Genomic DNA, 106184 nt, shown 5'->3' with positions numbered 1-106184 from the left:
CAGAGGAGGAAGGCCAAGATGATCAAGGGTCTGGAAACCATGCCAGTTGAGGGAGTTGAGGGTGGTTAGCCTGGAGAAGAGAAGACTCTCTGACAGTGTGCACCCAACCTGCTTAAAAACCTCCAACCAAGGACAGTCCACTACCTTCTGAGGTAGTCCGTTCCACTGTTTAGTTGGAATCTGCTTTCTTGATATTTGAATCCATCAGTTTGGGTCCTCCCCTCTGGAGCAGCAGAAAACCAGCTTGCTCCATGTGACAGCCCTCCAAGTAAGGTGTTTGAAGATGACTGTCATATTACCATAGTCATCATTGGGTGTTTGACCCCTGCTGGGATGGACTAAGTGGTCCCCAAACACAGATGCTTCACCACGCCTCACCTGCCCATATGGGGCCACTTTGCAAAAAACGGGCAAGAAGGTCTGTTGGAAGACTAATGTGGTATAGTGGTTAGAGGGTCCATCTAGGGCCCGGAAGACCAGGGTTCAAATCCCCTCCTCAGCCATGAAGCTCACTGGGTGGCCTTGGGCCAGTCACTGCCTCTCAGCTGAGCCTACCTCAGAGGGTTGTTGTGCGGATTCAATGAGGAGGGGGAGGAACCATGCATGCCACCTTCAGCTCCTTAGAGAAAAAGGTGGGATGTAGATGCAATAAATAAAATAAATAAATTGGCCTGGATCTGAAAAGGCAGCATAAAAAAGAGCTGTCATTCACTCACCACCCCCAGTGCATTTAAATTCTCTGACAAGCAGCTCATCATTAATACTGTTTGCCTAATTAACACATTTCTTGAATGACAGCAAACATGTAAACAGGTTTCACTGAGCAAACGGCTGTCTGATTAAAACTCCAGTCTGAGCTAATTATATGGAAATTTCTTCATTAGTTTCCTTCTCTCTCCACTCCCCCCTCTTATTCCACCAGCAGCCACTTGGGCTGCTTTCATAATCAGCCAGGATTGTCACTAGAGGCCAGGCTGCTTACGGGACCTCCTTTCCATTCCTCCCACCCCTCGTTTGGAAGATGCAATTAACTCCTGGTCCCAAGCTGGCCTGGGCAAACCCCATCGGAGCAAGGAGGGAATGGCAGGCATGCGCTGGGCTCTGCATGCCTTGGAGTTAACCAGCTGTATGTGTGTGTGTTTGTGCAGAGCAGTGAAGCCCCCTCGAAATTGCAGCAATCTGCAATTTGCAAAGAAGAATCATGGTGCTGTTGTTGCAGACAGACACACCAGTGCTCTGCTCATCCCCTCCATGGCACAGCTCATGAGAGCACGCCTACAGAGTCTTTAGCTGGGGTTCTGGCGCTGCAGAGGGTTGGACTAGATGACACTTTAGGTACCTCCCAGCTGTGCAATAGTAGGATTCTATTATTCTACGCCACCCACCTCCTGAATACTACAGTCCCCAACGTACTTTTGGGAGGGGAAACCACATGACAGCCAAGCCAACTTCAAACTGGTTTGAAATCTGTAGCCTTTTTAGAAATTAGTTTTCAATATAACTTTTAAAAATATACAACTAAATACATTGCCCAGCTCAACAGATGTATAGCATAAATGTAAAGGGACCCCCTGACCATTAGGTCCAGTCGTGACCGACTCTGGGGTTGCGGCGCTCATCTCGCTTTATTGGCCGAGGGAGCCGGCGTACAGCTTCCGGGTCATGTGGCCAGCATGACTAAGACACTTCTGGTGAACCAGAGCAGCGCACGGAAATGCCATTTACCTTCTCGCTGGATTGGTACCTATTTATCTACTTGCGCTTTGACGTGCTTTCAAATTGCTAGGTTGGCAGGAGCAGGGACCAAGCAACGGGAGCTCACCCCGCTGCGGGGATTCAAACTGCCAACCTTCTGATCGGCAAGTCCTAGGCTCTGTGGTTTAACCCACAGCGTCACCCACGTCCCTTGGCATGTATAGCATAGATGAGGGCAAATTTTCATCTCTGGGGAAAACAATGTTCTGTAAACCAAAATTCCCCTCTGGGACACAGTCTGCCCACGGTAGTCTGCCACAAACTAGCCAAGGATGACGTTGGTTTGTCCAGGCTCCTAGTCCTCAGCTTCTCCAAAGAACCACTGCCCTGTTGGCATCCCCATTCAGGCAGTCTGCCCACCCCCAGCGCTCCTCTCAGCCTTCCTCTTGCAGCAGCTTCTCATAAGGCTCCCAAAGGCAGGAGCAGGTTAGCTGGAAATGCTCCTTCCATGGTGTTGCATTCGCTTAGTCCACAATATAAGAAGAGATTGCTGGACCAGGCCAATGACCCATCTATTCCAGCATCCTGTGCTCACAGTGGCCAACCAGATGCCTGTGGGAAACCTGCAAGCAGGATTCAAGGACAAGAGCACGTCCTCCTCCTGTGTAGGCAACGTGTGTAGGCAGAGCACATGCTCCATGACTCTGTCCAATCATAGGCGCCGACTCCATGGGGCCTGAGGGGGCCCGAGCCCCCTCAAAAATTCATTTGGGGGGCTCTGCCCCCCCAATAATCTTGGGCACCCCTCCAGCAGAGTGCCGCCCCTCCCCCAGCCCAAAATGCACAGGGTCGGGCTGCATGCCTCCTGCCCTCCCTCCCGAGCAAAAGCTCCACCCAATTTCCTTCAGAGCTATTCGCTCACGAGGCGGCGGCGCCACTTTATCTGCATATTCATGAGCTTATTTATTATTTATTATTCATGAGCTTTCCCGGCCCCCCCCCAATATTTTTTATAAGTCCGCGCCCCTGTGTCCAATCCTCTCTTAAAGCTACACAAGTTGATGGCTGTCACTGCCTCCTGTGGGAGAGAGTTCCACAGTTTAACTAGACACTGTGTGAAGAAGTCCCTTCTTTGATCTATTCTGGATCTCCCAACATTCATACCTGGGATAGCTCAGTTGGTAGACCATGAGACTCTTAATCTCAAGGTTGTGGGTTCGAGCTCCATGTTAGGCAAATGACAACCATGGTCCCTGCCAACTCTAAAATTCTATGATTCTATTATTTCAGACCCTCCAAGTGTCCCTATTTTCCAGGGACATCCCTGATTTAGAGAAGCCATCCCAGTTTCTGATTTGATGTCCCTTTTCTTTAGGATGTCCCTATTTTCATTGGAGAAATGTCGGAGGGTATGGAGTTATCCAACCCTCAAGCCGTCTGAAGGCAGCGTTGTATAGGGAAGTTTTAAAAAATGTTTAATGTTTTATTATTATGTTGGAAGCCACCCGGAGTGACTGGGGTAACCCAATCAGATGGGCGGGGTATAAATAGTAAAATTATCATTATGGAATGGGACCTCCCTATTTTCATCGGAGAAATGTTGGAGGGTATGTTATTTAGCTTCATTGGATGTCCATAAGTTTTAGTGTTATGTGAAAGGGAAAAAAGCTTTTCTCCATCAACTTTCTCCATGTCATGAATGGTTTTAGGCATGTCAAACATATTGCCTCTTATGCACATTATCTCTAAACGAAAATGTCCCTGAACTGCTCTGTGGAAGCAGCCGTGTTCCAAAACACCTGGAGGGCGCCAGGTTGAGGAAGTCTGTTCTCGGCATTGTCTCGCTGAGCCAGGCAGAGGTTGGTTGGTTAGGCCCACGGCGGGCCTGATGTAATGAGCTATAACAGCAAGGAAGAGCAATTACAGCTTTGTCTCGATCTGCCTCTAAGATCATCAGTGGCACCTCATTACTTTACAGATTGTTCGTGCTGCTGGCAGATGACGAGAATCCTTTTGGAATGTTAAAACACACACACACACACACACACACACACACACACACACACACACACACACCACTGTGGAAAAACACCCCCTACCCCACATAGGCAGCCTTTGCAACAGAGAGTAATTCCGGATGATAAATTATCACCAGTAGGTTGCAGCTAATTAGGCCTCTCTTTGTCCAGTCCGATGGCAAATAGCAAAAGAGGTGAAAGGGAGGGAATGTCAGAGGAATCCATGGGAGGTTTCCTCTGGGTGATCACTGCGGGAAGATCAGGAATCCAAACAGGGATTGTTGCAGCGGCAACGTCATCTGTTCCCAAGATGTCTGTCCGATCAACAGCTGATATATTGCCATGGAGTGTGAAGGAGGGCGGCTTTGCTCCACACTGGTCAGCAAAGCTGCAGCCCAAGATTTGCAAACTGTGCTTTGTGTTATTAATCAGGAAGAACAAGCGCTCCCCAGGGCTACACCTCAGAAGCCCCCCCCCCCCCGGTTCTCTCCCCGCAATCATTTTAACAACAGATAGTTAAATGGGACCTCGCGGATACTTTTAGTCTCCCGGTTGTTTTATTCACGGGTATTTTTCATGCTGCTTGTAACGGTTCTAATTGGCCCTGGGCGCTGGTGGGAGCAGCAGGTAATAAACTGAAATGAAGGAAATCAATACATAAAATAATAGCGAGGACCCTGGAAAGGATCAGATACGATTTTAATTGAAAAGCCGAAGCGGAGAGAGAGACTCGGAAGCCCAGCCACGTGCAAAGGAGATCATCCGCAAAGCTCTTCATCACCAGAGCCAGCAGGTGGCCATTATCTACCCAGGTGCTCCTTTAAGCAGGAGCCAGCCCACCCCTCCCTGTCCTCTGGGAGCCTATAGGAACCTAGGAAACTGCCTTGCACAGAGACTATTGGTCCATCTAGCTCAGCACTGGTGACACTGGCTGGCTGTGGCTCTAAAGGATTTCAGGTGAGGGTCTTTCCTACCTGGAGATACCAAGGAGGAGAGAGAGGTATCAATGGCCACTAGCCATGATGGCTCTGCTCTGTCTCCACAGTTGGAGACAGTGATGCATCTGAATGCCAGTTGCTGGAAACCACAGGAGGGGGGAGGGCTCTTGGGCTCGGGTCCTGTTTGCGGGTTTCCCATAATAGGCACCTGGTTGGCCACTGTGAGAAGAGGATGCTGGACTAGACGGGCTTGTCTTACGTTCTTATGAACCAGAGATACCCTGCATCAAAGGATATGCTATCATTGAACCATGGCCCACAGAAGCAGGTGGCACAGTTGTTCTTGCCGATAGATTACAGGTGATGTGGCGGGCCAGGAAATCCTGTCGGCAGCCCTGCCAGGCACCCGATGGATGCTTTGGGTCTGAGTGCATTGCTGCTTCCAGGTCTGCAATGAGCTGTTTGTGTGGCATGGTCACCATGCACCAAACAAGGCTGCAATTGCAAAGTGTGCATCTGTGACAGTGTGAAAAGGTCAGATTTCTCCCACAGAGGGAGAGAGGGTGGCCACATATTGCACTTTACAGAGGACAGTTCTTTGTTCAATGGAGTCATCCATCAGAAGGGCTTGCCCAGCCCAAGCCCAGTTTAAGGGGCGGGTGGGTTGAAGTACTTCACGCAGCGCATGGTTAAACTGTGGAACTCCCTCCCACAGGAGGCGATGATGGCCACCAACCTCGAAGGCTTAGAAGAGGATGAGACACATTCATGTAGAATTTGATGGCTACTAGCCAAGATGACAAGGGACGCGGGTGGCGCTATGGGTTAAACCACAGAGCCTAGGACTTGCTGATCAGAAGGTTGGTGGTTCGAATCCCCGTGACGGGGTGAGCTCCCATTGCTCGGTCCCTGCTCCTGCCAACCTAGCCATTCGAAAGCACGTCAAAGTGCAAGTAGATAAATAGGTACCCCTCTACCGTGAAGGTAAACGGTGTTTCCGTGCGCTGCTCTGGTTTTCCAGAAGTGGCTTAGTCATGCTGGCCACATGACCTGGAAGCTGTACGCCGGCTCCCTCAGCCAATAAAGCGAGATGAGTGCCGCAACCCCAGAATCGGTCATGCCTGGACCTAATGGTCACGGGTCCCTTTACCTTTACCTTTAGCCAAGATGACTAATGTTTCCCTCTAAGGCTGGAGGCAGCAATGCTTACAAATAGCAGTTTCTGGAAGCCACGGGAAAGAAGTGGGCCGTCGTGCTTGAATCCTGCTTATGGGCTTCCCACTGAGGCAGTTGGTTGGCCACGGTGAGAACAGGATGCTGGACTTGATGGGCCATTGATCCAGTGGGCTCTTCTTATTTTCTTAAGTTGCCCATCAGGAGTAGACGCACCTGGTCAGCACACTCAGTGGGCACACTGCTGCCTCATCCCAGTTCCAGCCTTCCCCACCCCATAAAGAGTTGTATTGTTTCTCTGTTTAACTTAGAACAATTATATCTAAATTTGTTTGCATCTTTATAAATTCCTAAATGCCAATTTTATGCAAATACTTTGCCCCTTTTTTTTGGAACAATGCCTTCAGAGGTGTTGCAACCAAGCTCTCATCAATGTTCCAGGCAAAGTGACCAAGCGAGAGAACTGGATTTTTTAAAAAACCCGCAAGCTGAGCTTCCCACTGCAGCCTGGCAACACATAAGGAACAATCCCCCGCGGAGCTGTTGCGATTAGATTTCACCCTGTGACATTAGAAAGCCTCTTCCTGCCAGGGAAGGGCACACCGTCCATCTCCATGAGCCCCTCATCTAATTTAAGTTGTTTATCTTGGTGGCAGCAAGAAAATTAGAGAGAGAGAAATTAAATCACACTTCTGGAACTCTTGGTCTGGTTTATTACCCTCTTATTATATTTTCCTTTGTTGTAATAGAGTTTTGTGCCTCGTGCCCTCGGCCTCCTTGCAAGTCTGCCAGAACCTTTTAACGGTGACCCAGAGGATAGCTCCAGCCTTAGACATTATTGCATTCCCACTTATTCAGTCTGGGTCTCGTTCTGGCAAATGCAGTCATCTTGAATTGTTCTCAGCAAAGTCTGCAGGTTTTCTCTTTTAACAAGTCTACCGGGCTCGCAGAACACATATCAAGTTATAACACTCATAAGTGGCCTGAGTCCATGGAAATGACAATATAGATGTCATCCTCTGTGACCCAGCCATTCGCTCTGGCTCCATCCTTGATGCAGGGTTCTGGAGTGAAGCATTGTGGTCCTCCGAAGAATGGAGCTGGCTGAGATCCCACCATGCTGTCGTCGGGTGTCAGTGGATTCACATAACCACTTTTCACCAGTTCAGACCTTGCGGCTCATCTGAATCCACCCCAAGGGGCTAGATAACCCCAGATAGGAATTGTGGTGGTGGTGTGTTGGCAGGGAAAGCAGCTGGGCAAATCGCCATCAGTGCAACTTTTTCATATGACATCACATAAGGACATAAAACAAGCCTGCTGGACCAGGTCCCTGGCCTATCTAGAAATCTTCATAATCTTCTCAGACTTGTTGGAGAGGCTGTGGAAAAAGAGGCAGCTTACCCCACCTATGGAGGGACTGCCCACAGGTAGGGAGTTCCACACGCTGTGTGAAGAAGGTCCTTTACTTTATCTGCCCTGAATATCCCAACAAAAGTATTGGTCGTGATCATTAGAAACACCCACCCAATGGCCGGCGGGCCATTAAGTGCCGTGGTGGAAGCCTGCTTGGCAGGGGGTTGGACTCGATGGCCCTTGTGGTCTCTTCCAACTCTATGATTCTATGATTCTATGAAGCCATGATAGAAGGTAGGCAAGGAGAAGAGGCCGACGAGTGCAGTAAGGCATCCGTGCGGAAGGAGACGGCAGCTACGGGGCTGTAATGCTTTGCGGAGCATGCTTAATGGAAATATCAGCTCGGGCCTGCGAGAGACGCGGCGTTCATGTATAATCAAATGAGGCTTTTCAAACACTTCTGAGCGCCCGCCATCTGCTCTGCTGCAATGTACTGGCAGCTCATTCCAAATCCTGGCTCGATTGCAGATTTCTGCGCCGGGACAGCCGTGCAAGGGTGGGAGGGGCGCTGCACTTCAGGGCAAGCAGCATGACGGTGAATTGCCCCCCCCCTTTTAATCACTTATGGTGCATTGAAGGTGTGTTGGGCTGTAGGAAGTGCTTTGTCAGGACTTCTCATGGATGACCCTCGCAGCTGGCCTCTCCTAGAAAGCGTCGATGGTCTCCAGGACTGGGCCTCCTGCACAAACACCCCAGGAGGAGTCAGTAATAAGATTCTTGCACAGGGAAGAACATCAGAAGATCCTGATGAATCAGGCCAGTGGCCCATCAACCACAAGCACGTCCTGAGCCCAAAAGCCTTCTCTCCTCTTGCAGTTTGTAGCAACTGGTATTCAGACACATAGCTGCCTCCAACGTTCTGCCATGGGGCCAAAAGACTTCCCTTCGTTTTAAATCAAGTTTCTAGTCCTCATGTTTCTCACAAAAGGCTTGATTTTAATAGGAAGCGCTGGGATGAGAGAAAGGGGGGGTGAGTCAGTGTTTTACTGATAAGGTGAGAAGGAAAAGCAAAGCAAGAATTAACAGCCCCTCTCCATTGGGTGTGGGACTCTGTGCAAGCTGAAGGCTTTGCTCCATTCTCTGTCCAAGTGGTTGACCAATGCGGTATACACAAGGAAGGCATGTAAAGCCCTGAGAATTACGAAAAAAATTTACAAGTAGCTCTCCTGAACTTCGGAGAAAACAAAGTAAAATCACACAGTTTTTCCTTCGGGAGAGCAAAACAGAGTCGATTAAGCTGATATAAGGTGAATTGTTCCCTCTACTTCCTGTTTCAGACTGGTCAATAAATCTTAAAGGGGACATGCAAGAACCTAGGAACACGTCCTTCAATAAATTTGGTTCTAGAATTGGCCCTGGCAGAGGGTTTGACAAGATGACCACTGGGGGCCCTTCTCGTAGGGATTGCATTCCTCAGATTAGCATCACAGCCTTGCGAGGTTGCACAGTGCAGGACCCCTCTGTGGCAGACCACTCTTAGGAGGACAGGGATGCTGCAGGCACTGGGACCACATGCTCCTGCAGAGGGTGCCATCACTGCATTCCTTGGTCTTGCCCCACTCTGCCTCAGCTAGGCAAGGCTCTATGATCTTGGAAGGGCAAGGGCTGTCATTGAAACACCTTTCTAATCTTTGTGCTTTGTGCATCCCTGCATGAGAAAATGGTCTCTGTGCAGCTGGCGTTCCCCCCTCTTAGTTTAGACTCCCCCATCTCCTAGCATCCTTTGGCTGTTCTGGACTGCAATTCCCATCACCCCCAGCCAGCATGGGAGCAGATGTGCTACAAAAACCAGTGCTTCTGTGTAGTGTAGTGGTTAGAGTTGCTCGACCTGGAATTGGAAGACCAGGGTTCAGATCACTGTCTCTCAGCCTAGCCTACCTCACAGGGTTGTTGTGCAGATTAAATGAGGAGAGGGAGAACCACGTACACCACCTCGAGTTACTTGGGGGGGGGAAGGCAGGATATAAATGCAATAAATAAATAAATGACAGCATACCTGTAGGGCGGCAGGGCGGGGGAAGGCTGTCCTGTTGCATTTGGGGAAGTTCAAGCCAATGTGTTTTGGGGGCTGCAGGTGCTAAAAAAGCATAGAATGACAGGATCTTTTGTAAGTGACCCATAGGGTCATCTAGTCCAACCCCTTGTAATGCAGTGTGACTCTTTTCCTTTCAAACAAGACCAACTTTTGGGATGTTGCTCTTATGGGAAAGTGGTTAGCCGGCTGGAAGTGACACTGAGATTAGCCAGGAAAAACTGGATTCTCCTAAGGAGCCTTCATTAAAATACATGTTCCATGCATTTTAATTTATTGGATATTCAGTAAACAGCTTTTGCTAATTAAGCTCCTGATTCACCTCCTTTCTCTCTCTCTCTCTCTCTCTCTCTCTCTTTGTCGCTCCACAAAAGTCCAAGTTGGATTCCATCTTGCCAACAGCCCAGCTGATTTTCCACAAAGGGTGGGGCAAGGAGGAGAGACACACACAACCGCTTTGTGTCTCAGAGGTGTGCTCAATAACTCCCAGTGTAAACAGCGCTGAACGGTTTCGTCTGGACTTCATTTGATCATTGTCGCGGCTGCCGCCGCCACCACACAGAGATATTAAATTCATCTCTGCAGCTATTTATGGCTCCAGATAGCTGCCGGATTTGCATAGCATGTTCCTTAATACAAACAAGACTCTGAGTCCCAGAGCTTTTGTGGAGAATTCCTCACCGTCTGCCCTGTTCAGTTGTTAAATGCATTTATACAATTTGTTCTCTGAGCAGAAATCCCTGCCGGGAGGGACTCTATGTGCTCAGATAGCTTAAAACTGACTGGGGCAATCACTTGGATGCAAAGTAACAGGGGGTGAAAACTCCCAGGCAATTCTCCCACGTGGGGCTCCCATTGAAAAGGAGGTGAAATCCATACCGCACTCCTAAGGGTGCTCTGTGTTGTTCAACAACTGAAGCTGAACCTGTTGGATTTCCGTGGGAGAATTTCACAGATGATTTAGTTCATGATGAAGAACATAAAGGGAACATAAAGACCCCTGACAGTAAAGTCCAATCACGAACAATTCTGGGTTTGCGGTGCTCATCTCGCTTTACAGGCCAAGGGAGCCAGCGTTTGTCCACTTCTGCAGACAGTTTTTCTGGGTCATGTGGCCAGCATGACTAAGCCGCTTCTGGCGAACCAGAGCAGCACACGGAAATGCCATTTACCTTCCTGCCGGAGTGGTACCTATTTATCTACTTGCACTGCGTGCTTTCAAACTGCTAGGTTGGCAGGAGCAGGGACCGAACAACAGGAGCTCACCCCGTCGTGGGGCCTTGAGCCGCCAATCTTCCAATCGGCAAGTTTAAACCACAACGCCACCCGCGTCCCATGAAGAACATAGAATCCTAGAATTGTACAGCTGAAAGGGACACCAAGGCTCATCAGGTCCAACTCCCTGCAAGGCAGGAGGCCTAGCTAAAGAATCCATGGCAGAGGGCAAAAAACTCTGCTGAAGGAGGGTCCACAACCTCCCAATGGAGTCCAATCCACTATCAAACAGCTCTTATCATCAAACGTTATTCCAAACGTTTAGTTGGACTCTCCTTTGTCGTTTGAATCCATTGGTTCAGGTCTTCCCCTCTGGAGCAGCAGAAAGCAAGCTTGCTCCATCTTCCATATGACAACCCTTCAGATATTTTAAGTCAGCTATCATTTCACCTCTCGGTCTTCTCTTCCAGGCTAGTCGTACCCAACTCACTCAACTGTTCCTCACTGGTTTGGTTTTCAGACCCTTGATTATCTTGGTTGTCCCTCTTTGGTGCACGTTCCAGCTTGTCAACACCCTTCTTCAGCTGTAGTGCCCATAACTGGACATAGGACTCCAAGTAGGGTCTGACCAAGGCAGAAAAGAGTGGTACCATTACTTCCCTTGAATGGGACGCTAGACTATTGTTGATGCAGCTTAGAATTGCATTAGCTTTTTTTGCTGCCGTATCACAGGGCTGCATCCAGGGCACAGAGACACAAGACTAGAAGGGCACTGACATCATCACGTCCTGTGAAGAGGAGCTCAGAGCTGCAGGGCAAGCCCAACTATGTCTTGGCTCTTTCCCAGTTTCCCAGTAAGAGACTTGGAAGGAAACAGTCAAGACCACCTTTGAAATACGACATGTAACTCCACTTGGTAACAAAAGTAGAAAGCGAAGAGTGTCTGGACAATGCCTTGGCCAGACTCTTCTTTTGCTCTGCCTTGGAATTCAGAGACGGATCTACAAATGCATAATATTTTTCCCCATGGTGGGGAGAAGGAGGAGGTTACTGGTCATAGTGCATTGTTGGACATGAATGCAAAGGTTGAATCTTAATCCAGATTTATGGTTTGGTTATGAGTTCAGATGTGTCAGGCACTGCAGAAGAACAGGCAACAGAGAATCCATTAAAAAGAAAAACCCAAAGCTTTTTGTTTCCTTCCACTAATTTAACAATTAAGAAACTCATCTCCTTTTGGAAAGAACAAAAGGGCCTAACAGATCCAATTCCTGCCCCATCCTTCATGGAAAACCTGTATTTTCCTTGGAAAAGCTGTATTTTGTTACGCTCTGGGGGAGGTCTTTAAAAACTTGAACCTTGCAATGACCTCTGGTTTTAAATGAATACATTGCACTGAACTGGAAACTAGAACTGTATCAAAACTTCTCTCTCTGTGGTTTGAGTTGACTTCCTCCTCCCTTGCCAACAAACACTATTCATATCTTGCTCCCCCCCCCCCTTTTTAAAAAAATCAGTGTTTCTGTGGTTTTCAAAAGATGCAGAGCGCTACTTGGCTGTGCTGGAGTCACTCACTCGGTGTACTTTTAATACTTCCCCTTTGAGGGTACATGGTATGTGCAAAATGTTGGCACACACACACACACACGAGTTCTTCACATTACTCTCTGCTGCTTTCTCAACACCTGAGAGTTGGCCAACTCCCAAGGAGTGCGTTGCATGAGATAGGATCTCAAAGCACCAAAAGCACAGCAAGTTTCTCAATCTCTGGTGCAGAAAAAATATAGTACATGTGATGGAGGTTCTAGGAGTTGCTCTGGCTGAGATCTGAGGCCTGCCTCCTCTTCCCAGACTGCCCAGCTCCCACACAAGTAGACATCCGCTCTCTGGAGTTAAGAAAGCCATTAAACGTTGCATGTGAACCAACCCAGAACGGCCTCCTCCAAATGTCTGAGAAGCGCAGAAAGTCTTCAAGGGGTCACTTTATCTGAAATCTGACTCTCTGGAAGGCTACCTCGGAGGGAGTGTTTCAAGAAGCGGACGTTCCCTTCGCTGCCAAATGAGACTCAGACACACACACATGGATTTCAATGGGTCTTGTGTTGGGTTCCTTTCTGAGCTCCACTTCTGCTTTTCTTTTTCTTTATGGCCTTGTAAAATGTGCCTGGACAATAGCTCACATTTATCCGGTCCGTGACAGACTGCCAGCTGGCAAAGCGGACAGCGTCTGTTTGATCCAAGGGCAAAGCTACATGTTACACAGGAGAACCACGACTGGATTTCCTGAATTTAAACCTAGAATAGTAGAATCATAAGAACTATAGAGATGGGAAGGAACTCCAAGGGTCATCTAGTCCAACCCTCTTCAATGCAGGAATCTCAGCTGGTTTCGCTCAGTTTCACATCATTAGAATCTTAAGCTTAGCTTGCCACATTTTAAACCAATTTGATCATTCTTTTTATTTATTTATTTATTTGTTTGTTTTCCTATTATATCACATCATCAATGCATACTGTGTTGCAGTCATACATAAGCTACTAAGAAGGCATAGCATAAAAATAGAACATGCATAAATGAGTAATAGTGGTAAACATAATTTATTCCTCCAACTTACTTAACTGTTATGCATCTTAACTTTTAAAAGGTTAGTGTTTCAGTCTGCATTCCCCCTTACATACTTTCCCCAAGCATTTTTCTTTAATATAATGCACGTTTGCATGTTAATTTTACCAATAGATGCATTTTAGGCACGCATGCACTTTTGAACACCTGTTTCAGTTGGAGAACTGCACCTCAAAATTAGGAGACATGCTGATTTCAAAGGTGGTTGCCTTGAAGTGTTGCTTCAAGTAGCAACATTCAAGTTCAAGTTTTGGACTAGGACCTGGGAAACCAGAGTTTGAATCCCCACTCAGCCATGCATGGGCATAGCCAGGATTTGGGGGGGGGCAGGTCTTTTGTTAGGGCTGGCAAGCCTTTTCTTAGGAGGGGGGCAGAATCTGAGTTAGTTATGGATTTTTATGGATTTTATTTTATTTTTATTAAAGGCCTAGGGCCAGTTACTGCCTCTCAGCCAAACCTACCTCATAGGGTTGTTGTGGGAATCAGTGGGGAGGGCAGAGAACCATGTGTGCCGCCTTCAGCTGCTTGGAGGAAATGGTGAAATATACATACAATAAACAAACAAACATGGTTAAACAAAAAAACAAACAAACCCCAATCACATTAAATCAACCCACTCAAAGGCTAAATAAACAAGGCAAACTTTGGCTCTAAAAGTTAATGGTAAAATGCCAGGAAGCTTTCCATTGGGAGGGAATTCTATATTTGGGTAACAGAAGTCGACCATCTTCTCTGGAAGCCAGTGATTTTACCTCCACAGGCAAGGCCCTCCAACGACAATCTTATGAAGCAATCTAGAATCTAAACTCAACCCTTGATTTGATCAACTCCAGGCACGGGTCTACAAGGAGGAGACATCTTTTGGGACCTTCACTTCACCGTGGTTTCTTCAGCTTCCAAATAACAGGGGCATTTAAGAAGGCAACTAGGCTTGAGGGGGGCAAAACACAACTGACTCACCAATTGTTCGTGCATCTTGAAGTGTGTGATGAGCTTTCTGAGAGTCAGAGCAGTTTGACTCCCTCAGAAGGTGATGGAATTTCCTTCCTTGGAGGTTTTTAAGCAGAAGTTGGATGCCATCTGTCAGGGAGGCTTTAGCTGAGATTCCTGCATTACAGGGTGGGGGTGTGTGGACTAGTTAACCCTCAAGGTCCAACTCTACAATTCTAAGAAATAAGCAAGAAGTGCAAATATGATACAGGTAAAGGGACCCCTGACAGTTAGGTCCAGTCGTGGCCGACTCTGGGGTCGCGGTGCTCATCTTGCTTTATTAGCCGAGGGAGCCGGCGTACAGCTTCCGGGTCATGTGGCCAGCATGACTAAGCCGCTTCTGACAAACCAGAGCAGCACATGGAAACGCCGTTTACCTTCCCACTGGAGAGGTACCTATTTATCTACTTGCACTTTGAGGTGCTTTCGGACTGCTAGGTTGGCAGGAGCAGGGACTGAGCAACGGCAGCTCACCCCATTGTGGGGATTCGAACCGCCGACCTTCTGATCGGCAGGTCCTAGGCTCTGTGGTTTAACCCAAAGCGCCACCCGCGTCCCTTTTGCAAATATGATAGAGCTACCTTATAACAGGATCAGGGCAGTCTTCCTCCCACCTCCCTCATTGCTAGCATCTTCTGGCCAAGTCAAAAGGTCCACTAAGTGGGATAATTGTAAGGGCAGGGCAGGAAACAGGTGGGACACAGCTGACCAGGAATGAAGCTGCAGCAGGGGAGGGAGGGGAGAGAGGGCAAATAATTGCCTAAAATCCCTGCCTATCGAAGTTGTTAATCAAGCCTTCTCCCCGCCACTTTGCTCTGCTCCCTTTTCTTCTTCTTGACTCCAGCAAGTACTTTAACATCCTCCCCCCCCCCCGTCTCCTTCTTCTTCAAAATTAAAGGGGGGGGGAGACAGTGGTGGAACAGATAAGAGATAATTGCCTGGCTTTGACTCTGCCATTGATGTGAAAATAGGATTGGAATTACTCACTCTGGTTGAAAGGTTAGTTGAAGGTTATTACAGGGAAATTGTTATTCATACATTCCCCCCCCCCGCCCCACCCCCTCCGCCTGCTCCCCCTGTGCTGCTGGATAGCCTAAAAGATTAAATCCACCGAGTGCATAATGACCCATCATGGCGGACAATGGAGGGGGAATCTCAAGAGACGCCAGATAACGGAACAGAGGGCCTGCTGAATAATTCATGGGCCGGCAGACATCCCTTGCTAACAGATTACATGCGGGTTTTCATTAGAAGGGAAACCATTTAAAGCAGATTTCAAAAAAAAAGGAGAGAGAGAGGGGGGAAAGCTGATATTTCTGAAGAGAAGTGGAATTACCATAAGCATTTCTGCACGGTTTGTTTATGCCTTTATAAGTCAGCCTTTCCCCTGACCTTCATACTGAGGGAGGGAGACCGAAAAGGGATGAAGAGAGGCCTTTGTTCACAGAGGCCTGCATCCCATTTCAAGAGCCGGCGCAGGGATGGGCTTTCCTCCAGCGCAGGCAGAGATTTAGATGAATTCGTAGAGGAGAGGCCTATGGGTGGCTACTAGCCATGATGGCTATGCTCTCGGCCTCCACTGTCAGAGGCAGCAACGCATCTGAATATCGGTTGCTGGAAACCACAGGAGGGGAGAGGGCTCTGGGTTTCCCATGAAGGCATCTGGGTGGCCACTGTGAAGACAAGAAGCTGGACCAGATGAACCATGGGCCTGATCCATGGGCACTTCTAGTGTTCCCGTGACTTAAACAGCACACACAAAATACTCCTTGGAGAAGGCAGACACTGAGAAACTCAGACCAGCCAAGGAAAGGAGGGTTCTGATCCGGTAAGGGAAACAGCAACCTGTTTACAGTGGTACCTCGGGTTACATACGCTTCAGGTTACAGACTCCGCTAACCCAGAAATAGTGCTTCAGGTTAAGAACTTTGCTTCAGGATGAGAACAGAAATCAGGCTCTGGCGGTGCAGCGGCAGCAGGAGACCCCATTAGCTAAAGTAGTACCTCAGGTTAAGAACAGTTTCAGGTTAAGAACGGACCTCCGGAACGAATTAAGTACTTAACCCGAGGTACCACTGTATACAAATCCAATTGGTAAGCAGGAGACGCATAATCACAGGGTTGTGGGTTTTAGTCCGAAGTCGTAGGGAAAGATTTCTGCACTGAAGGGGCTTGCACTAGATGATCCTTGTGTGGTACCTTCCAATTCCACAATTCTGGGATTCCCTGGCTGCATTTGGAATACTGGATGGTGGTGTTTGGGGGCGGAGGCTGGGACTTGTATGCTGACAATACAGCTGGGCTTGCTGTGGAAAAACGAGCCTGCATGAGGAGCAGCTGGTCCACAATAACACCCGTCTCGAAACAGCCGAGGTCTCTGAGGTCTCAGCACACACCATCAGTCACTGGGAGCTTCCTGGTTGCCCCTGACAGCAACTCTGACATCCGAGCCACAGCTCATTTCCTGCCTTTGCTGGAGTGGTAGGAAGAGTCAGCCAACAAATCAGATCCCTCACAGAGGAGATGGGGGAAGAAAAACCAGTTCAGGAGTCTGATGGATGTTGCTTGGATGCAGCCCTTCTTTCCGCCACCAAAGTAGGAAGACTGTGACCAGCTCTGATTCCTGCATTGCAGGGGGCTGGACTAGATGACTCTTGGGGTCCCTCCGAACCCTACAATTCTGATTCTGTGACTGGCATAACTGAAGATGTTGTTTGGGGGTTTTATTAGGGGGTTGCTGCTGTTGGTTTTTTGTATCTTTATTTCAGAACCTGTGATTTGTGTGGAAATTGTTTGGTCTGGTGGCATATTTTTTATGTTTTATTTATTGTTTATGGCTACTTTTGTTATGTTATAAATGTATTTTTTTTAAGATGAAAGCCACCTTGAGCACGGTTTGGGCTGTGTAAAAACGGTATACAAATAAGATTATTTGTTGTGTTTGTACGTATGAAGGAGACGAGGGCTTTAGGCATCACAGACGAGTTCTTGAAGCCATGCTTTTTCAATAAGGAAGGAAGGATCTGATAATAAAACAAGTTGTTTTCTGAAAGAAAGACCCCTGATCCTCCCAAGACATTTACTAAACACTCCTCATTTATTCCTGCAGACCAGCTTAAGCACTTAATTTCAACGGAGCAGGTTGGTTGCATTATATTAAAGTCTAATTGTTTGTCAAACATGTGCTTGTTGGGAGTTAACCATGGCCTGATCCGTATCTATTTGTTGTTCCATCGACCTCAACAAATACGTTTTAAGGAACTAATCAGCATTTAGTCTACAGGCAAATGTTGATCTCCTTATATCTAAATGGAATCCTAATTAAAGCCACCCAATTCGCATCGCTGCCTTTCCAAACTCCACATGGATTATGCTGGGCAGTTTAGCAGGTTGCCAGCTCCTGTTATTATTTGTTTATTACTAAGACCTGGGTGGGTGAGTTGGAAGGAGTTGAACTGACCCATCTGTGCCCACCTGGGTATTCTGTGCAGCATCAGCAGATGCAGCCGGGATGGGGAGAGAGGTGAGTTGCTGTGGTCCACAGGATTTCCATCATCAGGAAAGTCCTCTGTCTTGGAGCTGGCCCACCAATGAATCAAGGTGCAGCAGTTGCCTCTCAGGGTGCCGGTCCGTACAGTAATTAAATACATCCATAAAATACATCTCTAAAACCAACAATGCAAAATGTGCCACTGCAACCTTTTTTTTTGCAAATCCTGCTTGCATATGACAACCTGGGAAACACATTGCTCCTTTTTAGTGAAAAGTAGGCCCTGTTAGATAGGCCCATTGTGCTCCCATTTCACAGATAAGGGGATTATTATCAGAGGCAGTCACTGAACGGAGCCCATAGGCAAAGACAGAACTTAAATGAGAGAATCCAGCTGGACTTCCGTCAAAATTTACCTAATGCACAACATGGTTTTAAAATCCAATCCCAAAAGGATGTTGTTTGAAATGCTACCAGAGTACTGCAAAGCCATCTGATAAGAACAGCAAGAGTTTGTGTGAGTGTGTGTGTGTGTGTGTGTGTGTGTGTGTGAGAGAGAGAGAGAGAGAGAGAGAGAGAGAGAGAGAGAGAGGCAGGCTGCACTTTCATCTTGCTCTGCTTAGCAACAACATCAAAAAGAGCCTTCAGGTAAAAGCTTTCATGTTCTTGGCTTCCATTTATTCTGCCTACCAGAAGCCCTTTCACAATATAACAGCAGTTGGTGTGTAACTCAGTCAGCATGCACTAATGCTTCTAGCGATCACAACTAAAGATTTTGGTTGAGAATCTGCTTTGGGAGCAGTAGCTTGAGTTATACAAGGAGGAAATGCCCATAAGTGTGCAGTACTGGAGTGATGGTGGGGCAGTGATGGCGGGTGGGAAGACAGAGTGGGGTGGGGGACACCATAACGGGACCCCCTCCCTTTTGGCCTGACCATCCTCCATTCCCTCTCTACAGCTGCGCACTCATTCTCAAGCAGTGCTTTTCTTCTTCTTTTTTTTAAAAAAAGTTTAAGGGTACAGTGGTACCTCGGGTTAAGAACTTAATTCATTCTGGAGGTCCATTCTTAACCTGAAACTGTTCTTAACCTGAAGCACCACTTTAGCTAATGGGGCCTCCTGCTGCTACCACGCCGCCGGAGCACGATTTCTGTTCTCATCCTGAAGCAAAGTTCTTAACCCGAGGTATTATTTCTGGGTTAGCGGAGTCTGTAACCTGAAGCGTCTGTAACCCAAGGTACCACTGTACTCTCATTTTCCTACTTAGATTGAAATACTGCCCCTCAATGAGGCCAAACTTAGATTCACAAAATGTTTAGGCGTATGCGTACCCCTGCGTACCCCCAGGGGGGGGGAAAGCACTGTTCTCAAGGAATATTGTATTTTGATGTTCTGCCTGCAGATAGAAAAATAGAGAACAGTTTTTCTACCTCTATCATAACTCCAGAAGTCCCAAGCATGCTGGAAGATTGCGGACAGTTAAAAGAAAGTTCTACCTCATGCAGCACAGAGTTAATTGAGGCAGAGATGGCTTTAAAAGAGATTCGGACAAATTCCTGGAGGAGAAAGCTATCAATGGCTGCTAGCCATGATGACTCTGCTCTGCCTCCACAGTTGGAGGCAGCAGTGCTTCTGAATATCAGTTGCTGGAAACCACAGGAAGGGAGAGGGCTCTTGGGCTCATCTCCTGCTTCCTGGTCTCCCATGGGAATCTTGTTGGCCACTGTGAGAACAGGGTGCTGGACTAGATGGGCCATTGGCCTGATCCAGCAGGCTCTCCTTGTGTTCAAATACAGTGGTTCAAATACATGTTTAGTGCTCAGCAGGGCCGGTCCTATAATGAGGCAGCATGAGGCAGCTGCCTCAGGTGGCAGATGGGGAGGGGACAGAGCAGTGAGTGGCATGTGGCCTACCCTGTACCCTTTATACTAGCCTGCTACTCTCAGCTGCTATGGAAGATACTTTCATTTCACCCAGTATTGGAGTAAGGTTCAACTGCTCCTTCACTTGGCTTCCGTATGTGCCTTGGCAGAGGGCACCGTCTTGTCCTTCGCCTCAGGCAGCAAAATCTCTTGAGCCAGCCTTGGCGATCAGAAGACAGAAAACAGGCAGCCTTGAGATCTGGTGGTGAGCAAGCGGGAGTGCAGAAAGGTTCTCAGTGCCAGATAATCTGTTTGATTATTTACTTGCATCCAACTTCATCACAGCAGGCCTATGGAAATCCATCCGTTTCGGTTCATCAGGGCCTGCTCTGATCATGACTCCTGCTGGATACACCCCAGGGATGTCTGAGCTGGAAAAGGAAATCCAAACTTTCTGCTATTTTTAATCCTCAACTTATTTTGGATCAGATCCCTAATATAACATGAACATTCTGTTTCTCGTAGATGATAAACTAGGAGCGAGGAGACAGGTGTCTTGCTTTGCAGCCCTTTCTCTGAAGCAGTCTCCTGTTTTGAAGGGCTTTGCAGTCCAGAGCTGGGAATTCAGAGGGGTTGGCAGATGCCACAAGGCTCCAGTCAGAAGCTAGCTAAGAGCCTGATCCTGCAGCACAGGGACAGATAACTAAGGAAAGAAAGAACTTCAAAATCATGTCACAAAGCCTGCAGAGGAGGTCTGCCCTGTGTTCATAGCTTTCACCTCCACATGCTCCAGCAGTTGCCTTTTCTAAGTACACACTTCCCACAAAATTGTTCGATTTGGGGCATCGACTGGGCCACGGATGTGAAAAGGAAATGCTTCAGGAAGCCTGATCTGACAGCTGTGCCTTTTGCCTCGTGTTGCTTATTGACCTCCGGTTGTTTCCCCACCATCGTGGGAGACGGAAGATCGATGGACCGTGCAGAGCGGAGCACCTCATTGCCTCATCGACTGCGGCCAGAGAGACGTAAACATGGATCTCTGGGTGAACTTTGGAGAGTTTCTAATTGAAACATTAGACCGCTGCCCCTCTGACACTGCTGGGGTTGATTTCGCTTCTCATTTAGAGCTGTGGTTTCCTCACACTGGCCAATGCACCGGGTTTTGCTCAACGTATTTTCTCCCTGCCGTGCTTCGCTGTTGCTTACGTTTTGGATTTTCCAACCGCCTTCTTCATCTGGGGTTAAAAATGCAAATGAGGCTTGTGTTTCCGCACCCCCCCCCCAGCAGCTGGCCAGGTGCATTTCAGTTCACAATCTCCTATTTCTTACCCGCTAATGAGGAAGCAGAGGGCGCCCGGGTGGTGCAAAACAGGATCTTCCTTCTTAATATATTTCGACTGAACTGCTAGGCAACCACAGGCAGGGAGAAATGAGCTCCTGTAAGCTTTCTCCACAGACTGATTGCTGGTTTCTGGAAGGCACCAACAGAAAATAAAAATCCCCATTCTGTCCCCATGCCGAGAGCTAAGTGTCCCTTTAAATAAGTTGCCCCATCATTTCTACTGCAAGACATGAGCAAGAGGTTGCACAAGGTTGCAGGATCTGGCCTTCCATCTGAATGCAAGTCTAGGCACATACCCTGCAACATTTCTCCAATGAAAATAGGGACATCATATTCCATAACAACAACAACTTTATTATTTTATACCCTGCCCCTCTGGGTGGCTTCCAACATATATAAGAACATAATGAAACATTAAACAGGACTGCCTTCAGATGTCTTCTTAAGGTTGTATAGATACTTATCTCCTTAGCTCAGGGGTTGCATAACTCCATACCGTCCAACATTTCTCCGATGAAAATAGGGATGTCCTAAGGAATCAAACCAAATTCCAGGATCAAATCAGAAACTGGCTTCTGTAATTCCAGGATGGGACTGTCCCTGGAAAATAGGGATACTTGGTGGGTCTGCAGTCAAGTAGTAAAGAAATGGTGGAAAATAAATTAAAAATTAAAAATCTTGTTGGATTTCCTCCTACCCACCCCCACCAGATAACAGTGGACAATATTTGCCTCCTGCCCACATTCCCATTCTGGCCCTTTCACAACAGGTGATCTACAGACTTACTTGATTGGATATTGAATGCCGCTAACCTGCGTTTGAAGCCCGACCAAAGGAGGGTTGTCGGGTTTTTTGCCAACATTCGTCCTACAGAGAGTAAGCCCATTGAAAGTTATAGGCAGAGAAACTGGGTGAGAGTTAGGAACAGTCCAGGGCTGGTGTGTCCTCCTTGATCACCTTTCCATGCTAATATTTTGTGCCACCAAGAACTTAATCCCAAACACAGTACAGCAGTTAGCGCCTCCTTGTTTGAAATTAAGCTGTCCTAAATCCACAAGAATGCAGGCAAAAAGAAAAAAGAAATGCAGATATGCTTTCTTGTTTTTTAAAAAATCTATCAACTTGTTTCTCCTTTTTTTTTTTTTTTTTTTTTTGCAAAGCCTGTCATAATGAATCATAGCCAAGCCGTAATCCTTCGTTAGAGCATTCAGCACTAATTGCTGGCAAGGAGCCACTTGTCTCTCTCTCTCTCTCTCTTCTCCCCCCACCCAACCCTCATTTTAACAAAACATTTATGCATGAAAGATTTAATGCCAGGTATCAAGCATATCATTGTAAATTTGCCACTAATTAAGGCTAATTAAAATAATTAAATGGCTGCCGAGTCACAATGCAGAATGGAAATTGCCTCCGCCTTTTCCACGCACCCTGTCCTCGATTCAGATTCCAGTGCAAACATTTCCCCGAGTCCTGATTGGGAACGGCAAGTGTGAATGTTCTTGGGTGTGTTTGTGGGGACAGACGCTCTACCTGGAGAAAGGGTAGGTGTTAATGAAGCTAATATCGCAAAACGAAGGCTGTTGCTTCTTCTCAGTTTGGGAATATTATTTATTAAGGCCCTGTCTCGTTTGCCTTTTCTTAATTTGGAGGAAGTGTTGGAAACCAGACACTTCTGTCGCTCTGGGGAGACGCCGGTCCTTGAATATTCATTACTCGCTGGGTTTTTAATCAAAGTCGCAGCCGACCCCTTTGCGCCACCAATATCTCAGCGATGAATAATTAATCCTCTGTTATTTGGAGGCCTGGAGTGAGGATGGGCAGGGCGGTGGTAGCGATGGACCGGCCTGCTGGAGACGCCACATGGCAACTCCAGATGTTTGGGGTCGGCATGTGCTCAGCTCATCAAAATGCAAAAACAACTGGCACCCAGAGCCCAGACCTTCTAGAGGTGGGCCATCTGGCAGGTGAACACAAACCTCTCAGCGTTGCAGGAAATGTGCTGATATTCACGGCACACAAGCCTGGAAAAACCTTGTTCTTTCGCCATAAAGACCACCATTGTTGTAAGCTGAATTCTTACCTGCCATTCGCCATGGTTGAGTTACGGCCACTGTAAAAATATTATATGAAAAACAGTTAAAGGCAATCAAGGGAGTCGGGTGAGTCCTGAACCAAGGTTTAAAATGCCAAAGGCCCAGAGAAAAAAAGGCATGTCTTCTGTATGTATTGAAGGTGCCAAACATCTCTGTAGAACTCCCTCCCCACAGAGAATACAATCTCCTGGTCCGCCATTTCCCACGCTTCTGAGAGGGGTGCAGATTTTTCAAGTGTCCCTATTTTCCAGGGACAGTCCCAGATTTACAAAAGCCATCCCGGTGTCTGATTTGACCCCAGAATGTCCTGCTTTTCCTTAGGATGTCCCTATTGTCATCTGAGAAATGTTGGAAGGTATGGAGTTAGCTGACCTCCCAAGTCCTTTGAAGGCAGTCCTGTATAGGGAAGTTTTTTTAAAATGTTTCATGGGGGTTTTTTAATGTCAGACCCACCAAGTGTCCCTATTTTCCAGAGACTGTCGCAGATTTGGGACTGGTTTCTGATTTGATTCCAGAGCCAGTTCTGATTTGATTCCAGAATGTCCTGCTTTTCCTTAGAACGTCCCCATTTTCATCAGAGAAATGCTGGAGCGTATGGAGACGTCACTATTTTCATTGGGGAAACGTTGGAGGGTATGGAGTTATGTGACCCCTGAGCCATAGAGATAAGTAACTATACAACCTTTAGAAGACATCTGAAGGCAGCCCTGTATAAAGAAGATTATTGTAATGTTTAATGCTTCATTGTTTTTATATATGTTGGAAGCTGGCCAGAGTATAAATAATAAAATTATTGTTAATATTGTTACGACGCCCCTATTTTCTGCCATCAACAGTGTATATTTTCCTGGGCACGGTTGGGGTCGGTCGGAGTTGTAGTCCAAAAGTTATTTATCTCTTCCAGGGTTTCCCAAACGTGGGTCTCCAGCTGGTTTTGGACTACAACTCCCATCATCCCTAGCTAGCAGGACCATTGGTCAAGGATGATGGGAATTGTAGTCCAAAAGTAATTGGAGACCCACATTTGGGAAACCCTGATTTATTCCATTTATATCCAAACTTTCCTCCAAGAAACACAAGGTGTACATAGTTCCACCCATTTTATTATCGCAACAACCACCCTGCAAAGTAGGTGAGGCTGAGAGAGGCAGTTACTGGCCCAAGGTCACACCCAGTGAGCTTAATGGCCAAGTGGGGATTTGAACCCTGATCTCTCCTAGGTCCTAGTCTGACACTCTAACCGCTATGCCACACTGACTCTGGTGGGCACCAGGTTGGGGACAGCTGGTGTCTGTCAGGAGGGCCAGTGTGGAAGCCCAGCCTTTCTCCAAACTGCATGCTGAACGCTCTATCAAAATTTCATGATGAGTTTCAGTTACTGCCCTTTTGAAGCTCAGCTGAAAGGTTACCTGTTATCCTAGATGTTGATGCTCCTTGTAATACACACTCTCTCTCTCTTCGTGGAATTGCCACTGTGGAACTGGAGATGGGGCTACTGGGAAGTGTTGGCAGCGTCATAATGGGGAGGGAAGCTGGTTTGTTGTGAGGACAAACTCAGCTGAGAGCCAGAAGTCTGTTGAGGTTGAAGCACTCCTCTTGAAACACAGTCTTGGGTTCGAATTCTTGGCTCCACTGTAAAGTACAGTGGTACCTCGGGTTACATATGCTTCAGGTTACAGACTCCATTAATCCAGAAATAGTGCTTCAGGTTAAGAACTTTGCTTCAGGATAAGAACAGAAATCGTGCTCTGGCGGCACAGCAGCAGCAGGAGGCCCCATTAGCTAAAGTGGTCTTCAGGTTAGGAACAGTTTCAGGTTAAGAACGGACCTCTGGAACGAATTAAGTACTTAAGCCGAGGTACCACTGTAGACTGGCTCAATGGCCTCAAGCCAACTGCTCCATTTCTCTGGCATGTCCCGTTTTTTCTGGAGCATTTGGTAGGTATGTCAGCATTCCTACGCACCACCCCAGTCTCTGAGTGGTGAGAGGAGTTCCTGGCACTTACCCATTTCCTGTTTCCTTGGAACAAAGGTTAGCAGAAACTGCAGTGTCTCACACACCACACTGGCTCTTGTTCTCCTACCTAGCAGCTAGGTGAGCAGGGTGGAGGAAACATCCACTCATTTGTTCTATGGTGCAGAGCAGCTTCTTTGGTTATGCTAATTGTGGTGCTTAATTTGGCAGCCAAAACCATTGCCTACATTACCAGAGACTGGTTCGACAAGCTTGCTCTCATACATTTCACCCCACAGATACAGGATCCCAAGAACTGGAAGGGACATTGACGCCCAAACCCACAACAGTATTGCGTACACCGACTGACAGCAATAGCTCTCCAGGCTTTTCAGTCCTCCCTCCATTCTTTGAACCTGGGACCTTCGGCCGGTGCTCTGATGCCAATCTTCAGCTCTTCTCCTGCTGTTGGCCACAGGCCTGGGGCTGAGATGCAGCTGATACAGGTGCTGCAAGAGACCCAGTTTAAACTTGCACAATAAATAATTGACTCTCCTGGTGAATTGCTCCTGGGCTTTGCACATCGCCTACCCTGTAATGGAGCACCTCTCACTTAAATATTGAAAGCCTAGGAAACTCACGGCTCCATCCTGCACCTCCAGACTGACGAGCAGGATGCGAAAGAAAATGTGGATAGGACCAAAAGCATCCTTGATGAAGTGAATGCCTGTCTCAGGCTCCAGAGATCAGGGTCCAAAATACAATGTACTAAACTCTGGGTCCCAGCATGTTCCAGGGTGGACCACACAGTGATGGGCACTCATTTGAGGTCTGTTTCATTGTTCCCTGAGCTGACAAGTTCACTGTCACCTTTGTGTGCCCTCTCAAAGAATCAGACTTCCTCCCTGTCCTCCTTAAATTATATTCGAACCCACCTACCCACCCACACTAGCAATAAAAATAAAATATGAACTGACTCGGTCTGAACTGCTGGTGTAGTCTTCTTGGGTAGCCTGTCCATGCACATACCTATGATTTCCCAATGATTTCTGCAGTGCAGCAGGTTGGACTAAATGGCCCAATGGTACAGTTCTATGATTCTATACCCTTTATGGTTTGTATCTGGAAGACTGCCAATGGGAGCGTAGCCTAACCTTGCAAAGGTAGCATACAAATAAATGACAATGAAAATGAATTTGTCTGACTGTCTTAACCTCTTGGCTCTAGAAACTTATTTTGCCTGAGTTTAGTAACAATCTGGTTGCAGAGGGCAAGATGATCCAGCGGTATGTATCCTGCCCACATTTCCCTGTGCTTCCTCCACTGGAAGTGAAGAGGATGCCCACCAGAGAAGGAGCTTTTTCCCCATTTGTAAAATGGTATCCCCAATAAAAGGGACGCGGGTGGCGCTGTGAGTTAAACCACAGAGCCTAAGGCTTGCCGATCAGAAGGTTGGCGGTTTGAATCCCCGTGACCTAACAGTCAGGGGTCCCTTTACCTTTTATCCCCAATAAAACACACCTGGTACTGATGTGGTCTGCTTTTTGGTGCCAGGATAAGACATGCCCAACTGCCCAGGCTCTTTAACTTCGATCCCCCTGCTTTTCATGTTGGGGGGGGCTGCTTGTGGTGTTCAACTTTTTAGTGGGGGGGGGGAGTCATCCTTAAGAACACCAGAAGAGCCTGGCTGCTGGGTCAGGCCAAAGGGCCTGAGTCTCGTGAGGATTTTGTCCAGAGCAGCATTCCCCAACCTGATTCCCTACAGATGTTTTGGATCATAACTTCCATCAGCTCCAGAAGAACAGAAGAAGAGTCTGGCTATAACAGGTCAATGACCCATCTAGTCCAGCATCCTGTTCTCACAGTGGCCAACTGGATCCAGTGCCGGATTTATGTATAAGCCAAACAAGCTATAGCTTAGGGGCCCACTCTCTTGGTCGCCCCCAAAAAATGTAGAGGGGAAAAAATGGATGCACATTTCCAAAATATACGATAAAAAACAAATAAAATAAAACCTACATACAGCAACAGTGTTTTGTGTTGTGTAGGCTCCTATGATGTAAGTAATACAGCCTGCTAACCTGCTCCTAAAATATCACTGGTTTGCTCATTTCTATATATAGGGTGCCTATATTCTGCATGGACAGGTTGCATGGCAACATGTGCAAATGGCTTTAGATACCTGTTAGGTCCATAAATAGAGGGATGCAGGTGGTACTGTGGTCTAAACCACAGAGCCTAGGGCTTGCCGATCAGAAGGTTGGCGGTTCGAATCCCCGCGACGGGGTGAGCTCCCGTTGCTCGGTCCCTGCTCCTGCCAACCTAGCAGTTCAAAAGCACGTCAAAGTGCAAGTAGATAACTAGGTACCACTCCAGCGGGAAGGTAAACGGCGTTTTGATGTGCTGCTCTGGTTCGCCAGAAGCGGCTTAGTCATGCTGGCCACATGACCTGGAAACTGTATACCGGCTCCCTTGGCCAGTAAAGCGAGATGAGCGCTGCAACCCCAGAGTCGTTTGCGATTGGACCTAACAGTCAGGGGTCCCTTTACCTAGTTCCATAAATATGCTACCATATAGCATATATTCAACACAAAAAACAGCGACAATTTGTTGTTGACAAAGGACAGCTGGATATATAAAGGGCCCCATTACCTTCAGTAGCTTAGGGCCTCATCAAACCTAAATCCAGCCCTGACCAGATCCCTCAATGGTAAGCCAGCAAACAAGACCTGAGATCAAGAGCCCTCTCCCGTCCTGTGGTTTCCAGCAATGGGCATTCAGAGGCATTGCTTCCCCCATTGTAGAGGCAGAGCATGGCCGTCATGGCTAGTAGCCATCACAAGTGTTGTCCTCCGTGAATTTGTCTCATCTCTGCCTCCTGTGAGGGGGAGTTCCATAAGAGCTGCCTGCCAGCTGAAGCTCTGGGAGTGGCTGGACTCTGGAGACAGCTAGTGCATTACAAAACAAGACAGGTGGACCGACCTAAGAGATGGTTCCTGAGACCCCCCAATCTTCATATCAGGCCCTGCAGGATCATTCAACAGAGTTTCAGGTTTCAGTAGCACATTTAACAAGTTAGGAAGAACATTTGAAAACTTCTATTAATTATCTTCATCATGTGGCGGTTCAGAAACTGTTAATTGCCTGAAAAATTTGACACACACACTTTTTTGTCATCCTAGTCTTCTACCCTCCTCCCCCCCTCCCTGGAATAAAACCCAGGTTGTCTGTTTCCTTCCCCTCCCCCACCGCCTTGTTGAGAAAAACCTGCTTCCAGCAGCTTAAAGTATTTGGTTTTTCTAGGATTATATCCTTCACCCTCCTATCAATATGAACCATTTTGCATTTCAAAAATCCTTCGGCAAACAGAGCCGGTTTGTCTTTTGTGTTTGCTAATTTAAAAACAAATATTTGCCTGCCAAGCAATACAGTCTCTTAGGATGAGCTATTAATAGGATAATTAGGCAGCCAGTAATGAAAAGGATTGCTGGTAATTATGGCAAGATTTGTTTTGGCATTTGAAGGCAGAAAAGGGAGGCTGGAGTGAGGAACATCTACCTTGAAGTTAATTAGCACGATTTGAAGATACCTGAAAGAAAAATAGGTGGCTGGTAAGGTCTTCAGTTATTTATTTATTTAATTTGCTCTTAAAGAGACGGCACAAAATTTTCTACACAATCTGGAAGGGAAAGAAAGTTCTGGCTTCTCAAAGGCAGGGTGCGGAGATCTTATGCCAGTTATTTATTTCCCACCTTTCACCCTAATGTCCCAGGGTGGTATTCAAAACAATATTTAACAAAAATTAAAACAACTTACGACTATAAAAACAGGGTGGGCCCTAAAAACACATACCTGTAATGTAATGAAAGAGACTTTGCAGAACACTGGATCTCTTGGCTGTGAGAAACTCTTATATTTATTAATCACATTTCTAATAACCACCCAGACCCTCCAAGTGTTCCTAATTTCCACGGACAGTCCTGGATTTACAGACGCCGTCCCACTTTCTGATTTGATCCTGGAATGCCCCACTTTTCCTTAGGACGTGCCTATTTTCATTGGAGAAATATTGGAGGGTATAGTAGAAGGTCCCTGTTTTCGTCTGAGAAATGTTGGAGGGTATGGAGTTATGTGCCCCTCAAGCCAAGAAGATAAGTACTATTCAAACTTTAGAAGACATCTGAAGGCAGCCCTGAATAGGGAACTTTTTAAAATGTTTAATGTTTTGTTAGGTTTTCATATATGTTGGAAGCTGCCCAGAGTATCTTGGGCAACCCAGCCAGGCAGGGTATAAATAATAACATTATTATTATTAGGTTGCTGTATTTCAAAAAGTAAGAACCAGGACACCCTGAATGTTGTTTTACTTGCCGAGGATCCAGAGCAAACCACCACCTTCCGGAAATTCAACCCGGACGTCACTTCTGCCCTAATTGTCAGAGAGCCAGTGTGGTGTAGTGGTTAAGAGCGGTACACTCGTAATCTGGTGAACCAGGTTCGCTTCCCTGCTCCTCCACATGCAGCTGCTGGGTGACCTTGGGCCAGTCACACTTCTCTGAAGTCTCTCAGCCTCACTCACCTCACAGAGTGTTTGTTGTGGGGGAGGAAGGGAAAGGAGAATGTTAGCCGCTTTGAGACTCCTTCGGGTGGTGATAAAGCGGGATATCAAATCCAAGCTCCTCCTCCTCCTCCTCCTCCTCCTCCTCCTCCTCCTCTTCTTCCTAATTATTATTATGATGGAATAAAGGTAAAGGTAAAGGTATCCCCGCCCGTACGGGCCAGTCTTGACAGACTCTAGGGTTGTGCACTCATCTCACTCTAGAGGCCAGGAGCCGGCGCCGTCCGCAGACACTTCCTGGTCACGTGGCCAGCGTGACATCGCTGCGCTGGCGAGCCTGCACCAGCGCAGCGCACGGAACGCCGTTTACCTTCCCGCTATAAAGCAGTACCTATTTATCTACTTGCACTTTAAGGGTGCTTTCGAACTGCTGGTGGGCAGGAGCTGGGACCGAAAGATGGGAGCTCACCCCGCCATGGGGATTCAAACCGCCAACCATACAATCGGCAAGTCCTAGGCACTGTGGTTTTACCCACAGCACCACCCGCGTCCCGCCTATGATGGAATAGGACGTCCCTATTTCCATCAGAGAAATGTTGGATGGTATTAAAAAAACCACACATTTCACAAGTAACAACATAAAACACATATGGGCAACTGGGGTGACCAAATCCATCAATTTCAGTTTCTCTCTGGTTCACATTTTTCCTGTCTTCAGGATATTGCTGAAAATTCATCAATACCTCGGTGCAAATTTCGCCTCATACCTCCATTTTTGTGTGCAAAACGCCCATGCCCTGGTGAGGAGCAGGGTCGGATTTAGGTTTGATGAGGCCCTAAGCTACTGAAGGTAATGGGGCCTTTTATAGGTCCAGCTGTCCTTTGTCAACAACAAATTGTTGCTGTTTTTTGTGTTGAATATATGCTATGTGGTAATTTATGGACCTAATAGGTATCTGAAGCCATTTGCACATGCAGAATGTAGGCATCCTATATATAGAAATGAGCAAACCAGTGATATTTTAGGGAGCAGGCTAGCAGGTGGGACCCATTAATTACATGATAGGAGCTTACACAACACAACACAACACAACACAACACAACACAACAGGTTTTATTTTATTTGTAGGTTTTATTTTATTTGTTTTTTATCTTATATTTTGGAAATGTATACCCAGGTGTTGTTGTTTTTTTAATTTTTTTTTTGGGGGGGGGGCTCCAAAAGAGTGGGGCCCTAAGCTATAGCTTGTTTAGTTTATACATAAATCTGGCACTGAGGAGGAAGAGGTCCCTGCTGGAGTGTGGACCTTAGTCAAGCCAATCGTTGCCACCAACCTTGCAGCTGGTATATCTCAGTCCACACTGTAGGATGGATGGTTCTCTGTGAGGATTTGCTCTCCATCTGCCTACAACCATTCCCTTCTCCTCTTTGCACCCACACTTGCCCTCCCTGAGCTGCCTGCCTGCGACGAGGACAAGACGACTGGGGGAACCAAGCACATTCTGGAGTTTAGCCGAGGTCAAACGAATATTGAAATGCAAGCAAGGCTCTTCTGTTGGATCTCTGTCCACTATGAGCTAATGCCTTATCTTTAAGTACATTTGCCATGTTACAACCCCCCCTCACCCCCCTCTCTCAAAAAATATGCAGTAGCTGGAAGGATCTAAAAATGATTAATTAGAAAATTACATTTATATAACCCTTTAATCTGCATTTATAGGTTGCCAAGGGCAGAAGGTGAGGTAGGGGAATTACATGCAGATTAGCTTTGATCCCAAAGAAGCCGAGATCTGAGATTATTTTCCAAGAAAGAAGATGGAAAGTACGAGTAGTGTGCTGATTTGGGCAAGGGGTCGGGGGGGGTGCTGGGAAAAAAATTAGGTTGCTCTTCTCATTTGTCCCTTAGTCAAGAGGAGGCTGGTTGGAGGGAGAGAGGGGAAAACAGCTTCAGGGATGCCTTGATCTTCCACAGTTTACTGTGTGGCCTGTGCAGTGCTGGTTCCAAAAAACAACTGGGCTATAAAGCTTGGGAGGAGGGGAGATTACAGAAAAAGCTTATTTCTAGCTGAGCACGGCCTTCAGCTTCCTAAACAAAATTGCTTTTATTCTCCTCAACATGTGTTCAAAAAGATTAAAGAGCTGTAAGCTTGCACAGCTTAATAAGAGTGTGCATTAGAGGAGAAGGCCCAGAACAGCAGAACAGCCCACTCTCCGCTCTGGCGACGAGGATTTGGAAATCCTGTTTATTGAATTATAAAGAACCTTAAAGGATAAAGGATATTGAAGTAGGGATTTTAATATTTTGTAGCATTTGGGGAGTTATTTGATCACAACAATCATTTAGAAAGTATTTTGCTTCCTTTTCCCTTACTTCCTTTTAAATAAAAGCAGGGAAGCCAAATTGACCATTAAGAATTAAAGGGGGTGGAAGAGGAGGCGGTGGCAGCGGGGGCAGGGAGGAGAGAATCCACTGTCCATGTGGCACTGGGCAGTGTAACAGTCCGGAGAGTGGCTCCTCAAAGAGAATAGCTGTCTCCTCACCCTGTCAGCACCAGGGCATAGGAAGAGCCCGCAGGGTCAGGCCAATGGCCCATCTAGTCCAGCATCCTGTTCTCATACTGGCCAACCAGATGGCCCAGTGAGAAACCCACAAGCAGGATTCAAGCACCAGAGCCCTCTCCCCTCCTGTGGTTTCCAGCAACTGGTATTCAGAAGCATGGCTGCCTCCAGATGTGGAGGCAGAGCAGAGCCATCATAGCTAGTAGCCATCGATGATAGCCCTCTCTTCCAGGAATTTATTTAATCCATCTTCTCCTCCTGCAGGAGGGAGTTCCAACTATGAGCTGTGGGAAGAGCTTTCTTTTGTTTTTGAATCAACTTTATGTTTTCAAAACAAGTGTTTTTCTTTACAAAATTAAATCCTGTTTCATCTGTTCAGGTGGGACCCTGACTGAATAACGCTTCAAATGCTGGGAGGCGAGGCAGGAACGAGCAAATCTATCAATTTCCTTTCATTTCAGTGGCTCGTTCTCCTCATTTTACGTTCTGATGTTTCCACACCACATTTCTTACTAGTCCTCAGAAAGTTTCACCAGAGGTTTAGTGGGGGTTTTTTATAAATATTTATTAAGGTTTTTACAATGTTACAAAATGAAAAAGAGAAAAGAAAAAATACAAAATAAAAATAGTTAAAAACAATTCAATCTTTTCATCACTTATCTTTCATTTACTTGTTTCCTGGACCTCCTCATACCTCCCCTTTTTGTATTCCAGTTCAATTTATTAGTTCAGCAATTCCTTTCCCTCCTTATTTTATCCTGATCTTTAATCTTGATATATTGTAACCTAAATTTACCTGTTAAGAATCCAATTTTTTTCATATTCTTTTATACCATTACAGCTAGAAACCCCTTAACTTCAATCCAACATCATTCTAACATTCATTAATTTTACAATATTTCTGTAAATAGTCTTCAAAGAAAGTTTCACCAGAATTTTAGTGGGGATTTTTCAAGGCAATGTTGCCCAATATACACATTCCCCCTAGTAAGGTGCATTATTCTTATTTTGCACATTTCCCACTAATTTAGATGACCACTTCACCCTAGCATATAAATGTTGGTGCACATTCCTTGTCTGGAGAACTGCGTTGCAAAATTTGGAGAAGTGGATATTTGAAAGGGCGGCTGCGTTTCGTGTATTATTTCAGAAACCACGAATTAGGCAAATTGGCCTTTTAATGCAAACTGGATCAGATTTCTTTGCTGTCCCTGACCGTGAGATGAAGGTGGAAAGCTCTCTTGACAAGTGCCCATGAGGAGCTGTCCAAAGATTTAATGAATTTTTGGTCTAGAAGGACTGGCTGGGGGGCATGGGGGGGGGGAGATTCATATCCCTTAAAGAGCCACATTCCCTGTGTTAACTTATGCTGTTCTGCTGTATAAGAGGATTGTGCAGATTAAATGAAATCATGAGACATGCCATACAAATTACATCCCAAATCAGATTTTCTAGCAGAGATTAGAGGTGTGGGGCCCAGGCGGGGTGGAGGAAAAAAGAGAGACTGAGGCTGTGTAGACACCATACATTTGAAACACATGACTTCTCCCAAAGCATCCTGGGAATGGCAGTTTCCCCCAGAGAACTACAATTCCCGGTACCCATAACAAACTACAGCTCCCAAGATTCTTGGGAGGAAATCATGTGCTTTAAATTTATGGGGCGTAAGCAGCCAAAGAGAAAAAGCTTCAGCTACAGGATTATATGTTCTAAAAAAACCCACAACCCTAAAAACCTTCCCCCACATTTTATTTGTGCGCTTTTCCGTTTTCCTACCAAGCTTGGGGGAGCAGGAAAATTTTCACCAGCAGGGAGAAGTGGAGCGCTGCCTGTTCACACTCTGCATTATGCAAGCTCAACACAGGGGGGGGGGGGAGCCCTTTAATTACATCTGGGCTCCAGATCAACACAAGCATCCTTCATGCTTTTAACAGATTAGGGCCTTTGACAACTGTCTGCTTCTCACACAGGGCGTCTGAGAACAGAGAGAATTGGGGGGGGGGAGAAAGCTGCTATGTGTCATGAACCTTGCCTCTAACAATCTGGGGGGGGGGTGCTCAGCCTCCACTTCCTTTGTGTCTTTCTTTTAAAATCATCATCATCATCATCATCCCTTGTGTGTCCTCCATTTTGGACCACTGAATGATGGATTGGAAAACAAAAAGACATTAGCAGCTCCCAGCTCTCCCACTTTTCTAATCCCCCACAAACTGATCTCATTTTCAGGTGTGCTGCACTCTTCCTGCGACAATTAACTAGGGATCTAGTTCTCCCTCTGAACTCTGAAATAACTTGGTCATCACCATCATAAAAATATTTTTTAAAAGCCCAACCTAACACTGCATTTCTTCGTAGGCAGGACATTCATGCTTGCAGCTGCCTCAAGACGATTTGCTGCCTGATGAGAAGTGTTACTTATTTATTTCTTGCATTTACATCACCCACCCTTTTTGCTCCATGGAGCTCAAGGTGGCAGACATTGGTTCTCCTCGTCTTCATTTAACCCTGTGAGGTAGGTTAAGCCAAAAGAAGAGGCAGGAGACTGGCCCAGTGAGCTTCTTCGCCAAGTGGGGGATTCGAAGTCAAGAGTCTAACCTCTAGGCCACACTGACTCACTGGAAAGGTGTGCATAGAGTGCTGTGATAATAATAATAATAATAATAATAATAATAATAATAATAATAATAATAATAAATTTATACCCCACCCATCTGGCTGGGTTTCCCCAGCCACTCTGGGCAGCTCCCAATCGAGTGTTAAAAACAATACAGCATTAAATATTAAAAACTTCACTAAACAGGACTGCCTTCAGAAGTCTTTTAAAAATAGGATAGATGCTTATTGCCTTGACATGTGATGGGAGGGCGTTCCAGAGGGCAGGGGCCACTACCGAGAAGGCCCTCTGCCTGGTTCCCTGTAACCTCACTTCTCGCAATGAAGGAACCACCAGAAGGCCCTCGGCGCTGGATCTCAGTGTCCGGGCTGAACGATGAAGGTGGAGCCGCTCATTCAGGACCGAGGGTGTTTAGGGCTTTAAAGCTTTAAATTGTGCTTGGAAATGTACTGGCAGCCAATGCAGATCTCTCAGGACCGGTGATGCCTTTCCCTGATGCAAAGTGCTTAAAACACAGACATTTTCTGTTTTCACAGGCATTTGGACAGCACAGTCATGAATATGTTTTTAATATGTTTATGTGTTTTTACTGCTCAGTTTCATTCTGGCTGTAAATTGCTTCAGAACTTTTTGCTGGAGGGCGGGGTACAATTCATCAACCCAGGAAAACCAACCTGAATAACAATTCCATTCATATTTTCAGCAGGTTGGGGCCAAAGGGAGGCCTTCACAATTCTGTCTCTGTGGGGCCTTTGGTCCTGATCCAGAACATTTTCTCTACCACTAACTCCCAGCATAGAGCCCTCAAACCGTGCGCCCAGTGTCGCCACACTTCGGTAATGTGGGGGGAAACCCTAATCTCTACATTTTGTCATTAGCTCGCCTTATATTTTAGGCCCTTTTGCCAAACATCCTCCTGGCTCCATCCTGCTTGGAAAAAAACTCGGCTCCTTTTGTGCTGTAAATCAGGATTGCTACAATTTAAGCCCCCTGCTTAAATTTAAGCTGCCTCCCAAACGCTCTGCAGTGAAATTTACAAAGAGGCTTTTAATAAGAACAGTCACACTGTGTGTGTGTGTGTGTGTGTGTGTGTGTGTGTGTGTGTGTAGCCAATCCTCAATGTCATTTGGTTTTGCTTCAAACCTCCCCCCGCCCCCGCCCCCCGACAACTCAGGTGGATACCCCTGCAAAGCAGCCAAAGATTTTATGAGGTTTAATTTCAAGGGATTTGGGGGTGGGGTGAGGCTGCTTCACCCTCCTATAAATCTATATGTGTATATATCAAAAATCTGCAGAAGGCATTATATGGTGTTTCATTCACATATAACAGGTCCTCAGACTGCAATCAATTAATGAGCACAATTGTGTCACTAGAGCTACTCCATAAATACAACAGAGGGGTTTGCCAAGTCCTTGGCTGGAAAGCTCATTCTTTAAAAAAACAAAAACAAAAACAAAAACAAAAACTTGGGTGGAATGATAAACCCAGTTTTTGTGTGTGTGTGTGTGTGTGTGTGTGTGAGAGAGAGAGAGAGAGAGAGAGAGAGAGAGAGAAATTTCATATTGTTCCTAGCACACACTCTTGGTGAAAAGATCATTATACAGCAGGAATATACAGCGAGAAATCTTGTTTTGTCTGTTGCTGTACAGATACGTCCCCCTTGGGATGTTAATATCCAGCCTCCGTGATGAGCATGGAGAAGATTGGAAGATGTGCAGGCAGCGCATCTTTTCCAGCGGCCTTTCCCAGGGTGGTGCCTTCCAGATGTTTTGGACCACAACAGCTGTGTTATGCTGATGGCAGCCCAACCATGCTGGCTGGGGCTGATGGGAGTTGGAGTCAAAAATCCCCAGCTTGGGGGAGGCTGTTTTAGAGCAAACCGGGAGCGGAGAACCCGCAGCAGCCCTCCAGGTGTTGGTTGCCACCTGTCCTGTATAATATAGGATTGCTCCATATTTCAATGTAAAATGCTAGGCCCTGTATTGATGCAGTTTTGTCCTGTATTTCAGGTCTTCTCTCTCTCTCTCATTGTCAAGTTAGGGATCCTCTTCAAATGCATGAATTTGAAAGGGTGTGTGAAAGGTCCTGTATTTAAGCTCTGGGTAGCCAAGCACAGCCAAGTCCCTTTACCTTTACCTGGGATGCGGGTGGCGCTGTGGGTTAAACCACAGAGCCTAGGACTTGCTGATCAGAAGGTCGACGGTTCAAACCCCCGCGAAGGGGTGAGCTCTCGTTGCTCGGTCCCTGCTCCTGCCAACCTAGCAGTTCGAAAGCACATCAAAGTGCAAGTAGATAAATAGGTACCGCTCCGGCGGGAAGGTAAACGACGTTTCCATGCGCTGCTCTGGTTCGCCAGAGGCGGCTTAGTCATGCTGGCCCAGAAGCTGTAAGCCGGCTCCCTCGGCCAATAAAGCGAGATGAGCGCCACAACCCCAGAGTTGGCCACGACTGGACCTAATGGTCAGGGGTCCCTTTACCTTTAGCCAAGCACAGACAGATTTACAAATCCATGTGTATGTGTGTGTGCATGCATGGGCATTCATGCGCATGACAAATTCCAGAGGGGCCATCCTATTAGGCTGCAGTATATTGTAATGGATTGCTTTGAAGCCACTTCACTCACCCACCCCAACCATCCCGCCCTGTCCTGTATTTTGCAGAAACAAAGATGGCCAGCCCAGGTGCAGTTCCCATCACCTCTGGCCATTGGCCATGCTGCTTGGGGCTGATGGGGGCTGGAGTACTACAGCATGTGGAGGGGCAAAAGTTAGCTGCCCCTGGAGGTTACTCAATGCTTCCTTCACACAGGTACTTCGTTGCCTCCACACACACCCCAAAAAACCTCAGGCCTCCTCCTCCTTCCTTCCTTTAATTGCCTCCATCCTTTGACAAAGTGCCCCAAACCTCTGGAAAATCCAAACCCATCATTTCCGTTCTGTCAGCTTACCCTGTTACGAAGCTGCCTTGGGCCACATCAAAACATAAACAAACGCCGGGCATGCACATCAGATTCCCCAGACTGAGTTGCTCCATGTTGCCAGCCATGCTCATCCAACCTCTCTCCCTTCCCTTTACCAAAGCAGAAAGCAATGGCCTTAAATGTAAGGACTCTGCCCCACGCCCCATCCTTCCCTCTAACAAATCCCACCACCACCAGCAGCTCTTGGAAGCTCCTACTTCTCCGCAGTTTCATTGTTGATCCAGATCTGCCCGGAGCTTATAATTGACATTTAAATTACTCCGCAGAACAACAAATCAATATTTATGGATTGCTGGGCCAATGTGTTGGCCAAATGAGTTGTTCTGGGATTCCATCTCCCAGCGAAAAGGCCGACCAGGGTCAAGGTCAAGGCTTTGGTTAATGAGGAACAGAGGCCCCGTCAACAAACCACCAGACAGCATTTAGCAGGGATGGAGTTCATGTTAGTCGTTTGGCATAACATATTACGCTCTTTGTTCGTCTCCTGACTTATCATTTTTTGCATTGAGAGCTGCTCAGCAGAGATACAAAGGCTGCTTTCTCCTCCCACAACAGACCACAAAAACTACTCACCTCAGCTAAGACCAAGGAACTAAAATACTGTACAGTGGTACCTCAGGTTATATACGCTTCAGGTTACAGACTCCGCTAACCCAGAAATAGTACCTCGGGTTAAGGACTTTGCTTCAGGATGAGAACAGAAATTGTGCTCCAGTGGCGCAGCAGCAGCAGGAGGCCCCATTAGCTAAAGTGGTGCTTCAGGTTAAGAACAGTTTCAGGTTAAGAACGGACCTCCAGAACAAATTAAGTACTTAACCCGAGGTACCACTGTACTGCTTTTATTCCCTCTTTCTCTCTCTGTTCAGAAGATAGCATGTCTACCCCCTGTTGACATCTGGGATAACTGATACACTTGGGTGTATTGATTGAATGTGTTCCTGTGTGTTCTTCATGGAGCTTAGAACAGCATCTTACAACAACCTTGAGAGGTAGGCTGAAAGATGAGGAAGTGGCCTTAGAGTCAGGCCATTGGTCCATCTGGCTCAAAACCAAAATGGCCGAATGGGGATGGTGGAGTGACTCCCCTGTTAGGAAAGGCTGGTGCATTTGTTTGGAGAAAAGAGTCACATGATGAAATTATGTATGGCACTGAGAAATTTTCTCCCGGATAGAGGAATGTTTTTCTGCATCTCTCCTAACACTAGAAGTTGTGGGCATCCAATGAAACTGAAAGTTGGGAGAGAGAAACAAAGTCCTTCTTCATTCAGCAGTATGGAACTCACTTCTGCAGGAGGCAGTGATGGCTGCCAACTGTGATGGCCGTTGATGGCTGCTAGCCATGATGTCCATGCTCTGGCTCCACTTCCCACAGGCATCATAACCCTGGTGCCAACCTGGTGCCCTCCAGAGGTTTTTGGAAATGTGAGCTGCGACAACCCTCAGCCCCTCAGCTAGCACAGGAAGGTCAGCCCTAGGAGACCTCAGGCCCCAGTGAGCATTGAGGAGTTACATGAGAATTGGCCTCTGCCTGTGAAGGACGGGTTAGTCCTCCTCCTCCTCTTGAAGAAGCCTTTGTCCCTGGAGAGCTGACAAGAAACAGCAACATACAGGCAGGATTTAGGCCCTCTTTAATTCCCCATCATTTTATAATCACCCCCCTGGTGGCACTGGCTGCTTCCAATTAACCCCAGAGATGCCCTTGACTTCTCTAAAAGTTTTTTATCAGCTGGTACAGCCAGCACCCCCAGCGGCCAACCTCCAAGGAAAGGCGGGGAGACCCCCCAAAAATGTTCCCTGGGAATCCAAAACATGCATCCGCACTCACACCTTACTCAAGTCATGCGGTGGAAAATTTCTTGAGGGTATTAAAAGGCAGGGAGGAGCGCTGCGGCTGCTTTTGAAGTCCTCTCTTCTCCCCTTTCCACATTTTAGGAGACCAAACGGAGGATGAAACTCCAATGACATGGAGGAATAATCCCCTATTCAGCCCTGAAAGGATTATTCTAATTACTTTGATTATTAAAAGATCAGACGGGTCCCTTTCTGCAATCCTGCTTCTCCTCCCCGCTCCCCGCACCCACCCACCGCACAGGCCGGGAGCATCAGCCAAGCCAGCTTTTAAAAAAAGGGCTCCGCAGTGGGAATTGGAGAACGTCTTAAGTAAACAGAGAGAACAAATGGAAGCCGCCAGAGGCCCTGGGCAGCTCCTGTCTGCTCCATGAGCTGTCCGCCCAAGCGCTGCCTCGCTGGGGCCTGGGTCTTTTGTGAGCACCTCAATAGGTACTAAACAGGCCCTGAAATCGGAACTCTTTGGGGCTTCTCAAGTGTGCAGTGCGTGGCTGGCTGCCTCCTTTATCTCGAGGTGGCGGTGTCAAGCAGAGCCGCCATGAATGAACCAGAGAATGGCGGCTTTCATGGCCGTCTATTTCCCTCCCCTCTCTGCGCTAAGCCTCCTCCCTCCTCCCTTGGGAGTGGAGGGGAGAAGAGAAGCACAGATGGTCTCTCCTGACCTGCTATTTATCATCCTGGCAAAAGCTTTCCTCCGCTCAATGCAGCGGAGCAGCCCATGGAAGGGAGCCTGTTTGTTTCTGCTGATGAGGACCGTCAATTTGCACAGCCGTCTCATTAGGCCTAAACCGCCAATTAATTTCTTTTGTTCTCATTAAACTGGCTGATTCCTAAACATTTCGGGCCTGGCAATGAGGGGCCCGGCTAAGAGCTTCAGTCCAGGAGGCAATAGCAGACACAAACGCCATACACTTGGCCAACTTTCTGGGCAGCTGCAAAGAGGAGCCAGGAGTCCTCACCAAAAAATGCTTCTGGGAGTTGGGCGCATTGAATTTCTCAACTTTCACATTCCAAAAATGAAGGGTGTTGAAAAGTTGTAACATGACTTGGGAATTTTGAAAGCTATTCTGGGTTAAATTGATTCAATGTTGTTTTTCATGGTCCATAAATTGTATAGAAATCATTAAAAATGACTGCCAAGTTTGCATCTAGGAAGGGACATTTCCTGAAACAATTCTCCTTTCAAAATTTGCACTTGTTCAAATTTTGCAATGGAGTTCTCCAACCAGGGAAGGTGTCCCCAAATGCATATGTTAGGTAAAATGCGTATAAAAATGCATCCATTTGTGAAAATCACATACCGTATTTTTCTGTGTATAACACGCCCCCATGTATAAGACAACCCCTATTTTGGGGGGACCGCAACAAAAACCAATCACTCACCAAACCGCCACTGCCAATCTCCTGCTGGCTGCTGCCACCAATCCCCCCCGCTTTCCGTGTATAAGACGACCCACAATTTTTGCCTATTATTTCCAAGGAAAAAATATCATCTTATACACGGAAAAATACGGTACATTGCTGCATTGGATCATGCAGAAAAATTTGTCTGTTAAGAAGAAATATCACTAAAATGCTGACAAATGTCCAGTGAGGACTTTCTTAAATCTATAAATAAATTGCAAATGGGTGTGGAAATATAGAGAACGGAACGAGAATTGGAAGGAAATAGAAACTGACCGATTTGCCCATCCCTGTCCCCAACAGGGGAATTAGCTTTACACTGCTCAAAATGGCTTGTTAAAGGGACGGTTGGCAACTCCAGACTATTGGAATCAAAGAATCATAGAGCTGGAAGGGAGCCTAAGGGTCATCTAGTCCACCCCCCTGCAATGCAGGAATCGCAGATAAATAATCACTAGCAATGTTTCATAGGCCCCATCCTTACAGGGGGAGTTGCTAAACTTCTAATCTGCCAGAAGCCTCTTTTGGCACTGAGTGGCACATAAACAAATAAATAACTAAATAATATATATTTTTTGTCCAGTAGCACCTTAGAGACCAATTAAGTTTCTTCTTGGTACTGTGGTACCTCAGGTTAAGAACTTAATTCGTTCCGGAGGTCCGTTCTTAACCTGAAACTGTTCTTAACCTGAAGCACCACTTTAGCTAACGGGGCCTCCTGCCGCACGATTTCTGTTCTCATCCTGAAGCAAAGTTCTTAACCTGAAGCACTATTTCTGGGTTAGCGGAGTCTGTAACCTGAAGCGTATGTAACCCGAGGTACCACTGTGTAAGTTTTCGTGTGCATGTGCACGAAAGCTTATACCAGGAAGAAACTTAGTTGGTCTCTAAGGTGCTACTGGACAATTTTTTATTTTATTTTTTATATTTTGACTGTGTCAGACCAACACAGCTACCTACCTGAAATAAATAACTGTAAGGCAGAGATTTTGCAGCTTGGTTGTAGCTGGAGACAGAAAAGAAGGGTCTGAGTTTTTGGAAGAAGCAACTGCCTTTAATTCATACCCGCTGCACTGAAAGGAAAAAAGCCAAGAAAGTGTTTGTGCATCTTGGCCCAGAGAGCTAAGCAGCCTTCCTGAGTTGTAAGTTTATGGTTTCTGTTTCACCTCTTTCCTCCTTGCTTCTGCTGCTTCTTGCTTCGGCTGAGGTTGGGGGGTTTTTTGGTGGTGGGGGAAGTATGGTTGAGGTTGTTAAGTAAAGGATCCAGTTTACAGTTTATAGCTGTGTCTGTCTTCCATGTAGCAAGATTTTTAAAAATAAAAATAAATTCTTCTCTGCAGCATGAGTTTGGGAGCTATGTGGGAAAGCTGTCAAATGTGGGGAGACACCACATTTGGAGAGTTGTTACAACTTGGAACCAGTTTACCTATGAGATGCCTTAACACATATATAATGCTCACTCGACAGATTTGGAGGAACTGGCCCTGTTACAGGTGCCACATAATATCTGTTCCACGTTTGTAAAAACTCAGCCTTTTTTAGAGTGGTAGGATCTACACTTTGGAACTCCCAGCCAATTGACACTAGGCAGGCGCTTTCATTTTTTTTTGGCACATGCTGAAAAAACATTCTTGTTTAGACATGCCTACTCAGATATTTAGGGATGCGGGTGGCGCTGTGGGTAAAACCTCAGTGCCTAGGACTTGCCGATCGCATGGTCGGCGGTTCGAACCCCCGCGGCAGGGTGAGCTCCCATCGTTCGGTCCCAGCTCCTGCCCACCTAGCAGTTTGAAAGCACCCCTAGGTGCAAGTAGATATATAGGTACCACTTTATAGCGGGAAGGTAAACGGCGTTTCCGTGTGCTGCTCTGGTGCCGGTTCGCCAGAGCAGCTTCGTCACGCTGGCCACGTGACCCGGAAGTGTCTGCGGACAGCGCTGGCTCCTGGCCTCTAGAGTGAGATGAGCGCATAACCCTAGAGTCTGTCAAGACTGGCCCATACGGGCAGGGGTACCTTTACCTTTACTCAGATATTTAGAAAATTGTTGCGAGTTTTAATCCATTATTAGTATGCTCATTTTAACTTTTCAAACTTTTTGAATTTTCTCTGCGAATTCTTCTTCTTGACAACATTACCGCTTTATCCTTTTTGCAAACCACTCTGAATTACAGTGGTACCTCAGGTTACATACGCTTCAGGTTACAGACTCCGCTAACCCAAAAGTAGTACCTCAGGTTAAGAACTTTCCTTCAGGATGAGAACAGAAATTGCGCGGTGGCAGCAGCAGGAGGCCCCATTAGCTAAAGTGGTGCTTCAGGTTAAGAACAGTTTCAGGTTAAGAATGGACCTCTGGAACGAATTAAGTACGTAACCAGAGGTACCACTGTATTGTCGTCTTTACAATCAAGTGTACAAATTGTATGAATTAAATAAATAGTCCAACCTGCTCTGCTCTGGCTGAAAATGTAGCATTTGTAAACACACACACACATTACAACACACCAGGAAAATCTCCACTCTTTCTCCTCCAAAGACAACTCAACCTCTATTTAGGGTTTTTCCATAAAGTATCACCATAGCAGATTCAGAGAAAAGGGAGTCAGTGGGGTGTGTGTCTGTAGATTTCCAAACAGTGCCTGCTCCCTTCCCGCAAGGCCTTTCCACAGCTCAGCAGAAGGGTTCGTGGGCTGCTGCATCATATACAAGGTGTGCCTGCCTTTGTGACATGCTCACATTCCTGCTCTGGAAAACAGCCAAGCTCCCTGGGGGGGAAGCTGGTGACGTTAAGTGTCAGTTGCTTATTGTTTTCCCCTGGATGGGTGAGATGATTTATGGTGTCACCACGGCATGGAAACCTGGGAAGGAGCGTCCCCAAGCAATGTGTCCCAAGTGGCTGAATTGATGGGCTCGTGTGCGCTGGGACTGAGCAGAAATGGGGCTGTAGTGGCGATAAGAACCACTTTCTGCAGGACCTGGGCCAGGTTGTCGCAAACAGCAGAGGAGGAGGTGACCAGCTGGACTCTTTGCACACAGCTGTTGGACAGTGGAACGAACCACCTAGGAAAGTAATGGACTTTCCGTCATGGGAGGTTTTTAAGCAGGTTGGGTGGGTGGCCATCTGCTGGGGAATCTTTAGCTGCGATTCTTGCATTGCAGGAAGGTTGGACTAGATGGCCCTTGGAATCCTTTCCACAATTTAATGATCCATACATGCTGGCCTGCACACAGAACACAGCCGGGAGACTGGAGGGCTCTAGTTTTCTACATGCAGGAATTTGTATGAAACAATGTTCTGTTTTCGAGAAGCCTGTATATAAAATCCTGCACAGACAATTTCATTTCTAGCAATGCCCAGTTTGCTCCCATTTTCCCAGGAAAATTGATGTGAGTTTGAATCCGTTACAGGGTTTCCCAAACTTGGGCCTCCAGGTATTTCTGGACTACACTCCCCATAATCCCAGACCACTGGTCCTGCTAGCTAGGTTCTCCATCCTTTGCCACCCTGACCCCCACCACATCCTCCCGCAATGTCAGGGCCTGGCCATTTGCCTGTTCCCTTTATCTTCTGAAGACCATTGGAGGAGGAGATCTGCCCTGTCCCCCGCTTTCATCTTGCTCAAGGTGCTCTATTTTTGGCTTCGACCTTCTCTGCTTTGATCTTTCTTTCCCTTTGATATCTGGTGTTTTTAGAAACATATTGACTTCCTAAATTCCTCATCCTACCAGGGACCGATTTGAAAGTCAGTTGGTGCCTTGTCCCCATATAAATAATCCAAGCACAGCCTAACAGATAATCTAACAATGGGGAAGAAAGATGCCTGCTTTGCAATAGCCCATGATGGATGGGCCAGAACAAAGTTTCACGAAACTAAAAATTGCTTGCAACCTGAACCCCTAACCCTTTACCCATAACCTGAACCACTTCATCTAACAGTCATCTAGTCCAGCCCTGGCAATGCCGGAATCTCAGCCAGCGATTCCTTTAGTTCTGCCATTACGGCATGTCAGCAACCTTAAAGCCAGCAAATAGAACTGGATGTGTTTGTTAGATGGAGTGTGGAATGCATAGAAATTCCCCCTGCCACTGCAGACAATGGCACTGCGCAATCGTTCATTATAACTCAATTACAGTAATTAAAACGGGTGGGATGCAGCAGTGGAACAGATGAAGTGATGGGGCGGGGGGGAGACCAACAAAATTTTGCACGCTGCCATGTCGTCAACTCAAGAGAGCAGCAGCTGACGGCATGCACCAAGCTGCCTCCTGCCATCTGCTCCAGGATGCAAGAGCGGCAGGGCGGTGATGCTGCCATTGTGCACTCCACAGGGTTAACTTGAGGGGAACGGGGACAGGTGACATTAAAAGGCACAGAGGACTACTCTGCATAGAGATGCCATCGGGAGAGGCCGCAAATATCCATGCAGGGGAACGGGGACAGGTGACATTAAAAGGCACAGAGGACTACTCTGCATAGAGATGCCATTGGGAGAGGCTGCAAATATCCATGCAGGCTGTGGATGGAGCAGACATTTCATCCAAAACGAAATGTGGGCCGGCCCATCTGTTAGGCAAGCAGTACCACAAGGGCGGGTGTCAAATCCTTGTGTGCTCTCGTCTCAGACCACCTGCCTTCCACCCATTTTGCTGACTGCCGGCGGCACTAGCCAAACGCAGAAGCTCCTCCCTGGGACCCCAAGAACCAAAGAAAAGGCCTGCAGAGTCCAATATCCTGTTCTCACAGCGGCCACCCAGATGCCCCCGTGGGAAACCCGCAAGCGGGACCTGAGAGGAGCACCTTGCTCACCTGTGATTCCCAGCAAGTTGTATTCAGGAACATCCCGATAGTGGAGGCAGAACCCAGCCACTGTGGCTAGGAGCCATTGATAGCCTTCCTCTCCACAAATTTGCCCAATCTTCTTTTAATTCGCCCCATCCCGCTCCTGCTTGTGGGAGCAACCATTGCTTAACTACTGTATGCGCTGTGTAAACCCTCCAGCATTCTGCTCCACTAGGTGCTCTCAGTTCTGGCATTAACAAGACTCTTCCCCATCCCTTTCTCCACTTCTGGTTGCAGCGAAGCAGCCACAATAAAATGCTCCTCGAGGCCTAGGCCTTCGTCTGAGGAAGACTTCATTGTGGACGAGGTGGCTTTGGCGAGCACTTGGTTCACACTGCAGTACTAGGGAACTTTATTAATTTGCCACTTCAAATGTGCCTGCAAGGCCAGCTTGCTCCAAAAGCCAGAGGAAGAACCCCATTCCACAGAGCAAGGCAAGGGCAATGTGCTTCCAAAGGCAGGCAGGAGGCGACAGGAAGTGGCTCACTTTACCTCATGAGGCAAATCATCCAGTGCCGGGCCTGCACTTCATTGCTATTTATTTATGGCACCTTTTTCTTCAAGGAGCTCAAGGTGGTGTTCAGCGTTCTCCCCCTCCTCATTTGATCTCCGCAACAGCAGCCCTGTGAAGTAGATTACGCAGAGGCAGTGACTGGCCTAAGGTCACCCAGTGAGTAAGGGGATTTGAACCTTGTTTGCTCCCAGGTCCGCTACCGCACACTGGCTCTACTGAAGTCTCTCCAGGTCCATCTCTACAAGCACATTCTGAACAAGAGGGGGATGAATGTCCATATTCCTTTTGCCTGCCACGCGGCCTGGAGCTCTTTAAATCCATCCTCACCAACATGGCTCATTAGCCATGGAATGTGGCTTGTCCGGTGCTTAGCCACCCACCTTCTTTCGGGGGTCCATGCCTGGTTTGGTGAAGGCTTCAGCCTACACATAAACGCCATCTGTTGACCTGCCCTCACAACCGTTTCCTGGAATTGCTTGAGCGTCCCAGATCTATTTCCCCACTGTTGCCTGACATAACAACTTGTATCAAATAGAGCCACTGTCAGACCTTTTCCGGAAATGAAGCCTTAACACGACACAGAATTGACTGGGATATTAATGACCTGTTATTTTACAGCTTAGTGTCTATTGGGGGAAGAGGCTGACCATGATGCTCAGAGTGTCAACGACTTCCAGGAATGGTAGGGATCCTGAAATTTGGACCAGGCGCTGATTTCAGCTCTCCTCCTCCTTCTGTCCCTCTGGCCACATTTCCACCATACATTTTTAGCACTAGAACTCCCCCAAAGAATTATGGGAACTGTAGTTCGGGCAACGGTGCCAAGTGTTGTTGGGAGACTTCCATGCCCTTCACAGCACTGCAATTCCCAAAATTCCCTGGGAAGAGGCATTGACTGTTAAAGCACTCTGGGAATTGTAGCTCAGTTTTGGAAGTTTTGGAATACAGTTGTTATTTGAACTCTCATTGTGAATTCTGATTACACCTTTCCACTCGTAACAAATGTCCAAGGCAGCTTATATTAACAAAATTAAAAACCAGGACTCTATCCTTCCAGATTCAGTTCATTAAAAATAAAGAGATTATCCTGCAACTCGCCTTCCAAGTCAAGTGCTGAAACTCACAAGACTTACTGATCATACGCTAAGCCTCATAAAACCAAGGCCATTTTTAGCAAGCAAGCATAAATATGTTTTGCTCCATCCCATGTTATTTTACAGTTGTATCACCCAACACAGAGCATCTTGAAGAGCTAAAAGCACCCTTAAAAAAACAAAACAGGATAAAGAGGAATTAGTGCTCCGAGTTCTCAAAAGCTGCAATAGGACCCAGAAGAGACATAGGCAGGAAGGGCCTTTGAAATAGTGGCAAATGGAAAATGTATTTAGGTTATCCATAAATTTAACCTTTCCAAAAGTGCTGACTAGGCAAAGGTTATAGCAGAGATGAATCCGCTCATAAAGGGCAGAAGACTGGAGGGAACTGGCAGATGCAACACCCTCTGCACAGACTGTGCCAGGAGGGGGACGCCACTCCCAGCCCACAAATCCATCTTCGTTCCTTACTAAGGCTATTGGGGGATTTCTGGGTGGGGGCATCTCCCGGGCCATAGGTCCAGCTACCTTGCTCCTTTCCTACCTACAACTCAGGCTTCACCTTTCACTGTGCTATATTTTATTGGCAATGTGGGTGGTTGCTCTGCTCTTTCCTCTTCCAGCCGGGGAAAGTTCGGGAACTGCTGTAGACTATTGAGCTAAATGGATCAATGGACTGCATATAGCACCTTCCTGTGTCATCTCTAAAGCAGAGCCGGCCCTATTAGTAGGCAGAGTGAGGAAATGGCCTCAAGTGACAGATGGAGGAAGCAGTGGGAGCTTCCTTCCAAAAAAAACCCCAGGTTGACAAAGACTTGAGTACAGAACAGAAGAGAAGGCACACAATGGTAAAGGGCCCCCCCCCCAAAGTTATTTGCTGCTGCTGTTGTTGCTGTTGAACTAACCTGCATTGCATGGGGTTAGAATAGATGACCCTTGGGGTCCCTTCCTCCTCCACAATTCTGCTTGGATGCCAGTTGCAATTTAAAACCACCACCACAATCAAAGCACACCCGATCAATTTCTGTACCACCACCAGTTCAGAGACTTCCCTTCCACTCCATCCCGGTTCCTAACTGGAGCTAAGAAACACCCCCACCCTGAAAGGCACAGGCCACCAAAGAAAAGTACAATCAGGAAAAGAATCTCTCTCCACTCCATCGTCCTTTATGCACCGGCATGGCCTTTAATAAAAACAGGTAGTTTTTTTTTCACCTTTTAAGCCATAGTGTTTTGTATTTTTTTTAAACCAGATCAAAATCAAAAATTAAAAAATAATCCATAAAAATGTGGTATAAAAATTCTCTTCCATATGCTACATTACAGGGCAAGATCTTCTGCTACACAAATACGTAGATTTTTTCCCGTGTTTAAATCTTATTTTCTCCTTTAGTACAAAAAACGTCAGGAGGGCGAGTCTCCCTCCTCCTCCCCACTTTCACTTGATCCAAGAGGCTGGGAGAGGGAAGATTTGCCAAAGCCACTAGATGCCAACGCCACCCCCAGTCCCCGTCGCACAGAAATCGCTTCGTGTTAGTAAACTTTTTAAAAACAACAACAACCTGCATTTAAACGTTACCATCTCTATCACTTTTACTTTCATTGGAGTGTTTAAAATAAAATTTAAAAAAGCCCACACAAGTTGCTATTATCTTTTTCTCTCTCTCTGGCTCCCTGAGCATATTGTTGAACGTTGCTTTCTTGTAACCCCTTCCTCAGCATCTAGGCCTGAAGGTCGCACGTAACAGGCATGGTGGGGTCCAAAACCTATCCGGACACGGACCTCTCATCGCTTCGCTCCAAAGACGGAAGTGCTTTTAAAAAATAAAAAGAAGAATTCCTATAGAAGACGGTGGTGATTGTTCCGTTGCTGCCACTCGTCAGCGGCTAAAGGTTGCAATCCGGACAAGGGTTTGGGTCTTGGAAAAAGAGACAGAGGATGCTTCACAGGTACGGCAGTAGAAGATGGGAGGTTGGAGGGCAATTTTGCTCCCGCTAGGGGCAAGTGGTGGGTCAGCAGAGTCTCTCAACCAAATGAGTGTTTGGAGGGGGGGCAGGAGAAGGGTGGCCACCACCAAAACCAAAAAAACAAAACCCCAGTGGAATACAATTACAGCAGACCAAAGTAAGAGGAGAAAAAAAAATACACAGCTGGCCCCCGAGGCCAGAAGGAGTCCCCCACCGTATTAAAACTCGTCCGCTATTTACATTTCCCACAAGTCTTACAGAGAGACAAAGAAGGACGAGTCTCTGCCAGGAAGCAAATCTGGTCCGGAGTTTGCTTCCCCGAGATCACAGGCATGAGAACCAAGAAGTTAAAAACCAGGAAAAACCACAAGCCGGCTGAGGTCTCCGGAGAAGACGTTTGCAAAATCCCGCACAGCTGGACCAAGCGCCAAGGTCTCAATTGCCACCAGAACAGCGACCCTAAGAGGGCGATGAAAGATCTCCCCCCGGCCCCACAGCCAGGTGGCGCAGCTTCCACAACCGAGAGCATCATGGGAACGTGCTCAGGCACTCTCTCCATCTGCCTGCTGGAGTCCCAACCGCCGCCTGGTCGGATCGCAGTCTGCCTGGAGTGTGGTGGCCCCGCAGAATCCCCTGGGCTCAGTAGATCACCTCGTAGACTGTGGCCTTCTTGTCCCCTGAGCCCGTGACGATGTACTGGTTGTCCGCCGAAATGTCACAGCTCAAGACGGAAGAAGATTCTTTCGACTGGAGGCGGGAAAAGAAAGGGAAAGGGAAACTCAGCAGGGCTATAATCAGCTTCAGCAAACGCATGTCAAGATCTATCAATACTCAGAGACAATAAGGGTATAAGTGACGTATCAGAAATATGGCGGAATCGGTGAGGGTGGGGCTCAATGAGACACAAGAGCTAGAACTGGGGTCCCCAATAAGGTTTGAGTTCCCTGGGTTGGACCGTACTGTGTCTGGAAAGTGCTGATGGATGAAGATGATAGAACTGACCAACTACAGACACACCTGTCAATACTGCTGCAATGGATCAAGCCCTCCCCTCACCTGCAGGGCTTGCCAAGGGCCTCAAGGAGGAGGAAGGGAGGTATCCTGCACCCTCAGGCTCTGTTTACAACCCTACCCCTTTCCATCAGTCCTTTATCAACCCAGCCAATTTGCTTCAGCTCCACTTTGTCTTCCAAGGTCTGTAACATCTCACGCCCCACTCCACCCCCAATCTGGTTACTCAAGTTAACAGGGGGAAAGTACTCTGCTCGTGCTCAGAGGTGCTGTTTCCCGTCCCATCAAGTCACACTTTCCAGCTTGCATCTTGGCACCAAGATGGAACTGTAGAATCTGATCTGTGCAGACACACCCACATTCACACACCCCCTTCAATCCAGATGACAGGATTTGGATCCTGGAAGCAGGAATGACCCTTACCTGGAATATGCTTGCTCCATAGGGAGTCCTCCAAGCGTTGAGGAGGTTATCTTTCCCGGTGCTCACGAACCACTTCCCTGAAGGCACACAAAGCAGAGTTTCAGTTCTCCCAGGTCAGAAAGGAGGCCAGAATAGTGACAGAATCCAGTGACGTGATTCCCATAAACCCTACAAAAATCTCAACCAGGAAATTCAGCTCTCAGTAGGATCTAGCCTAGGAGAGGGAAGACTTGTGGGATCTCTTTTTTTAACTAGAACCACCAAGAGTCAATGTGGCATAGTGGTTAAGTGTGTCAGACTAGGAGCTGGGTTCAAATCCCCACTTTAGCCATGAAGCTCACTTAATGACTTTTGAGCCAGTCACCTAACCTCCCTCACAGGGTTGCTGTAAAGCAGCAAGGAGAATTATGTACGTCACCTTGACCTCCTTGGAGGAAAGGTGGGATAAGGATATAAAGAAATAAAAAAGGTCCACCAACCAGGGCATGGTACAAAAGGCATAACACTTGAAATTAAATAATTCTGAGCCCAAGATTTTGCTTTTGAGGACTAGAACTGAACTGGACCCACAAAAACCTTCACTCCTGGTTACCCCAAACTTCCTTCACTTCAGCAGTAAAATTTACTCCCAGGGAATGGAGAGTCATTTACTTGTTGCCATTGTAAAACCATGGGAAATCCTTGTAGATCTACCACAAATCATCCAGAGATGGACTGGTTGACTCCAATTTACCACCTTGTCCACCACTCTGATCTAACATTTGTAAATGACAGTAATGGGTTCATACTCTCCTGCAACACATTATATGACATCCTTCTCTAACCTGGTGCCCTCCAAACATTTTAGACCACAACTTGCATAAGCCCCAGCATCCTAAGGCTGGCTGGATCTGGTGGGAGTTGACGTCCCAAACATCTGGAGGGCCCCAGGTGGGAAGAGGCTGCTCTAAGTCACAACAGCAGCCGCATCTCAGGTTCCACCATGGAAGGAAAGGAGGTAAATAAACAAAAGCAAGCCACTTCATCAGGTGTTCTGATGTTGTGTGACCTGTTCTGATGTTACTCTCCCATACCTTGTGCCTGCCACCGAACTAGGAATCTCCCTAGAAATTAAGGTAAGGAGCCGACCAGCATTCACCCCTCCCTATGGGGCTCCCTACAATGCACCTCCCACGATGATAAAATTGTCTCTTAGCAAGCAATATAATCCAAGCGCCATTTGGGCAGCTGCTTTGCACTCAGTCTGTGGTTTATCAAGCCCAGTCCCCTCTATTTGGAAAGGGCACAGGGCTCTCCAGTGTCTCATAGAGGGAGAAGGGGGACCTTTCTTGGTGCAGCTACACTGAGGATTGAATCTGAGACATTTTGGACTCTGCAGACCCTTCCCCAAGAAAGAGGCAACTAACTCCGTTGTTATTCTGGGCCCCTTACCGCAGTAGGCAAACTTCAGCGACAGGACACAGCTCTCGTGAAGGTGGAGCTGGTATTTGTCTGGCTTGGTGTGGTGGAGAACTTCCACGTTGCTGCTCTCCATGCCCACAGCCAGCCATTCGCCTGTGGGACAGTAGCCAAGCGAGAAGATCTGTGGGGAAGAAAGGAGAGCAGGCCTGAAAGGGGCGTTTCCTCCAGGAAGCAACCACACTTTGAAGTCTGCTTTGGAGGACACACACATACATGCAAGCTTTAAAATTCAATCCCATTGTATATGGCAAGTGGAAGGAAAAGAAGTTGCACACTGGTAAGAGATGGGGAACTGGAGGAAGAGGGTGTTGGGAGCTTCCATTCCACCTTTAGTAGCAGACATGGGATTGCTACGTGTCACATGCCTGTTTCTTTGTCTTGATTTATGATTAATAAATCCGTAGGTATTAGTATGTATCCACAGCCTCAGCCTCTTCTGTTTGTGCAGTTTACACTGCTATGTATAGTGTGCTCAAGTCAGCTAGCTTGAGTCGCTGATTTACGTTGGAGCCAGAGGTTGATGGATCTTCACAGTGTGATGGCTGGGAGGGAAACGATCCAGCTGGGGGCTAGCCAGCTGGCCTTTTGACCCCCGGATGCTGACAAGTTCTCCACTCAGGGCCCTGAGGCTGCTGCACATTCAAGACCTACCTCCTTCAACACACCCCATTGGGTGGCAGGCAGCTCCTCTGGCTTGCAGATCAAACCATCTCCTAACCCAGTGGTCCCAAACTTTTTTGGGCCCCCACCCCCTTGGTTCTATCAACTCATCCCCAGTGCCCCCTACTCTACCAAAAGTATTATTCAGAATAGCGCTTTGCCCGGCCCACTAAGGAAGGTAATAGCACAATAAAATCCAAAACAATAATTGCACATTTATTCAAAATCCAGTTCAAACTATTGAGTTTAATTCAGTCGACAAAATTGATGGACTTGATTCAGGGATACCAGCTACACCTCCAGTGTCATCTTGCCACCCCCTTGTGGTACAGCCCTCTCCAGGGAGTGGTACAGCCCCACTTTAGAACTGTTGTCCTAGATAGATTTCCAGAAGAGTTTCCCAACTATTTAAGGGCTCCTTCTCAAGCACGGAGTGTCCTCTTCCTCCTTCACCTCCAGCACTTAACTGGGGTGAGATCCCTGCCATGGATCAAGCTGCTCAAAACCTCAGCTGTCCCACAAATGCACTCCAAGTCAATTCTCACCAGTACCTGGAGCTGGGTGTGTGGGGTGATGTCTGCAATTGCAGGAGGAGAAGTAAATATAGGGGTGCAAAGGCTCCCCTTTCCTGGCCTTCAGAATTTGAGCACAGCCTAGCATGGAGAGGCTCCCAGAAGCAGAGGCTCTCCTTTGTCGGGGTTGCACAGAAACTCCCCTGACCCATCCACCAGGGCCTCCTTTCAACACCAGAAAGATGCCATCGTTTCCACCTCGGCAGCAAGTTCCCAAAGTGCCCCATGAAGGCTCATGTGTGAGGTCCAGCTGAGAGATAGGGATAGGAACTCACTCAGGTTGCCTGGACTGTTCAGCCTGAGGCTTGCAGGTCCAAGAGACACCACTATGAAATTTGGTAAGGAATAACACTGCCAAGCTTTGCTAGTGAGCACACCAGATGCTCTTGAGCTTTCTGTCCCCTTGTCCAGGCTTTTTCTCTGCTCAAAGCTTCTGGTTCCTGAGCATCCTGAGCGGAGAGAGATGCTGTTGCACTCGGGTCCTGCTTGTGGGTTTCCCATTGGGGCATCTGGTGGGCCACTGAGAGGGCAGGATGCTGGACTAGATGGGCCCCCTTTGGCCTGGTCCAGCAGGGATCTTGGTATGGTCTTCAGAGTTGCTTCTTAAGGAAGCCCTCCATCCTGAGCAGGGCAGTTCCTGGAGGGCTGCTGCCTCTAGGAGAAAAGGCCAAGGGAGTCCCACACCGGCTTACCTGGGAGGTGAAGTCATGCTGCTGCAGCTGCCTGCCTTCCCTCAGGTCCCAGGACCGCACCGTGTTGTCCAGGCCTCCCGTCCAGAGCTTGGTGCCATCGTGGGAGATGTCAATGCAGCTGGCACCGTCTGTGTGGCCTTGGAATTGTCTGAGAGAGAAAACCAACATTCAGAGACATTTAGGAGAAGGACTGTAAGCTCACCGGTGCAGGATCTGCCTTGCAAGCAGCAAGTCCTAGATTCAACCCCCAGAATCTCTAGGTAGGGAAGGGAGAGAATCTTGACTGAAAACCCTGGAGACCCACAGGCAGGCAGTGTAGACCAGGGGTCGGCAACCTAAGGCCCATGGGCCAGAAGCAGCCCACGGAGGCCATTTAACGGGCCCCTGAACCAAGCTGCCCGCTCAGGGAGTCCCCATGCGCAGCACTAAACTGGCGCAGTGCAATGTGGGGACTCTCTTCCGTGGCTCCAGAAATTGCTTCTGTGCATGCCCAGACACCGGAAATCGTGTCTGCGCATGTCTGTGGTGCCAGAAATTGCTTCTGCACATGCCCAGATGCCAAAAATCACTTCTGCGCAGGTGCAATTTTCAGCACCACGGGCATGCGCAGATGCGATTTCTGGCATTGCACTGCGCCGGCCTGGCCCACGGAGGATCTCCGCCCATGCCCGGTAAGCCTTGCCGACCCCTGGTGTAGACAATACTGAGCTAGATGGACCAATGGTCAGACTCAGTGTAAGGCAGCTTCCCATGTTATTGTGAGAGGGGTGAATTTAAGCCTCTACTATCAGGGTCCCAAAGGTCCTTATCTCCAGCTTCCAGTTATTTGGGAAGGGAAGGCTTGATAGACACAGCTGCTGAGGAATCCTGCATTTGGGTTGCAGGTAAGGACCTGAGCTGAGCATATGGGGGGGGGGGAATGACAACTTAGGAAGCCAGGAAGCTTAAAAGAGGTCTCAGAGCACAGGAAGGTCAGTCAGAGCACTGGGCCCAGCTAGTGCAGTCTACGTGACCTGGCAGCAACTCTCCAGGGTCTCAGACATTCCCTATAAGAAGGGCCTGCAGGATCAGGCCAAAGGAGGCCCATCAAGTCCAGTATCCTGTTCCCACAGTGACCAACCAGTTGCCTCAATGGGACAACAACAGACCCAAGCCCAAGAGCCCTCTCTTCTCCTGTGGTTTCCACAACTGATATTCAGAAGCATTGCTGCCTTCAGCTGTGGAGGGAGAGCACAGCCGTCACGGCCTGATCTGGAGATGCCAGGGACCTTCTGCATGCGAAGCAGGTGCTCTACCCCTGAGCTGTGACCCTTCCCGCTCTTCCAGAACATGGCGCAAGAATGCAGCTCTTTGGATCCCTTGGTTTCATTTGGACAGATGCTTCCTGCAAAATCTCCTTCCCCATCTACCCAAGACTTCTTTGAAAGCCCTTCCTTACCACCAGGACCTTACTCACCTGACCAGTGTTTGGTTATGGAGATCCCAGACAGCAATGTTGCCGTCGCTGCAACAGGAGAAGCAGACTTTGGCGTCTGGGCTGATGGCCAAGGCGTAGCAGGCGGGGGCGGAGGAGGTCAGCTCTGCCTTGATCCTGGGGGTGGGGGAGGCCAGGTCCCAGATGGTGAGGGTGCTGGCCTCGCCCCCCACAATCAGTGTGCGCCCATCCGGGAGGAGCTTGCAGGAGCGGATATAGTTGTCCCTGTTCTGGGGGCAGGAAAACGTAACGTCAATGACACAGCCCAGCTCTTAACTCCATGCAGACAGAGTCCACACAGTTCAACTAGCTAACTTTGGAACATTTGACCATTCCAGATACATATAAGGGGAGGTTCTCTTAGATATATATTCCCCAGAGCAAAATGGACTCTGGGTGCTGAGTTAGGCAGCTTGAGCAAAATATTAATTCTATTAACATAATTGATTTTTTAATTGAAACATGATTAATCAGATGCAAGAATATTACGTTTTCACTTTTTGCCAAATAATATTGATTAGTTTTCCAAATTTCTAACAAATCAGTGCCAAATTACATCAAGTTTAATACAATTTTTCCAAAAAGTTGACTTCCGGCTTTTCGTCTTAGAAAATTATTACATTATTGAGATAAATAAGGAAGAGGTTGCATTGAGCATGGTAAATGTCCTCTGAAATATATGCCATTTCCAAATATAGCAAGCTTATATGTGACCCATGCAAACATTGCTATTGTTCATGTGCATTTATAATGTTTATTTACATATAAATCCATTAAAATACATGGAGAAACAAATGAAGGTGCAAAGAACCCAGGCTGAGTTCCCTAAGGCCGGCTGCTGACATGGAAAATCCTCAATCAGTGGCTTATAACTCATGAGTCATGGACGCAAAGACCTAAGGCTCCTTGGACTTGAATGGAGGGCCGTCCATTCCCACCGCTTACCAAGCAATCCAGCTGGGAGATGGGGCTCTTGGTGCCAGGCTGGCTGATATCCCAAATCTTCACACATCCTTTCCCACCAGTGTACACGTGCCGGGTAGGGTTGCTGATGGTCACAGCACACACCACCTCACCATGGCTCAGTGTGTTGATCTGACGGGCGTGGCGGGGGATGCCGGGGCCAGCCAGGGCGTCGTGAGGAAATGGGACGGGTTGCATCTGCCCATCGGCACTCACGTGAAAGGAGTAGGCTCTAGGGAGGAGACAAGAGAAGGGGCGCTGAGACTGGTGGCGGTGGAGAATGAGGGCTCTGAAGACCAGTTGCTGGGAAAGACAAGCGGGGAGGGCACTGAGGTTGCATTCATGGCCTGATTGCAGGTTTCCCATCCAGGTATCTGATGGGCCATTGTTTTAACAGGGTGCTGGACCAGATGGGCTCCCTTTGGCCTGGTCTCAGAACCTAGTTTAGATTTCTTCTTTTCCAGCCTAAAAAAAGCTGACAGCGACAGTGGCTTCCATGAAAGGTTATGCCTCTATTTTAGAGGGAGTATATATGTACAGAGTTCAGAGGCATCCAAGGCAGGGGGGAGGGTAAGAGAATGGTTTTAATCCTCATGTTCCTTTGCAGCCCTTCATTAAAGCGTCTTGCACCATAGCAGTCTAGTCTTGAGAGGTGATGATAAGTCTAAATTCAACACTTATCTGCTGTATCATGCTGGCTTTTCTACTCGTAGTCCTTAGTCTGCATAGTTGAAAAATATTATGTAAGATACTGTTTTTTAATGTTTGATGTTTTATTATGTTTTCACATATGCTATAAGCCGCCCAGCCAGATGGGCAGGATATAAATAATAAAATATCATCATCATCCAGCAGCCAAGTTCTTCTTATGCTCTTGTCTGCTACACCCCCAACAGTCTCCTAGGGCTGGTGTAGTCCACACTTCCTAGCAGTTGCCAATTGATTTCCGGGCACTACTCAAGGTGCTGGCATTGGTGATTAAAGCTCTAAACAACTCAGGCCCCAAATATATGAAAAAACCCCTCTTTCCCTACAGGCCCTATTGGGAGCTGAGATTGGCAGAAGGGGCCCTCGTGGTTGTCTCCAGGAGATGACCTTCTTTGTGGTGGCCCCTAAGTTGTGAAACTCGCTCCCCACACAGGTGGCCTCTGACACCTTCATTCTACAGTTTTCAGTGCATCTCTTCACCCAGGCCTTTGAGGTGCACATTTTTAGCACCCGGCCTTATTTTTATGCTTGTTTAAAATTATTTTCAATATTGTGTTTTAATGCTGTAACTCACCCTCGGGACCCTAGGGTGAAGGTCAGGTAATAAAAATTAGCAGCAGTCCCAGGGATTAATTAAGACATCACATCGCCTAACTGTCGCAATGCTATGCAAGTGTGGATGGTGCCAAAACAACCACGAGGAACATCCCACGGGAACATCAACACTTCTGTTCCCTTTTCAAGCCTCTTCATTTGAGGAGAATGGGATTTCTGCAACCAGAAACCTTGTCGCTGTGCTTGCAGCATTTCTTTCAGACCAAGGCAGCACCCAAAACTTCCACTGGTGCCTCTAGCTGGCTCCCTTTCCCCTGCATGTTTATTTTAGACTTTGAGGCGGGAGGTTTTCTGGTTTGGTTTTCAGACTTTTTCTTTTCTTTTTATTAATTCTGATTACGACTCAGGCAGACATAGTAAGCCACCCAAATGAGCTCTTCCCTGCTGCCAAATTTACATGGGCAAGGAAAGGGCTAGGGTCTTCCTCAGAGTAGGCCCCTTGTCTGGAGATGGGCAGCAATTGGTTTTCAGACTTGTGGACTGAACGCTTTGGGGGAGAAGGTTGAGGGTCTGACTTACGGCTTCCCGCCGGGGATGGACGCCAGGCTGGTGGACAGGACGGGGGTCCTCATTGGCGGATGTGGGTCAAAGCCAACCTGGGAACCAAACAAAAGTGAAGGCATCAGGAGCCTGGGAGAAACAAATATGTACTCTCACAGGCTCCCACAGAAATCACCCAGCAAAGTGCTGCTGACTGGAGCGGAAATTCAGTTCTCACAAATTTGCGGTCAGTTGTTATTTTCATGGGAGGCGGAGAGATAGGGAAAGACCCCCCTCCAAGGCCAGGAAAATGAGCATCCATTTCTTAAGTCGGGGTGGGGGCTTTCCCCTTGTTCCACAGGCACTTCAGACCAACATAACATGGACTGAAAGGGAGAGAGAAAGCTGCCTGCCTTGTACTGAATCAGACCATTGGTCCATCTCACTCAGTACTGTCTGCACTGACTGGTAGTGGCTCCCCAGGGTCCCTACCTGGAGATGCCAGGAATCGAACCTGGAACCTTCTGCATGCAAGGCAGATGCTCTGACCACTGAGCTACAGGGGCCAGAAACGGAAGAACTAGCAAAAGATAAACTAGGAAGGTCCTGCTAGGCAACAGGCCCAGAGGGGCATCAGAAACTGCCTCAGACCACTGGCCGATCTAGGGCCACTTTCACACTCTACATTTAAAGCACTCAAATACCACTTTATATACAGTCATGCCTTTCCCCCAAAGAATTCTGGGAGCTGTAGTTTGTTAAGGGTGCTGAGAGTGATCTCCCTCACAAAGCTGCAGCTCTCAGAGTTCCCAGGATTGGCAGTTAACCCACCCCTCACCCACCGCCCCGCCCCCCATTGAAAAAGGAGCTAAAAAGGTTTTACGTACAGCTCCAAAGCTCACCATTGGTGACCGGCCATAGGCAGCGGCAGCAGCGGCGGCGGCAGCCGTCATCTGAGGCGGGATGTTGTGAAGGCTGGCGTAAGCCCCAGGGCTGGTGAGGGAGCCGTTCATCTCATGGTGCCCCATCATGGCAAAGGGGGTGGCATAGGAACCGGCGATGGAGATGGGTGTCCTCAGGGCAGATGCTGGAGAAGGAGAAAAAGGGAAAGCGGGGGGTGAGTGGATCAATTACTCGGGGGCAGAAACGCTGGCTTTGAAAGAGGATTGGACAAATTCATTGGGGAGAGTTGTCAGTGGCCAGTAGCCATAATAAATAACAACAACAGTAGTTATAGTTGTTGTTGTTGTTCTTTTATTTATATGCCACTCATCTGACTGGGTTACTCCAGCCACCCTGGGCGGCTCTCAAAATATTAAAAGCACACAAAAAATCAAACATAAAAAACTTCCCTGAACTGGGCTGCCTTCAGATAATCTTCTAAAAGTCAAATAATTATTCATCTGTTTGACATCTGATGGGAGGGCGTTCCACAGGGAGGGCGCCACTACCAAGAAGGCCCTCTGCCTGGTTCCCTGTAGGTTCACAGCTTGCTGTGAGGGAACTGCCCAAAGGTCCTTGGAGCTGGACCTTAGTTATCTGGGCTGGGCAATGGAAGTGGAGATGCTCCTTCAAGCCGTTTAGGGCTTTAAAGCCTATGCTCTGCTTCCACAGCTGGACGCAGCAATGCTTCTGAGTACCAGTTGCTGGTACTCTTGTGCTCTGGTCCTGCTTGGGGGCTTCTCTCTGGGGTCTCTGGTTGGCCACTTTGGGAACAGGATACTGAACTAGATGGGCCACTGGCCTGATCTAGAAGGTGTGGCTCATTTATATCTCTCCCCTTTCCAAGGTTATGTACATACTTCTCCTCTCCCCTCTTTTATCCTCACAACAGCCCTGTGAGGGAGGAGAGGCTGAGAGGCAGCAACTGGCCCTTGGTCACCCAATTACATTCATGGCTGGGGGGTGATTTGAACCTCGATGCGTTAGGTCCTCGCTCAACAGTCTAACAACTACCCCACACTGGCTGGTGATTTGAACCCTGGTCTCCTAGATCAGAGCTTTCCAAAGTTTTCATGTTGGTGACACACTTTTTAGACATGCGTCTTTTCATGACACGGTAGTTCAGTTTTACTAACAAACCAGAGGTTGAACTAACCCCTTTCCAGCCCCTGGAGGAGTGTGGGGAGTGTTTGTGCGACGCAGCTGACACACTCATGTGGTGACACACAGTTTAGAAAGCTCTGTCCTAGTCCTACATTCTAACCACTGGCCTATGCATTCTCTTCTGTGACAGGCTGCTCAGATTCGTAGAGGGAGGGGTGGAAAGGTGGGTCAGACAAGCAGGAAGCTGGGAATTCCCTGTCCATTCCACGCAAATGCTAAAACCTAAGCCCTCTCTAGGCCAGTCTTTTAGCACCAAACATTGCTTTGCCTTGGCAGAAGTGGCGAACACCTGAACCACACGCACAACAACCCTGCGAGGGGAGCCACATACCTAAGGGATCCATTCCAGATGGCTTGCCTGGCATCGGCCGAAGGCCCGGGGTGGTGCTTGTTCCAGGCGTTGGGGCATCGTTCCTTGGAGTAGGGGTGTTGGACTTCAGCCCTGGGGTGGAAGATTTGTCGTTCTGGTGCAAAACAAGATTGGGGAAGATGGGTTGGCGTCAGCAAGATCGATTCCACAAGTGCTTGTGGGGTCTCTTAGCAAACAAACAATTTGGGAGGAGGTTTTGGCTCAATGGGAGTGCAGAAGGTCCCAGATTCAACACCCAGCAGCATCTGGGTAGGGCCAGGTGAGACCCCTCCCTGAAAAGCTGGAGGGCTGCTGCCCGTCAGTGCAGACAGTACTGAATGAGCTGGACGAATTGTTTGACTCAATGGTCTACCCTCAGGAACCCAATTCTGAGATCTGCCTCCATTTGACATTTTGGCAAGTTTGGCTTTCTGCTTTCTTCCTACGAAGGATCCTGAGACAAAGCCAGTCTTCTGCTTTTGCTGAGATTCCCGAAATGAAGAAGGCTCTCGGAGCAGAGCCACCAAATCTGAAACCTCAAATAGCTAAAATCTATGATCAACCCCCTCCTCGGTTTACTCAAAGATGGAGTTTTGAATTCTTCTAGTCAAATGTGGACTCTCCTATATTTCTTCTTAGCAAGCGTGGAAAATGTTGAACATTCGTTCTGGCTCTTGCTTCAATGCAGCTCTTCTCAAATGCCAAAGAGTTACCAAACATTACACATCAAAGCATGTTCCGATCAGTAAAGCAACTCCCTTGGATCCTTCGGGTGGGGGTTCTGTGCCCAGCACCCCCCAACTATTGCCCCAAGGCAAGCATGTTCTTTGCTTCTCCAACACCAGACGGGGAACAAAGGCCTAGACTGTTGACTTTAAACTGGCTCAAAACGAAACTGCTTTCTGGACCAATGATCTGCACAGCAAAAATGGTCCCATCCACAGCAATTATTACCAGGCCCTCTTCTATGTGATCAGGTCTATTGGATCGCTCCTGATCTCCACAGTCCGATTCATGCATTTATAGGCTACCTTTTCTTCCAAGGAGCTCAAGGTGGCAAACGTGTTTCTCCCCTGCCTCCCTCATTTAATCCCCTGAACAACCCTGTGAGGTGGGCTAGGCTGAGAATCAGGGCATGGCCCAAGGTCACCCAGTGAGCTGAATGCCTGAGTGGGGTTTTGAACCCTGGTCTCTCCCAGTTCCTAGTTTCATAGAATTGTAGGAATGAAAGGGAGGCTCATCTAGTCCTGCAATGCAGGAATCTCAACACGCGGTCCCCCATCCAATTTGAAACCATGCCAGACCCTGCTTAGCTTTGCAAATGTGCTAGCAGTTATATTGCTGCACCACTAGGTTAAAGACTCTAATCACCACGCCAATGCTGCCTTTCTCTACATTCACTCGTAAGCCGGACTTCCACTCCTCCAGGGAGAACCAGCCCCACCTTCAGCAAGCATTCCCAAGAGGGCAGAGGCATCTTCGGCGAGGCCTTCACTTACATGGCCCAGGTCTTTAGTCTTGGAGGAAGGGGTGCTGCTGGATGAGGCCACCGAGGCAGGGCTGTTGGGGGCATCCTTCTTCAAGCCACGGGCTTTGTCGATCCCGTTCTCCGGAGGCGAGTGGGCAGGGCTCACCCGAGGCGTAGCAGGATCCTGGGGAGCAGGGAACACAAGGAGGCTGTTAGCAGCAGGGGCACCACGGAGTCCCTTTGTCAAAGTAGGATGGAGGGGATTGCAAAACACCCTAACATAACACATTTACTTGGTATACTAAAACCTATTTACGTGTGTGTGTGTGTGTGTGTGTGTGTGAGAGAGAGAGAGAGAGAGAGAGAGAGAGAGAGACTTGCAAACTTATGAGACTTTACAGACTTATTCTGAGGCACATAACAGCATAAAACAAATTGCTGCTGCTCTCACAGAAAAGCTCACTCTCTACAGTTGATTACAGACCTAACCGGTGGGGGGGGGGGGGAATTGCCTACTGTGGTGACATCCTAGGGTTCTATACTGCATTCACTCTTTCTAGAGCATTTTGGATGCAGCACCCCCACAGTAAAGCCACTGGACGCCCACAGCTTCTGCATCAAGAGAAAAATCTCTTTATTCTTTTTCTACAGATTATGCACTTAAAAGAAGCCTGGCCAATCTGCTCCATCTCTATATAAGGTTAAAGTGGACTTCTTGTTTGAGACTGAAAGGGAGAGGGACCCTATGTCGTACCTCATTGGAGACATCCACCACCAAGTCATCACTCTTGTCACCGTCGCTGTCCTGAAACAAGAAGCAGTGACTCAGTTGAAAGACAGAAAACGCCTCCTCCTTAAAGCCTGCAAGGGCTGCCTAGGACGACACCCCCTCTGCCTACTGCAAAGTAGTGGATGAGTCATTATTAGTCCTGCGGCTACACTGCCCCTTGGCAAGATGACAGGTTTGCGCTTGGGGGAAAAATATGGTGTGATTGTCACAGTTTGAGGTTTGTCCCGTTATCATATGTGTTCTGCTGTCGTGAACTGCCCTGAGATCCATGGTCCTTCGCCAACACCAGGTCAGATGGAGAGCACCACAGGGGCCTTCAAGACTTACATATCGGCTCATGCTGTCCTTCTCCTCCGCTTTCCGCTTCTTGGAATCGATGCTGTAGTCGGTGGGATTCCTGTGCTTCTCGCTGGCTCTCAAACTCTCTGATGGGGAGATGGAGTTATTCTAGAACAGAAGGAGAAAAAGAAGAGAGGGTTGTGCTACCTGCTTGCCTCTTAGTGCACCCCCTTGTTATTCTCTCCCCCCCCACACACACACACCTTGAGGTGGTACCACCCATTTTGGGAACCACTGGCCCAAGCCCTCCCAAGTCCATCCTCCAAGGCAGAAGACCACAACAGCACACAGCCAACTTGTGTGCACGTTTCAGACACATGCCTTAGAAACTGCACCACTCTTAAAAGTGAGAAGAGAGTTTGTTTCAATTTGTGGTCCCTCGTCCCCTTTCCAGATCGAAGACTTCCTAGTGCAGGATTCCCCAGCCCAGCAGCACCTCCAGGTGTTCTGGACTATGAAACCCATCATCCCCAGTCACAGCATTGATGCCAAGGGCTGATGGGAGTTGTAGTTCCAAACACCTGAAGGGTGCTGGTTTGGCGAAGGACATCCTGTCTCGCAGCCAAATAAATGTGCTTTTTAAAGGTTTTGCAAGCATGTGATGGCTTTATATGTTTGTATTGCTCTGAACTGCTTTGATGTACATTTTTATGCAAATATTTTTATTAATTAATAATTGGGGATGGGGATGGGGAAGCTCAGGCTTAAACTTTACTGCCACTGCATGTCGCACACAGAACGCAATTCTGAAAACAGCTGCTGGCCTCTTGGCATCTCCTGCCTCTGTAGCCAAAATTACAGGCATTTTGTTTCTCCACAGAACTCAACCCTCATCCCCCCCCCCCGCAAAAGCCTTTTGCTAAAGATAAAGTGACTCTAAGCCAGCCCCCATCCTCCCTTTCTTTCTCCTCTGAATGGGAGAAGCCCAGCAGTTCATGTTTCCCTCCTCGCATCCCCAATAAGCTGCTTTGGGGATCAACCAGTCGCCTTTTCTTCTCAGCCAGTCATGCTGAAAAGGCTCATGGTTCCCGAGGAAGAATCGCATTAGGGCCTCTGGAGGCACTGAGGCAGGCAGGCCGCCAATAAACTCCCCTCCTCAGAATACATCTATCTCGATATTTTTGCTGCTGCAGCAACCCAATTAGGGAATGTGAACAAAGCAACCTGGAGATGGATCTATGAGTGTCAAGGCCCTGCCCCCCCTCACCTTAATTTGGCAAAAATGCTGCATCCCCCCAGAAACTCCCCCACCAGCCCCTTCATGAGAGCTTTCGGGGGAGGGGCTGCTGAGGACTATCTCCCCATGCCCACCAAGATGGCTCTGCCCTGTCATGGCGCCTGACACTCTGAGGGGCCATTGGCGTCCCTCAGATGGGCAGGAAATCAATAAAAAGGGGGGAACTTTGCGCCTCAGGGGCATATCCCCTCCTCCAGTTAGAGCTGAGAGGTGGAGAATAGCTGAGGCAGAGTCTACAAAGACCCCTCCCCTCAGCCTTCCTCATTTTCAAAGGATGATGATAATGAGGGTTTGGGCCACTTTGTTCCTGCTCTCCTCACAGCCTCTCTTTCAACACAGAAAGAGTAAGCAGAGCCCTCATAACTGTAGCTGGAAGCTGAGCCCCACCAAGGACCATTAATGTCCAGATGGATGGCGACGAGGGAGCAGGGCGGGGGGGGGCGCCGTCCTCGAGAAGCTTAGTTAACTGCCTGACCTTCCACGTCCCTGCCTCACACAACGTAATCACCCAAGTCCTTCCCAAAAGATTAGATGACCCAAGATAATGGAACAGCTACCAGGAATGAAATTGCTTCCTAATTGCTGAGTGGGCTTCTCGCTTCACTCTCCCCCCCCCAATCCCCCAGGTCATCAGCTCAGACTGAACCGCTCTTGTTGGCAACGGTTGAGACAATCTCAACAACAGCCAAATGGTTAGAAAAAAAGAGTAGAGAAGTCACTCTAATTCAGTGGTTTCCCCTCCAGGGAATCCCACCACTATGGGCAACCTTTGCCAAACTGGTGCCCTCCAAGTATTTTGGACCACAGCTCCCTCCAGTAGGGATCTCAGATGCTGGGGGTGATAGAAGCTGGGTCCATAACACCTAGAGGAAACCAAGTTGGCAAAAGCGGGTGCCAACCAGGCTGAATCCAATGATCTCAAGACCATCCAAGTGGCAGGGAAAGTCTAAGCAGAATGGAATCCAAGGAAAACAGTGGCAGAACCAAAGCTCAGGGGTAGAGCAGCTGCCTTGCATGCAGAAGGTGTGAAGTTCAATGTTCAACGGTGTCTCCGGATAAGGCTGAAAATGTCCCCTGCCTGAATCCCAGGACAGCCCGGCACAGATATTCCTGACTCTGGAATGGAGAAACGTTTTTCTGGGGAGTTGAAGTTTCTAAAACGTGACTTTTGATGGAAGGAGAGCCCGAGCCCAAGGAATGGCAAAACTCATCAAGCGTTCAATACAAAGATGGTGTGATGTCCAGAGGGGAAGGAAAGGGGACTTACTGCGCTGGCGTCCCGATCTTCCAGGAATGAAGGCCGAGTTGGCACGGAGGTCGGAGGCAGCCGAGTTGAAAGGGAGCACGAAAAGAAGTGGGTGGGGAAGGCAGGGGGAAAAGAGAGAAAGTCTTAAAATAGAACATCAACCCAACTGTTCCTTTGCACGTAGCGATCTCTGGTCTGGCTTGATAAAAAACCCCGCTGGCCTTTTCATCTTTGTTCTCTGGAAGGAATCTTGGCCCAGACGGCAGCAACCCCCTCGCTCCTTTTATTTTATTTTTTGGCAAACAATTACTGGGCCAAACAAGCAGCACCACATAAGGGGGGAAAATGGAACAGACATACAAAGAGGGAAAAGGGCAACTAAAAAATAAATAACTGCAAAATGGTTTGTTGACACGTTTCTTTCCAAATCTGGAGGAAGAAACCCATTTCCTTCCCATGTTGGTCCTTAGACAGAGAGATTTCTCCGGCAACTAACTAGGCGGCTGTTTTCTGTCAAGGGAAGAAGGCTGGAAAAGCTCTTTTGCTGGTGGAAGAGATCCACAGATCCTTTGGGGGGGGGTAGGAATTTCACTAGTCTGGGAATGGATTGAGACATGGGTGGAGAACTTCAGTCACAGTGGCCCTCAGTGTATTTCTATCTGGCCCCTGGTCATGCATTTCCTAGGCCCTGTCCTGTCCCCTCCCTCAAGCGCATTTTCCTGCCTCAAGAGGATGGAGCTGTGGGCATGTAGAAACATCTGCCTTTTGTTTGGTTGGGCCAAGGGCACAAAAAGAGCCCCACCCATTACTCTGCCCTCTCTTGCCGCTGCCTGCCTGCGAGAAGATGCTGCCCCTGAACTGATAAAGAGTCCCTCCCCCTGGATTAATGCAAAAACATTTTGGGGAAACCTACATTAATGCCACCCCCCTGCGTTTCCCAGACTGCATATGCCCACACAATACATTTAAAGCACAGGGCTCCCCCTAAAGAATTCTCTGGGGGAAAGGGTGCTGGGAACCGTAGCTCTGTAAGGGTTAAACTACAGTTCCCAGGATTCTTTTGGGGGGGAAGCCATGTGCTTTGAATGGATGGTGCATACTTCCTGAATGGAAATTACATCCACAACCCACTTTAGAAGCAGGGGTTCAGAGGCCCGCCTGCCCTTTCCTCACCTCGGTGGTCCAGGTCGTGGTGGTTCTTCTCATCTTTCACTGTCAGGTGGGCTTGGCTCCCCAGCGCCCCGAGAGCCAGGAGCCCCGAGCTGCTCCCTGTGACCGGTGGGATCCCAGGTGGCGGCAGGCCCGAGGGGTGGGGCGGGAGCTGCACAGGGGGGCCGTGGGCCGCATGGGAGAGGTGCTGGGCCTGGAGCTGCTGCTGCTGCAATAAAGCCAATGGTAAGAAGCGTTGCGACGAGACCTGGCGCATCACTCTCACAAAAACCAAATCAAATCCAGATGGTCAAATTACATTGACAAAAAGGAAGGAAGTAAAACTTGAGCTTGAAAGGAAGGTGGCTGCAAGGCTGGGAAAAGGTTAGTACTTCAAGCCTTCATGCAGGAAAAAAATAAATACAAAGTTGTAAAAAGTTGCTTATGTACTTTTGGGCATCACACCCATAATTCTAGATACAACTGAGTTTACATTGTGTGTGTTTTTTAAAGGCGAAACAGTATAAAGGTTATGCACTTTGATACGTGCTAAGGATAAGCATTTATTGCCTTGAGTTTTACTGACAGTACTTAAAAGCTCTGCAATCTGGAATTCTGAGATTTGAATGGCAAACCTGGGCCAGGTTTATTTTTGGCTTTAGGCCTGGGGAATCAAACCTAAAATGAAACATTAAGCAAGTGAAAGTGCAGGCTGCAGAGGGGTGGGGGAGGAGAGAGAAAGACAGAGAGAGAGAGACTTTCAACAAGAACTGCAAACCAATCAAAAGAAGAAGAAAATGAAGGCAAGATTAGGAACATAAGAGGAGACTGCCGGATCACTTAAGTGGCTCATCCAGTCCAGTTTTCCCTTCTCATGGTGGCCGACCAAACGCCTGTGGGAAACCCTCAAGCAGACCCCTCTCCCCTCCTGTGGCTTCCAGCAACTGGTATTCAGAAGCACAGCATAGCCACTGGTTTTTGTTTTGTTGCCAGCAACCTTGAAAGGATTTAGCATCCTGAAAGGCAGGGTGATGGTGGTGGTGGTGGTGGTGGTGGTGGTAATAACATGGTATGCAAACTTTCCCAATCCTAGCCAAGGCCAAAACAGCACCGATAGCATTTGCCTTCCTGCCAGAGCATTGGAAAACCTGAAGCTTGCGTCTGTCCTTAGTTAATGACCCCCTCCTTTCCTCTAGGAGAGTCTTTGTCAACTTGCTGCCTACCTCCAGGTGTTTTTCCACTGCCACTCCCATCAAACCCAGCCAGGCACTGGGGGAACAGGCCATGCTCAATGCCAGGTAATTAAGCACACTCACTTGGGGCTCAAAATCAGGGTGGCAAAAAAGGGGAGCACTTTGCAGTGTTTCAGTGTGTGTTAGCAGGAGTGTGGGGGTGGGAAACTACTTCCATTTTTTAAAATGAAGGGGTGATAGCTCCCCTGCCATTAGTTGCACATAACAGTGTGGTCTTGTGTGGCATTATTTATCAGTATGCATTTAATATTAATTTACTTATGGACAGATTAATTGGGGGGTTGGGTTTCTTAACTGTAGTACTATTAAACTTACTCTCTCTCTCTTTTAGGAATCCAATCTTACTTATTTCACAAAAATTATACAGCACTAGATTGCAAAAAAATAAAACCCTCAAAGTGGTTTGCAAAAAAAGATAAACAGTGTTATCAATAAAAGGAATCAACAACCATAATTTAAGATATCCAAAAGGTTAAAATAACAACAAACTAAAAACAGATTAAAACTTGCATCAACTTTCTCAACATCTGGGTAGGCTTGCCTTTTAAAAAATTGGTTTTAGGAGGTGCCCAAAACAGTACAGTGAAGGTGTTTGCCTGATATCAGTATCTTGTGTGTTTGGCAAACCTGCACAAGTTGGAACAAACAACACGAGCAAAAGTGTGATACGCGCACGTGCATTTTCACTGGGGCTTTTTAATCAGAGGTTGGCTGGCCATCTGCCAGGGATTCTTTAGGTGTGATTCCAGCACTGCAGGGGGTTGGACTAGATGGCCCTCGGGGGTCCCTTCCAACTCTTACGGTTTTTCAAAAATAGAAACAAACCAAGGAATAAGTGTGCAAGTGACCTCATGACGGCTGCCTGAAGCTAGGAACCTCTTGGTGTCCTGTCCCCTCTGCCTCCCAAGTTCATCTCAGCGGATTACACAAGATCACTTAACAGGGATCAGTTACCTCTATAGCACAACACAGGCTCACCGGCAGGGCAAAGGGGAGAGGGATGTGTGTTAAAGAGAATGTGCCAGATCCCTTTCATTTGCTATGGGTCAAGGTGGGGTTCCTCGGAGCAAGGAGGCTAAATGATGCAGGGCAAGTTGAAAGCCTGGAAATTCTCCCTCCCTCTCAGTTTTGCCCCCATCTGGGTGGAAGGCTGACTTGCAAGTTCGTAAAGCCAACTTGGGGTGGTGGGTGGGGAGCACTTATCTCAATACAAAAGGATGCCGTAAGTTCAGTGTGCAGGGAAGAATTTCTGTTAGGATATGAGAGGTTACGGCCACCATATAAGGATGTCTGGGCAGATGAATATCTTGGTATGTAGAGTGGTTTTAATTGGATTATGTACATCCTGCTTCATGGCTTTGTTAACCGATTTAATGGTTCACCACTTGCATTAAATTTAGTCAAGTCTTCTAATCATTTCCAGAGCTACAAAGTGAATCCAGGGCTCGGCTTCAGAGGCTTGAAGCAAGGCAGGGGTGGGGAGGGACAGAAAGTCAACCGCTTTGAGGTTTCTCTATAATCAAGTGGTGTATAAATTTTATGAAACACACAGCAAACAAACAAATAAATGATTGTGCCCTGGGTGCACAAGGCGACTGGGCGAGGCGGAGGAGTTGGAGAGCCAAACATGTGGTCATGTTGTGCATTACTCTGATGCTTCTGCCTTATTTGTTCTTTCTTCCAAAAAGGTGCAATGCTGGACGCAGAGCCTGCACTTTCCTTATAGCTCTGAGTGCAGTGCAGGGACTGGCAAGGAGACACAGCACCCGCCTCTATCGTTCTCCCTTGGCTTGTCCCTTCCAGAGACATGGAAGTTGGGGGATCCATCTTTCCTTGGGTGCTGCAAGAGACACATTCTCAGACTGATGCACCAGACAGGCCTCCATAGGAGATGTACTGCAAGCTAAGTGGCAGAACATGTGCCTGGCATGCAGAAGGCCCCAGGTTCAATCCCCGACGGCATCACCAAGGAGGACTGGGAGAGTCTCCCTGAGAGTCGTGGCCAGTCAGGGTGCAGACAACACTAAGCCAGATGGAGCAAGGACCTGACTTGTTACGTGGCAGCTCCCAGTGTCCTCAAGAGAGCACTGCTTCAGTCTGCAACAAGGGATAGGAGATAATCCAGGAAGTCTCTCTTGAGGCTCCAAAAAGGCTCAAGCCATTTCAAGTGTTATAGTTAAGAACCTAAAAAGAGCCTACAGGATCAGGCATATGGCCCATCTGATCAAGCATCTTCTTCTCACAGTGGCCAACCTGATGCCTGGAGGAAACCAGCAAGCAGGATTTGACCACAAGAGCCCTCTCCCCCAGTGGCGTAGCGTGGGTTGTCAGCACCCGGGGCAAGGCAAGTAATTTGCACCCCCTAACCCGTGGATTTGCGCCCCCTAACCCTAACCCCCAGATGTTGCGCCCGGTGCGGCCGGGCCCCCCTGCACCCCCCACGCTACGCCACTGCTCTCCCCTCCTGTGGTTTCCAGAAACTGGTATTCAGAAGCATTGCTTTCTCCAACTATGACAGCAGAGCAGAGCAATCATGGCTAGTAGGTCTGTCTGAATAAAAATGTCTTTAGCAGGCACCAAAAAAGAGTACAGTGAAAGCACCTGCCGGATATCAATAAACAGGGAATAAGCATAAATCACTCCATGTATGAGATAAGCCAACAAGTGCAAGGTCAGCCAAGACAATTGCTATGTTAATGGACCAAGCCTAACTATAGGTGATAAAGGCATGTCAGCTCATATGTCTTGTGCTGTGTGTCAAGGTCAGTCTTGAGAAGTGAGTTCGAGTCTGTACAATATCTACAATTGTTGCAGCAGCAGAAATACTTAATGTTCTGTATCTGCAAAGCCTACAAGCTATATCTATTTATCAACGTCCAGAACTGTGTTACTGAAGCCTTATCTTCTGCAGCAATAAACTATTTTGGACTTTAAGCTGCCTCTGTGGACAACTGCCACTATGTAAGATTCCCAACAGTTAAGGGCTTTATAATATTATAATAACACCCTGAACTTGGACGGTAGCAAATTGGCAACCAAGACAGATCTCTGAGCAGAAGTATAATATGCTGACAAGGCCCCCACTCCTGTCAGCCATACATATATTTGAAATTTTGCCTTCTCCTCTCTCTCTTATTCTCACCACCACCTCAATCTCCTGGGTAAGAGTCGTTTCTTGGTTGGTCCTCAGTAAATGTGAAAGCAAGCTACATTTCCGCCTAAGCCAAGCGCAACCTTGTCAGCCTTCTGAGTCAGAGAGAGAGATCCACAGGAGCACAATAATTCCTGCTTTGGAGAAATCTGTCAGGTGGGCCATTATCCGCTCTCAGAGCTGAGAGAGGCTTGCACTCCATCTCATCCAGGAAGCAATTACCTGCTGGAGGAGGGCAGGGGTGGGGTGGGGGGGGTTCAGAGGCCTCAACTGTTTACCTAAATGGAATTCCAATATCTGCCTCTGGCTGCGGTGACCTGCCTTGCAGCCTTTGAAAAGAGGAGCCCATTCAGGCACAGAGCAGTCTCCCCCACCCCGACCCCCATTTCACACTATTCCCCCACACCAAGCAGCAAAGCCCCCCCAAAACAGCATTCACGCCATCCATTTAAAGCACTATGATGTCCCTTCAAACACTCATGGCTTCCCCCAAATAATTATGGGAGATGTAGTTCATTAATGGTGCTGAGAGTTGTTAGGAGACCCCATTCCCTCCACAGAGCTACAATTCCCAGAGTTCCCTGGGAAGGAGGGATTAATTGTCAAAGAACAGTAGCCCTGTGAGAAGCATGGGTGTCTCCTAACAATACTCAGCACCCTTAATGAACTACAACTCCCAGGATTTGGGGGGGGGGGGAGGAAATGTTCCACAAACATGGGGATACCACTGAGAAGGGCCGTTCCATTCTTTCATCACCACCCTTCGGGTATCTCAAGTGTGGCACCCTGAGAAGGGTCTCAAATTAAGACGTTGAGATCCGGGAAAGCTCATGCAGTCAAAGATCTATAAAAGCAGAGCTATTTTTCTAGAAAAAGAGGTGCTGGAACTCACTACAAATGCCTCCCTTGTTCGTTTATAATGGTAATGGTGCCCACCTGAGAGGTGCCCGTTCTGGCAAGTTCCGGCTGAAAAAACAACAATGTGGCTAAGGTATGAGGGTACTGGGCCCTCTTAAGACTTCATAGGTGTAAGAACAATCTGGAGGCCAGTACACTCAGGACATAACTGGCAACGTATGTTTGGACTTTCTGGCCACCGTCGAGAATCTGGCTGCCAACAAGCACAAGCAGCTGTTTCCAAACAGTCTTCAAGGGCAGCCCAGCGTTTAACACTTTGCAGTAATCTAACCTAGACCTGACAGGCCTCTCCGTATGGAGAGGTCTCAATGTATTTGGAGACTAGGGCAGTTGCGCCAACTGCAAAGCACCCGGAGGGGTAGCGAAGTGGGCCCCACCCACCACGAACGAACAAGGCCCATTCAAAGTGTTTCCATATGTCATCACATTCCTTTGTCTGCAATGAATGGGGAAAGCTTTGATCTGCACATTAAAGTTCCTCCGTTCCAAAATACAGCCCCCCCCCCCACCAAAGGAGTCCTTTGCAGAGCAAAACAGTCTTGTCACTGTTGCAAGCAGTCTATTTCCATGAGCCATTATAACCATGAAGGAAGAAGAGAGACACACACAGAGAGAAAATATGCCTAGGAAACAAGGAATTTGTTAAGGGGCAGAGGGATTTTTTGGGGGGTGAATCTGGTGTCATAGCAAGGCTGCTTTTTGACCCAAGGGTTCATCTACCTTCATTTTTTACAAGCAAACATGAGAGAAAACAAACATGTAGAATTCCAAATATTACCATTCACAATCAGAAGTACTACAGCAGAAAAACAAACAGGAAAGAGTTCCAGGTCGTGTCATGTTAGCAACATCAACAGGAACAAGAAGTTAAGTACCGTATTTTTCGCTCTATAACACGCACCCGACCATAACACACACATAGTTTTTAGAGGAGGAAAATCTGTAGGCATGTCACCCGTAGGCATTCCCTCCATAACACGCATAGACATTTCCCCTTACTTTTTAGGAGGAAAAAAGTGAGTGTTGTGGTGCAAAAAATACGGTAACTAAAACATCCATTATTGAGGGAGGGACTCAGGTGAAGAAAGGCAAGGCCCTGGCTTCCCTGTGACATAAACCCAAGGGGATTCTTCTTGCCCTGACTCTGCATCATTGGCAGCCAACACGGGACTCTATTTTGAACCACAACTCTCAGCAGATGGGGATGATGGGAGCTGCAGCCCAGCAACACCTGGAGGGACAAAGTGTTAGCCACACCTGTGCTGCCTCAATGCATTTGGCAGGCTGTTTACCAAAGAACCAGGAATCAGCAGGTGTTTTGAGTCAGCAAATAAAACCCAGTTAGATAGAGCCTGTAAGATCTGCAGCACCTCCTGGAGCAAGGCAAGGCAACGGAAACACCAAACTGCCCCAGTTCAACATCACACATTGCACTACAACGGCGAAACAGAGACAGAACAGACCTCAGCGAAGCCAGGAGAAGGGCTAGCAATTGATGACCATTTTTTAAATATGTGCGTGTGTGTAACACAAAGAAGAATGAACTCCAAGATTCTTCAGGAACGTTTTGAAGCAAAGCTTCCCATATTGCATCCTGCAGGATCTGCTGAGGAGCAAATAAAAAGGTAAAGGGACCCCTGACCATTAGGTCCAGTCGTGACTGACTCTAGGGCTGTGGCATTCATCTCGCTTTATTGGCCGGGGGAGCAAATACTCTGGGCTTAATTTCATAGTCTAGTTCTAGATTTGCCAGGCATGCAAGGAAGGTCATCTTGCAAATAATGTATACTTTTAAAAAAACAAAATTCACAGAGGGATTTAAGTAATGAAATAATGCATTAAATATATATATATTAGTGAATGCTTTTCACATTCCATTAAATGCCCACAGTTACTCCCTGAGGGACAGGTCCCTGTTGGCACCATTTTGCATTAAGCCAGCCAGCCCATCTACGTCTCAGCAGGTTTTCCCAACTGGGCCATGTTAAATTTGGCTGTAATTCCTGTACTGCAGTGGGTTATGGGGGGGGGGCGGTGTCAATTTTTGGCCTCGCTTTCCCCATCCCTTGTGGGACAAGGCAGTGTGCAGCCAACAGATTCCATGTCAAAGCACTCTAGAGACCCAAGTGGTATGAAAAGTTGGGCCGCCCTGGTGTAGATGGTGTTGAGCTACATTGGCCTTATACACTGTACAAGGCACCTGCCTCTTACAATTTATCTGCACATTGGAGGTGAAGTAGCAGTCATTTTGGGGCAGTCATTGCCTCAGATTGACGCCATGGGAGAGCGTTGCTGGAGGCCCAGCTCTATTGGGCATCTTCTGCCCTTGAACTGCACCAGCAGGTCATTCTAGGAACAAGTGTTCAGAAATTGGAGATTTCATTTTCCTCTTTCCTCCCTGTCCCCTTTCCCTTGAATGCCGTGTCTTTTTTGGATTGTAAGTCTGTGCAGGCAGGGGCTGCCTTGTTTGGGTCAATTGTATGTATGCCCCTCTGGGAGCCTTTTTGGCTGAAGAGCAGGATATGGATGCTCTGAAAGCAGTGGTTCTCAAAGGGGGCAGTATTGCCCTCCCGGGGGCAGTGGGATTGCTTGGGGGGCACTAGGAGGCAAGGGGGCGGCAGAACAACTATTGGACTTTGAAAAGCTGGCATCACTGGATCATGTTCATCAATTTCGTTGAATTAATTCAACTAAATAGTTTTAACTGGCTTTTGAATCAATGCACAATTGTCACTGTTTTAACCCGATTGCGTTATTGTCTTCCTTAGTGGGCTGTGCAAACTGCTATTCTGAATAATGCTTTTTATAGGGCAGGGGATGAGTTTATGGAACCGATGGTGGCCCAAAAAACGTTTTGGGAAATAAATAAAGTACAGGATCATTCTTCAGGCTGCTCAAGAGCCCAGCAGCCAACAAACTGGGGGGGGGGACATTATAATTAAAACCATGTGTAGGCAAGAAACAAGACAGAAGCTCTTTCTGCCCCGGCTGCTGGGAGAAATTTAAACCAGGCATTTGGTCTCCAGCCCTCTGGAGACACAGCAGCAACATGGGCCTAGCAGAGAGGCTGCTTTTAGCTCAGGGCAGCGGCAGTGTTGTTTGCAAACGCAGCCCTTCTCTGAAGCCACGGCAGGGAGGCCAGGGCTGTCTCTGTTTACGGTAAATGATAGGAATAAAGGGGTAATACACACGGTGAGAGGCAGATTGGGAACTCCACGTACCCCGATGATGGCGTTCAGCTCCGTCATCGTGACCTGCTTGGCACGCTCAACAGCCTGAGCCACTTGCTGTTGGTGCTGCGGGGACAGAGAGAGAGAAAGTATTGAGGCATCCTGCATCCAAGGAAAATGCCGACAATCGAAAGGTACACCGGTTTGGCTTTAAAGTGGTACCTCTACTTATGAACACGATCCGTTTCAGTGTGCCATTTGCACCCCGAAAAGTCTGTAAGTAGAGTGCCGCTACTGTGCGTGCACGAAGTGCACAGATTGCCCGTGGCGAACCCGGAAGTAAACACTTCCCGGTTTGCCACATACGTAACCTGAAAAGCCGCAACGTGAAGCAAACATAACATGAGGTATGACTGTATTTCATTTATAGCTCAGCTTTGCCTCCAAGGAGCTCAAGGTGGTGTACACGGGTCTCCCTTGTCTTATTTAACCCCCACAACAACCCTGCAAGGTAGATTAGGCTCGGAGAGGCTGGGACTGCCCCCCCCCCGGTCACATCCAATGAGCTTCATGGCAGAGTGCAAGGGGTGGAGATTTACCCTGGACCCTCCCAGCTCCTAGTCTGACACTCCCCACCAAGGGAATTCTGGGAACTACCAAGTCTGTGGGGCACCCCAGAGAATTCTGATAGCAAATTATCAGCATCGCCCCAACGCCACGCTGCTAAGAACCCCCTGTGCAAGGAAGGCATGGCGATTAAAGCCAGATTTGCGGAGTGGATGTGTCCCGAAGGACTCACAAAAAACAGAGGGGAAGCGATGTACTCAAGAGATCAGAAGCTGCTTCTTAAGAACTTGGTCGTACATCAGTATTTCCTGTCTTCTGGTACGTTTCTCTAAGGAAAGGGGGCTGGGAAGTCTTTTCAGGCTGAAGGCCACATTCCCTCTTAGAAAACTCTGAGGGTTATATGCCAAACACCCTCCCAGCCATTAGATTTTTCGGGGGTTAGAAAAAAGCATTTCAGCGTTTCAAGCCTAATTAGGGTTAGGGCAAGAGGCTGCGATTGCCCTCCAAAAGTCACACTCAGTGAGCTTCATGGCCGAGTGGGAAGTCTGAATCCTCGTCTCCCCATGTTCTAGTCCTCATGTAATCCCTACAACAACCCCAAGAGGTAGGTTAGGCTGAGAGAGGCAGTGATTGATCCAAAGTCACCCAGTGAGTTTCATGGCCAATTGGGGGATTTGAACCCTGCTCTCTCCCAGATCTTAGGCCGACACTCTAACAGCCACAACACACTGGCTGCTAACACTGCTTTGTGGACAAGTCTCAGAGACGCAAGTCCATCCTCTGGGTAACTTGCAGGAAGCATTTATTGGCTAAGAAAGAAGAGCTCAGGATGGTATTGAAGCAAAATGGTGGGTCAACAATTATCCCACACTTGACCAAATTAAGTGGTGATTCTTCTGCATATCCATCGACCCATCACTGCATCAGTCCAGCCCTCCTGTCTGCAACCAGGTCTTTAAAATGAGAAGAGCATTTGGTCTCAGCCCTGCAGGGCTCCTCCGCAGGTTTGGCTTACTTCTCCCCCAGCAAAACCCCTTGGCATCCTTACCTCTTGCGACAGAAAAGGCATGATCTGGGCTAGAATGGTGTTCAGCCTTTTAGCGATCTCCGTCTAGAAAGAAGATAGGAAAGAGAGAGTCAATTTACTGTCATTCACACACCATATTACAGGTGTGTGTGTGGCGTGTGGTTGTTGTTTTTTGGGGGGGTAAGGGGAGGAGTCATGATCCAGGGTTTAGAAGCAGCTGCAACGAAAGCTTTGCAACCCCCAGAACAGCATGCCCACATCCTTATCTGAGATTCCTGCATTGCAGGGGGTTGGACTAGATGACCCTTGGGAGTCACTTCCAACTCGACATTTAAATGAACCTATAATTAGTCAAGTTTCCAGTAACCCAAGGCCGAATGAAAAAGAGGTCTTTGGCTCAGCTGCTGTGCAGCAACTACAGATTCCATATGCATGTTTGTAACAGCAGCACTATGACTACATTTAAAGCATACATTTAAAGCACTATGATACTATTTTAAATCGTCAAGGCTTCCCCTAGAGAATGCTGGGAGCTGTAGTTTTTTAAGGGTGCCCCCTATTCCCCTCCCAAAGCTACAATTCCCAGAGTTCCCTGTGAAGGACTGATTGTTAAATCACTCAGGGAACTGTAGTCCTGGGAGGAGAACAGGAATCTCCTAACACCCATCAGCATACTTAACTACAGTTCCCATGATTCTTTGGGGAGAGCCAAAATTGGTATCACAGTGCTTTATGTTCCAGGCCTATTGCAGTATCCTGCAATACTGTAGTTGGGTGGGGCAGGGTGAACAGGGCACAAGCACACATCAAGTTTCTAATCCTCATGAACCCATAGGTGAGCTTGGAAGTACACAGAGAGCATCTGGCGAAACTTCAGGACTCGGACATCCTTCACTGCTATCAACAGCAAATACATGCAAAATATACAAGAGCACTTCTTTATTTCAGGAGGTATTCAAGGATACGTAGTGCCGGCACCTCTTTTTTTGTTGTTAAAAAGTATGGCACTTCCTATAACCACTTCATGGTGAGTAAAGTAAAGGTAAAGGGACCCCCTGACCATTAGGTCTAGTTGTGACCGACTTTGGGGTCACGGTGCTCATCTCGCTTTATTGGCCGAGGGAGCTGGCGTACAGCTTCCGGGTCATGTGGCCAGCAGGGCTAAGCCGCTTCTGGCGAACCAGAGCAGCACACGGAAATGCCGTTTACCTTCCCGCCGGAGCAGTACCTATTTATCTACTTGCACTTTGACGTGCTTTTGAACTGTTAGGTTGGCAGGAGCAGGGACCGAGCAATGGGAGCTCACCCCGTTGCAGGGATTTGAACTGCCGACCTTCCGATCGGCAAGTCCTAGGCTCTGTGGTTTAACCCACAGCGCCACCCACGTCCCTTCATGGTGAGTACCGGTACCAATTTTTCGGGGGGGGGGAGCAGGAAGCATTGTACAAGCATGTTCATTTCATCCAGGATGTAAAACCCAGGTTTTCCTAGCACAGAGGAAGCCTCTGTATAAGGAAGGGTTAATAAAAGACAAGCACTCCTGGACCAGGGCAGCTGTTAAAACAGTTCTGGGTTCCAAGGCAAACAAAATCTGATCACTGGCCAAGGAATCCACAAACAAGGCTAACAATGGAGGCTGGTCAAAAGCACACATTGGAATGGGATCAAATGATCCAAAATTCCTTTTCATAAGTCAGAGCAGCTTGTTATCAATAAAGCATTTAATTTTTAAAAATGATTTAACAACTCAAGACACATCTCCTGAAAGCCAAAAGGTCCTCTGTTCTTACAAGCTGCTGATTTTCCAGTGAAGGCTATCCAAACAATATCTCTTCTCCTCTGGACAGGAAAAGCTACAGCGAGCATGATGCTTATAGCAGAAACTATTTCTCTTCTAATGGGCTTTGAAAACTGTAGAGGAAGCTTCTGATTCCTGCATTCTACTATTCTTCCCCTTTCACAGAACATCAGCTGCAGGAAACATTTATATGCAAAGTTTTAATGCTAGTTAGTTAATAATTGCTGCTCCCAGGATCAAAGGAGGGGGCACTATTTCCCCCCTCCCCCATAATATTTATATATCACTTGATTGTAGAAAACCTAAGTGGTTTACAAAAAGAATAAAACAACAATCTTGTTACTAAGAACAACACACACACACACACCCCAAATTTACAAACAAGCAATTAACTAAAAACACATCAGCATTGTGCATAAAAAAGAATGTTTTTAGCAGGTGCTGAAAATAGTACAGGAAAGAAGCCCCCCCCCATGTCAAGAGGCAGTGAGTTCCAAAGTGTACGGTGCTGCCTACACTTCCAAATGTGGAATGGGTGTTATGCAACACCTGTAACAGCGCCAGTTCTGCTGACTGAGGAGGTTGAGAGAGCATATATGGAGTAAGGGAGATTAGGCGGCCTGTTGGCAGGAGAATAATCCTCTCTCTTCCAGTGTCATGGCAGCAAAGGGTTAACCAACAATGGAGTGAACAGCAGATAAACAGGAGCATTCCATCGAAATTTGATCTGCCATCTCCTCCTGCCCCCAATTAAAAAGTTCAGCTAGGAAGCAGCTCTGCATCTGCAATTTCCGGAAACCCCTTTTCAAAAGCTTTTCTATTCTTTATTTCTTTGTCTGGGATGGGGGGGGGCTGAAATTTAAAGAGCTACGACCATACTGCTTTTAAAAGAGCATCCTGGAACAGATATCAGAACCAAATAGTAACCAACCAGCCTTTCCCCACTCCCCACCCCAAGAACAGGCAATCAAAAGGGAACAGCATCCTGGTTTGCCCAGAAAGAGAACCTTTTGCCCCAGTGGCACAAACCCCCATGCGCACACCCCTCACCCCAAAGAGAGGCTCACGGGCAAAAGAAACAGGGGCTGCTCACTCCAGAAACCACTGCCAGCAAGACACTCTGAAGACAGCCTCTGCCAACCTGGTGCCTTCTAGATGTTTTCGACTAAAAGGTAAAAGTTAAAGGACCCCATGACAGTTAAGTCTAGTCAAAGGCGACTATGGGGTTGTGGCGCTCATCTCGCTTTCAGGCCGAAGGAGCCGGCGTTTGCCCACAGACAGCTTTCTGGGTCATGTGGCCAGCATGACTAAACTGCTTCTGGCACATGGAGGATTGTGATGAGTGCCAGAGCGCATGGAAATGCCGTTTACCTTCCCACCGCAGTGGTACCTATTTATCTACTTGCACTTTGACATGCTTTCAAACTGCTAGTTTGGCAGGAGCTGGGACAGAGCAACGGGAGCTCACCCCGTCATGGGGATTCGAACTGCCGACCTTCCAACAGGCAATCCCAAGAGGCTCAGTGGTTTAGACCACAGCGCCACCCACGCTATCAATGCCTCTTAGCCACAATGGCTATGTTCTCCCTCCACCCTTGGAGGTATTCTGGGAATCGCAAGTGGAGAGAATTGCTATTGCACTCAGGTCCTGTTTTGGGACTTTCATTTGGGGCATCTTGTTGGCCACTGAGAACAGGATGCTGGACTAGATGGGTGTGCTGGTCTGATCCAGTTGGTTCTTACATTCCTATGGACAACAGCGCTAGGACTGATGAGAGCTGAAGTCCAAAATGTCTGGAGGGCACCAGGTTGGCAAAGGCAGCCTTAAATACACGGTGGTTTTATTGTGGTGGAGGATTCCACAGGTTAGAGGACATCCAGCCAATCAGGGCTGGAGAAAATTCTAGGAGGATTAAGACAAGACTTGCTATATCCTCTCAGCAGCCTTAGAGTCACAGAATTGTAGAATTGGAAGGGACCCTGAACGCAGCAACCACACCTTGACCGCTACTCTGGCTGGAAATTCCTCATGCTAAATTTTGACACCAAATGTATTCCCTTCGCTCTGCTCCTCCCTTCAAGTCCCTCAAGGCAGCCCACAAGGATACGGAAGCCGTTTAAAATCAACAAGCAGGCCACGAAAACTCACAAAATTAAAAGTTATCATTAGAGGCAGCCTAAAAACTAAACACTGAGGTACTCTGGGGTCCCAGACAGGACGCAGATGGCCCTTTTGTCACAAAGCCTGAGTTGTAAATATTTCTGCCGTTGGCAAGGATTTCAGAAGCAAACTTTTGTTAGGTGTGTGTGTGTGTGTGTGTGTGTGTGTGTGTGTGGCAAGGGGGGTGAGTGGAAACCTCCAAGTTTTGCGTTCCAAAACATGGCCTCACATCAAAGCTACACCTTCCCGTTTAACATCCAATTCAATAGTCCGTTTAAAAATATTTGTTCACTTTAGTTAAGTTTGACAAATGAAAAATTTAAAACTCACTTGTCCCTGGTTAAGGCTGAATGAAGGCCTGCCAGGAGAGAGGCGGGGGTCTTGGAAAATGCACCTTCCTCATAAATTCACCCCATTCATCACAGCATCTCAGCCCCCCTCGCCCCTCCCCACCAACCAACCTTAATTCATCACCCTCCCGTTTCCACAGCAACCCTAACCCCTCATTCCCCACTAGGACATTATGCAAATAGCTCCTTTGCCTGACCGCAGCTCTCTGCAAAAATCACAATGCCTGTGCCAAGGCAGGTCGCATTCTGCTGAGTGCAGGAGCCGCCAATCACGTTGGCTCCACAAATTAACACTGGATAAAAGCCACACTTGGGAGAGGAACGGGCAGCTGCGGGCGCAGGCAGAGACACTGTCAAGTGAGTGATGGTGAACAAAGGCAACTTCAGCCCACTTAGGAAAAACAGATTCCATCAAGTGCAGTGAGTCCAGGAGCCAGGACCAGAATTCTTACCATATGCACAGAATGCTTACAAATGCAATTTTTGACCAGGTCTGTGACATATCCCAAGAGATGGCAAGGAGGTAGCAGCAATCACTGGGCATGATTTAGATAAAGTCAGTGCCAAGCAGGTGGGGTCATGACCCACTGAAAGGCAATTGAAAGCCTGTGTGGTGTTGGTTATAGTGTCAGACTAGGACCTGAGAGATCAGGGTTCAAATCCCCACTTGGCCATTATGTAGTTCAGTGAGTAACCTTGGGCCAGTCATTCAGCCTAACCTATCTCACAGGGTTGTGGCAGGGACTAGAACCTGAGGAGACCAGGGTTCGAATCTCCACTTGGCCATGAAGATCACCCTCTTCATGCTGAGAGATGACACAGGAAAAGTCAATTTTTAAAGAAGGAACCTCTTTTTAAAAATATTTTTATACCAACTAAAGAAAGAACCTCTCAAAGCTTTAACAGTTATCTCACCTCAAGACTAAAGAACAAACTCGCTTTCTCTTCTGCCAAACATGAGGCCAAACTCACCAGGGAAGAACATTTGGGGGGGACAATCACAGCACTCAAAAGCAAGACTAGCTGCCTGCTGACTTAAGTCCATCTTGAAGGAACACGACCCTGAAAATCTCCCAAAGAAATGGATTCTCCAGCCTCCCTGAGTTGTTGTCAACTGACCAGATGCCCACCAACTCCACCCTATGTCCAAATCTTTGACTCTTCATGCCTGCCACCCAAGCCTATTGCCCCTTCTGCTACCTGTGATCTACACAGACTCGCCACCCTCCCTATCAGGGGGCAGACAAATGTGGTGCCCGCGAGGGGCGATGGGAGCAGGAGGACAAGACAGGCAGAGGGCACCCACTTGGCTGGCCCACAGTCCAGCAAGCTGGGAAAAGGGAAACCCAAACGGTCGAGGGGAGGAGCGACTATGCAGAAGAGGCTGCACTGTTTGGGGGTTTTCAGAGAAAAGTAGAGCAAGAAGTGACATGTTGGAATATTCAGGACAGATAAATGGAAATCCTCCTTCACCCAGCGCATAGCTTGGAACTTGGGGGGCTTTAAAAGAGGGTTAGACAAGTCCATGGAGAAAGGCAATCATTGGCTACTAGGTGCGATGGCTGTGCTCTGCCTTCAGAGTCAGAGAAAGCAATGCTTCTGAACAGCAATTGCTGGAAGCCAGAGGAGGGGAGGGTGCTCTTGGGCTCGAATCCTGCTTACAGGTCTCCCAGAAGAGGCATCTGGTTGGCCACAATGAGAACAGGATGCTGGTCTAGATGGGCCATTGGCCTGATCCAGCAGGCTCTCCATATCTTCCTATTTCTGCCCAGTCAGCTCTTTAGACAACCCCACTGCCTTACCACCATTTTTTATTTGTATGCTGCCTTTCCACAGTTAAAAAACAATGCTCAAGGCGGCTTACAGCATAACAAGATTTACCTAATTACAAAAGTCCTAAACAGTAAATAAACCACATCAAAAAAAATACACAACCAATGGGAAACAATTTCCACATAAATCAAAATCTTAGATGTTATTGTTATTTTATTAGATTTTTTCCAGTACAGCGGTACCTCAGGTTAAGTACTTAATTCGTTCTGGAGGTCCGTATTTAACCTGTTCTTAACCTGAAGCACCACTTTAGCTAATGAGGCCGCCTGCTGCCGCTGCAGCACGATTTCTGTTCTCATCCTGAAGCAAAGTTCTTAACCTGAAGCACTATTTCTGGGTTAGCGGAGTGTGTAACCTGAAGCGTATGTAACCTGAAGCGTATGTAACCTGAGGTACCACTGTAGTAGGTTGTTGTTGTTTTATTTGCACCCCACCCATCTGCGTTGCCCCAGCCACACTCTGAGTGGCTGTTGTTGTTGTAACCTGCCCTGGGGACCTTAGGGTGAAGAGAAGATGATGATGATTTCCATTTGGGTGTTGAACAGTGTTCATCCATTTAGTGCAAGGGTTTCTACTTGGGCAGCAGGACTTTCCCCTCCCCCCCTCTCACTCGCCAACATTCTCCCCCACCCTTCCCAAATCTGCTCCAGAGGGTTGTGGGGGGCTCCTGAAACGGATTTAGGGGGCACACAGGAGAATCGAGCCCCCCAGGGGGTGAGCAGAGGGGTCACCAAGCAGCCCTGCTGACATTTGGCTTGGCAGAGCAGGCCAGCCAGCCAAGAGGATAAATAAGTTGAATTCCTCCCTTCCCCTTTGGGAAAAAAACAACACACACAGCCACCTATCTGCTTCTGCAGACCACCCTCCAGTTTCCCAAGGAGTCTTTAAGGGCAGAGGTGGGCAGGGGAAAGGGATGGGGATGAGGCCATCCGCCCAAGTGCCTCCAGCATTTGTTGAAAGCAGAATATTTGTCTCTCTAAGCAGATGAAAATAAGGTCCTTGAGCCTCCAAGCGGTTCTCACTCGGGGAGACAATTAGGGGCACTTCCAGCTGTCTAGCACTCGCTCAAGTGCGCTCTTCAACCAGGCTCTCAATGGCGTGTTGAAAGCTATTTGCGGCAGCAAAGCGTTATTAGCCAGGATGGAGAGCGCCGCTGATGAGAATTAAATTCAGGGAGGAGTGTGGGCGCGCGTGGGCGCAAACGGTTATTACGGATTTGCCAATCGCACGAGGCAAACGAGGCCGATTCAGGAGATAAAAATAAGGACGCCCAGCCAGGAGATTCAACAGATATTTGGGGCGGCAGCGAGGTGGGTGGGTGGGGGGGTTGTAATGTGAATCCAGGCGTCCCTGCCATTAACTAAAGGAGCCGAGCTAAATGGGAGGGGGCTCCCCCAACTCGGGGGGGGGGTCTCAAGCACTTGGCAGATTCCTAGTATTATCTCTTAAGGAGATCACTAGCTGGAGATGATGCAATGTTCTTGGAACCTCAAAGCAGAGAGGGCTGGGGGGGGGTGTCACCAGCAGGTCCCACCAGGCTGAAAAGGCTTGGTTTGGACAAACGGGCCAAACCCTACACCAAAGGATAAATGGACATAACTCTGACATCAGGAATCGCAAGACAGAGAAACCAGGAGGAAAACACTTCAGTCTCCCAGGACATTCTATACAAGATCTCAAAGTAGCTGTCATGTTACAAAATAATTTCAGAAATAGACTGGAAAGAGAAGCTGCTGAATTGCAACTTATTACCAAACTTAAAACCATGGAGAGACCTGGTCTGAATAGAGACATTGGATTCTTATCTCATTATACATGATAAAGCTACAGGTTTACCACATCTACCAGCCAATCACCCATTCCCACCACCCTTCTGAGTAATACCCCTCCCCACCCTCTCACTATATATAAAGGTCTGGTGACTTCTGTTTCAGAGTATCTGAAGAAGTGTGCATGCACGTGAAAGCTCATACCAAGAACAAACACTAAGGTGCTACTGGACAATTTTAATTTTTTTATATATATAGTTCTACTGCGTCAGAGCAACACAGCTACCTACCTGGCTTCCCTCTGCTCACCCAATTAGGCAGATACCATCTTTTGGCATTATTTTACCTATTTTAAAGCAAGAAGCTTAAACAGCCATTTTAACAGCTACAACGCAGTGCAGAGTTAAAACTATGGAACTCACTCCCACAAGGAAGCTGGGATGGCCACCCATCTAGACAGCTTTAAAGGGTTACCAAAGAGCATTGATGGCTGCTAGCTATTACGGCTATGCTGCCTGCAGCTGGAAGCAGCAATGCTGCTGAGTGCAGTTGCTGGAAACTGCAAGAGAGAGGAGAGGACTTTAGTGCTCATTAGTTTGCCAGAGGCAGGAGTTCTTGCACCACACAAAGGACCACTCACAGGCAGCTTAAACCTGCTGTGAAATTTTGCCTTAAGAGCATCCTTCAATCTGTCTGGATGTCTCCTAAGTGGCGACGAGTTGTACTTGATGCATTTTTAGGCCTTTTGGAGAAAGGCTCAGCGGCAGCACCTGCTCTGCGGGCAGAAGGTCCCCGGTTCAAACCCCAGCAGCATCTCCAGGTAGGGTTGGGAGAGAGTCTCTGCCGAAACCCCCGAGAGTTTCCACTGCTACCAGTCAGTGCAGACAATGCTGAGCTAGATGGACCAATGTTCTGACTCAGTGTCAGCTTCCCGTGTTCCCAACTTCTCCTAGTTATCCACTGCTCATCAAAGCCTCTAGACAGCCGCTCCCGCTGCAATTTCCCCAAAGGAAATCTCCTCCGTTTTTTATATACTCAAAGACAAACATCCACCAAGGAACCCTGCGCCTTGCTCTGCCATGCTAGTCTGGAGGGCACAAAACAGCATGAATCATTCAAGCATCTACCCGATGGTGTGCAGATAAAGCTAATGCAGGTCACCTGAGAAGTCTGTTAACTCAGAACCTCCTTGCTCAGCATCCATACCACTATTAGTGGCTGGGATTTACTTGCAGGAGTATCTTGGCCAGAGGAGGAGCAACAGGGGTCTTTTCATTCAGGCCTTCTATTTAACACCTCCTGGCTGGGTTTCTTCAGAGAGAGTGTGTGTGTGTGTGTGTGTGTGTGTGTGTGTGTGTGTACACACGCACACAAACACATATGGCAGCTTGTGTTAACAGCTGTTCTCATCCAGCGGCTAAATAATTTTTAAAAAAGATTGAACCCTTCTCTCTTCCCACTCAGGATTCACAAGTAGTAAAAGCCAATCAATGACTAATCCTTAAACAGAGGCCATTCAAAGGCAGCCTGCACAAAACCCACCAATGTTTTCTCATTTGATAAAATTTATACACTGCTTGGCTGCTGTTGTTTTTTTAAAAAGCTCAAAGTAAGAGAAATTAACAACAATTTAAGGCATTTGAAAAGTTAGCATAGCAATGGACTAAAAACAGGTAAGACTTGCATCCAATTTCTAAACATCTGGGTAGGCTCAGCTGAACAAAACTGTTTATAGCAGGTGCTGAAAAGAGGACAGTAATGCACCTGCCTGATGTCAATAGGCAGGGAGTTCCAAAGTGTAGGTGCTGCCACACTAAAATATCAAGTTCTTTCTCTCCCTGCTGTCTGAACAGTTCCACACTGGATGGATTGTGATGAAACACTACAAATCCTCCAATGCCGGCTGTGCGATGATAGCCTTACATTTTTATGTATATAGGAAGATTACCCTAGAATTCCTTGACTGTTCCCCCAGGATATCATCCCCAAATTCATGACTTGCCAGATGGAATCCTTTGGGGATGAGCAAGTACTTGTATTACCAACAGACTAAAACACATACCCTGAATCACCATGACACTAGGAGCAGCTGAAACAAAGGAGATAGCAATGTTGGGGCTCACTCCCACTAGGACTTCAATGGGATGTCTGAAAGCTTTCCATTTCTTATATGAATTGGGGATTAGTGAGGGGCTTTCCCCAGGCAAAGAGGAGCCCACAGGTGGTTTCCAAACCACCCTCACCCTTTCAAAGCCATGGAAACACAGAGGAAGCAGAATTAAAATTATTCCCCAGAGGCCACTTGAAACAAGTAACTGCTTTTGAAAGAGTCATGCCACAGACTTCAAGGGGTATTTTTTTAGTCAAACAGTGTATAAATTTCATGAAATAAACAAATCCTGCTCCAACTAAAAGAGGGCAATCTCACAAGATTAAGAGTGAAAAGAGAAAAGTATTTCTCTGTTGTCTAAAGACAAATAAGATTGCCAGCAAGCGTGTTTCCTTGGGGACAGTCATCCCCACACAGGGAGGGCCACCACCAAAAAGGCCCATACTCATGAACCTCCCATGGAGAAGCAGGTGCACATGAATTCTAACACAACTTAGAATTAAACGGTTCTGACATGCTCAGCAACTACACAGAATATCTAACATTCAAGAGAAAAATACTTTTTTAACAAAGACTGGGTAAGGCTTTGTTCCCAGCCATCTCTAGACTTCTCAAGACATCCCTTTCCATCCTGTCTTTCCCCTGCCCCACCACACCCATTGCAGGGACCTCACCCAACTATGAACGTTGTTCCATGGGGCCCCAGATCAGGCCAGGTGAGCACAAAATGGACAGCCCCGCACTTCTCTCTGCCAGTCACCAGGCAGACATTTGCCTTCAGATCAAACCCTACAAAAGCCATAGTTGCCCCAAACAAGTCCTATTAGACCAGGTTTCTTCATCCTGGCCACTTTGCCCTCCAGATGTTCTGGATGAAAACTGGGAGTTGCCGTCCAAAACAGCTGGAGGTCCCCAGGTTGGCAAAAGCAGAATCAACGTGAGTGGATGGGCGCGAAGGCAAGGTGAGAGGAGAGCCAACTCCCTGCTACCAGCTGAGCCCAGGAAATCCTCTTCCCAACCTGCTGGAAGAGGCAAGGCGAGAAGGCAGATTAAAGGATCGGTTTTCCCTCCCCTCGCAATCAAGGCAGCTCATTTCATTTCGTTCAATAATCCTTAAAATGCCATCTCCAACCAAAAACATCACACAGACACATCGACTACAAAGCTGCCCGCCCACCCCCTCGCGCAGATATAAATCTGACATAATTACCAGCCAGGGAACCCGGCATCAAAAGGAGCCGTCCCCCAAAGCAAGACGTAGGCTGGGAGGGGTTTGCTTGCAGAGAGTGAATTATCCCCCCCCCCCAAAAGAAGAAAAACAACAACCACCCAGCCAAATTGTCAAGTCTGAAGAGTCCCTCTCTGGCACTTTCTTCAGCTCCACAGGCCTTTCAAAGCTCGAAATCTGCAGCCGCTAATTTACGACTCTCTTAGAGGGGCGAAGATATAAAGCAGCAAATGGAAATAGGCCTTTAAATCAGGTTTGAGAGCAGAGTTCTGGAGGGCAGCAGCCACACAATAAGCGGGGGGGGGGGGGGAAGAGACTCTCTCTCTCCACTGGGCCAGAAAGCTTTGTCAGGAAAAATACCAAAGTGTCTCTCAGTACCCCGGTTCAGTTGCCTGGGACAGCCAACCGAGGTATCAAGAGACTTTTGGGTATTTTCCCCAACAGCTTCTAAACTCTCCTTATTTCTTTATTGCACTGATTAGTTGCTCTTTTGGCCGTAAGTGACTTATAGAAAGTGAGGCACACGCCGAAGCCCAGTTTAAAAAGCAGAAGAATACAAAAACCTAAAAAGCGCAAGATCTCTTATGCCTTGGTCAAAAAGCCCACCTGGAGTCCTGTGTCCAGTTCTGGGCATCCCAGCTTTACGAAAAATGTTGGTAAGTTAGGACATGTGCAGAGGAGGGTTTGTTTAGCAGAGCTACAATAGCCATTCTCAAATATCTGGAGGGAAGATGGTGCAAGCTTGTTTTCTGCTGCTCCGGAGGGTAAGACCAGAACCAATGGATTCGAATGACAAGAAAGGAGATTCTGGCTAATCGTTAGGAAGAATTTTCTGAGGGCAAGAGCAGAGGAATTGACTCCACTGGACTGGTGTGGACTCCTGTTGTTGGAGGTTTTTAAACAGAGCTTGGATGGCCATCTGGCAGGGATTCCTTAGCTGTGATTCCATCAGAGCCTAAGAAGAGCCACTGGATCAGGCCAGCATCCTCTCCCCACAGTGGCCAACAAGATGGCTGAGGTTAAATCAGCAAGCAGGTTTCATGCACAATCTCCCCTCCTATGGGTTCCAGAAACTGGTGTTCAGAAGCATTGTCTGCCTCAAACTTTGATGGCAGAGCGTAGTCATCATGGCTGGTAGCCATCAATAGCCTTCCCCTCCAAGAACTGGTCCAATTCTGTTTTAAAACCATCCAAGTTGCCTCCTGAGACTGTTTAACCATGCGGTGCATGAAGAATCAGGGAGCTGGACTAAATGACCCCTGGGGTCCCTTCCAACGCTACAGTCCTATGGTTCTATTGTCCGCTGTTAAGCTCCAGCTCTTCCCCTCCAAGGCATCACAACTAATCAGGCCTGATCTCAATAACTTCATTCCTTGAAGTTTTGCTATCATGCGCCCAGGCCCTAGGCTCCTTAAGGTTTTAAGCTTATCAAGGAAGCAAATCGCATTCCCAAACAGCTCAGCTTGTTCTGCCCTTGCGGGGGAGAAGGGGGGGGCGGGGAGCCATTAGAGTAAGACAGAAGTTGCCTCTTTGCCAGACAAACAGGTGGGGCTGCAATAGTCATTAGATGCTATCGCCTGGAAGAGGAGTTTAACTCTTTGCAAGCCAGTCACTCTCGGGAAATGGTGGCAGTTCAGTCGAATATGACTATGGGGTCTGAACTTTTGTCACAGACAGCTTTTCTGGTCCTGTGGCTACCAAGAAAAGGGGAAGGGGATCTGGCAGAGCTGTAGGGGGTTGGGAAAGGATTCCAAATTCCTAGTGGTCCAAGTTTTTTGGAGAGAGATCTTTTACAGCACCCTTTGCCAACCCCGTACCCTCCAGTTGTTTTGGCCAACAACTCCATGCTGGTTGGGGCTAATAAGAATGGTTGTCCTAAAACATCTGGACAGCACCAAATTGGAGAAGGTTGTCTTACAAGCACTGACCAAATTACTTGTTTGCTGCTGCTCCAGAGGGTAGGACCTGAAGCAATGGATTCAAATGGCAAGAAAGGAGATTTCAAGTCAACATTAGGAGCAACTTTCTGAAAGCAAAAGCTGTTCAACAGTGGAACGGACTCCCTCAGAAGGAGTCATTTGAGGTTTTCCACAGGGGTTGGGTGATCATCTGTTAGGGAATCTTGCATTGCAGGGGGTGAGACTAGATGACCCGCAGAGTCCCTTCCAATTCTAGGATTCCATGACCACTTTCACAGTCTCATCTACCTTCTATCCATCCCTATGTATGTACCACAGTCTACTCCCTTTTGGCTCTGCCCCTTCTTTTAAGAAGCAGGCATTTGGTGAGATTATGTAGCAAAAAAGTCCGCCCTTGAACACATACAAAGCACATTTCTATCAACACTCATTTATTTAGAGGAATACTAATACACTGCCCTTCACATTATCATCATAGGGCTGTGTACACATATGAAACAAGGACGAACCTATTAACTCTACCAAATTAAACTTGCAACAGAAAATCAACTTCCATAACCCAATCTTTCTGAGGACACCATCCAAACACACACACACCCCTGGACAATGTTCTAAGAGATAATTACAACTTTCAGTAAGACCTGGGTGCTTGACAACTTCATTAAGCATCAACTTCATTAAAACAACAAAAGTGACTTTAAACACAAAATGCTCCAGGTTTCTGCTAATTACTTTGCTGCTTTTTTAAAAAAACTGTGCTATCCTGGAATAAAATTTAAGCAACACGCAGTGAGGTTTCCAAAAAAAGAGATGAGTAAGTAGGTCATTGAACTCTTTTGTTTGGTTTCTACCCATCCGGGTACAGGCTACAGCTTTTATTTATTTTAAATGAATTTTTAAAAAAGAAATAAATCAAAACTACAGTAGCTATAAAAGCCAGTTGTGTTAAACAGGCCAATGCTTCCAACTTTTGACCACAGCCCAGTCGCTGTCAGTCAGCTGATGGACTTGATGTGCTCTCCAACCCCACAGATCTCCTTATGCCAGGATCCCATGTGAACGGCACCCCACTGCCGTGGTGCATTCCAAGGTGCCAGCAGACAAACTACCTCTGCGATCCTGGGATCTCCACAGCAGTGAGGTCACCAATGCATTGCAACACATCATGCGACAGAAACGGGCATTGCAAAAGAGGAAAGTGCAACTTGGTTGGAGAAGGGGCAGGATGTGGAGGTGCTGAGAGATGGGGGTGGAGGGAGTAAGACTGCTCTGGTGCAACACAGCAACCGCAAAAACACAAGTATTTGCTCAAAACCACAGTTGCGAAAGGGTCAGAGTTCCACAACTCCAAAGCCCAACGAAAACAAAGGAATTTGAAACGCCAAATAAACGCCACGGTCGTGCACACCTCTTCACCTCCACAAGTCATTCTGAATCGAGTCCAAGGGGGCAACATTTGCACTGCCCTGATTTTCGCACAAATCTCCCTGGCAACAGCTTAATGCTCTCTATCCCCCAAGCCTTGTTCCTGAAGTAGCCGAAGAGAGGGAGGGGAGAGGCAACAGACCACTGAACAGGGACATAGTAAGCAAAGACACCCACCTGCTTGTGCATTTCAATGTTCAAGCCGTAAGACATTTCATAGTACTGAAAAAGAAAAAAAAATGGGGAGGGGGGGGGGAGAGAGATCTTCATTAATCATGCAATAAATGTTTGGAAGCATCCTGAATATGGTAGCCAGTATCTCAAAGCAAAGCAGGAGGAGAAAAGAAAGGTTTCCTCTCGCTTTGCAGGAGCCCAAGAAACGGCTGCAGCCGCAGAGTGTCCGCCCTGCTTGACATATCTTTAACAAGATGACAATGCTTTGACACGCCTGCCTCTTCTCCGAAAGCCGCTTAGGAGAGCTCTAGTCGTGAACTGCGTGCTCTCTGTCTCCTGGATGCAAGACAACCCACACAGGCTCTGGGGAGACATCTTGAGCTATTTCTGCGCTGTGTTCAACATCACAGCTCAAGGGTGTAACACACCACACATGCAGAAAGGCGCTTATTTGATAAGCAGCACCTGTCATTAAGGGATTTCAAAAAGCGGGATTGAGAAAACCCGCTACCTTTGACCAGGAAGGCCTACGTCCAAAAGGGCTCTGCCGGGATCCAAGTGTCCTACATTGATGAACACGGTGTTTTTAATTGTTAATTAAAGGTTGTGCTGCACAGCAGCTGGGGATGGGGCAACACACCAGGAATTCCCTGCATTGCTTTAGACATGCCCTCTCACCCACACCCTGACACACAGACAATTTGACATAACACCACTCAACTCCTCAGATTGTTGTGAGGTTTCCAATTTATTGAGTCAATAGCATTTATACACCTTTTCCTCCAAAGAACTCAAGGTTCTCCCTCTCAACAACAAGCCTGCGAGGTAGGCTAGCCCAAGAGGCCCATGACTGGCTTCAGAGCTGAGCGAGGAGTTGAACCCAGTCTCCCAGGTCCTATTCCAACACTCTAACCACTACACCACAGTAGCTCTCAAGCCCTTTCAATACTCCAGGGACTGGCTGCATGCATGCTAAGCCGGGGACATGTATATCTGCATGTTATACGCACAAAGGAGGTAGGACCAATTGCACTCTGTGCTATGTGCAACTGAGAAGAGCACAGCCAATCCCGACTTCTCCAGATGTGTTAGTCCACAGCACAGCCAGTGGAGAAGGGTGATGGGAGTTGCTGTCCACATGGCACACCTCCCCAGGAGCAAAATCCAGTGAACATTGTGGGTCTTATTTCTGAGTAGAACCACCCATGAGCTGCATTTGTTACAGGGTGGCCACAATCTATCATTTGATGTGCGCCAGCCACAGGAGGAAAGGGGGACATTTTGGAGGCCACAGACACACCAGAAGTGGTCAACCTGTTTCAGGACTGTACCACTTTCCTCGGGTGGGTGTGGGTGTCTCACAGGCCTCAACCTCCTCCAAATATGAAACCAGCAAGTTAAAGAGAAACAGAAACTAGACCCCTTTGCCCTGGTGTTCTACATACAAGAAAGTCTGCTGCTCTTTTAAAATGTGCAGCCTAGACCACCTCAGTGAGAACCCAGCTGAGAAAATGAGATGCCCTTGATCCAAGTCCCCTGCAGCCTTGCATTACAATCCCAGGGGTTTTTTTTGGGGGGGGGGAGGCAGAAGGAGGGCAAAACCTCATTTGGGCATCTGGTGTGCTCATGAGGCTCCCAATGAGGTCAGACCCAACCATGCCTGGAAGGAGTAACATGGCGAATAGTTAGACTCAACTCAACTATTCTGCCATATAGCCAGCAAGAGCCAATCCATCACATTTACCACAAAAAGGACCCTTTAAATGCCTTTGAGCTGCGCACGGCCGATCAGTTTCTGACAGCCATTCCCCAATACTCGGTTCTGCCAGGGCTATTAACCTCTGGCATTCCCGGAGCTGCCACAACCACAGGGATTATTAGCAACTGCAAGGACCACTTCCCGGGAAAGGCTTTCCTGTAGCAAAAGCAACAACTGACCACACACCGCAGCGATTAGGCATTTACACAGCTACGGGGACTCAAATCCCACTGGGGAGGCTGCACTGGCTACAGCTGGGCTGAGTTAACTGTTGGGCCAGGAGGGACTCGCGAGGAGCTGAATCAAGGCATTTCCTGGGGTTGCGGGGGTTTTCTGGGGAGTTTCCTGCGGCAAAGAAGCGAAAGCCCAGGTTGGGCACCCACCACACCACCAAGGGCTTATAAACACTGCGGTTGTTCACGTATGTCTGCAGGGAGCCAACAGCTATTATTTTTCAGATATGGAAAAACCTGTCATATTAGCGGCATATTCCATAGAAGAGCAGAAAGCGCTCAGAACTGCCTAAGAAAATCCTAAGGACATGGGCCATTTAGCCAGGTGTGTTAAAGTGCTTCCCTGAAAGCACAAGGGCACACAAAGGGGGATAGGTAGAAAAGGGTTTGTGGAGCAGAATGGGACGGGAACCTCATATGAGACCCCGTGAGTTCCGAAAGAAGCCGTCCACCCAATGTTTTGGGTTACAACTCCAAGTGACCCAGCCTGGGTCAGAGAAGTCCGGTTTTCCCCAGGCAAACAGTCGCCATCAAAGAGTCTCTCTTACCATCACGTAGTGGCGCTGCATCTCTGTCTTTTCATTCGCAAGCTTGTCGTATTCTACTTTAAGACTAGAAAAGAAAAAGAGAGAGGGTACCCATCACAACTCAGAAGTCCCAGAAACACTCAAGTTGCTAACAAGACAGCCAGGGTGGGGTGAAGGGAGAGTCAAGGAAAGGGTACCTGAAAGTCACACCTTTTCACCCAGAAACCCTTCCTTCCCCATTAACTCTGCAGACATGCAAACTATGAAAAAGGATGCACTCTGCATATGCTCCAAGAGACTCGATCCTTCACAGAGCCGATTCAAAACAGAGTCACGAGGCTACAGGTGAGTGAAGCACAGCTCTTGTGAGGCAAGAGACTTACTAGATTTATTTTTTTAATGAACAAAGTGTCACTGGAAATTCAGCAGAGCCTGAATTATATACACTGCCAATGAGTGGCATTTGTTCGTTTATTTACTGGAGATTGTGATAAAGTACTTTAAATCGGAGGTACCCTCAGTGAAAAGGCAGCCTTTTTCTGACAGATGAGTTGCAAAAAAAAATCTGAAGAAATAGGCTTGGTTTTTTATGCCTTACCCTCGGAGCTTCAATTACAGAACCTGAAAAGGGACCTGTCTTGAACCTCTTAATGATGTCAGCAAATTAAAAGCCAGAGAGCTGATATTGAGGTGGAAAGGTAGGGGGGAATTAGCATGAAAATTTGGGATCTTCTTAGCAAATCCTCCCAAAAATGCCTAGAAGCTGTGCAGATTAAAACTCTCAGCTCTGAAATAACATGCCCAATTTACTTTTGGTGTTAAACACACAGCCTCTGACTGTGTGCCAGCAGGCTTTCTATGGAAGCCTGCTTGGGACTGCCTCTTATCTGAGAGTAAATCCCCCTAAAATAAATGGGACTGACTCCCAAGAAAACCTAGATGGGATTGGGCTGCAAGTAAGGAACCTTAAGAGTGCTTGATGGTACCACTTGGGGTGTTCCTTGCAATCAAAACAGCTTAGCAAGCATTGGGGAAGAGGAACACATCTGAAGGCAAGGGGGTTGTTTTCTTCAGCTAAACAGCTACTAACTAGCAAAGACAACGCGCAGGAAATAAATGGATGTTCCTAGCAGACAGGGCTGCAAAACTCCTTTCTGGAAACTCCCCCAAATGTTCTTAAAGAAAGTGAAAGGGGGGAGGTGAGCCCCAAGTTGACAGAGAGTGGAGAACAATAAGCAGCCTGGATGTCAGCCAGCTCTGTGGTTTCTAAGACACTCCAGACCGCCTGCTCTTTTAACCCTTCAGCATCTGTTAGGATTAATAAGCCTTTCACCTTTGCAAGGTGGGAGGAAGGAGCCAGAGAAAGGTTACCTGTGGTACTGAGCCTGCAGGAACTGGAACTCGTCCTTAATCCTGTCGCAGGATTCGGCAACGGTGAATTTGAAGCCTGGCTGGCCAGGCTGGTGGGGTGCCTGGAATGGGGAGAAGACAGCCCCCCCCACCAGGTTTATCAGTAATTCCTCTGGGGCAGCAAGCCCATCATCAACACACACACACCCCAGCTGTGGGCACCCAAAATGCCTCCCACAGGACTGGGGGAGAAGTGCAAGTTACACGCTAATCTCCCCCAAATCCTTGCCCCCCAAAAAGCCTACATAAAAAGAGGTTGATGAAAATCTAGTCTTATGACACCTGGCTCCCCCGATTAAAAGGGGGTGCTGCACAATTAACCAAAAATATAAACAAGCCCCCCCCCCCACATTTTTAAAGCAGCAAGTTCTCTGTGACACCACTAGCAGGGGGCTCGGTGCTTCCGTTCCTTCTCCACCCCCAGCCCCACATATATCCGCGGGCTTGCTGGAGGGAAAAGTGAAGAGGGAGGGGGGAGTGCCTGGAGGGGGGAAAGAGCACCACGACAAACCCCACCCCCCAAAAAGGGCGAGTTCCCAAGCGGGCCCCAAGGGGCGCTGCTCCGTTTACACGCGGCTCAAGCCCCCAGGGCCGCGATCCGGATCAAAGGCCACGGGAAGGCAGAGCAGGGCGCCTCCCTCCCCCCCTCGACTCCGCCACCTACTCACCGGGTGCCTCCCTTGGGGATACATGGCCGGCCCCGCGATCGGAGCGACGGTCCCTCCGGAGCCTGGACAAAGGAGGCGAGCGCGGGCGCTTCAGCAGCCGCCGCCGCCACGGCCGGGAACCTGACGCGCCTCCCCCTTGTCCTCCGAGCGCAGCAGCAGCAGCAGCAGCAGCGACGACGACGGCCGGGCTTCCCCCGGGTGGGCAGCGGCGATGGCGGGCGAGGGGGAGCCGCCGCCCCTTCCGGGCATCCTACCCCCCTCCCCGGGCTCGGAAAGGCTCCCCCACCGCCGCTCGAGGAAGAAGGCAAGATACGATCGCCTCCCTTTAACAACGGCACCCCTCCGTTTGTATTACACCCAAGCGCGTTCACACGCACAATCCGCAGCTACTCCGAAGCCGGCGGACGGCTGGGCTTTCCTTTTTGTTAGCAGATCCACCAGAAAAAGCTCCCTCGGGCAGAGCAGGAGACGAGACAAACGCCGCGGAGTGTTGGAAGGGGAGGGGGGCGATACTTCCTTGCAAATCCGCCCGGCTGCTCTTTCCCTGGCCGCCGGGGCTGCAACGATTTCCTCCTCGCTCGCTCGCTCGCAGGGAGACAAGAAAACCACACGAAGAAGAAAAACAAAGCCCGGATTGTTGTTGTTTTTCGGTGGTGGTGGTGGGGACTCTCTCTCCTTCGCAGTAACTCCACCGAGATCCTATCCCCGCGCGCGCGGAGCCGAGTCAGGCGGGCTCCGTCCCTTGTTCTCCTTCCCACGGTCCTCCCCGTCGCAAGAAAGCGCAGCCGGATCCAGACGGGGTCGCCGCGGTCATGGAGGCGAAGAGAGCGGGAGGGGGGAAGAGGGGGGAGGGGAGGTCGCTTCTTCAAAGGAGGCAAATCCTCAAAGGCTTGTAGCGGCGGCCCCCACCCCGAACAAGCCGCGAGCAAACGTCGTTCGGCAACCCCCCCCTCCCCACTTCTCCAATCCGGCCTTGCAATGCCACCCACAGAAGGCGAGGCTCCTGCTGCTGCCGCCGCCGCCGCTGCAACACGAGAACTCCGCGTCGCGCTCCAAATAGGGGGAGGACCGAGAAAGGCGAAGCAGCAGCAGCAGCAAACGCCGAGCAGAGAAGAAAGGAAGAAATGAATTGAAGGGCTGAGCGAGCTCTGCGCCAATCACAGCGCGGGGATCCCACGTGGGGGCCACAGCCACTCGCCGCGTGATTGGTCGGCGCCCGGGTCGAGTGCGGGAGGGGCCGGGGAGAGGAGGGGGGTTGGAGGGAGGGAACCTCTCGGTGCCACCTGGCGTCCGAACCGGGGAAAGGGAGGCGAAGCGGAGCAGCGGACCCTCCCCCGATCTACCCCCACCCCCAACGCCGGGCCGCTTCCTTCCTTCCTTCCTCGCTGCAGCCCCCCTCCCCAGCAAGTCTGCCCCCTCCCTTTTCCTTTTTTTCCCACGGTTCCTGCCCAGGCGTGGGGGGGGGGGCTTCTCCTTCTCTGCCCGGGGATCATTTGGTTGCGGTTTGGGCTGATGATATAATCCGACGTGAAATGCCACCGCGCCCGGTGGGGGGGGGGAGGCCGCTTCTGATGATGAGTTAGGAAGTTGTGTATGTTTGTCTGTACACTTCCGGGGGCTGGCGGGGAAGGTGAGGAGGGAATAGCAACAAGAGAAGCGCCCCGCCCCGCCCATCCAGGTTTTGGAGTGGGGGGCACAACGTGTTAGGCGGAGGAGAGACCATCGAATGCGAGAGCCAAGGTGGAATAATAATAATAATAATAATAATAATAATAATAATAATAATAATTATTATTATTAATGTATACCCCGTCCATCTGGCTGGGTTTCCCCAGCCACTCTGGGCGGCTTCCAACAAAACACTAAAATACAATAACCTATTAAACATTAAAAGCTTCCCTAAACAGGGCTGCCTTCAGATGTCAGATGGCATAGTGATCTAAGGGTATCGGACTACGAACCGGGAGAGACCAGGATTCGTATCCCCTCCACTGGGCTATGGAGCTCACTGGGCGACCCTTGGGCCAGTCATGGGCTCTCTCAGCCTAAGCTACCTCACAGGGTTGTTGTGAGAATTGAATGAGCCTGAGGCAAAGAAAGTCATACGCCACCTTGGAGGGGTATACAAAGTAATAACACAAGAACTGCTGCTGCTGCCGCCGCCGCCGTCCTCATCCGTTCCTTAAGACTTTGTAGCGCTGCCAGATCTTGTTGCTGTTTTAGTAACAATGCTTTTAGGACAGGAGTCCAGTTCTTCCTCCCGCCCCAGCAGTACAGACAACATAATTGTCTTCCCACGTGTTGGGTGCAGATAAGTATTGCAGCGGGATGGTCAGTTCTCACCGAATTGCCTTGGCAGCCTGGGTGTTGTTTTTAATTTATCAGATTTTCCTAAGAAGGGGACAATCCGGATTATAGTGGGGGAGGAGGGGAATAGATACCAGCTCATCCCACAATAGCCACCTGTCTGGTAACACCCTTTGATCTCTGAATCAGCAAACATAACCTTCTGAATGGCCAAGGGCCTGTAGGCCCGTTTCCCTCCCGAATCTAAAAAGGCCGTTGGAACTCCCTGCGGGTGCATCTAAACACCGACTGCACTTCAGAAGCTTCTTCAAACCGGCTTAGCCTTGAATCCCTCCTGGTTGGGATGGAAAAGTGTTTTGATGCAGCTGGCCAAGGATGTTTTATCACCTTTAACTTGGGAAGGATTTGAAGGTTTTCGCTTTCCTCTGCTTGATTTTTCTATCCTGTTTTATTATTGTTAACTGTCTTGCACGGGCAGGCGGCCTAGAAATATTTCAACTCAACATTTTCAGCAGAGTAACTCCACCCCTGAGCGATCTTGTTTGGTTGCCTGCAGTCAAGTGACCACTTTTCTAGGGAAATTGAAGGCTTTTCAAATAAAATAAAAATTGAAGAAGAAAGAAGACTGGAAGGTGACCTCATGATACAATTTTACAGAATCATAACATTGTAGAGTTGGAAGGGGATCCCCAAGGGTAATCCAGACGAAATCCCTGCAATATACAGATACAATTTTTGTAGACTGTAATTCAAAGCGTTTGGACAGAACGGAAACTGAGGCTGGGTGGCCGGGCCCTCCACGAGGCCGAGGGGCGAGCAAGGTCTTGCACCCACTCGCTGTCTCCCAGGCCCGAGGCGACCCTTCCATCGAGGCGAGGGGGGTGCCCCTCCCCCACGAGGCAAGCGCGGTCTGGACAACAATCGCGGTGCTTGTTTCCGCAGCCCGTGTGAACGCGAGAGCGCTTTTCCCTCCTAATCTCATTAGATCTGCAAAGCAGCCCCAATTAGAAGCTATAAAACAAACAAAATCGCTTTTGTCATTTTAATGTTTTCACTTCGGAAGATTTAGGGCCGATAAAACGGTTGGCAGGGCTGCAAAGGGAGAGGGGGAGCAGTCAGGCGGTGGGAGAATTCCTGGGGGGCGCTGGGCCCGCCCCTCCCCCTGCCTTTGATGTGCCCACCAGCAGGACGGGGGGGAGGGGGGTGCCTTGTGCTTTATGCAAACACGACCCCCCCCCCCCCACTGCGCTACCTGTTATTCGCTCCCTTTTCTTCTGAAAGTCTGAGAGGCTTTGATGGAGGCCCCCCCTCAATTGGGGGGGGGGAGGAAAGTAATTTCATTAAAGTCACACACTCGGCTGCACCGATTTGCAACAAAGCTCCGCTCAGGCAGGCCCCGGAAGGGCCAGAAAGAAGCGTCAGCCTGTTGCTTGCGCCGGGCCGCCCCCTTTCCGGATCCGGCGCAGCAGCTGCGCGTGATCCCCAAAAAGCGGGGGAGCCGATAGCGGCGGTAGCTACACCGAACCCCTAGTTGTTTCAGAAAAACCCCCTCTTGGCACGATCGTCCCGCGTCATCCCTAGCCGGGGCTCACAACGCTCTTTACGTGCCCCGGGATACCAATGAGACGGGGGACTGAAACGTGGACCTTTCAGGGGATTCTAAGCCACTTTTCCTCCGCGGTAGCAAGTATGAGCCAAATGACAGGTTGCGCGCGCAAAACTTAATTGCTGGAGTTGTGCTCCTAGATATGTCTTGATACAATGACGATGATTCAAAGGCAGCACTGACTTAAGCCTCCCAAACCACGAACCTGCTTTGCAGAGCTTTCTTACACAGCGCCTAACACAAGAGTGCCTCTGGCGGTGCGCAGAGTGCCTTTCCCAAAGCCAGGGAGCCAGGGTCTCTTGGGGGCTGAGCCCAGCTCTTCCTGGACCCCGAGGGTTGCCAACGCAAGGCGCAGAGCACAGTCCAGCGGGCCTCCGGGAAGCGGGGCCGGGGGCCGTTCCCACGCCGCGGAGTTCAGCTGGAGCTCCGACAGCGAGACAAAGGGGAGCATTTGCATGCTAACGAAGCGGTTGCGGGGCCTCCGTTGGCCCTGGCTCTTGCCGGAGCATTTGCAAATTGCTGCTGCTTTTGTCGAGCATTTGCAAATGGCAATTGCTGCTGGTGCTGAAGGGGGCCCGCCTTGCCTTTGCCGTCCCCTCCTTAAGCCCAGGCCCGGCCCAGACGGCTCCCAGCTGCGGAGGAACAGAGGCAGTAATTAATTGAAGGAGAAACCCAGGCCAAGCTCCCGCCCGCCCCTCCCGGGCAGCGCCCATTAAGCACAAAATGGCTCCCCTCGCCTGACGTCACGAGGAAGGAGAGAGAGAGTGGCGCGAGCCCCGCCCCTCCTCGTCTTCCTTGTCCCACGTGGGGCGCGGCCGTGTAAAGAAACGGGGCGGGGAAAGCAAACCACACGCGCGGGAGGGAGACGGGGAAGCGGCGCCCGGCCAATGGGAGGAGAGAGAGCCCTCCGCCGGCTCCTCATTGGCCTGGGCGCCTCGCCGCTGCCACTCCAAGCCGGGAGACCTGTCCGTCAAAGGCACGTGGGGCGGCCGGAGCCCGAGCGCTGACAAATAGGTTGCCTTCCCGAGACTGGCGCTCGCGGATCCTGCTTGGAAAGGGCCGCTTAATTAGCTCTGAATGGCTTCTCCTTCCAGCTCAAACAATCTGTCACTACCATGTGGTAAAAAGGGAGCCGTGCATTTAAAAAAAAGAGAGAGAGAGAGAGAATGAGAAAAGAAAAAGGGGAGGAGGAGGGGCTAAATATCAATTTGATTTTATGCATCAAAGGGAGAAGCTTCTATTTAAATAATAATAATAATGAAGGGGCCGTTTCTCTCGTTTGCCGCGAGGAAGTGAAATGTGCGTGTGCATTTAAAGGAATTTGAGGAAAGGGGGAATTAATAGGCCACGTTCCCCCTCCCCTTTGCTAAATTGACCCCCCCTTTTTAAAACGGGGACTCAAATCAGAATTGCAGGAAGGGGGGGGTGTCTCTGCTTGCTTTGAAGTTGGACATGGGGGGGGAGGGAAAATGAGAGTATGGAGGGACTCCCCCCCCCCGCAGGCGTTCTCTCCCTCCCCGGGCAAAACAAAAAAAACAAAAGCCTCCGAAGCCCCCCTCCCCCCTGCAGCTCATTAGTCGCCCGCGTCTTCAGGGCCCCCCACCCCCACCCGACTCGGGGACGTTGCCTTCTCCTCCGCGCCTCTAATTGGATCCGTTCCTGTTGCAGCCGAGTGGGCGCTCCAGGGTCGCAGGCCGCCTCCCCTCCCCCACCCCGCCTAAGCAGCCGGGCAGCCGCCTCGCGATTGGAGGCCTGCTGGAGCGCCGGGGAGCCGGCCCCACGTGGGACACAAGGCAGGGGAGGCTGGCACCACACCGCGCAACAACCGCCCTCCACCCCGAGCGCGGTGGCGGCCAGGGAACTCCGGAATGGAATCCAGGAGGGAGACGAGGAGCTGGATCAAGTGGGGACAAGTCCCTGAAGCTGGCCTGGTTTTCTGCATGGTTATCGTTGTGATTAATTTATTGATTAGGGCGATTTTCCCAGGAGATCATTTTAAAAGCTTTCAAGCACAAAAACAGTAAATACATTTAAAAGAGGACAGTGTGGTGGAGTGGGTAGAGACTCAGGGCCATGAAGCTCAGTGGGTGACCTTGGGGACCAATCACGGCCTTCCTCAGCCTGTCCTACCTCACCCGGTTGCCGTGAATATAATACAGAGGATGCTGTATGTCATGAGCTCCTTGGAGGAAAGATGGGAGGTGAAATGTAGCAAATAAATAAAATAAACCCTAACAAGAAGACAGGGACACGGGTGGCGCTGTGGGTTAAACCACAGAGCCTAAGACTTGCCGATCAGAAGGTCGGCGGTTTGAATCCCTGTGACGGTGTGAGCTCCCACTGCTCGGTCCCTGCTCCTGCCAACCTAGCAGCTCCAGGGGTTCGCCAGAAGCAGCTTAGTCATACTGGCCACATGACCCGTAAGCTGTACGCCGGCTCCCTTGGCCAATAAAGCGAGATGAGCGCCGCAACCCCAGAGTCGGTCACAACTGGACCTAATGGTCAGGGGTCCCTTTACCTTTAACAAGAAGACAATGGTGGTAAAGACTCATATATCCAGGTGGGAAAGCCTGCCACAACAAAAATGTATTCAATGTTAAAAATAAATAAAAATGCCATTTGTATCTAGTGATGGCCAGAGAGAGAGAGAGAAAGAGAAACCACATCCTAAAATGGGAAAGACCAAAGAGTTATCGGGAGCAGCTCCAAGAGTTAAAAACTGTGGTTGAATAAAGGTGTTAGTCCTCAAGGTTCTACAAGCTCCTTGTTGGTTTCTCTGCAAAAGGCTAACAGGGCTACTGCCCACTTCATCTCCTTTCGCCCCCATCCCCTGAAGACACAGTGCCCTCAAGATGTTGCTGGACTGCAACGCTCTTCAGCACTCCAGTGTTGGGGGACTATGGGAGCTGGGGGCTTAGCTTCAGGTTCTCCATCTCTGAGCTGCAGAAATATGGGGAAAGGAAGAAATATGGTTTCTGAGAACAGAACATAAGAAAAGCCTGCTGGACAAGCCAATGGTGGGAAACCAGCAAGCAAGATCTGAGCGCAAGAGCACTCTGCCCTCCTGTGGTTTCCAGAACCATTTACTGCCTCAGACTATGGAGGCAGAGGATAGCCATGATGGTTGGGAGCCATCGGTAGCCCTCTCCTCCATTAATTTGTCTGATCCTCTATTAAAGCCATCTAGGTTAGTGGCCATCTCTGCCTCCCGTGGGAGCAACTTCCACAGTTTAAATATGGGGTGTGTGGAAAAGTACTTTATTCACAGCTGTACAGCACAATCCCCTGCATTGTTACTCAGAAGTAAGTCCATGTAATGCACCACACACACCCTGGAAGTGTTTACGATGAGAGAAAGGAATCATTCAGCCCAACATGAGTTAATTGCTATTTTCTGTAGCATCAGAAGGGCATCCATCCACCATTGCCCCATATTATCATTCCTGGATTCCTAAACTTTTTGGTCGCGGACTGGAAATGCAGTCAAAGGAATTCCAAAGTCAGCAGAGTGGCTGGGGCAACCCAGTCAAAGGGGTGGGGTACAAATAATAAAATTATTTTAAAAGTAATTGTTGGGGGTGAATGTAGCTCAGCGGTAGAGCTACAGTAGACCTTTGCATGCATAAGGTCTCAAGTTCAGGAAGGGTTGGGAGGGGCCCCTCCTGCAGCCCAGAGGACCTGCTGCAGAGGACAATTCTGAGCTTTGCATGCATGCATCCTGAGTGCAACTGCCAGAATCTCCGGACAGGGCTAGGAATGCCCCTTGGAGGGTGGCTGCTGGTCATTGTCAACATCACTGAGCTAAATGGATTGTTGGTCTGAAAGGGTAAGATGCAGCTACCTATATTGGGACACGGGTGGTGCTGTGGTCTAAACCACAGAGCCTAGGACTTGCCGATCAGAAGGTCAGCGGTTCGAATCCCCGCGACGGGGTGAGCTCCCATTGCTCGGTCCCTGCTCCTGCCAACCTAGCAGTTCGAAAGCACATCAAAGGGCAAGTAGTGCAAGGTACCGCTCCAGCAGGAAGGTAAACGGTGTTTCCGTGCGCTGCTCTGGTTCGCCAGAAGTGGCTTAGTCATGTTGTCCACATGACCTGGAAGCTGTACGCTGGCTCCCTTGGCCAGTAAAGCGAGATGAGCGCCGCAACCTTAGAGTCGGTCACGACTGGACCTAATGGTCAGGGGTCCCTTTACCTTTACCTATATTGTGGCATCTTACAAAGGCCTTAGCAGTTTTATTATCTGCCCACTTTCATCAGGTGCCTGATGTGTAACCCTAAACTGGCAAGCACAACATGTGGAACAGATTTCCTCGCAAGTTGGTGCACTCTACTTCCTTGGAGGTTTCTGAAGAAAGGTTGGCTGGGATTCTTTAGCTGGAATTCCTGCCCTGCAGGAGGTGGAGCAGATGAACCTCAGAGTCCCTTCCAGCCCTACAATTCTATGTGCATGCGTGCGAAATGTGAATCGCAGAGGGTTGATTTCAGAGAGAACCAAAATGCAAAAAATAAAGAAAGAAAAAGAACACACCGGTGACAATTATCTTGAAAGCAAAATAGTGACAGCGACCATTTGAGGCAGTGCAGTGGCAGTCGGTGCTATTGGCACCGAGATTGGCAAGCTAATGAATGTATGCAGTGTGGTAACACAGACACACAAGGACATTCTCAGTTCAAGCTCCAGGTCTTCCCTCTGGGGTTTCATTCATTGGTTTGTTTTTAAAATCCAAGAGGTTCTTGCAAGTGGCAGCCGCCCATGTTTACTGACTTCGCCGGCGGGAACCACTTCCTGCTATTGCAAAGCAAACTGGTCACTTGGGCTGGCCCCTGCCTTGCAAAACCTTCCTGGAGGTCCTCCTGCCTTCCTGCCCTGGGCTAATTTGCTGGCCAAATGTACTAAGCATGAGGGCCACTTTGCCAGCATTTCCTTCCGAATGCCTTTGGTGGTGGTGCGTGTTGACATCATCCCTCTGGAAGGGGCACGGCATTGCGGCTCTCAGGCATCTCTGCATGGGAAAAGCTGCAGGAACATGTCGATGGCATGGCGATGGATGGGCCTGAGCAGATCCCAGACAGCTGCTGAGGCAAGCCAAGGCACTGCCAAGATCCTTCTTGCCTGCCAGGGGGCATTGCTTATATTTCCAATGAGTGGAGGGCAGGGCCGTAGCTCAGTGGCAGAACACCTGTGATGCACTCAGAAGGCTCCAGGTTCAGTCCCTGGCATCTCCAGGTAGGAGTGTGGGAAGGTGTCTGCCAGAGTCACTCTCAGTCTGAGTGGACGATACTGAGCTAGATGGAGCAATGGTGTGATTTGGTAAAAGACAGCTTCCTGCTGAAATCAGCCCTCAGAAGCCTAAGGACTTGAACCTTGATTCATTTTTAGCAGAAGGACTTGTAGCCCAGAAGCAGAACCCATGCTTTGCAATCAAAAAGCCCCAGATTCAGTTCCCAGCATAGGGCTGGGAGACGCTCCCTGCCTGAAACCATGGAGAACGGCTGCCAATCCGTGTAGACAGTACTGGGATGGATGACCCAATGGTACAAGGCAGCGCCTGATGTTCCTACAAGTGGCACCTGAATTTGGGAAACTGCACAGCCCACCCAAAACCTGACCACAACATCTAAACTGCTATATCAGTCTCTGCCTCCTCCCAAGGCCTCCCCCCTTCCATCTCCCCAGTATGGGCTGCACTGCCTCTTCCTTCCCATCTGGGTCTGGCTATGGGGTCAGCTACTTCCCACTTATCTCCAAAGGCTGGCCGAGCAGGGTCTGAAGCCATGACAAAAGTGGAAAGCGACTTCGATGATCAGCATCCACAGTAAATGCCCCCCCCCCAGCACTGTGTGTGCGCACGCTCAG

General features: G+C 48.4%; 1 protein-coding gene and 2 long non-coding RNA genes across 10 annotated transcripts; 2 read left to right on the top strand and 1 right to left on the bottom strand.

The window, feature by feature from the left end:
• The first annotated feature begins 20138 nt into the window (after window positions 1–20138).
• LOC310693343 lies at window positions 20139–25817 on the top strand. Its single transcript, XR_014519108.1, has 2 exons — window positions 20139–22335; window positions 23446–25817. It is a non-coding gene; the product is annotated as an uncharacterized lncRNA (long non-coding RNA).
• Window positions 25818–42631: 16814 nt separating this feature from the next.
• On the top strand, window positions 42632–48565 carry LOC310693345. The gene is made up of 2 exons (XR_014519110.1): window positions 42632–45159; window positions 45246–48565. It is a non-coding gene; the product is annotated as an uncharacterized lncRNA (long non-coding RNA).
• On the bottom strand, window positions 48416–97563 carry TLE3 (TLE family member 3, transcriptional corepressor). 8 transcript variants are annotated; one of them, XM_083475059.1, is made up of 20 exons: window positions 96414–97563; window positions 95707–95807; window positions 94357–94420; window positions 91820–91864; window positions 77071–77133; window positions 75477–75581; window positions 66988–67189; window positions 65836–65852; window positions 63320–63439; window positions 62957–63007; window positions 62234–62386; window positions 60717–60849; window positions 59167–59366; window positions 58319–58395; window positions 56459–56708; window positions 55496–55743; window positions 54040–54187; window positions 52086–52236; window positions 50655–50731; window positions 48416–49967 (listed from the first exon to the last, which is right to left on the bottom strand). In XM_083475059.1, exons 1-20 carry the CDS (start codon window positions 96435–96437, stop codon window positions 49860–49862), a joined length of 2337 nt encoding a protein of 778 aa, XP_083331185.1. In that variant the 5' UTR covers window positions 96438–97563; the 3' UTR covers window positions 48416–49859. The 8 variants fall into 8 exon arrangements, with proteins under 8 accessions (XP_083331185.1, XP_083331189.1, XP_083331184.1 ...); XM_083475063.1 differs by having other exon boundaries at window positions 59182–59366; XM_083475058.1 differs by having other exon boundaries at window positions 66988–67192; window positions 96414–97557.
• Between the last annotated feature and the right edge of the window lie 8621 nt (window positions 97564–106184).

This window comes from Podarcis liolepis, assembly GCF_965112155.1.
Source record: "Podarcis liolepis genome assembly, chromosome: 14".
In the NCBI taxonomy this organism is placed as follows: domain Eukaryota; kingdom Metazoa; phylum Chordata; class Lepidosauria; order Squamata; family Lacertidae; genus Podarcis; species Podarcis liolepis.
Note: the sequence above shows the minus strand (reverse complement) of the source record. Positions and strands in the feature narration are given on the sequence as shown.

Coding starts and splice junctions, on each gene's coding strand:
- TLE3 (XM_083475058.1), bottom strand. CDS start 96,437: ATGTATCCCCAAGGGAGGCACCCG. Junction 54,188..55,495: donor CATAACCAAACACTGGTCAG/GTGAGTAAGGTC, acceptor TTTCTCTCTCAG/ACAATTCCAAGGCCACACAG. Junction 50,732..52,085: donor GCTGAAGTTTGCCTACTGCG/GTAAGGGGCCCA, acceptor GTGTGCCTTCAG/GGAAGTGGTTCGTGAGCACC.